The sequence below is a fragment of the Vespa velutina genome, chromosome 2 (genome assembly GCF_912470025.1).
Source record: "Vespa velutina chromosome 2, iVesVel2.1, whole genome shotgun sequence".
Classification (NCBI taxonomy): Eukaryota; Metazoa; Arthropoda; class Insecta; order Hymenoptera; family Vespidae; genus Vespa; species Vespa velutina.
The window spans coordinates 11,027,547-11,160,046 of record NC_062189.1 but is presented as its reverse complement, the minus strand read 5'-3'; the positions used below and the strand labels follow the sequence as shown (position 1 = coordinate 11,160,046).

The 132,500-nt window shown below is 28.2% G+C and overlaps 19 protein-coding genes across 67 annotated transcripts in view; 11 read left to right on the top strand and 8 right to left on the bottom strand.

The window, feature by feature from the left end:
* LOC124947326 (octopamine receptor beta-1R-like) overlaps positions 1-9,357 on the top strand; it is a 27,088-nt gene extending 17,731 nt beyond the window's left edge. For 8 of the 10 annotated variants that reach the window (XM_047489339.1, XM_047489338.1, XM_047489336.1 and 5 more), the window contains 2 exons: positions 2,394-2,615; positions 6,204-9,357. In XM_047489339.1, the coding sequence (XP_047345295.1) occupies positions 2,394-2,615; positions 6,204-6,510 (529 nt within the window). In that variant the 3' untranslated portion in view covers positions 6,511-9,357. The remainder of the gene's footprint in view (positions 1-2,393; positions 2,616-6,203) is intronic. The other 2 variants (XM_047489340.1, XM_047489341.1) reach the window with 2 other exon arrangements.
* A 3,751-nt stretch (positions 9,358-13,108) lies between these two features.
* Positions 13,109-19,279, top strand: LOC124947323 (protein transport protein Sec31A). 3 transcript variants are annotated; one of them, XM_047489323.1, is made up of 14 exons: positions 13,109-13,236; positions 13,833-14,044; positions 14,126-14,448; positions 14,534-14,631; positions 14,714-14,959; positions 15,040-15,333; positions 15,433-15,801; positions 15,885-16,005; positions 16,144-16,443; positions 16,510-17,624; positions 18,240-18,314; positions 18,447-18,635; positions 18,786-18,857; positions 18,945-19,279. In XM_047489323.1, the coding sequence occupies exons 2-14, from the start codon at positions 13,842-13,844 to the stop codon at positions 19,131-19,133; spliced, it is 3,594 nt and encodes a 1,197-aa protein (XP_047345279.1). In that variant the 5' UTR covers positions 13,109-13,236; positions 13,833-13,841; the 3' UTR covers positions 19,134-19,279. The 3 variants fall into 3 exon arrangements, with proteins under 3 accessions (XP_047345279.1, XP_047345278.1, XP_047345280.1); XM_047489322.1 differs by having other exon boundaries at positions 18,393-18,635; XM_047489324.1 differs by lacking the exons at positions 18,240-18,314; positions 18,447-18,635; positions 18,786-18,857; positions 18,945-19,279 and adding an exon at positions 17,786-18,178.
* Positions 19,280-19,886: 607 nt separating this feature from the next.
* Positions 19,887-24,366, bottom strand: LOC124957968 (integrator complex subunit 10). Of its 3 annotated transcripts, none has more exons than XM_047515595.1 (9): positions 24,348-24,366; positions 22,427-22,602; positions 22,231-22,298; positions 21,912-22,155; positions 21,327-21,834; positions 20,929-21,245; positions 20,645-20,809; positions 20,243-20,501; positions 19,887-20,150 (listed from the first exon to the last, which is right to left on the bottom strand). In XM_047515595.1, exons 2-9 carry the CDS (start codon positions 22,577-22,579, stop codon positions 19,984-19,986), a joined length of 1,881 nt encoding a protein of 626 aa, XP_047371551.1. In that variant the 5' UTR covers positions 22,580-22,602; positions 24,348-24,366; the 3' UTR covers positions 19,887-19,983. The 3 variants fall into 3 exon arrangements, with proteins under 3 accessions (XP_047371551.1, XP_047371549.1, XP_047371550.1); XM_047515593.1 differs by lacking the exon at positions 24,348-24,366 and adding an exon at positions 22,710-22,963; XM_047515594.1 differs by lacking the exon at positions 24,348-24,366 and adding an exon at positions 22,798-22,963.
* LOC124957971 (ubiquitin-like protein 5) lies at positions 23,115-24,359 on the bottom strand. 5 transcript variants are annotated; one of them, XM_047515603.1, is made up of 4 exons: positions 23,764-24,140; positions 23,632-23,666; positions 23,345-23,556; positions 23,115-23,255 (listed from the first exon to the last, which is right to left on the bottom strand). In XM_047515603.1, exons 3-4 carry the CDS (start codon positions 23,520-23,522, stop codon positions 23,212-23,214), a joined length of 222 nt encoding a protein of 73 aa, XP_047371559.1. In that variant the 5' UTR covers positions 23,523-23,556; positions 23,632-23,666; positions 23,764-24,140; the 3' UTR covers positions 23,115-23,211. The 5 variants fall into 5 exon arrangements, with proteins under 5 accessions (XP_047371559.1, XP_047371558.1, XP_047371560.1 ...); XM_047515602.1 differs by lacking the exons at positions 23,632-23,666; positions 23,764-24,140 and adding an exon at positions 24,155-24,359; XM_047515604.1 differs by lacking the exon at positions 23,632-23,666 and having other exon boundaries at positions 23,345-23,609.
* A 21-nt stretch (positions 24,367-24,387) lies between the features above and the next one.
* On the top strand, positions 24,388-26,794 carry LOC124957970 (surfeit locus protein 4 homolog). 2 transcript variants are annotated; one of them, XM_047515599.1, is made up of 4 exons: positions 24,390-24,661; positions 24,732-24,930; positions 25,489-26,163; positions 26,247-26,794. In XM_047515599.1, exons 3-4 carry the CDS (start codon positions 25,570-25,572, stop codon positions 26,331-26,333), a joined length of 681 nt encoding a protein of 226 aa, XP_047371555.1. In that variant the 5' UTR covers positions 24,390-24,661; positions 24,732-24,930; positions 25,489-25,569; the 3' UTR covers positions 26,334-26,794. The 2 variants fall into 2 exon arrangements, with proteins under 2 accessions (XP_047371554.1, XP_047371555.1); XM_047515598.1 differs by lacking the exon at positions 24,732-24,930 and having other exon boundaries at positions 24,388-24,661.
* A 313-nt stretch (positions 26,795-27,107) lies between these two features.
* On the top strand, positions 27,108-29,604 carry LOC124957969 (histone-lysine N-methyltransferase SMYD3). 2 transcript variants are annotated; one of them, XM_047515596.1, is made up of 6 exons: positions 27,108-27,367; positions 27,963-28,204; positions 28,282-28,586; positions 28,723-29,002; positions 29,075-29,237; positions 29,308-29,604. In XM_047515596.1, exons 1-6 carry the CDS (start codon positions 27,240-27,242, stop codon positions 29,519-29,521), a joined length of 1,332 nt encoding a protein of 443 aa, XP_047371552.1. In that variant the 5' UTR covers positions 27,108-27,239; the 3' UTR covers positions 29,522-29,604. The 2 variants fall into 2 exon arrangements, with proteins under 2 accessions (XP_047371552.1, XP_047371553.1); XM_047515597.1 differs by lacking the exon at positions 27,108-27,367 and adding an exon at positions 27,384-27,829.
* Positions 29,605-29,921: 317 nt separating this feature from the next.
* LOC124947160 (rab-like protein 6) lies at positions 29,922-35,716 on the top strand. Of its 3 annotated transcripts, none has more exons than XM_047488924.1 (6): positions 29,922-30,082; positions 30,302-30,498; positions 30,574-31,053; positions 31,142-31,932; positions 33,899-34,403; positions 34,472-35,716. In XM_047488924.1, the coding sequence occupies exons 2-6, from the start codon at positions 30,409-30,411 to the stop codon at positions 34,670-34,672; spliced, it is 2,067 nt and encodes a 688-aa protein (XP_047344880.1). In that variant the 5' UTR covers positions 29,922-30,082; positions 30,302-30,408; the 3' UTR covers positions 34,673-35,716. The 3 variants fall into 3 exon arrangements, with proteins under 3 accessions (XP_047344880.1, XP_047344879.1, XP_047344881.1); XM_047488923.1 differs by having other exon boundaries at positions 30,569-31,053; XM_047488925.1 differs by lacking the exon at positions 29,922-30,082 and having other exon boundaries at positions 30,356-30,485; positions 30,569-31,053.
* LOC124947161 lies at positions 35,712-38,337 on the top strand. The gene is made up of 5 exons (XM_047488926.1): positions 35,712-35,848; positions 36,200-36,739; positions 36,824-36,912; positions 36,970-37,191; positions 37,297-38,337. Exons 1-5 carry the CDS (start codon positions 35,726-35,728, stop codon positions 37,454-37,456), a joined length of 1,134 nt encoding a protein of 377 aa, XP_047344882.1. The 5' UTR covers positions 35,712-35,725; the 3' UTR covers positions 37,457-38,337.
* An 80-nt stretch (positions 38,338-38,417) lies between these two features.
* On the bottom strand, positions 38,418-39,783 carry LOC124947163 (DNA-directed RNA polymerase II subunit RPB7). Of its 2 annotated transcripts, none has more exons than XM_047488927.1 (8): positions 39,722-39,783; positions 39,515-39,624; positions 39,300-39,459; positions 39,162-39,212; positions 39,020-39,085; positions 38,721-38,792; positions 38,605-38,638; positions 38,418-38,548 (listed from the first exon to the last, which is right to left on the bottom strand). In XM_047488927.1, exons 1-8 carry the CDS (start codon positions 39,731-39,733, stop codon positions 38,514-38,516), a joined length of 540 nt encoding a protein of 179 aa, XP_047344883.1. In that variant the 5' UTR covers positions 39,734-39,783; the 3' UTR covers positions 38,418-38,513. The 2 variants fall into 2 exon arrangements, with proteins under 2 accessions (XP_047344883.1, XP_047344884.1); XM_047488928.1 differs by having other exon boundaries at positions 38,418-38,530.
* A 25-nt stretch (positions 39,784-39,808) lies between these two features.
* Positions 39,809-47,038, top strand: LOC124947158 (thioredoxin domain-containing protein 11). 2 transcript variants are annotated; one of them, XM_047488921.1, is made up of 11 exons: positions 39,809-40,527; positions 40,636-40,933; positions 41,139-41,349; positions 41,436-41,666; positions 41,747-41,953; positions 42,053-42,250; positions 42,361-42,797; positions 42,868-43,171; positions 43,290-43,520; positions 43,591-43,784; positions 43,862-47,038. In XM_047488921.1, exons 2-11 carry the CDS (start codon positions 40,719-40,721, stop codon positions 44,364-44,366), a joined length of 2,733 nt encoding a protein of 910 aa, XP_047344877.1. In that variant the 5' UTR covers positions 39,809-40,527; positions 40,636-40,718; the 3' UTR covers positions 44,367-47,038. The 2 variants fall into 2 exon arrangements, with proteins under 2 accessions (XP_047344877.1, XP_047344876.1); XM_047488920.1 differs by having other exon boundaries at positions 39,809-40,933.
* On the bottom strand, positions 45,322-51,552 carry LOC124947157. 4 transcript variants are annotated; one of them, XM_047488916.1, is made up of 17 exons: positions 51,534-51,552; positions 50,716-50,879; positions 50,080-50,345; positions 49,787-49,997; positions 49,404-49,720; positions 49,127-49,336; positions 48,881-49,060; positions 48,661-48,775; positions 48,316-48,512; positions 47,869-48,211; positions 47,677-47,791; positions 46,986-47,088; positions 46,359-46,876; positions 46,046-46,220; positions 45,783-45,952; positions 45,640-45,699; positions 45,322-45,515 (listed from the first exon to the last, which is right to left on the bottom strand). In XM_047488916.1, the coding sequence occupies exons 2-17, from the start codon at positions 50,770-50,772 to the stop codon at positions 45,436-45,438; spliced, it is 3,117 nt and encodes a 1,038-aa protein (XP_047344872.1). In that variant the 5' UTR covers positions 50,773-50,879; positions 51,534-51,552; the 3' UTR covers positions 45,322-45,435. The 4 variants fall into 4 exon arrangements, with proteins under 4 accessions (XP_047344872.1, XP_047344871.1, XP_047344870.1 ...); XM_047488915.1 differs by lacking the exon at positions 51,534-51,552 and adding an exon at positions 50,975-51,092; XM_047488914.1 differs by lacking the exon at positions 51,534-51,552 and having other exon boundaries at positions 50,716-51,056.
* A 15-nt stretch (positions 51,553-51,567) lies between these two features.
* LOC124947156 lies at positions 51,568-65,567 on the top strand. Of its 5 annotated transcripts, XM_047488911.1 has the most exons (11): positions 51,570-52,689; positions 52,762-59,361; positions 59,450-59,845; positions 59,936-60,148; positions 60,841-61,170; positions 61,351-61,861; positions 61,994-62,175; positions 62,245-62,392; positions 62,475-62,681; positions 64,494-64,609; positions 65,173-65,567. In XM_047488911.1, the coding sequence occupies exons 1-11, from the start codon at positions 52,110-52,112 to the stop codon at positions 65,286-65,288; spliced, it is 9,399 nt and encodes a 3,132-aa protein (XP_047344867.1). In that variant the 5' UTR covers positions 51,570-52,109; the 3' UTR covers positions 65,289-65,567. The 5 variants fall into 5 exon arrangements, 4 of the variants coding, with proteins under 4 accessions (XP_047344869.1, XP_047344867.1, XP_047344868.1 ...); XM_047488912.1 differs by lacking the exon at positions 64,494-64,609; XM_047488910.1 differs by having other exon boundaries at positions 59,450-60,148.
* A 492-nt stretch (positions 65,568-66,059) lies between these two features.
* Positions 66,060-71,793, bottom strand: LOC124947159 (diphthine--ammonia ligase). Its single transcript, XM_047488922.1, has 13 exons — positions 71,709-71,793; positions 70,847-71,045; positions 70,480-70,664; positions 70,318-70,391; positions 70,036-70,216; positions 69,709-69,800; positions 69,254-69,344; positions 68,999-69,173; positions 68,742-68,909; positions 68,337-68,638; positions 67,933-68,260; positions 67,765-67,866; positions 66,060-67,670 (listed from the first exon to the last, which is right to left on the bottom strand). Exons 2-13 carry the CDS (start codon positions 70,959-70,961, stop codon positions 67,366-67,368), a joined length of 2,118 nt encoding a protein of 705 aa, XP_047344878.1. The 5' UTR covers positions 70,962-71,045; positions 71,709-71,793; the 3' UTR covers positions 66,060-67,365.
* Positions 71,794-72,795: 1,002 nt separating this feature from the next.
* On the top strand, positions 72,796-77,590 carry LOC124946525 (REST corepressor 2). 2 transcript variants are annotated; one of them, XM_047487302.1, is made up of 10 exons: positions 72,796-73,053; positions 73,583-73,651; positions 73,809-73,883; positions 73,955-74,169; positions 74,323-74,505; positions 75,377-75,487; positions 76,097-76,185; positions 76,449-76,623; positions 76,775-77,089; positions 77,160-77,590. In XM_047487302.1, the coding sequence occupies exons 1-10, from the start codon at positions 72,951-72,953 to the stop codon at positions 77,241-77,243; spliced, it is 1,419 nt and encodes a 472-aa protein (XP_047343258.1). In that variant the 5' UTR covers positions 72,796-72,950; the 3' UTR covers positions 77,244-77,590. The 2 variants fall into 2 exon arrangements, with proteins under 2 accessions (XP_047343258.1, XP_047343259.1); XM_047487303.1 differs by lacking the exon at positions 75,377-75,487.
* Positions 77,591-79,599: 2,009 nt separating this feature from the next.
* Positions 79,600-81,122, top strand: LOC124947365 (immediate early response 3-interacting protein 1). Of its 2 annotated transcripts, none has more exons than XM_047489435.1 (3): positions 79,600-79,908; positions 80,119-80,220; positions 80,680-81,122. In XM_047489435.1, the coding sequence occupies exons 1-3, from the start codon at positions 79,818-79,820 to the stop codon at positions 80,739-80,741; spliced, it is 255 nt and encodes an 84-aa protein (XP_047345391.1). In that variant the 5' UTR covers positions 79,600-79,817; the 3' UTR covers positions 80,742-81,122. The 2 variants fall into 2 exon arrangements, with proteins under 2 accessions (XP_047345391.1, XP_047345392.1); XM_047489436.1 differs by lacking the exon at positions 80,680-81,122 and adding an exon at positions 80,351-80,516 and having other exon boundaries at positions 79,635-79,908.
* A 1,953-nt stretch (positions 81,123-83,075) lies between these two features.
* LOC124947363 (glycine-rich cell wall structural protein 2) lies at positions 83,076-85,586 on the bottom strand. Its single transcript, XM_047489432.1, has 2 exons — positions 85,455-85,586; positions 83,076-84,918 (listed from the first exon to the last, which is right to left on the bottom strand). Exons 1-2 carry the CDS (start codon positions 85,470-85,472, stop codon positions 84,400-84,402), a joined length of 537 nt encoding a protein of 178 aa, XP_047345388.1. The 5' UTR covers positions 85,473-85,586; the 3' UTR covers positions 83,076-84,399.
* A 126-nt stretch (positions 85,587-85,712) lies between these two features.
* Positions 85,713-92,350, bottom strand: LOC124947364 (lysozyme c-1-like). Of its 2 annotated transcripts, none has more exons than XM_047489434.1 (2): positions 91,672-92,350; positions 85,713-89,746 (listed from the first exon to the last, which is right to left on the bottom strand). In XM_047489434.1, the coding sequence occupies exon 1, from the start codon at positions 92,208-92,210 to the stop codon at positions 91,758-91,760; it is 453 nt and encodes a 150-aa protein (XP_047345390.1). In that variant the 5' UTR covers positions 92,211-92,350; the 3' UTR covers positions 85,713-89,746; positions 91,672-91,757. The 2 variants fall into 2 exon arrangements, with proteins under 2 accessions (XP_047345390.1, XP_047345389.1); XM_047489433.1 differs by having other exon boundaries at positions 85,713-89,742.
* Positions 92,351-93,037: 687 nt separating this feature from the next.
* Positions 93,038-103,503, bottom strand: LOC124947362 (chondroitin sulfate synthase 1). Of its 9 annotated transcripts, none has more exons than XM_047489429.1 (7): positions 101,561-101,768; positions 100,633-100,711; positions 97,857-98,826; positions 96,171-96,311; positions 95,905-96,085; positions 95,003-95,359; positions 93,038-94,918 (listed from the first exon to the last, which is right to left on the bottom strand). In XM_047489429.1, the coding sequence occupies exons 3-7, from the start codon at positions 98,691-98,693 to the stop codon at positions 93,957-93,959; spliced, it is 2,478 nt and encodes an 825-aa protein (XP_047345385.1). In that variant the 5' UTR covers positions 98,694-98,826; positions 100,633-100,711; positions 101,561-101,768; the 3' UTR covers positions 93,038-93,956. The 9 variants fall into 9 exon arrangements, with proteins under 9 accessions (XP_047345385.1, XP_047345380.1, XP_047345382.1 ...); XM_047489424.1 differs by lacking the exon at positions 101,561-101,768 and adding an exon at positions 99,985-100,493 and having other exon boundaries at positions 100,633-101,380; XM_047489426.1 differs by lacking the exons at positions 100,633-100,711; positions 101,561-101,768 and adding an exon at positions 103,359-103,503.
* Positions 103,504-104,020: 517 nt separating this feature from the next.
* Positions 104,021-132,500, top strand: part of LOC124957905 (heterogeneous nuclear ribonucleoprotein 27C-like) — a 47,839-nt gene continuing 19,359 nt past the window's right edge. For 4 of the 8 annotated variants that reach the window (XM_047515426.1, XM_047515423.1, XM_047515422.1 and 1 more), the window contains exons 1-7: positions 104,022-104,191; positions 105,029-105,236; positions 105,384-105,570; positions 107,823-107,905; positions 109,268-109,658; positions 111,514-111,714; positions 113,128-113,286. In XM_047515426.1, coding sequence (XP_047371382.1) covers positions 104,154-104,191; positions 105,029-105,236; positions 105,384-105,570; positions 107,823-107,905; positions 109,268-109,658; positions 111,514-111,714; positions 113,128-113,286 — 1,267 coding nt within the window. In that variant the 5' untranslated portion in view covers positions 104,022-104,153. Of the gene's footprint in view, positions 104,192-105,028; positions 105,237-105,383; positions 105,571-107,822; positions 107,906-109,267; positions 109,659-111,513; positions 111,715-113,127; positions 113,287-126,622; positions 127,669-132,280 lie in introns of those variants that run through there. The other 4 variants (XM_047515421.1, XM_047515427.1, XM_047515420.1 and 1 more) reach the window with 4 other exon arrangements.

Below are 132,500 nucleotides of genomic sequence, written 5' to 3'. Positions count from 1 at the left end.
TTATTTAGTACATTTATCTTTCGAGAGATTTAATAGACATAAATTTCGATAATTATTATAAGATAATTGTATTTAAAGTAGTGTTCATTAATCCATAGATACTTTTATCTTAAAGAAGCTCGCATTGAAAGCTTCATAAGTTAAATTAATCGGAGCACGTATGTTTGCTTTCAGTCGATCGTCGAATATCATGATTCTTATTCACGAAGTCGGCTTTTGTGTTACCTTTCTTTATAATCTTCGATTATTTGCCGAAAAATTTGGCTAAAAACACGAAACACTGACACTTTTCAACAGCAAATACTTGTTTGATAGTCATAATAAAAAATTCCCGCACATGATTACGCTTGGCATCACTTTCACGATTTTTTTACGTAATCTATTATTCGTCCTTTATTTGTGCGACTTAATTCAAACTCTCACGCTATAGTCAGCTTTTTTCTCGTTTCTCTCTCTCTCTTCCTCTCTTTCTCCCTCTCTTATTTTTCTTCTTTATTTTTCAACTATAGAGAACGAAACGAAGCAGTATAGCAAAGTATTGGTTGGTGCGTATGAAATGTCGGATTTTCTTTAATATATTCACTTAAGAATCCGACATTTCATTCGCACCAACCTAATAAAAATTTTATACGTTCAGTTTTTTTCTTTTTTATCACATTTGTTCTTAAATCTCGCGACTATTTTATTTGCCTAGAGCAATCAATTCTCAGCAAATGGATCAATTCTTGATTCCCTTTCAGATCAAGAAGATTCATGGACAAATATTAAATGTCAACATATTCAATTCTTGTGTGATTAAATTAGTCACATCCAACAATAAAGATTCAATTTTGTAAAAATTGTAATTGTATCCATATTATAATTTGTTTGTTTGTATACAAATTTAATTAGATTTTAGAAAATTCGAGAAAATATGTATTTTTTTCTGTTTTAATGACGTCCAACAAATTCATTATTTGAACTTGGTTCGGCATTTTTCTATCATGAATCAAATGTTTATGCACTTGTACATGTCCATACAGTATAAAAAAAAGATTTAAACATTTAAGTATAACAAAAAGATTTTAACATTCTTGTTTTCGGCAAGCTTAAACTACATGCTCGTAGCAAGCAAAGCTTTACTCTCGCCATAACATCCATGTATCTACGAGCTCTACGATTATCTATATATGTTATAAAGGAGGCATTAACTAGATGAAAGTACTTACTTTTTCACAATTCCCTGACGTATGTTCTAATGTATCTACGAACTAGGTCGTACACTGTTATAAACCTAGTGAAAAGAAACGAATAATAGATACTGTAAGCGGGGATTTTTAAGAAAGAGACAAGTCGAGACATATAAAAAAACGTAGAATATAGATTTGTATGCTTGTAAAAGCGTTCAAGAGAAGTTTCATCATGGATCATGGATGAAAACATGAAGTAGAGCGTATGAGTATGATTAATAGGTCAATGTCAAGGTTTGCGTATTGATAGCGATAAAGATAAATGATTTCATGAATAATTATCATCCTCTGTCAAAAGCATCATTCGTAAAGCGAAATTCGCGATCTTATTTCTACAAGGAATAATAAATCCTCCGAAAATACGTGAGACCTATTGCGAATATCCAACTCATTAATTTAACTGTCTTGAAATAAACTGAATGAGATACAATAATAAAAGACGATTATATCGAAATTTTGTCAGTCCAAAAATGAAATTTGAATAGGTATTGTATGAACTGTACAGGTTGAAAATTTTTCTGGACAGACTTTAATAATATCAGCAAACGATATTTTTACGTTGCGAGAATTTTTTCATATTAATTCTTTTTTCATTCTCTTTTTGAAAGGATTAAAAAAATTTCTGATTAAATCGTTGCTGAATAATATTTATGAAATTCCGGATTTTTTCGGCATATGCAGATATAATATTTTGACCTCAATCAAAGAAATATAAACGTTATAGATTTTTATAATTAATATTTAAAAAATTGAAATATTGTAATTTCCCACTCACATCACGCAAGAACATAGTTACATATATTATAGTACGAAGTAGTACCGTTTTCTCGACACTCTCGAATCCGATTCTAGAGCATCTGGCCTCATTCTTTTCATCGTAGATGAAAGAAGAATGGGCAAAATTAGCCATATTTCAGCAGAGCGCTTTCGTTCAGGGAAATTACTTTAAACTTTAGTACTTTTTAGTACCTTTCTCTACTGCTGAAGCTTTATCTAACAATAAGAAACGACGAGAACATGAAATCTCAAGATGTGTGAGATCAAAATGTAGTATAAGTACACGTATTTACAACAACAAAAATGTAATTGCTAACTTTTAATATTTCTATTTTAGCATATACAAAAAGATTTAAAGAAATGAATATATATTTGATTTTATTCCAGAAGCAAAGTGGCGGCGGCTCTTTTAAATAAACACATGCGATTTAATGGTATTTCTGCGGGTCTTACATCATTACCCACAATAGACCAATCGTCACATGATCTTCAACCGGAAGAGCCACCAATCACCAGCAGCAGCAAGATGAAACGAGAGAGAAAGGCAGCCAGAACACTCGGGATCATCATGTCAGCGTTTTTAGCTTGCTGGCTTCCCTTCTTTCTCTGGTAAAGTAATTTTTGCATATTTTTTACTTATTCTATATAGATTATTTTATCATAAAGACTGTTAATTATGTTCTAAGAATCTATATAATTATTATACTGTGTTCAATTATTTTCTGAACGCAATTACAGGAAATAAGCCAATAATTGTACCTGCTCTTAAAAAATCTCATAAATTTCTCATCGAACTTATTTAAAAAACTTCGTTACAGAACATATTATCAAAGAAATCGAGTAATCAAGTTATAAAATAAATCTTATTAATAAGAAAATTTTCACAACTTTGTAATTATACTTGTTAAAATGTCCTTAATATAAGAAGATACGGTCGGATTAAAACAATGAGAAATAGAGTGAGAAGTTGTACATTGATAAATTATTAAAGTAGATATTAAAATTATTGCTATTATTCCTCTTAACGGATACTATAAATGTTATACAATATCTTGCTACTTGTAATAATTTCGTGTTATATGGAGAGAAAATAGAAAAACGGTCGAAATAGAATCATTAATGTTTGTAACTACAGAGTTTTGCAATAGCTTCTTCGAACGCTTCCTTCGAGATAAACTTTTCAAGAATTAGAAATGCTCTTTTTTCTCCCCCTCATCCTCCTTTATCTGGAAACTAGCCAATATTAAGCAATATTCGAGAAAATTATCTTGTCCTTGTTAAATGGATCGAGCATAGATATCCAATTAGCTGACTTTCGTCTTGAAAACATCGTATTGGTTACTATTCACGAATACTGTAATAATTCTTCCAATTTCTATAAGAAGGACAAACTTTTTTCTATGGCTTTTATATAAAGAAAAGAAATAAAAGTTAGGACGGTTATCGAAACCAAAATTCCTAAAAGTATGGTAACATAGTAAAGAGGTGAGTATGGCGTGTACAGAGAGGATCGATAGTTTCAAGTAGAAAAAGTAGTGTATTGGAACGATCTGAAGTGGTCTGCCCAGAACACAATATATAAGTCTATCCGTACAAGCCAACCTTGATCTGTCACAAGTATACGTGTCGGTCCATCGACATATATGTATACGTGTCGGTCCATCCACATATATATATGTGTGTGTGTGTGTGTGTGTGTGTGTGTAAAGTGCTACCTCAAAGCATTATATGTGAGTACTACGAATAGTTACCAGATTGGTCTAAACTAAGAATGTACTTTTCTATGCCCATTTTGTCTCACAGATAAGAATTTCGAAAAAAAAATACAAATCACTGTAATTATTTCAATCGTTAAAGAGATAAAAATTTTCGACTAAAATCAAATCATACGACTTAAAAAATCGAGTATTATGAATTTATTCGATCTCATGTCGCCGAAAAAAAAATAATAACAAATATTACAAAGATTCTTTTCAAATCTCACTATATATCACTCAATAGCCGTTTTCCTTGTTCTATCTCTCGACAAATCACTATTTCTTTAACTCTCACTGCTGATAGAAATCACCAGTTTTTCCTCTTATCTAAATGTATTAGTTCCTGCCATTCTATCAACGTGCTTACTCGTAGATGTATCATCGTATCCACGTGAATTTAATCTAATACAATTAATGGCACAAGAAATTGATAGCATAGTCGAGTTAACATACACGCGCGTATGAAACTTGAATATATTTTACGTGGGTGGATATCATCATCTCGAGCCAATTCGAATTGACTCTCATTTCAATTCTTTTTCGATATTTATCACAGGATTCATAAGGTGCAATAGAAGGAAAGAGAGAGGAAAGAAGAGGTTACGACTTTCTTAAAAATTAGAATCATTTGATTCTTTCACTAAATCTTATTGATATTAATGATTAATCTTATTGATATCTGACAATGAAGAAATGACTTTTATAAATGTTACAATTCGTTAACTTCCTAAAACATTGTATAAAATAGTTATATGAAGTGTCTCTGTTTGAGACGATCTACAAATTTCTTTGGCAATTGAACTTGCATTTGTTGTCTGGGACTAAAATTGGTAAACTAATATTCCCTACGTGTCGTATCTAATAATATCTAGTTCTATTTACACTTAATTCTCTTAACATCTAATTCTTTTACGCAATCCCACCGTGTCTTTCCCAACATTGTTACTTTTTATTAATATAATATAATCAATAACAATGAACGTCTAAGTTATATAAAATATTAATAGGATTATTAATTGAGAGAGATTAGTTATTAAAACAATCGAAAGATGAATTTGAATAATCTGAATGATAATAATAAAATACAATACACAGCGAAACAATAAATTTTGTATGGAATTGATAATTAATAGATTAATTGAGTATATCTAAAGAAAAAAATAAAACTTCATTAATCTGTAGTATGATTTGTTATGTTTTCGTTATTTCATCAAACAATGTAAATTGATACTCCTCACTTTGGCTTCTCGTAACACTTGACCTACCTATCTTCTCTTTGTGGTACTTCTATTCCCTCGAACGACCCATATATCGCGAAGATCACTACTTTGATACGGACTCTTTCAAAGTTGATCGGTCAATAGCACTGTACAGTATTCATGACATTGCCTGTTTTATTTTCATTAGTGCTTGAAGTAAAAATAAAAAATTAAAGATGAATGCTACAATACTGTTTGAAATTTTTAACTGAACTTTTCCGATAAAAATATATACATATTTCGACACAGATTTTATTACAGTGGTTTTCAAGCGTAGCATTTCATTATCCCATATTGCTCCACTTTATGAATAACTTTTTAATGAATGGAGAACAATCTAATGAATTTACTATAAGAAAAAAATAACATCGAATACTCGTTTGTCTTCTATCACATGATAATTTTTTAATAGGCGAAATATCAACGCATTTAAAATGTTTTATTTGAATGTTAAGCAATGTAGAAATTCAATAAAGAAGAACATAAATACTCTTGTCTTTTGTTTTTATCGATAACGATCAATATCAATCATACGTTCTATCTATGTCATATTGACCTTAACTTTAGTTTATACCAAAAATAAATGAACAAAGGTTACGACCATCTTTCTTTTTAACTGAATGACTAAACTTTTACATAAAAACGCTTGTATATATTCAAACGGACAGCTCTCATTGGTCACCAATCCCTTATACCATTGAAAAGTTCTTCCAGTTCCCTTACCATTCATTTTTTTGAATTTACACGAAGCTATTTTCACGGTACTTCCAGAACAATGTCTTTCACGGTAACAAATGAAAATGTATAAATTGGAGATAGCGATGTCAATACATTTTCATGATTGCTTTTGGCATCGTTGTTTCTTGTCCAGAAAACGCGAGAGTACGAAGTCGAATTGAATTCCAATAACGTCGTCAGAATAGAATCCTTTAAAAAAAGTATCAAGGAATCGAAATGAAGAAATCGAGGTCTGTTTAATGGTCTGTATCTACTAAAAAACGTTCAATAAATCTGTTTCTTTCCTATAATGTAAACAATTTTGAATCATACAAAAAGTTGTTTTCAAAAATCATGATTTGAAGATGTTAACTATAAGTAGAATAGAAATGTTATTAATTTCAAATGTAAATCAAGATATAAACAATATTATATAATATTTGTCTTTTCTTTATGTTCAATAGGTACATCATCACATCTCTCTGCGATACCTGCGAATGCGGTGATATTGTAGTCGCTGTAGTCTTTTGGGTAGGCTACTTTAACAGCGCTTTGAATCCATTGATTTATGCATACTTCAATCGCGATTTTCGAGCTGCATTCAGAAAAACACTAGAGAGTTGCTGCGCAGCAATAGGACCAGTACGAGATCTAAGAAAAAGTCACAAAAAACAAGACTTGGTACATAGCAACGCGTCATCGGAGCTTCACGTTAACAATCAGTTAAGGACTAGTGAAATGACGAACGTGCATATCGAAGCATGCATTTAAATCAATCATTGAGAAATGATATCCTTGAAAAACGAAAAATAATGTTCGAAAGAAACGTATAAATATCAAATGCAATATATAAATTTAGAAAGCATTTTCATCATCAGCATTTGGTTCAGAATCGATCTATCTTGAAAATCTGTTTTTGTATATCAAAAATAGCATACGTTTGCTTACAGTATCTTATTAATCGAGATTTTTTTTAATTGTCGTCTCTCTAAAATTGCAAACGAGTATTTACCAAAGAGATAATTATCAATTATTCGATAGCTGTTTGATCTATCTGTGGACAATCATCTCCAAGAATGAATGAAATGAGCAAAAGAATTCATTGGAAAATGTCTGCCATTCTTTTCGCACCACACTGCTTAAAAAAAATTTCTTTGAAGGTACCTCTACATTTTGAATGAAAAATGAAAAAAACAGAAATATTAATTGAAATTTTGCAGTCGAGTTAAAACAGATAACAAGACAATTTACACTAGGAGAAACGATATCAAATATCTTGGATACTTACATCTAAATCATATTATTTTGGTTATCGAGTGAGAAATACAAGTCTAAATTCCAAACATTTATCCTAGGGATTCTATCCCGATAGCTCTATCTGGTTCGTAAATAAGGTTTCTGTCGAGATAGATTAATGCCCCGATTTCAATAATATGTCTACAATGAAAACGATAAAATCTGAATGATGATCAATGATCATCAAAATCTGATCAATGATCAAAAAAATCTGAATGCAAGATCATTTCTTCCGACTAAAGAGACATAGATATTTATGAATATCAAAGCATAACTATAATCAGAGATAAACATACATATTGAATCTATGCCGTATGCAGTATATACGGTAAGCAGCATGGAAGAGGCCATTAAATCAACGCGAAATGAATCTGTCAAAGGACCGGCTGTCTCTTTCGAAAGAGAACACCTTCATATCGATCGTAAGCTACCATTTTCGTGCTCCTATTCTCACGTAAAGTTCGGACTAAATAAAAAACTTCTCAACACCCACAAAAATCTCTTAGACCTTTCGCGAATGAGAAAAAGGTAAAGAAAATTCGCAACAATCGGTACGTTTTAGGCTGAATAATTGGAAACCCGAATGACTTGAAAATTATTTAAGAACAAAGGATTTCAATTTACCAAGGGCATTAATAGTATATGCATACGTCAAGAGCCGTTAATAGTAGGTAAAGAGTGAAATGATCTATCGTTAAGCCAATCTAAAGTAACTGTCTAATTTTTACTGACACAAAGGCGCCCTCAAAGGAAAATTAAAGGAAAAAGATGGAGAAAACGATTAGGAGGAAATGTGTTTTTCGACTGACCAAAAATTGTAAGTAATATTATTGATTATGAATGTTAAAAGATTTAATTAGTAAATAAAGGAAAAAAATGTTCATCTTATACCTAGTCATTTAGCGAGAACGTGTATTCAAAGAGAATGTTAACGCGAACAGAAACAATGGAGAAATTTTAATGAAATTAAATAAAATATAAGAAATGCGAAGTATTTCTTTTGTACGTGATAGATCGATCTTCTTACAATCAATCATATATCATTTTGTATATATATATATATATATATATATATATATATATATATATATTGCATTCAAATCTATAACGCTCGAGAAATAGACTTCCATTTTACACAATCAACTTTTGCATATAAATGTGTCTATTTATTGCGCGTAAGTGTCATATTTCTAATTTGTGTCTTGGATAAAAAAAAAAAAAATATATATATATATATATATATATATATATACATATATATATTTATATATATATGAAATAAAATGAAGAGAGACATAAGAAATCGTTTATCATTATAGTCAATCAATCATTCCGATATAAACAAAAAAGACATGCCAAAAATACATAAAAGAAAAAGTTCTTACGCATATATAATATAATGTATACATACATATGTGCATAGCAATAAGATGAATAGGTTGTTTAATTTGATTATTATCGATTATAGAGATTTATTGTAAATTGTTAACTATTACATTGTGTAATACCATAATATTTCCTATGGAAAGCTCGTCAGCATTTTAACTGAATACTTTAAATAAGTAATGTTTATCGTACGTTGTAAAGATTGTTTGGGAATTTATTTAACTACTTACTGATCATGATCAATACTTATAAAACGAAATATAGAAATTCACAAAGACCCGTATAAATATTCGTGTAAGCAGAGAGTACAGAACAATCATTAATATAAGATCAACAACGAGACGATTTTTTTTCTGAATGCATTGAACTAATGATTTTTCTTTATGCAACTGGAACGTTTTTAAAAAGTATTAAATCGTTTCACAACTCGTCAACTTTGTATATCCTGTATCTAAAGTTAGACGTATGAGAGATTAGCAATATAACTTAATGTACAACGTCATAAAATTGGTGTTTACAAAAATGAAGTGGCACTAAAAAAATACAATTACAATAAATTACAAATGTATAGAAGTAACAAAAGAATTTATCCGTAAATCAAAAAAAATTTATGGGATATTGTATTCTTGGATATAAGGAAAAAATCGATATTATTATTATTATTATTATAATATGTTCAAGTGACAATAGTTAAAAGAGAGTGAATATTTTTATTTCCTATTTCGCACAGTAAAAAGCATATCGACCTAAAGAAAAATTATTCACACCAGTGTAACATGTGCTTGTGTGGATGAAATCTTAGCGTGTTAATGACATCAGATCTCACGCAACGTAGAGACATACATCGCATGTCACGAAAAAGAGAATGCGAACCTATCATCTGGAAATTTGTGGATTTGCCCATATAGAAAACTAATAAAAATATTTTAAAGAAAACAATGTCGAAAAAATTTAATCCTTTTTACCGTATATTACAGAGTATCTCTATTTCCGTCCTTCAATAACATATGCTTACATGATATCTCAACCATATGCTAAGCTGTTCTTATCGAAGTTAGAAAAGTTTTAGTTAAAGAATCTTTATAGCCATAAAAGTGTATACTTCATTCGGCAGCGAACGTCATGGGATTCTGAGTCGGTGAGTTTGAATAAATTGCTCTCGAAAAGTTTGAAGAAACTTCTCCCGTAGTTCTAATAAAATGGTTCTAATAATCCAAGGCAAGAGAATCCTCTACTGAAAATCACGCATTCCTTTTTCTTGTTATAGTGAGAGAAACTTAATATTTTATCCGGTGCTCACCTCCATTTACTTCCATTTCCTTTTTAAGAAAATATAAATGAAAGTTACGTTCGAAAATACAGAAGCTCAAAGTAAATTCAAAGCAAGAGTTTTTCTTAATGTTTGTATTTCTAAGCAGAACGCTTGAGATCTCCCGCGTTTTCTCTGAGCACAACGTCGTGTCATACTTTATTAATTCTAATTACACGAATATTGTTTCAGTATGCACCATAACATTTACGTATTTCGACATTCCTGTATCATTCTATCAAGCGTGGAGCATATGTATTTCCGAGATAGTAGACATATTATTCCAGAAAGTGGTGCAATTCCATGTCTAGGCAGTTTCTACACACTTGTCTACTTTGAAACAATACTTTATTCTCGCAAACATGCAATCGTCTATTGTTGCGTCATGTAGCTATATAACCAACCAACAACGGCTGAACTAGTATCATTGATATCCTAAAATTTACCACAACCGTAGGATAGTTAAGCTGTGACAGTTTAAATATTACTGTTTCTACAGAAATGAAAATGTTATACTATATTAACTAAAGAATCAAATCGTTCATCCGAAAAATATTCTCATAAGTTTTACAAGATACAGATGTGAGGCAATTAAATTAAAGATAATTGCTTCGGGCACGGTTTTAATTTATAATAAGAATTCGAGTCTCTCAAAAATTCACCTATACGTATACGTAGATACATTGAAAGACTTTCTGTATTATTTTCCCAAAAATACTATAGAGAATTCGAATACTTTCATCATCGATATAGTACGATTCGAGTACAGCTTTGTTGTCGCTGATATTAAATTAACACAATTTCATTTCCATCAAATTAATACGCGATATTATGATTAGGGAATACGCAAATCTAATGAATAATTTCACATTGAATGCAACTTTATATTCGCATTAACAATTACTTTAGTGTACATCCACCCAGCATTACTTCTTTTCCACCACTTCCTCCTTCTCTTCTTCCTCCTCTAGTCGAATTATTCTCAACAACGCGGTTTCATAGAAGACTAGCTGAGCGCCTTCTTTGCACATTATCGTTCCGCAATATATGCGTCTCCAAAATTTCTAGCCCGTACCATCAGCATTCTACTTTCTTTCTCTTTTTTCCAGTTCTTTCTATTCCCTACCACTCACGAAATGTGAGACACACATTCGATAGCGTTGTACTAAAATTCCAAGTTTATTTCAAACCTTTTTCGAGGGGGTCCAATGTATAAAAAACCGACATAATTTTGTAATACACATCAACGTTTTCCTCTATATTCATAATAATATCTCTTTCCTCTATATTCATGTAAATGTAGACACATGACAAAGCGGGAAAAAGAAAGCACGAAAAAAGAAAAAGAAAGAGGCCATCATAAAATGAAGAGGAAACGTTATATTTTTAATATCAAATTGATATTCTAAACTATAGAAAAAAAACACTTTGATTTGAATGTTCTATAATCATTCGTATGCTGAAGTACATCATTCTTGATTTTGTGTTAAATCGCCTAATTACATGTTATTGGACAATTATAAATACAACGGTGCCAAGAAAATTACATTTCTATTTAATCAAGAAAATAGAATATTTTCAATCAACTCAGTGAGTCAATAATTATTTATCTCTATTGCAGATCTCATAATTTTTTAAATATATATGGTAACATATATAAAATATTATAAATTATAGATATTTTCATGACTAATAGGACTTTTAAATAACTATTATATGATAATTATCATATTATAAAATGAAAGATAACTTCTAGAAATAAATTGTCCACAACTACGTCAACATAATATCAGAGTAAACTTGACAAATACGCTGACAATAGCAAACGAAGTGAAGTATCGTGTCCAGAGAACTGTCTTGCATAAATTGAGTTAGGTGAGTTGGCTCCCGTTGATCCGATTGTTTCTTGCGTGATTACGCATCCCTTGGATGCTCGTTTATCATTGATTATTACTACTACTACCTTCAACGTATCTATTTTGTCTCGAATTTTAACCTGATCTCTTCAGGTCGATAAGAGAAGAATAAGTTACAGAAAAATCCAGTAATGGGAAAACATCTAAAATTATGAGCGAATCAATTCAATTTTTTGTTATCTACGAATTTATTAAAATGAATTAATAATATTCCTATCGTTGAAAAATCATTATAATAAGATAATATATATAAAATCTATTTTCAATGCCTATATGTTCATAAATTCATTCATGGTTAGTCTATAAAAGTGAATTATTTAATATATATAAGGCATATATTCTTATCATTTAAAAATTATACATCTTCTTTAAAATAGAAATAAAAGAATTGTTTAAATTTTACAACAACTAAATTTAGTTTATTTATACTGAATGATGATGTTAATGAATCTGTCGGTAATGTCGAACGCGACTATAAAAATAAATTAAATTGAATAAAATAAAACTATATATATTTTTAGCGATACATATACTCATTTCCTAAAAATATTTTGTATCATGTCTGTATAAATATATAATGATTACTATATTCTAATACAAGATATGTTATCACAATATGGTATTATACATAAATATAATACATAACTTACCAAGCGTCGGCAGAAGACAAAGGCAAAACTAATTTTTTCCTTTTTCTCATATTGTTTCTAAATCTCTTATATTTGTAAAAAATATATACTGATAAATATTTCTTGTAAGATACTATTTCTCTATAAAAAGAAAACAATATTTTCAATTTCTTTGACAAATGTTATATCCGTTATTTTCAAATAATTTTTTTTTATTTATATTTATTAATTTAGCAAAATTATAAACATATTTAATCAGAAAAAATGATAGAACATTTGTCCATGTGAATTATACTTTCTTACGGATATATGTATTTATGAATCTCTCGAAAATAGTAAAATTTTTAACGCAAAGAAAAATTTCTAAGTATATGTTTAAGTATTTAATGAAAAAAGAAAAATATTTCATTGACTAATACTATATTATCTAAGAAAAATTTGATTAAACGAAACTGTAATATATTTATTAAAAGTAATATAACATTTAATATAATTTTACATTAGTTTAATTTTTAAAAATTATTTTTTATTATATTGAACGTTATCGATAAAAAAAAAGAATATTTAGTATACAATATGTGTATATTTATTACAGTAAATGATTACTATTAAAAATTTTAACTTGATTTCTCCTAAACTATTACTATTATACTAAATTATTCTGTTATAACTAAATTATTCTATATATATCTAAATTATTCTATATATAATTAAATTATTACTATTATAATATAAACTTGATTTCGTCTCAAACATTGTATCTTCAACTAAAATGGTAATTAGAATAAAGAAAATTACGTCATGATCAATGATAACGTAATTTAAATAACAGATGTCAGCACTATCTATGCATGCAGCTCGCCACGTTGGAAGAGTTGACGGCTGGTTGCAGTTTACTTGACATAACGAGAACTATTTTATATCAACCTTTAGATATTTTTCATCACTCGATTATATTAAGGTGAGAAAGCATAAATCGCATAAATTTTTATTGAATTACTATTATTGTAAAAAAATAATATATATTGGTAAAATAAAATAATAACATCTTATAAGTTGCTGAACTTTAACTACAAAAATCACTAAAGAACTAAAGAAAAACTTAAAATTTAAATATAATATAATTTATTTTTACGTAGTAGGATTATAATTTTTAAATGAAATTAAACCTGAAATCACGTGTATATATTTGTACATAAAGATTGTTGGTAATTATAGTAAATGAAAAAATACAATTAAATCTATGACATTTTAATAATTTGAAGCTTGTAAGATATATGCAACTTTATGATAACCTTATATTTACTACTACTATTACATTTTTATTAACAATTAATAGTTATTTAAAATTCACTATAATTAGCATATACTATAAAGAATTATTATATAAAAAAAAAATACTAAAGAGTTTAATATAAAATATTGGTTTATTAATACTATGTTATGTATGTAATAATTTATCTATTACATATATTATATGTTTTATATATATATATATATATATATATATATATATATATATTATTTTTATTATTTTTACATCATTTATGTTACAAGATATCAAAAATGAAGGTTAAGGAGTTATTAAAAACTGTTAATGTGGCATGGTCTCCACCTGCCCAATATCCAATCTTATTGGCTGCTGGAACAGCGGCTCAACAGCTGGATGCTAGTTTTAATACTTCTGCTAGTCTCGATTTATATTCAATTAATTTACAACAGCCAGGATATGAAATGGAACTGAAAGCTAGTGTGGCTAGTGATCACAGGTCTTAGTTATTGTCTTCGTATTTTACTTTTGATTTTAAAAAGAAAGATTACATTACTTAATAAATGTATATATTTAACAGATTTCATAAAATAATTTGGGGAGCATATGGTAATAATCCAGCTGGTATAATTGTCGGAGGTTGTGATTATGGTACAATAAAAATTTATTCGGCTTCTAAAATGTTAAATAATGAAAGCAATTGTTTAATAACTAGTTCAGATAGACATACAGGCCCAATAAGGGCAATAGATTTTAATCCCTTTCAAGCAAATTTATTAGCAACTGGAGCAACAGAAAGCGAAATTTATATATGGGATGTTGTAAATACTAGTACTCCAATGACACCTGGATCTAGAAGTCAACCATTAGAAGATGTTCAATATATTGCATGGAACAAACAAGGTTATCATTTTATCATATATAACTATAAATCAGAATACATATATTATGTAAACTCATATTAAAAAATATTCATTATACTTTCTAGTACAACATATTCTTGCTTCTACATTTTTACAACGCTGTGTTATATGGGATTTAAGAAAAAATGAACCCATAATCAAACTAACAGATGCCAATTCAAAGGTAGCATATTTCTTATCTTTTATAAAAATAAATACTGATTAAAAACAATATTCGCAGAATAATTATGATTTCATACCTAAAGGTACGGTGGAAAGTAGTTCAATGGCATCCAAATGTTGCAACACAATTATGCTTGGCGTCAGAAGATGATCAAGCTCCTGTAATTGAATTATGGGATTTAAGATTTGCCACATCACCTTTAAAGACATTACAGAATCATCAACGTGGTGTTCTTTCAATAGCATGGAATCCTCATGATCCAGATCTTCTTTTAAGTTGCGCAAAAGACAACAGAATTTTATGTTGGAATCCAAATTCAAATGAACCGGTATACAAAACTTGCATTTAAAAACATTATGTATTTTAGTTTTAATTATTTATAATATTTATAATTATCAACAAATTTAGAATGGAGAAGTAATATGTGAATTAATGCAAACGAATCAATGGAACTTTGATGTCTCATGGTGTCCGCGGCATCCAGGTTTAATTGTAGGAACTAGTTTTGATGGGCATGCAGCCATATATTCTTTGCTAGGTGGAAGACAGCAAGTATCTAGTGAAACATCAAACAAAATTGTTGATTCATTTCCAGGAATGGATCCTTTTACACAACCACATCCTACAGTTCAAACAGAATCAACTGCAATTTTGACAAAAGCACCAAAGTGGTTGAAGAAACCCTTTGGAGCATCATTTGGTGTAAGTATATATTATTGAAGTAATAAATCATATTTTTTCATTATAGTATATTACAATTATAATTATTAATACTATCACTAGCTTGTTATTCATTTATAGTTCGGTGGTAAATTAATAATTTTTGAAAATGAAATACCAGACTCAAATTTACCTATAAATTCAAATAGAAAAGTTATAATATCACAAGTAATCACACAACCAGATCTTATTCGACGATCAAATGAATTAGAAGCTACTCTTAAAAATGAACAGTATACTGATTATTGTAAAGGAAAAATTGATAATACGACCGATGAACATACCAAAAAGATTTGGAGCTGTGTTGGTGCATATTTTAGCAAAAATGTTACAAAGAATATACTGGACTTATTGGGATATAATATAGAAGAAATGAATAACAAATTAAATCAATTTTTATCTCAGGATGAAATAAATATACTTTCAGGAGGTATTGCTAACCTTAATAAAGTAAGTTCTAATTACAATTATTCTTACAAAATATTAAATATAACAAATTATTAAAACAGTATACTTTAATTTTAATTTAATAGGTAACAAATGGTAACATAGATGGAGGTGCAGTATTTGATGCTATTGTTCAAGAACAGCATAAAAAATCTACAGTTTCTGTAATGCCTATAAATAATAATTTTAAAATAAATATTTCTGATGGTAATTTTAATAAATATTGGTATTTTATAATACATACTTCTCATAATAATTAAACTAATTTGTTTATTGCCAAATGTTCTATTCTATTACCGAATGCAACAATTTTTAGATATACAACTAATATTCAATTCATTATAGATGATGATGGATTTATCGCACAAGCAATTCTCTTAGGAAATATCGAAGCTGCTGTATCTTTATGTTTCAAAAGCAAAAGATATGCAGATGCAGTTATTCTTTCTATGGCTGGAGGACCTGAATTATTGGCAAAAACTCAATATAGATATTTCTCAGAACATTCTGGAGCACTTAATTCACTTATTAATTCATTAATTAGTGAAAATTGGATTGATATTGTTAAAAATGCTGATATAAATTGCTGGAAAGAAATATTAATTGGTGTATTTACACATGGTCAAGAACGATCAACTCTGTGTGGTAAGTGATAAATATTTTTTTCTTATATGATTAAGAGTCATTATTATATATTATTTAATATTGTAGACATGCTAGGAGATCGTTTAGCATCTAGTGAAAATTCTAATTTAAAAAAACAAGCTCAAATATGCTATATTTGTTCTGGTAATCTAAATAGATTGATTGAAGCATCTGAAGCTGAAATACAAGAAATTGTGGAATTACTTATAATAATGCAAAAAGCTTTAGAATTTCAAGGTATAGAAAAAGCTGATATTGAAGGTAAAATCGCTAATGTTCTATCTCAATATGCTGAAATGCTAGCAACAGAAGGAAATCTCGAAGCAGCACTGAATTATCTTGGAAATAGTCAGGAAAAAAAAATCAATAATTTACGATATAGACTTTGTAGAGCTTTAGGTTATATTCAAGATACTGAAAGAAACATAGAGAAAGCGTTAATAAATCAAAATTATAGTGAACAAACTCATAGACCTTTACAAAATCAGAATTATCAAAATACATACAATTCATTATCACAAACTACACCAGGAGTTGGTGGAGCACCTAATTACAATTGGAATACTACTGCTACCAAACAGTCATTTGGAACATCAACTCCGTTTAATGTTCAATCGACTCAGTCTTTTGTAACGCCTGTTCATACTCAAACACAATCAACGCATTACGATCAATATCCAACATTACGCCCATATGGACAACAAAGTGGTTTACAGCCTCCTCCTCCACCTCCTCCTACATCTGGATCAAATGTTACTAGTAGTTCAAGACCGTCTAGTGTTGGGCCTCAATCAAGATCAAAATATCTTATAGATCCATCTGTAAAGTCTACATCACCGTATGGCCACAATACTTTTCAACAACCACAAACTAGATCTGTACAGGGATACAACCTACAGTATCCATATCAGCCACAAGCACCCGCCCCTGGCAACACATTTTCTGGTCAAACACATAATCTTATGAATATACCATCAAAAGAAACAGAATCTTTCAAACCACCACTACAATCTAGTGTGATGTCTATGTCTCAAAATTCTTCTCAACCAGAGGTGTATAGTCAACACAATTCGGAATCGATTTCCCAAATGCAGACATACAACAGTGACAATAATTATCATTCAATACCGCAGCCATCTGGATGGAATGATCCACCAATTGCCAAAAGTTCTAGAGCACAGGTAATTTACTATATATTAATCTATTATTCTTTATTAAATATCAGTTCTCAGTATAATGAGAAGTAATTATATCATGTACTGAGTGAAATGAGTACATGGGTACAATTATTAGAATAAATACTGATAACATATATATGTATGTATATATTCAAATGGTATAGCCAATATTGGCACTACACAACAAAAGTGAAATGTTTGCGGAACATGCTGGTACCCGGAAATGGAAAACAAAATATTTGAAGAATATAAATGTAAAGGTAGCTTGGTTAATTTTTAACATTTAGAGTGCCATTCCCCTCTCTGCCATTTTTATTTATTTCTTATATGCCTTTCATATTATGTGTATTTATTGAACATTATTGTTAATAGGAATATAATGATATTACTTATCCTAGATTAACAATAGCATTTGTGTGAATATTAAGATAACTAATGTGTAACATGAAAAGTCATATTTAGCTGCTATATGCTTTTTATACAAAGATTAGTATTATATACTTTATGGTTATATGTATAATGATAATATCTGCTAAAATAATAAAATCATAGTATAGATAAATAAATAAATACTTACTTATAACATATAATGTAATTATAACTTAATACTTCTTTCAGGCAAAACTTGAATTTCAACCTCAAAGTCCAATACTACATCCTTTGCGAAATACAATTCCACAACATGAATCTAATGTAAGAAGTATACATACATTAAATACTATATTTATTATTCTTACAGCAATTACAATATCCTATAAATTATTCTTATAGATATTACCACAGGATAATTATTACAATGACTCTCATGTACCTTATAATCCACAGCAATATGTTCATAACATTCAAAATGTTGGTACTCAATTTAATAAACCTGTTGATATTGCACAAGCCATAGCAGTAGCTAAAGTTATTGAATCTGAGAAACCAAAACTACCAATACCTGAAGAACATGTGCATTTGAAAACGGTATTAGATGAACTAAAAATGCTATGCTTTGATAATGCTAAAAATCCGGTAAATATTAACTAATTTAAGTACATGAACTATTATTGTATTATTGTGTATTCTCTTATACTATATATTAACATTCTATAGATTAACATATAATGCAATTATAACTTAATGTATATAAATTACATATAATTTTTCATACCTTTATTTTAGCAAATTAAGAGAAAAATAGAGGATGTATCTAAAAAATTGGAAACACTGTATGATTGTCTCAGAGAAAATAGAGTATGTAAATTATCATATTTTTTCATATGTGTAAACTTTTATATAAATAATTGTTTTACATTTACAATTTCCTAAATTATTTTTTAGTTATCACAAAACACTCTTCAAGGATTACATCAAATATCAGAGATGGTACAAAACGGAAATTACGCTGGAGGTCTAAGTTTACATACGCAATTAGTATCAGGACCAGATTTTAGTCAGATATCTTCTTTTATGCCTGGTATCAAAGTATTACTTCAAAGTGCCCTTCAGTTAGGAGTTTACATTAGATAGAATATGATATACTAAAAGATGTACGATTGATGTGTCTCTTCATTACAAATGTTTACATTTTGTCATCTTTTGTGAAAAAACATACTCTATTCTGCATTGAAAAAAGTATATATCTATGCAATTTCTTTATTACATCATTTACAGTTCACAACATGAACATAATTTATAGAGTTTATATTCTTCATTCTTCTATCTAATGATATCTTAAATTTCAATATTATCTTGTAACCTTTTTTTAATTGTAATATATTGATGAGAAGTCGAAAGACCATGAAAAAGGTATACTAATATTTTGTAATTATTCTTACGTAAATTATTTACATAATAATTGGTTTTTACTGGAAAGAAATGTATATAAGCATTATTAAAGTTGGTTTTGAATAATGAAGGTAAAAAATTTATTTTTATATAAAAGATATTCTTCTTGCGTCTTTATATTTCAAATTAAAAGAAATGAGAAGAATCCCTGTAATACTAATATTTACATTTATGTTAATTATTTTGGATTTGTTACATAAAATAAAATCATGTAAAAAAATTATAACTTTCTGTATACAAATGAAAGTATTTAAAATATAAATATGATTTACTCGTTTATACACATATATGGACTTTTATTTGAGTTGTATTTTGTAATAATTTTGTTATATAATTGACAGAAAATATGAAAAGCCAAAAAATTAAATAATACATTATATATATGAAAATATATAAATCTGTACATGATTTATAGTCCCAATAAAATAATTTATAAAAATCTAACATTCATTTATTTACAGATACTTATGATAAAAAAAACTGTAGATGTATATGTTACTTATTTCAAAAATGAATTAAGTGAAAGAATAATTTACTGTATAATTAAGCTATGTAAAATTGCGCTTTTTTCATTGACAATAAATTTTTGCAATAATTCATCTAGTGGATCAACACCATCTCGCGCTGCCTGACGTCGCATAGCTTGTTTTACTTCTTCACGGACTCCCTTATCAGCACCACGTGTTGTAATACGTCGGCCTATAAAATATCATTATTTTGTTTAACAGTACAATTACTTTAAATACTTTAATACTTAATTACTAAAAACAACTTTAATAAAATATACATACTTTGTAATACTCCTGAGCCAGTAGCAATATCTAAAGACACACCACCACCATGTTCTGTCCACAGATACGTCAATTCCTCTAAAATATCTACGCATATAATATATGATTGAAATAATGGATATACAAAAGATCCACGATTAATAATCCTTTCAGTAATTATAGATAATGTGCTAGCTTCTTGCGGCCAATCAATCTGCATTAAAACTAATGCATGTCCAATAGCCAAATCTCCTACAGTTCCAGGTATAGAAAAATTTTCCTAAAATATATGAATTATAAATATATAAGAGACAAATCAAATTACAATCGTTAAGTTCAAAATCATAGCGCAATAATCGTATTATATATAAATTTTTTCTAGTAATTATAAACGATTTTAATAAATCATATAGTATTTATTGCCTTTATTGCTAAAAGAAGTAGTCTGCAACAATACTGTAAAACAGGATAACGTGCAAGGGACAAGTAATGCAAATGTCGTGTGGATGGAACGGTTAAGTTATGGGATACTTTCCCACATATTGAAGGTAAAGAGCTTGCTACTAAAACAATATATTCCAGCATACCCTATAAAAAATATTTAAATTAAATGTTTATACTATTTATATGACATTTTATCTAATTGATTTATATTTTAGATAAACTGATATGTATTTAACATTTGAATAGTACATAACATAACATACCTTATAATCTTTTAAAAAAAAACAAGTACTAGCAAACCGTAGATGAGTAGACAAAGAGGAACCTTCTTGAGATAGTCTAGTTAACACTTCATGATGTAAGCCTTTATACATAGCTAAGTCTGTTGAAAATGGATTTAACCATGCATCCAATCGTGCCTGTTGATTAAGTTTATCTATCTCTCTTTGTAAATAATCACTACTGTGCAATAAATCCCACAATTTGACAGCAAAACCAAGACCGTTACCACTGTAGTCTCCATCACTAGTTACAACAATCCCTGAATTATCTTCCCTTTTCCGTTTTTTTAATTTTGGCTCTGAATATAAAAAATAAAATATTACTTTTCTGTAATATTTTTTACTACAATTCTACTCTCTATAAACTTAATATATTATACCAGTAAGAGAAGAAATTAACTCTCCGAAAGCTTCTACTAAACAATACATAGTTTCCCCATTATTAATAAGCATTGCATGTTCATTTAATATTCTTAATAATACTACAATTGTACACATTAGTAATTGGCGTACAATAACTTCTTCACATAAATTAGCTGCATGTACAACTGCATACTGTTGTAGTTTCTCGCTATATGTTTCCCGATTCCAAGGTATGGAGAATAAATTGCTTAGTTCCCATCCTAATTTTTTTCCAATTAACTCCACTACATGAAAAAGTCTGTCCCATGGATACTGAATTTGTATATCTTGTGGTTGTTGTATATATGCTAAATAAAATTCCACAGCTTTACAAAGCAATCTTAATCCAAGACGAGGGTTAAGTTCAACAGGGGCAGCTCCAAGAAGTGGTAATGCATCACAAGCTAATAACCGTCTAAAACCATTTACAGCACGTCCTGGATGACTATGTTTTTCTGCAGTGAGTAGAGTTTCTACTAAACGTGGCTAAAAATTTTTAATTATATTTTAAATAAATGATTATATCTTTACATATACATAAACAAGCATCTCAAATTACTAACTCCATGTGTTGGTGTAGTTTGAGGAAATTTACGTATTAAGAGGAGTAACAATTTACAATGCTCCATTGTATCTTCACTATGATCAGCTGTCATAACTAATAAACGATGTTGTAAATCTTGAGGAATATGTTGAAACATTTGACATAAAAATTCCGTCTCTGGATCACATTGTTCAGAACGTAAACATGTAGTTACCATTTCTATTTCTTTCCAAATATCTCGATCATCTGGAAAATTCTGAAATCTGCTCTTACGCATAAAAGATATAAGTTTAATTTTGTTTATAAAAAAATTTTATACAGTTAAGTATCATACTTACATTTCACTAAAACATTTTGCAGCTTCCTTGACATTTTTTGATAGCTTCTCAATTTGGTATGCTTCAAACTTAAAAAATAATAATCTTTATGTATTATATATTAGTAGCTTATGACTTTCATGATTTTAATAATTTTTATATTCAAATAAATTTTTAAATAAAAAAAATAATATTTTCTAATAATATTGTTAAATACCTGAACTTTCGCGCTATGAGGAAATAAAGACTTAGCGGTAATCAACCACGACTTTGCTGCATAAATATCACTTGATAATGCTTCTTTAGCACGCATTATTAAGTAATCCTCTTTCGATAATTGATTTTCTCCTCCGGAAGATTTTTCCAACATCGTGAAGCAAGATGTCCCGTTTTCTTAAAAGTAAATTTATATATTTATAATATTAAATCTCTAATAACATCATACCATACAAGTACATCAAATACAAAAATAAAAAAATTAAAGGTTATGTTTTCATTACTCGCACGTAAATAAGTTTCAAAATGATTAAAATGTCTTTAGAAAGCCTAATCTATTCGCTAATATCAGGAACATCTCATTGCATTTACATGACGCTAGACAAAAAAGCTTCAAATTATATGCAATTGTCTTCTACGTGAATTGTACAACGCGTCGCTTTAATTTCTTTATCCAACACTAGATGGCGTTTCATTGAGCTTGTAATGTCTTCATTGGCATGTATGAACTCATATGTTGAACTCCATATATATATTAACTTCTATCTCTATCGTATTTGTTAATTTATTTTCTGCTATATACTAATAACAAATATTACAAATATGTCATTATTTTCGCAGCATTCTTATCAAAAAAGATTATTACATTCTTCTTACATTTGAAAAATCAATATTATTAAAAATCTATATCATTTAAAATAAAAAATTTATTATAATAACAGTGAAAACAGAATAATTATTAATACATTAAGACTTTATCAGTACTTATGACGAATCTATACATAACTATTGATAATATAACTCTAAATTCATGCCATCATGTATTTCATCTAAAGCATTTAATTAAGGAAAACATTGATAAAAGAAAAATTGTTAATAACGAGAACATATATATGCGATTTCAAATATTGAAGGATACAGTCCTGCAGTTTAATATGGTCTTTGAAGATAGTGTACCATTTTTTTAATACAATTTTTTCCCAATGTGTTCCAGTTTGAGCTGCTATTAGTTTCTTCAAATCACCGATAGTATCATCTGGATTACATTTCACTCTAACCTTTTTTCCTAATCGATCATTGCAAGTTATTTCTAACATTTTTTATGATATTGGTTTTAATTTTTCCTCAAGTCTACAAAATTGAATTATTCATTCAATAAAGTTACTTAAAAATCCATTTTATACCTATTAGTCAATTATTATATACCTTATTATATATTTTTATTCATATTTAAGCTTATTCTTGTTTACATAAATACAATAATAAATTAGTACAATTAACATTGGCACAATTAACATTGTGGAATTATCATAAAACACATAATATTATTATACTTACAAAATTAATCGTATGTATTTTATGCACACTAATCTATATATGTACATATATATATATATGTATATATATATATATATACATATGCTTAAAGCTGCATCATAAGAAAATCTTAATAAATAAAATATTTAATCCAAGTCGATAAAAAAATATTTCGTTTTGACGATTTAAAGTCAAATGATTCTACTTAACCTCAACAATTTTTGTATCACTACGTTAATCAGAAGATGAACGTAAAATACACTCGTATGTAAATATATGATCGTTATAAGCACGTTAAACATAATAATATATTTTTCTGTATTATTTGTGTTGTATGGTAACGAATACTATATATATATGCTTACACTTATCCATATAAAAAATATTAATCTGATATTAAAGCGTCACTTACCCTTTAACGCGGTATATTAGAAACCTTTAATACGTAACGAAAGTTATCGGTTGAATGTATAACTATATTGTATTGGTAGCTATCTCTTTAACTATATTTTTAGTAAGTTAAAATTTATAGTGATATTTTTCAATATGTAGATAATAAACTACCTAATTTTTTCAAATTTATGTAGGATTCTGATCATACGTACATTTTTCGACCACGTACGCCGGAAATGACGTTAACTCAATCTCCACATCATTGAGAAGAGTCCGAATATCGTGTACCGTCGTCTATAGTCGTGTAAAAGCACGGCGATCGGCGTGCTTGCTTCACCCTATCTCACTCTTTTCTTCTTCCTCTTTCTGTTTTCTCTATTTCTGTCTTTCTCTTTCTCTCTTCTCTCCGTGTTACTTGGTGCGCACACGTGTATATGTGTGTATGAACACTTTTTTACTTTTTGAATAAAACACAATGGTGATCTCGCAAGAGGTTCTTTCAAAAGCTGAAGAAATAGCAGATCAGGTAAAACTATCAATATTATTATTCTTGATTTTTTTTTAATTAATTAGATATAAATGAAAATTTATATTAGATTCGGAGAAAACCATATGAGTACCGAAAGGAATATAAGTATCTGCTGTCAACGTCATCGTATCCAGCATAACATGTTTGCTCACATATTTCTATATGTATTTTGATATATACATTTTATTGTTGATTAAAAGTGCCATCAAACATTTCTTTCAAGTGCAAAATATAATCAAGTCATTTATAAGTTATAATATTTAAAGGTTATGAGTACATTCAAAGTTGTATGTCTATAGTTTTGTCATACATTTATTCATATTTTCTTCTATATCTTATATTTATTTAATAATTCGTGAATCTAAATTTTATGTAAACAGTATTTTTAAATATATGTCTTAACAATGATTTAAGTTAAATTATGTTGGACTTCATAATATCATTTGCATAATGTGATTTTACAAAAACAAGATTATGCGTATCATCATATATTATATTGCATTTAATTTGTTTTATCAGATTCAGTTATAAAATTTATTTTGTTCTCTTTATTTACTATAAATGTATGTTATTTTATTTCATCTTATATAGATAGAGAATGAATATTTTTATAAATGTATAAATAATTATTTTTGATTAATATTTTAAGTATATTTTTGTAACTGTATTTCTATAATAAAAAGATAATGTTACATTAATTTATAATTTTTAGAACAAAAATATATTGAAAGTTATTGTGCCATTAAAATTTACTTTAAATTTCTTATTGCTTATCTTTTTCAAATGAAAAGATAATTTTATTACTTTGTTTTTTGTTACAACAGGTTATACGTAGTGGGAAACATATATTACCAACCCTAGCAAGATTGTGTCTTATATCCACATTTTTAGAAGATGGTCTTCGAATGTGGTTTCAATGGAATGACCAAAAAGAATATATGGATATGTCTTGGGGTTGTGGAAAATATTTCGCTCATATTTTCGTTCTCGTTAATTTAATTGGGCAGCTTGGAGGATGTGTTATGGTTATTGGAAGATGGCAAGTCAACATAGCTTGTGGAGTTCTATTTTTCATATTGGTTTTACAGACATTTGCCTATAGTATTTTATTTGATATACAATTCCTGTTCAGGAATTTAGCACTTATAGGTGCATTACTCCTTGTTTTGGCTGAATCTAGAGTAGAAGGAAGATCATTGTTTGCCGGTGTTCCATCACTTGGCGATAATAAGCCTAAAAATTTACTGCAACTTGCTGGAAGAATACTTTTAGCATTCATGTTTATAACTTTGTTTCGCTTTGAAGTGTCATTCCTTCAAATTTTACAAGATATTCTGGGAAGCATTTTAATGTTATTGGTGACTATTGGATATAAAACTAAACTTAGTGCTTTGCTTTTGGTACTTGTACTTTCTGCATTGAACATTTATCACAATGCATGGTGGACTATTCCAGATCATAAACCCTTACGAGACTTCCTTAAATATGATTTTTTCCAGGTAAAGCATTATATTATTAAATTTTTATTTATTTTTAAAATACCTATATTTCCATTTGCAATAACAAATACATTTAATTACAGACATTATCAGTAATTGGTGGCCTTTTAATGCTGGTATCTTTGGGTCCTGGAGGAGTATCAATGGATGAGCACAAGAAAGAGTGGTAGATGTTTAATAAACTACCATCAATACACCATTACATTATCACACATGTAAAGCCAAACTTTTTCCCATCCCTATTTCATCATACGTTCAATCGGTCTTTAGATGGGGTTATCGCATGCTGAATGAACAGCTCTAAACAAATTTAATATGAACTATTCAGTTTAAATAACAAAACATTGTCAGAACATATTTCAAAATTGACTATGTATATCAACATATGAATAAATATATATATATACACAAATATATGTATATATGTATATATATATGTATATATATACATATATATATATTTGATATATATATGAATGAATGCAGAGTGAATTTTGAAAGATAATATGTCCATAAAGCAGAGTTTGAAAATTAAAACTACAAAGTGGCAAAAGACTAATTTATATAAAAATAATAGCATTGTATATATGACACTGCGTTTATTATGAAAAATATATTTTTTCTGTGTGTTTTTAATCTTTTTTTCTCTCAGTCTCAAAACTATGGCACATACAAGTGTATGACTATAATATCAATATATTCTTCCATGAAATTGCAAAGCAATATATTACTTTTAAGTCTGTAATTAATCTTATTGTTACCCAATTTTTTGAGAATTTACTACAAAGTTTTAAGTTATTGTAAATAAAGTATTCAATTGTACATTTTTCTTACTAACTTTTATTTTTCATATAATTACAGATATGTATTTACAAATGTAATTGAAGAATTAGGTTAACAGACATTATTATTGCTAATAATACATTAGCTAAAATAAATCAATCTTAAAATAACTCAAGTTTAAATTTATCTATCTAAAGGGGTGAAAGTCTAAAGTTGCAGACATTAGAAGCTTTTGCTCACTGAAAGCTCTTTGTGTAACTTCACGCTTCGAAACTATAATCTTTTAATTAGAAATGAGAATCAAAAATATGTATAATCAAGATTTTGTAAGCGCGGGAACAACAATTTTAACTTCAAAACCGTTTGCATATGTTTTAAGAGGTTTATTACGAAATGAAAGATGTGATTACTGTTTACAAAGGTAAGATTAGAGAGTTGAGTTTTAAATTTATTTATATCTTACGTTTTATGTACTACGTTTACCATTTCATAAATATTTATAATATATTGTTGAAAGTTAAACTTGATTTAAAAATTTATATTACTTCGCATTATTATAAATATGGCATCACATTGCATATGTGATAACGCCAAAATAGTTTTTGCAAAAAATATTTATACTTCAGTGATTTAAAAGTATGAGGTTATAACAAATTCCGGTGTTTGAGTTTGTCTGTTGTGAATCAAAAAACGTAATTAAGAAATTAACGTTAGAAATGCGACGATTATAGTTATTTTATAAATTAGATTTGCTTATTTTTGATACAATGAAAGAAAATGTAGATATTTTAAAAAAGGGCACAGCAATTATTACTGCCAAACCTTTTTCTTTTGTTTTAAGTTCGAAGCAAAAAGCTATTCGATGCGATAATTGTCTTAAAAGGTATAAAATGTTTAAAAAGAGATTAGGCTTTAATAATTTTGCAAATATTGTAATAAATTGTTCATAAAATAAATAAAATATCATATCGAGGTTATGATGTAATTTAAAAAATTTGAATTATTATTTATTTTAGTGGAAAACTTTTTAAGTGTTCTGTTTGTCAATACGTATATTATTGCAATCGTATTTGCCAAAAAGAAGCTTGGTCAATACATAAGATAGAATGTCCAAATTTGAAAAGAATATCACCAAAAATTATACCTGATGCTGCAAGACTCATGGCTCGTATAATTATAAAACTTCATCAAGGTGGAGGAGAAGAAATGGGATATTATTCAGAGACAAATTATAGGAAATTTAAAGATCTTATGTCTCGTAAGTACTCTTTAATTAAGCAAAGAACATTGTATTATATAGAATAGTTAATAAATCATGTTTTATTACTTATACAGATTATTCTGACATTAAAAAAGATGTTAAACGAATGGAACATTTTACTTCATTGTGTGGAGTCCTATTCGAATTTCTTGGGAATATACCTATACCAAATTCTGCAGAGTTAATGGGTATTTATGGTAGAATATGTATTAATTCCTTTAATATATTAGACCCAGATATGAATAGTATTGGAGTTGGTATTTATCTGGCACCGTCTGTAATTGATCACAGCTGTAAACCTAATGCTGTAGCTGTATTCGAAGGAACTACAATTATTATACGAACACTTGAAGATCTTCCATGTTTGAATTGGTCACAGGTATATTAACAATTTTTAACTTGATTAAAGAAATAAATATAAGAATTACATTTACAATATCGAATTAGCTGTCTATTGTTATTAAATGTTAATAATTATATACCATGTACTCTAATGCATAGATTTTTATACACAGATAAAAATATCATATATCGATCTACTCAATTCAACTAAAGATAGATGTGAAGAATTACAGAATTTATACTATTTTCTGTGTGATTGTCAAAGATGCATGCAACCAGAGCCAATGGCAACAGCTGCTGCTTGTCCAAAAACGTCTTGTACATATCCAAATTCTTTTGATGCTATTATATGTAAAAAATGTAATGCAAAATTTCCATCAAATTTTAAAGCGATATTTGACGAAGTTAAGGAGTTCACTGCCCATCATTTACAAGATATGAAAAATATGGCTTGTATCCTTCAAATTATAATGTACAAAAATTTATTCCATTTATTATAGATTATAATTCCTTATCTAATAATAGATCTTGATGTGAGTAAAATATGCTTAAAAAAGCAAGAAGGTGTTCTACATACATTCAATATCCAATATGTACGTACTTTAGAAGCAGCATTTGATGCATCTGTAAATTTAAATTCATGGGAAGAAGCAGAACATTATGGAAAAAAACTTATACCAGGATATTTGTCAGTATCTTATCTTTAAGTGAATATTTTTAACTTATTTTCACATTGATATAAAATTATTTTTTAATAGGTTATATTATGGAGAGATACACCCTTTAACTGGTCTATTATATCTTATGGCAGGAAAAATTCAATTATATCTGAATAAAGCAAAGCAAGCTTATGATACGTTAAGGAAAGCGCATTCTGTATTAACAATAACGCATGGAGAAAGACATTCTTTATTGTCTGAAAATTTGAAACCTCTCTTATATCAAGCTATGAATGCTGTTAAAGACTTGTAGTTCTGATGGTTATTTATTTAGTAAAATATATAGTAGTAATAATTTGTAATTTTTTTTAGACAATAAATTACTTTATTATATTACTACAGCTCATTTGAAACAACTGAAACTAGTTTTTAATCTAGTTAAAAATTAATCGATTGTAAACTATGAAGTTTATAATTATAAAACAGTTTTAGAATGTAGTTTCAAACTTTTTCTTCCATTTTATTTATGGAATAATTCATGATTTTGATGGAAAGAAATAATTAGTTTTTACATACATATCTTTTTACTCATATTACCTTTTATTATTCGTATTTTGAATTTTATTTTATATTAAGAACTATACAAGTTTTGAATTCTGTGATTGGTTAACATTGATCGCTGAATACGAACTAACTTTTAGGTTATTCTCAATTATTCTACCGAAAGAAAATGATTGTTTCACGATTTAACAATCTATGATCTTTATGGTTTATGGTAGAAAAAAGAAACAGTTTCCATATGATAGCTTGACAGCTGCTTGGAAAGGAATTTATATACATTTTATTATTTATTTTGTTCAATTTATAATATGTGGTGAGTTTGTAAATAAGATTTATAGTAATAAAATATGTGAAAAAATATTGTTTTATTAGTATTATATATAACTTGTGCAAAATAATAATTAAAAACATTGTAAAATATTTTCTTATATGTAACTTAATATTATTTGGATTAAGAGATATGAAATATAATTTAATATTAAATTTAACATATCTTATGTAATTAGTATATCTAAATAATATTTGTTTGCAGATATTTATTATACAATTGATCAATTTAGAAGACCATACTTTTTGATGAATACATAATCAAAAAGAAGAAAATGTTTTCTGCCTTTAAAAGATTAGCTGGAAAGTCTGATGGAGTTAGTAATGCATCAGCTAGACCAGCACATCAATCCATGCCAACAACTTTACAAAGAAAATTTGCTAAAGGAGTACAATATAATAGTAAAATTATAAATTTATTTTTTTTCTAAATTATTATCGTTTGAAATAACAATATATCTGTTGCTTTTAGTGAAGATCATCATAAAAGGAGATAGAAATGTAGGAAAGACATGTTTATTTCATAGACTTCAAGGTCAAAAATTTGTTGAAGAATATATACCCACTGAAGAAATACAAGTGGCTAGTATTCAGTGGAATTATAAAGCTACAGATGATATAGTAAAAGTTGAAGTGTGGGATGTTGTGGATCGTGGAAGACGAAGAAGAAAATTGGAAGGTTTAAAAATGGATAATTCTACTACTGAAAGTATTATTGAAGAGCCTGCTTTAGATGCAGAATTCCTTGATGTTTATAAAGGGACCAATGGTGTTATTATTATGATGGATATAACCAAAACTTGGACATTTGATTATGTTCAACGTGAACTTCCAAAAATTCCTAGCCATATACCTGTTATAGTTTTAGGCAATCATTGTGATATGTCTCATCATAGAACAGTTACAATAGATCATATAACATATTTTATTGATTCATTGCACAGACCATCTGCACAAGTAAATAATTTATTTTTACACATTTTGGTAGTATATATTTAGTAACATTAAATGGTAAATTAATACTTGATTTTTTATTCTTTTGTAGATAAGATATGCAGAATCATCAATGAGAAATGGTTTTGGATTAAAACTTTTGCACAAGTTTTTTAATCTTCCTTTTCTTCAATTACAAAGAGAAACTTTATTAAAACAGCTTGAAACTAATGAAGAAGAAACTCATTTGACGGTACAAGAACTTGATCTTTTCCAAGATAGTGATGACGCAGATTATAATAAATTTTTAGACAATCTTGTGAACAGAAGAAGAGCTCTCGCTGATTCAGTGTCTGCTAGTATTCTAGTGCCCAATGTTACTTCGTCTCTGACTAGTCATCGTGTCACACCTTCCAATGGTATTATAACTTCAAATACTGAAGTACGGCGGTCAGTATCAATGCCTGGCCCAATTGGTGGTGGGATTCCTATACCTGTAAAAAATTTAGAAATAAAATCGCCACCAAAAAAGGAAAATTTAGTAAATAATACTTCAGAGAGTTCTATTGTATCAATGAAAAATACACAATCCATATCAAGTTTACCTAATGCACAAAATATTTCTAAACCAGACACTTCTAAAGTAAATGAATCTGCACATGATAATTTAGAATGGAAAGATTGTACAGGAAAATCACAATCTTTAATGTCTAAAATCTTTGGAAATAAAAAAGAAAGTGAAACAGAGAGGCTGTCTAACATTAGCACTCTTAATTTGAACAAGCCATTAACCAGTGTTGAAGACTTTGTACCAGATGATGGACTTTTAGACAGATCTTTTTTAGAAGATAATAATCAGGCGTCTCTTCAAAAAATACAACATGAAGAATTAGATTCAGAAAGGTAAATATTTTTTTCTATTATATACAGTATGATCGTAAATGCATGTCATCATGCATTACTCTTCACATGGTAAATTTACACAATAATATTAGTAAAAAGTCATAAATAATATATTCTATACATCTTAGTTTTCGAGTTATGGATGATTAAAGAAAATATTTAAATAAGAAAATATTTAATAAGTGCCTGCCTCATACTTCAATGCGCTATTGCACGTCGTAGCATTGAGATCGGCACTCGTTTGAAAATAACAAGTATTCTTCGATAGTCTTTTTCAAAATACAAAGTATTCTTCAATAATTTTATATCAATTTGGTATCCTTTCTTGCAGATTGTGCACACTATTAATTTGCATTGAATACACAATAGTTTTTAAATGGGCTTAAATGTAAAAGTTTAATAAGTTGAGATCAGAAAATCGTGGATTCACGTCGTTCTATCAATTGATTTATGAAGGTGTTGTTCAAAAATATTCGCACTATACGAACGAAATGAGGCGGAGGGCCATTGTGCATAAACCTCGAGCCTAATATTAGCCTAATATTTAGGAGTATATCATGCAGTAATTCCTGAAAGTCATTTCATAAAAAGTTAAAATCTCATTTACTCGAAACGAAAAACTGTCCTAACTGTCCCCAAAGAAAAATTGTCCACAACAATTTTTTGCAGATCACGCATTAGTGGGCACTTCAAACATTTTCAGTAATCATCCACTACTCGAAAACTAAAGTAAATAAGTGTATATGTAATGTTTTTTACTTATATTGATGTGTAGATTTGCCTTTTGAAGTATTAACATGCATTTATGAATCACTTTGTATATACATGGTGAATTTGTTCAATTCAGATGCCTAAGTATCTCCATAAACAACATATTTTCGAAAAGAAAATTTAAACCGAAAGTTATTTGCTTTTGGATGAATATAATAGCATTATTTCATTATTTATTTTTGATTCAATAAACGTTTTCAGTTATTTCAAGATAAACTTTATTTTTTCTATAAATTTTGTAATCTTAAAAAAAAAAAAAAAAAAAAAGCTTTTGTCTTGAACATTTTTTTATCCAGGCTCTATTTTTACGATACTTAACATTGTTTAAACAAAAAACCTAGGGCAGATAGAAATATAGAACAGGTATGCTTTTCTAGAAAAATATTATTCTAATAAGTATTCAATATGATTTAACATTGAATACTTATTAGATAGCCCTCATTTTCGATATACTTCTCAATATGCTTAATGAAAGATTGATTAATACATAATAGAATATCTTTGTCAATACTTATATAGCATTTCTGATCTGTTCTTTCATATCGTCTGTTGTAGTTGGTATGTCTTTTCTTTAAGGTAATTCTATAAAAAAGTATTTAGAATATATATTTAAACATCGCAATTGTGTAATCCAATCTACTATAGTACTGTATTTTATCTAGAAACTATTGTAATTCCAATATAGTATTACTGTTACAATAAACAAATTATGCGTTGAATAACCATCATGCTGATAAAATATCATGCATGATACATATTGACAGTAATTTTTTATTAAGCAGATTGGATATTTATCAGAATAATATTTTTCTAAAAAAGAATGCTTGTTCTATATTTCTACCTACCATAATTTTTTTTCTAATTAATGTTAAATATTCTAGAAAGAAAGGCTAGATAAAAAATATTTCAGATAAAAGTTGTTTGTTTTATTACATAAAATAACACACCATTACAAAAATTATAGGTTTCCATTCAAGAAATCAAAAAATTGACCTTAAAGTAACTTTAAAAACATCCACTGAATTAGAAATAAGTAGTGCTGTTATATTTATCCTCCAAAACCAAACAACTCTTATATAGAACTTTCTTTTTAGAAATACGTTGTTTTCGAGATATTGTTTAAATTTAAAAAATTCAGCCTGTATATTCATTTATCTTAATATGTATATTTATTATTTTTTTATATTTTCAATAGTGATGTAGAAACTGCAAATCCTTTGGTGGCAGAATATGAAGATGATTTATCATCAGCTGACGAAGTGGCATCTCCTATACAACCAAAATTAGCAGAAAATCCATTAAATAAGCAAAAACTGAAACGGGAATCAATATTAAATAATACAGAACTGAATTCTGAAACACAAAGACAAATTAATAAACGTGATTCTATCTCATCTATAGAACAAGAAATTCACATTTCAAATAACATAAAAATTAATGAACAGCCTGATGTATATCCTGATGCATTTGATAGTTGGTTGCAATGTGATTCTAAATGGCGGCAAAGTCCAGAAGGTGGTGAAGATGTAATTTGTAATAGTACGAGGAGAGATAAATTGGAATTAAGTGATAAAAGTTTAGATGTTAGTGTTACAAGTTCTAATGTTCATTTAGAATTACTTGACAATATTAGCATGCAACATATAAGTTCTAATGGTAGTAGTCCTATAATGAAAGAAAAGAAGAAACATAAGGAAAAGGTAAATTATTATAGAAGTTATTTGGCTTTTATAATTTAATCAATATATCTTTATTGTTTATATTATAGGTAGATGAAAAAGAGAAAAGAAGGAAAAAGAAATCTAAAGATAAGGAAAGAGATAAAGAGAAGATAGATAAAAGTGAAAAAAAGAAAAAGCGTTCTGTTCATAGATCAAGAGATGAAAATAGACGACGTGATGAATTGGAAGAATTTTTAAATGGTCCCCCAATGAGAATTGGAGTTGATATTGCTTATGAAGCGATATAGTATTAATAATAAATAAATAAATAAATAAATATATATATATATATATATATATATATATATTCTTTGTATCTATAATAATCTATCATGTTTTTGTGCATGAATACACATCAATTTGATGTAAAATACGGTACATCAATTGGCAAAAAAGGCAGTCTTTAAACATCAATAAATTTTAAAATAATAATTAAATTTATGTAAATTGTATTAAAAAACATATAAAAAATCACTGTTAAGATTGTAAATAGTACAGATTCAGTCATTAATAACTAATTGCTATTAAAGTTCAAGATTAATTTATACAAAAAATTTTTTTTGTACTTTTCTTTTTAATAATTGAATTTTAATACATTAAAATAAATATTAAATAAGTAAATGTAATAAATTGATTATATGTTAATATTATATTCCTTTATCAAGCAAAAGTGTTAAGATTGTCTTATTAACTTATATTTTAAATTGTTATTATTTAGTCCTTTTTATATTAAATAATTTTTATAATTGTCATTCAATTAATATTGTGAATATAAAAGTATCTGTGATTTTTGCGTGGCAAAATTATCTGTTTTATTTGTGAGTTTGAAATATACAATAAAATATTTTACTATTTGACAATAAATTTGTTGCTGTACGATTTTACTTATATTTATACATGATGAAACGTATATGTATATCTATACTTATAAAAACAAAGTAATTCTGCATGTTATGACTTCTTATATTAATAAATGTAACATAATTTAAAGATAAATGAATCTATATAATTCAAGTATTACATATGTGTATATATATATATTTCCTATCTTATATTTTAGATATATCTTTTCATTTATAATAAAACAGGTATTGTTTTTTATACAAATCAGTTTGATCTGAAGTCTGAACTTTCTTAGGTAATGTAAAAAGATTGTTAACCCTGTGTCTCTGCTGTTACTAGTTGATACTTGAATAGCATGACGAGTCATGGAGGCACTTGTGTTCCGTGCTTGTTAAAAGAACATTTTCGCAATTTACGATTGAATTGTGTATAAAAAATAGTAAAATAAATTTGTAAAGATGTCTCTTTGCTTTCGTACTATTTCAAATAAATTTACATCGTTTGTAAATACGAGAAAACAAGTAACGAAAATCGACCGTCAATTGCCAAAGAACGTGAAATCGTCTTCATTTTTGGATGAGGTATGTCAATTTATAATAAAACAATTATGTGTTTCTCATTCTTAGTAATGCAATTACATTTTAAAAGTACTTAACCAGATTATGATATTTTTAATTTGCATTAAGAATATGTAATAACAATAAAAATAAATGCCGACTTTTTATAACCTTACAAAACTTATATAACTAACATGAATATAATCAATATTAACGTGTTATTGTTAGTATAACAATTTATTTGAAAGCTTTTATTTCTCTATATTAAAGTATGAAAGAATAATATTTTAATTTAGATCATTATTCACAATTATATACATAAAGTGATAATAGATTTGGTTGTCGCTGTAATATAAATAATATTATGAATTGTAGTTTTTAGGACTACAGACTTCAGTGGATATAAAAACAAACTTAACAGATAGGAATTTAGACGTTTTTACAGATGTCTATTCGTTCCATCAGAATCTGCTACCCATTTTAGTTAAATCTCATCAGGAATGGGAAAAAGCATTGGTCAGGAGTTATATAAAAAATGAAAATGGAATTTTGCGTATAGAACAGAGTGTGATGGATTACAGCAGGTTCTCAAATACAGAACCTATGTTAATCAATTTGTTATTATATGACATTACCACAGATTGTAAAGGAACGAAAGATAAATCTCTAATAAGAGCTACATCTTATATCGCAAATAATGATATTGACATTTTCATAAATAATAATAGATTTTTCTCTAATAAACAAATATTTGGTGCTATTGTGGATAATAATTTGGAACAAAGTACTATTTTACTCACAAATGGTGAAAACATTAAAGCACAAGAAGCTAGTAATAAACAAGCAATTAAAGGCAATGAGGGTAGACCATCGAAAGAACAATTAGAATATATATTCACTTGTCTCAGCAATGATGTATGTTTGTACTATCTATTAAAATTTTGTAGAACTATTTAACAACTGCTGAACCAAATTATAAATAAGTACTTATATTTCCAGTTACCAAAATTTTTTATTAAATCATTGGATTATACTATATATTCGACAGATATAATATTTATTAATAATATTAAGGGACTAACAACAAAGTAAGTATATTATGCATGTAAAATTGTTGTATTTTTAAGTAAGATTAAAATTTTTAGGGGTATATTTAATTACATCAAACAAATAGCTTTGGTAAAAACAATTGGCCATTTAAAATTTGCATATATAAAATTAAATGTATTAAAGATTACTATTGATCCGGAAGATGATACAATAAAAGTACGTTGGCGAATAAGTGGTATTACAGGGCTAAAAGCACTTTTTACATTATGGAGATTTAAATTGTGGAAAATGAAGGAAGCTCTAAATGATGCAGAAGTGTATGTATCTGTTAATGATAATTAATTTATAGAAATATTACATTACAGAAATATTAATTTACAGAAATTAAAGAGAATATTTGAATAATTTATTGTAATTTATAGATGGTATGATGGATTTTCCACATATTATGTGGATGTTAATGGCAAAGTATATAAGCATGTAATTGACAAGTTGATGCCTGATCAAAATCAACTTTTTGAGAAAGGAAAACCAGAAGTTGCTACAAAACTTGCATTGTTCATAGGGGTTCAGGATTTGTGAATACTAAATAGCAATGAATTTATTTCAAAATTAAAACTTATTATGCTTAATGTAAAATGAAGAGGAAACCAAAAGATCACATAAGTAGCGAAATAAACACGATTTATGTACATTAACACAATCTTATCAACATTTGTTGATATTCCAATTTTCCATAGCATATCCTTGAAATGATGAAATAGATTACATGGATTTTAAAATCTTGTGTAATTCTATATATATAAACACGTTTTAATTTAAAAATATTGTATAATCAATTCAATGCCTGTAAATCAATATATATACTTTTATTTACGATAAGTTATTATTTATAATGAATTTATTAGATAAAAGCATAAATGAAATCTTGCAATACTATTTAAATTTTTGGATGTTCATTTATAAAAAACTAAAATTTATGTACATACAATTTATGTAATAAATTGAAGTACAAATTAATTTGCAATAGATATTGTGACAAATATAATATATTATTATAGTATTTAATATTACTTATTTTGCACATCATGATGTACATGATTTACAATAGCGATTGCCAAAGTGTGTTTCATAGAACGTCCGCCAACTAATTTAGGTGTTTCGAATGACAGTTTGGTGATCAAATTATAGGAACGGCCAACTTTCATATTATTCATATTAGATTGTTATAGAGGGTTTCGCGATCTTTCGAAAATTTTTTGAGAGTCCCACGACCAAAAAGTTTGAAAATCCCTGATCTACAGTATTTTCCATATATTATTATATATTTTTTGCTAAAATGCATGAGTAAAATTAAAGATACTATTATTTATATCTTTTGTAATTTCTTTGATAATGAGTAAATAAGTATTTGTTTTAACACATACATAGGCACGAAAATAAAAATAGATAACAAAATGGTATTTATTAATTGTAATAATTAAATCTGATTTTTATTATTAAAATTCCAAATATGTAGTGATATAAATACATTTCCTCACAGTTTGTCATTTAATAGCAGTATATAATATGATATAACATATTCCTTTTTATATTTACAAGGTTGTGAGTGTAATCTATAATATAATGTATGAACTTTTCAGTTACATACAAGACCTGTAAACAAAAACAATTCTTTTTACAAAAAAATATACATTGATAAATTACCATAATTAGTTAAATGGTTTTACCTAAATAATCATCCATTAATGTTCCAATAGCAAACTAGAACAAAACAAATTTTTATCAATGATTATTATACTAAGCATTTTTATTATTAATAATAAAATTTAAATTGAATACTAACAATACCAGTAGCGTCTACTCTTGTTCCAACTATTTTTAACCTTATTTCATCATCGGCTTGAATTATTACATCCTGAAAAATATTAACATATCTTTATATACTTATAGGGTTTGACAAAAAGATTTTAAATAAAATTTTTTAATATTCTTATTATAGTTAAAATATCATATTAATTAAAACAAATAAGTCCTTTTAGGTTATTTTATAATTATATTAATATTTTATAAATTAGATAAAATATTAATTTAAAATAAAACATTAAAATTTAAAAATTTAGATAATAAGCAACATGGAATTACCTCTTCTTTTGATTTATAACAAGGTGGATTAACATTGGGACAAAATTGCATTTCTTCTGGAATAGACTGAAATAAAATTTTATAAATTCATGAAATAAAATGCTTATTAATGATGATATAATACATGGCTTTTGATACTTACGTGATGAGATATGAAACAAGATAATGGTCCTATTTCTGCGAACATCCCAACCTGCAAAATTTAATGTAATTTATCATTAATTATTATTAATCTATGTAAAATTAATTTTTATATAACTGTAAATATTTTAATTTTTACCTTGTTTACTTGTGTTACAATCGCATCCAAAACTTCACCTTTAAATGGTCTAAAGACAATCGCTTTATATTTAACAGGATAAACAACAAAACCTTGCCCTGGTTGAATTATACCAGCACCGATATTATCTATTGTTGTTACTGCTATAACAAAGCCATACCTAAAAGATCATTTAGTAAAAATCTGTTACATCAAATCAAAAGATTTAATCTTACTTTCCAGTGCAAGTTCCTTCTACTTCTGTGTAAAGCTTCTGTTTTACTGTATCAAGAAGTTGAGGTCCAAAATATCTCGGATGTAATAAAATTTCATGCTCCAACGATATCTGCATTAATTCATAAACGTACAAAAAAATAATTCCAATAGATGTAGAGAGAAATTTAATATCACAAAATTACAAAACAATAATTTTTTTTACTTACGTGATAGAACATTTTCTTTATATTTGAAGTAAACTGTACTATATATTTTTACAAAATTCATGTATATGCATTCAAACATTTATTTGAAATACAATGTGAAATAAAAGAGGGAATAAAATACTATTACCCATTTTATTTCTACGAACGTCTATACGCGCTCTTTAAATATATTATTAACTGAATATTTGGCAACACTGGATGCTTCTATTTACATCATGAAATAATTAACTGTAGACAAAACCTATTAACATTTTTGGATGTTTTCAGTTTATTGTCTCTATCATAATTAAGCTAGAAAAAATTGTCCTTTACAAAATATCATTTAACACTTTTTAAATAAAAATATTATATACTATGTAAATATTGAAATATTTTCGCAGCATTTAGTAAAGAATCTTTCTATCAGAGAGCGTGATTGCAAACTTCTACGTATCAATGTTATTTTTTTAATTCTATGGGAATATTGGAGAATTTACAATGAAACTATAATTTTCCTCTAGAGGGCATTGAAAATTGAAAGAAATAATAGATTAATCTTTAGGTTAACATCTTTTCAGGTCGATTAGTAGTAATTACTGTTTATGTTAAAAATCTGATTGTGAAGATATTAAGTAAAAGAAAATAATAAAGATACATATGATGAAAGAATACAATTGGTTTTTTTTTTCTTTTTTTTTTTTTTTTTTTTTTTTTAAATATGTATCTGATTGATAATAAAAATTTGATATAAGCATGGCATTGTCCATTCTTGATTGCACAATTATATTTATTGTAGATTTAAACATATTTTAATGTGTTATTAAGTGGTAAGCTGTTTCCGCTTCGTTAATATATATATGTATAGACAAACCAGAACGAGTCTAGAGAGAGCCCGCCTAATCTCTCTTAATTAAATCAGTCATTTTCTGTGATAGATTCACAGAGGAAAATGAGAAGTTTGTTATGAATGTGAATAAACAGAATTTCATTCTTTAATTTTCTTTTGGTTTCACGGATAATGTCAAGCGAAGCGCGCGAAACAAGCTCGTTGAGAAATGCTGATAACTTGCGCTCGACTATCTCGGATTCAGGAAGTAACAACGTGGCTAAAGAATCAAGTCAAAGTTCCACGATAGAACAAAAATTGGCAAGCAAGATGTTTTCTTATGCAACGGAAATAATTTGTTTCATTCTTGCTGTCATGTTTACCGCACTAGCTGCGCTTCACAGTTCGTAAGTTTTAGGTTGTGTTGAATGTTTATGATTATTTTATAACCTTTGCCGGTATTTTTTTTAGATATTAGTTTTTAAATTTATTGTTTAACTTGCAATGTACTTTAGAAAACAAGAATTATAAAAACTATCTTTAAAGAAATTGCCTATATACAAATTACTTAAATTATAATATTTATAATACTGTTCATTATTTTATTTACAGACCACCAAAAATATCGAAACCTCCAGCGGCAAGACCATTTTTCAATCAAAGTTCCATTGTTCTAGATTTTTACAAAGGTCATTTAAGTGCTATGATAGAAAGAGTCACAGATACAGAATTTAGTTTTGTTATGTATTATGCTCCATGGGATGCAGAAAGCCAAGTAATACGTGATGAATTTGAAAAAGTAGCTGAGTATTATTATCCACAGGTATAAAAACTTAATGAACAAATCTTACATACAGCATAAATTTTATTTTGCTTTATTATTATTGTTTTATTAAATTTTCTTTTTAGATATTTTTTACAGCCATTAATTGTTGGCATCCAAATTCAGAATGCAGAGCTCAATACAATAAAATACAAAGTTATCCAGTTCTTATACTTTATCCGGCAAGAGATTCAGGTATACAGTACAGAGGCATACGTACTGCACCATATATGATTCGATTTCTTCATGCATTTATAAATCCAATTATTAGGATAACAAATAAAGAATATGTAAAACAATTGCTTGTTACTTATGATGTAAGTGCAAGAGATTGGTAGAAACTTCTGTAATTATAAAAAAATTTGGTATTTTATTGCATTCTGTTTATTCATTGCAGGCTGTAATTGTAGGTTATTTTAATTTTACTGGAGTGGCTACCAGTCCAGGGTATAAAGAATTTTATAAATCTGCTATAAGATCATTAGAAAAGGATCCTAATAGAGAAGTGGCATTTGCTGCTGTAACAAATGCATTATCTAGTCAATCCAATTATGGAGTTATAAAATCTCCTTCTGCATCTTTATTTATGTGGAATGAAACTTTGGTAAATAGAAATTCATATATTTATTTTTATATTTTCACATTAACATATTTGCCGTTATATTTTATATAAACAATTTCGAAAAACAATTTTTACATTTAGAACTATCCAGATGATAAAGAATGGACACCAGAAAATATATTAAATTGGATTACTAACTCAATTCATCAACCAACATTATGGCTTCAACCTCCTGGAATCAAAGCTCTAACTCTTGCACCTTATCTTCGAGAAGGACCTGTTTTTTTTTTGTTTACACCACGTAATCCTTTACATTATGAAAATTATAATTATAATCTGGTATGTTATAAAATTTATACTACTAAACATATTAATTATTCAATAATATATTCTTTTTTAAAAAAGAAAATATTTATATATGTATATATAATCTTATAACTATTTTTTAGATTCGAGAAGTTGGATTACAGTACTATAATTGTGCAAATAATCTTTTAGTGAAAGATATTATCACGCGTCTTCAACATAAACGCTATACAGCAATGTCTCGTTACATTAAAAAAAATGAGAAGTGTACCTATCTTGTAAGTGAAAGTGAAACGAAAAAAAATGAACCTACAATCAGTGTTTCTGTTCAACAGTGGATTAATAGTAGTTGTTGTGCAAAAATTTTTATGAATAAATGTGTTTTATGCAAAAAGGAAGTACTGAATTCAGTGGATAGAGAGCTATCTTTTACTTCTATTCACGAAAAAAATGCTTATGTATGTAAGAAAATAGATATTTTTACAATACCATTGTTAGAAAATACTCAAACTGAACAGGAATTTTGTTGTAATCAAGAACATATTTCAATAAATTTACAAGAAAATGTGAATTTGAAAAGGTATACAAAATGTTACAGGATATAAGTGAAGAGTACACTATAATATTAATGAATTATATCTATATTTCAGTTCGGAGTATAAAATATCACAGTCAGATGAAAATGATCGACAATCTCCTATTGCAATAAAACATGCTCTTTTAAAAGAAAACTGTAAAAGATGGTTTGCTGCACATAGATATCATGAACCAATTTTTCCTCAAGATTCTTTTGAAAAGTCTAATATAAGTTTAATAAAATCTTTATGCAATATAAATAGGACATTGTCTTTGATAGCAATTGATAGTCTACATTATTTCCATTTTGCAGAAGGTTTGGGAATTGATGTTTTGAAAAAAAAAGATAAAACTGCTGCTATCATTTTAGATGTTGCTGTAAGCTTTACTGCTAATATTTCTTTACACATATTGTTTTTTCTTCATCTTTCTTGTTTTCACATGTGCTTTTTCATTAATTAAATTATTTAAGCTGTAATATTATTATATATTTCAGCAAGAAAGTGAATATGTTATGCAAGAAGATTTTAATAAGAATGCTGTTATAGAATTTATAAATAATTATACTCAAGGTTTTTTACAACGCACATTACGATCTGACAACTCACGTTGCTTTGTACAAAAATTTAAAACCAAAATTAAATGTGATCAGAAAAATACATTGAAAATGTGTATACCAGATTTGACAAGTGAAACATTTTTGGACACTATCTTGGATGCAACTAAGGTAAATACAAGTTAAATTCAATAATTAAATAATATGAAATACTACATCATTTTTAATGATTTGTTAATAGGATGTGGTTGTAATGTATTACTCTCCTTATTGCGCATTTTGTAGTGCAATATCTTATGTTTACTTGATGGTAGCACATTATTTGTTCGCAATGGATCATCTTATATTTGTACGTATAGATGGAGATAATAACGATTTACCATGGGAATATAGTATGGATCGCTTCCCATCTATTTTGTTTTTCCCAGCTAGGAGGTAATGATAATTTACTTAATACAAAAATTATACAACAGTTAATGTGATTGTTATGATATGAATATATTTATTTTCAGGAAAGAGGACAGTACAGTATTTCCATTTTCTTTACCTATTAACATTCCAAATTTACTTAATTATGTATTAGCAAATTTAGATGGAGATTCACGTGTTGAAGCTTTAACAAATATTTGTTTGTTAAGTGCTAGTGATCCACCAGACAAATGTATTGTTCGTATACGTTGGCTGTGTTTAGAAATTATTGAACAACTTCTACATGATTATAGAAAGTTAAGGCGACATTTAAATTTCATTGATCAAAAAACTGCTAGAAATAAGAAAAAAATTATTTTATTAAAATTAGAACATATTAGATACATACATTTAATATTGGGATCAACTATTGACCTTGCTGAAGATCAACATATAGTTCATATAATTCGAAAAAGATTTAGAGAATATTATAGAATTCTTAGATTATTAGAATTAGATAGTAAAATTATTTCCAATAAAACAAGAATTATGCGAATTGTACAAAAAATTAATACTCCTAAAGGAAAAATACTGAAAAACGAATTGTGATATCTACTTGATAGTAGTTCTACTATATTGGTATTTATGTGCCATACTTTCCCCCGAGTTTTGCTTTTAAGAATTCAAATTTTATTTACAATAGATAATTATTAGTAAATTTTATTTTAATTTATTGAAGATTCTTTAAAAAAATGTACATTTATAAAGGAAATCATTTTTGATTTTTTATATAATTTTGTTTAATGTTCAAACAATACTGCTTAAATTTTAATTTAAATTACTAAATCAATGAGACATATGTATATCAAAGCAAGTCACTCATGTTTAACATCTTTTCAATCAACTCGATTGAAAATGTAAACAAATCTGAATAGGAAAAATGGGAATTGTGCCGCAAAATTTTCTTATTCAAAAAGGAGAAAAGAATCTTATTTCTTAAACTATATTTTTATCGGAATTATCAACTAATAGCAGACTTATATATATAAATATATTGATTGCACTGATGTTTATGATAAATATTTAAAATGTCTTTTTTTATACAGCACTTTTTCATGGACTTTTATATTATTTGATTTTATAAAAATGATAGAAAATTTTTATCTAAAAGTTTAAAATTTACATTGGGAAATTATATAAACACTTTTGTTGAAAAATTATCTTTGAGAATTCTGTCATATATCTGTTATATATCATTAGTATATTATTTAACTCTTATTTGAAGTTATTTATAAACAACAAATGCGAGACAAGGAAAGGAGCATATAATTTACTTTCATTATAATGTTCTTGCTGTTCTTTTAATAATATATCCGAACTTGATGCTTTTAAGTTTGTTTGATCTACTACTATAAAAAAGAACAATTTTAAGAATATTGATATCTGGATCTTCATGATTTTTACTTCTTACTTATTACTTATTTTTTTTAAAGATAAATAATATTTTTTATATCTTCTATTTGTATAAATAAATAAATTAATAGGAAACAATAAGAGAATATTATAAATTCGTCATGAACTATATTTGGACAGTCATGATTATATTATAAACAATATGTAAAATGTGTACAAAGAATGTAATAATTACTGATTCATTACAATCACATCACAATTTTATTTAACAATTTGACCAGCAAAATAAGAAATGCTTGATATGAAGATAAGAGAATTTCTTTCCCAGATTACTGCATAGTGGCGCTAAAAAAATTATTTAATGCATCATAATATATACTTTTATGATATATATGTATATATATATCATTAAAAAATTAAATGTATCAAACAATTATTTTTTAAAATTTCATTTACTTATCGCGATTACTTTTCTCCAATTTTTCAGTTGATGTACCTTGTACAATTGTTTCTGTAACACTTTTTTGAACTATAATAAAAAAAAGATATTAATTTTATTTATAAAAATTTACATCCTGAAAATAATAATAATTGTTATTATATCACGTATACCATATTTATGAGGATATAATGCAGGAGCCCAACTATAATTATTGGGGTTTGACGTATCTGTTCCTACTGCATTATTAACAGATAACAAGAGATTTTCATGTACTGATGAAAGTGCAGGAATTTTCATACTTGTACAATTGTTATCTTTTCCTTCTTGTGAAATGTTTTTCCTATTTCAATGATAACAAAAAATATAAATTATTAGAAAAGAAAATATTTGTTATAAATAAATATTATTAAGTATTATTTTTTTAAATGTTTACCTTAATTTAGAAGAATTTGATATTGAAGATAATGGAATAGACTCAATCAGTCGTTCAAAATTGAACGTTTTATTACTTTCACTATTCAGTGAACTAACACTTGCAGGAGAAGCTGGTGAAGATTGTCGACGGGAGAGTAAATGTTTTGATACAACTTTGTTACTGTCCAAGATTACTGAAACATGACATTAATTAACCATACCATAAAATTTGTATATGTATTACTAATATTTTTATATATTGCTATCCCTTTGGATATAAATTTATCGTTATTTTTTTATGTAATAACTTTTTTTAATATTTTATTATTTACCATTTGGTGCTATCAAATCTGATGGTCTAATTGTTTCCATTTCATAATTGAATTTATTAAAAACAGACATTTTAGAAAGATCCTTTTCACAATCTAAAGAGTTTGAACGTGTGGCAGGTTCGGATCGAGTTACATAATTTCCACAAACTGGCATGCCAAAAATTCTCTGTTGATAACTATTTGAAACTTGATCAAGTTTAATATTACTATTACAAACTTTTTGAGGTGAGTGGTGGATTACATAGTTCGAGTGCTTATCAGGGAATGTTTGCTCACTACATGATTCGAGTTCGTGATGTTTGTGTGAGTATCCTGATGGATGTGTGGGCAATACAGCACTACGATACAAAGGACCTGAAGTTTGTAATTTGATACTGTTTAAAGAGCTTCTAGAGGCTGACGTATCAGATGCACGTTTATTAAAGGATAAAGAAGTCCAGGGAGGGGTTCGATCTTGAAAATCGAACAGATGAAGCAACATTATTTCATCTTCTAATCCTTCATTGCTCTTTAATTCACTTCAATATATTCCCATACAAAATGAAATGTAATATTATATTATATTAAAATAAGAATTAATAAAATAAGAAATTTATAGGTCTTAAATATAAAAGCAATTGTTTATACCTGTATGTTTCTGCAATAGCATCTCTACTACTTTGTTCCCTTATCCTTTGTTTATTTTGCATCCATGGTATTAATGATTCTACTACTTCTACATCATTTTCACCTTAAACATAAAAATATTTATCAAATATATTTACCCAAAGGAATTTTGATTCATAATTATTAACATAATACTTTTAATTCAATAGAAGTCTGAAAGAAGAATATATATACATATATAAAATTTTATTTTGTGCATATCAATATAAAATATTAGTTGAATAACCTTTATTGTCATATACAATATTAATACTATCAATAATTTTTATATATGTATTAGAATTATTTTCATTTAGTTTGTACTACTTTTAATAAATTTATCGCAAAATTATTTGGAGCATTAAGTGTAGTATATTCTTTCCTACACATTCTCCTCTTTGTAATTCATTTTTGTCGGTTTTTTATTTGAGATATCTTTATCAAGTATATTTTCTTGCCAAATAAGTCTTAGATCCTCTTCTAAAAGTGGACCTCTATTTGAACTTGTACCTAATTTATCATATATTTTTTTAAGTGCAAATCGTTTTTGAACATAGTACATAGATAATAGGAAGTTAATTTTAAATTCAAAGTACATAATTTTTGAATGTATTTGTAGAAAGAAAATCTATTATTAATTTATATACTATGAAATATATGCTATGCTTGATACCTGACATGGTTTCATCATCTACATCATTTTCATCATTGGAATTATCGTCTAATAATGTTAGTGTACGTTCAGTATTCTCACATTCAGCTATGTATATATCATGCTCATTTAGTTCCTATAAAAAGTAAAATCAACTATAAAATAAAAAAATATATATACATTATATATATTGAGATATCTTAGTAGACTTACACCACTGTCACTACTACTACTGCTTGATGAAATATTTAATGGTTGTTGATTTAGAATTGTTGGGGAAGAATAAGATGGCAATGACGAATTAGTTTCTGTCGGTTGAATATTACCTACTGATCCATCATTAGTAGTATGTGGTATGTGTGATTCAGTTTCAACAATATTAATATTACTAGAGCTATTTTGTTTTACGCTTGCTTTTGAATATACTAAAGATAATGTGGAAGATGATACAGGAAGATGAATATTTTTTAAGTTTCCTAATTCAGTCAAAGGTATTAAATGATCTTCTGATGTTATTTCATTAATAACGCCATTGGGAGAAGTATTTTGAACAGACCTAATCAATAAATAAGATTTTTACATAAAAATCTACAACATATTTTTATGTTTCTCTCTTTATTTTTTATATATCTTCTATATGTTTTTATTTTAAAAACTTACTGCGACATTATAATATTTCCAGTTGAATAAGTATCAATGGTTAAATCAGAATTACAATTTAAAGTAGAATCTCCTGCTCCTTGCGATTGTTTTTGCTGAACTAAAGGCAATATACTTGCAGTTGATGTAAGAGTTATATTTCCATTAGTTACTTTAGTTGCTGTTACTGCATTACGTGAAATCTCCATAGCCAGTCTCTATAAGTACAAGTATGCTAAGACGTTTATTTACAGCAGTAATGATCATTTTAAAATGAATCTTTTATGTAATGCATTATGATAAAAATTTGTAAGTTTATTTTTATTAAATTATTTTAAAAAATAGCGATGTTTTACTATATATTACCTCTTTCAGTTCATTGATTTGAGTCTTATATTGATTTTGAACTGTTACCAACTGACTGATATACCATTGTTGATCTCTACACCGTTGGTAAAAAGTCGGCGGTCGAACCTGAAATCTATTTTCTGCTTTGGAGATATACATTACGGATGTATAAGAAATAATGTTATTCCATATTTTCTTTTTAATTATCAAAATTTTACATCTGAAGAAAAAAACATACCGTAGTATAAGCGTATCCACTTCTGTATTTAAATAACCTTCTGTTGCCAATAAATCTAATCTAAAGAATCTGTTATAGCCCCAGCACTCGCCAATTTCAAAATCTGAAGCAAATTCTCTAACAATATTTTTACTTGTATCATGCGAACCTTGATGTATCATTTCAACTCTATATTCATATCTGGAAAAAATAAATAACAATAAAAATATTAATTATATATTATTACATTAAATTATGATCACCTACTTTGATGTCTCAGGTAATCCAGCACTAAGTTCTAAAAATACAGATAAATAGTTTCCACGTACAACTCCATTGCCATCAGGATATACTTTCAACCTCCAACATAGACCATTAACATGCAAGGGTGCAGAATATACTGGATCTGCTTTTAATTGCAATTGTGTAAAATTTTGCATTGCAAATGTGGCACTATCATATCCTGGTACTATTTCACTAAAATAATAAAAAAGATATTATTTTTTTTTATATAATATTCTTTATATTTAAATATTTTATATACCTGTGAAAATCTGCAGGAACAGGAGCAGTAACAAAACTTGTCATTGGTTTTTTCCGAACTTGATAAATCATTCGAGACAAATCAACACTCTTGGCTATAAGTTCTGATCGAGTATATGTATGCAACTGATGCTCTACTTCTTGTAACAGTATTTCTAATTGTTCTGTTTCCAAAGTTAAAGAATTTTTTTGACCCATTAAAGTTAATAATTTTGCTTTTAATTGAGAATCTAAACGGACAATCATTAGTTCTACTGCATTTCTAATTTCTCTCACTCTTTCATCTTTTGCAGCTCTCACTGACTCAACATTTTTTTCCTAATAAGTAAATATGTTAATTATTTATTAACTTATATATATGATAATTTTAAATTAGATACATACTACTTCTTGAACAATGCTGATTAATTCCACAAGTCTCCTCTTCAATTGCCCTATTTCAAGTTTGATTTGATTTACATGTTGTTCATAAACTTCTTCTAAAGGTTTGAATGTATGTCCTGAATGTGTTCCACCCCATAATGCACATTGGTGACAGATACATCGACGACATGTCCAACAGAAAACAGATAATTTTTCCTGATGTATTGTACATCTAAAAATTAATAAAATTACTTGAAAAATAATAGTTGAGTTTATTTTAACATTTAACAAGTTATCAAAAAATATTATGTTACCTATCCCGATTAGAATCATCATAACGTGAATTAGATATAGCAACAGCTTGTAAAGTGTCAAGTTGTTGAGTGACTTCTTCAACCCATCGACAATTTACAAGCTCATGTAAATGAAGAGAGGCTCGACAATGAGGACATTGTGAGCGTTGTTCCGTCAGCCAACGTCTTATACATGTATAACAGCATAATTTACTACAATGAGGACAAAGATGTGCATCTCGTAATTTTTCCATGCAAATAAAACATCGGAAAACCTCTGCTAGAGTCTGTTGAATATACAAGTATACTAATATTTACATTCATAAAAATATTCAATAGAAGTAAATCAAACCTAACATAAAATATAAAGCAATTCTTATAATTCTTTAAATTCTACTTATAGATTAAAAAATAAACTTTATTTTTAAATAATTATTCATCTTGTTTTTTATATTTTTTATATTTCCGTTCTAATTTTTATATTGATACCATACTGATTTAGATTTATAAAATCTACAAAATCAAAAATATTTGCATAAATAAAATTATTATATATTAAAGTATTTACATTTATAAAAACCATATGATTTTGACAATTGGAAAATTTGAAGTATACAATTAACTTGAAAGAAGATTGAAAATTTATAAGTATTTTACCTCAACACTGTGATCATCTGTGTTTTTCGAATTAACTGAAGATTTTCTATTTGCCATTTTTGACTTTTTATGACAAATTATAATAATCAGAAAAATTATAATTGATCGTTATCGATTTCGGCGTGTGTGTACAACTGCCATAGTTGAATTAAACATTTCACCATCTGTACACATTAAATTACAATGAATGTAAAATATAAGCTATAAAAATATATAATTTAGCTATAATGTAGTGGAATGATTAATAAACAAAAAGTACATTCGTGGCAATATAAGCAGCGAAAGTACTCCTGATCCGATGATACAAGTATCACACAACCGTTTTATGAAAGTGGAGAGGATGCATGTTGTGTGTATGAGTATATATGGTAGTCCTTTGCGCAGAAACTTTTGCGCATTTTCAGATTTAGCGCGAAAATTTGTAGGAGCAACTCATACATAATATCTCGCTATATTACTTGCATATGTGTAAAAATTGAATATTAATATACAATATATTTAGTAGAACATGATATGCAGATGAGTTTCTTCAAATTTTTAAAAGTCCTGAGAGAATTCTAATTCAAATTTTGATCAATTTTTAACAAGTGTAGTTTGAATATATATTAATTCACATACAAATTATTCTTGCTGTAAAATTTCTGAAAGATATGAGATCAAAAATTGCTGTGGGAATGATATATTTTATTTACACACACTTATGTCATGTGTGTGTATTGTATATATATATATACACATATATGTTTGGTATATATTATGAATATATATATCTCATATATATAAGACTAATATATATATTACCCCAACTTGTTTAGTACCTTACTGTTTTGTAGAGGCGCTTTATCGCTTTGTCTTCAACAGTGAACTTGGCGGCCCTGATTTGGCTGGTTTGTTGGATTATGTATCAAAGCGTCGGTTGATTGAGTGTTGATTAAATATAATATATACAAGATTCCTTTGGTTTCTTAACCAAAGGAATTTGTACTAATTCCATAAACTTACAAATTTAAATATATAAGTATTCTTTCGAAATATTCTATGGCGTAGTATTTCATATATTTGTCCAATTAGAAGTTCGTAGTTTATCCAGTTGAAAATCAATAGTTATACGACAAAAAAGATTGGTTATGCTTACTTGTATCAGTGATAATAATTAAATGGATGATATACGTTCAAAAAAATGACAAAGACGTTGCCAACATAGATCCATACATTATAAAAATAATACATGTCTCGTTGACATTGTATATTTAATGTATGTGTGTATGTGGATATGTATATGTATACGTATGCGTTAAGTGAATATATATATATAATATATGTATGAAAAAATACAATAAACGCATTGATGTTTCACAGCAGGCATACTGTGCTCTGTGTTAGGCCCCCAAACAATGTCTGAAAGTTCTAAGATGGGCCTATTTGGCTCAAAAGATAAGAATAAGGAACAAAAAAAAGAACAATCTAAAAAAGAAGATTCTCCAGACCGTTATGCACCATACTGCATCGACAGTGATTCAGAAACCTATGATACAGAGGCATTAAGCATTATGGATATAAATGACATTATTGGTGTTCAATCAGACCCTGTCAGTGACTCTACATTAGAAAGTGAAATTGCTGCTCTTTCACAAATAATCACTGATTCAAAAGTAGAGAATAACCAAACAAATATAAAGTCTAATACTCAGAGTAAAGACATAGATAATCAGAGTATTATTTGTGGTGAAAACAAAGAGTTTGGCGATGAAAGAAATATTATGGAAAAGGAACGGCAAGTGATAGAAGACCCTATAAATGTCTCTGATATAAATATTTTTGATAGTGGTAATACTATATTACAGTTACAAACTAGTAAACATAAAAATATATCTGAAAATCTTGATTCAGATAGTTGTATAAATACTAATACTAATTTAGATACTGACTCTGATCTTGCATCTTTGAGCAACGTATGTACAATATCCTCTAAAGGTAAATTTTCTTAAATAATCAGATTATTTTTATTATAATAACTATATTTATAATGAAGATATTCTTTTATAGAAGTTCATTTGGAACATGGAACAAGATGCCATGACGAATCTTATATCAAGCACAATGCAGATGCTTCATTGGAATCTACTATAAATGAGGTTTTCTCTCAAACTACTGTAATAGAAAAATCTATTGCAGTTTCAAAAGTAAGCATAAATAATGACCATGCTAAGAATTATAATATAAAACATGATGTAGATACATTAGTTAGCGTTGAAGGTATTAGCGAAAGTTTACAACTTATTGGTGAAGCATATATATCAGAGGATTCACAAGAAACAAATTCAATTGAAACTGATTTAAGGAAGGATGAATTACCATTAACTTTTACTGATATTTCTCTGACATTTCATGTAAAAGAAGAAAATAATTCAAATACTCTAAGTAATGAGAAACAGATTATAGATAACATAAATATTGCATGTGAAAATATAATATCTAAAGAGAAATTAAAAGATTCCTTAGAAAATAAAAATCTGTCAGAAGACTTCAGTATTGTAGAAAAAACATTAAGTATTAACAACAATAGAAATGTGGAAGTTATCTCTATATATAATCTAGAAGAAAAAAATAAAGAAGACAAACAAGATACAAGTCTTACAGTCAAAAAATTTGATACAGAAGAGTTACATAATATAAAAAATCCAGATTTTGAATCGAATGTAATAAAAGATACACTACAGCAAATACAACCTGTCTTTGATAACAAAGAAAATAAACATACATGTGAGGAAGTGCAATGTTTATCTGAATATAAAGAGAAATCAGAAAAAATATGTGTAACAGATATAGTTTCAAATGAAAAAACTGAAATGGAAGAAAAAAGTGAAATAAATAATCAGTTAGAAAAAACATATTCAAAATCTAATAATAAATTTATAGATATACAAGCATTAGAAATTGAATCTAACACAGGAAACAAGAAGTTAGAAGAATATGAAACTAAAAAAATCAACCCTATTGAAACAGTTGATCATTTTAAAGAACAGGATGAAATTTGGAATACATCTGAAACTGGAAATCTGAATTGTACAGAAGTAATAAATATAACTACTTCAGATAATAATAGTATGAATAAAATAGAAGATTTTCAACCTGACGTTATAACACAATCACAAACAAATAAATTAGAACCAATAGAAGAATCAAACAATGAAGAACATTTAACAGAATTATGTACGACTTTTAATATGACTGAAAAAATAATATCTATTAATAATGATACTCTTGATTCAGCATGTACAGAGTTAAATGCAACAAATATATTAACAACAACTGTTAATTCAGAAAAAAATATTTCTAATAATAATGTTAATTCCAATTATATAGAAAATACAGCTGAAGTTAGTTTCAGTTCTTCTGATAATATTACAGAAAATTCATTGGTCAAAAGTTGTTATTTTCTAGATAACAATAAATCTTCAATATTTCCAGATACTACAGAATCTGTCATGGTAAAATTGGACGTTTCTGGATTTAAACCAAAGCATGATCCTATACTTCCTAATAATTCGGAAGTATTGGAAACTTGTATTTCACAAATAGAAAAAAAAGATTATTTCAAAGATATTACCATTTCCAACAAATCTACAGAATCAGTGCAAATGGAAATTAAGGAACCTGATAATAAAACTGATGTAATTTCTGATTTTAACAAAAGCACAATTAAAACATTACAAGACACGAATAAAATAAATGATAAAAATAATATGAGTACGAAGCAATGCTTATTTCAACCACCTATGAAACAAATTGATGAAGTATCATTAATAGAAAATGACAATAAAAACAGTAATTCTGAACAATTACTTAAAATAGAAACTAAAACTCATGAGATAAAGGAAGAAAAACAATATATTCAGGAAACGTGTACATTTGTAGAAGATATAAACAAAGATGTAGTTTCTCCGAAATTATTAGATGATACTAAGACATCCTTTTCTCTAGAAGAAAATAAAATAATAGAAGATAAAATAATATATGAGACAAATAAAAGAGAAGATATAGTTTCTTCAAAATTATTGGATGATAATAAGGCATTATCTTTTTCTTTGGAGGAAAATAAAATAATAGAGGATAAAATAATATGTGAAACAACTGAAGAAAAATGTGACTTAGAAAATATTCCAGACATAGATGACACAACACATAATGAAATTATGAAAAATAATGAAGATATAGTTAATAAAAAGGAAAATTTGAATGAAGTTACTAATGAAGCTCAAATAGATCAAACCAAAAAAATGTTGGAAAAGAAAATTGATCTAATTACAAATGTTGAAAAAATAGATGTATCTATTACAACATCTAGTATTGAAGAAAATATTACAAAAGAGGATGTAAAAGAAATCAATCAAGAACCAAATGGCACACTAGAAATGAATGTATCTGCTTCTTTTAAGAATACAAATAATTTTCAAAATATATTGCAAAAAGAAAAGAAGAATGAAAATGTAGAAATGTTTGTATGCACAACTAATAATACTATTCCTATCTTATCAGAAGACTCTGGTTTATTAATGGAAAAAGCAGATATAGAAGATAGTATAAAAAATTCTATTTCAGAAAATAATCTGATAAATATTCTTGAAGATACACCTAAAATGACAGATATGTTTTCAGAAGAACAATGTCAAAATACTCAAGACATCATGGAAAGTATTTTAGATAATGTGACAAATGTAACTGATCTTAAACATCTTTTAAGTCCAGAAAATAATACGAGAAATGAAAATGAGGATGGTCTTCAACAATCTGTGGAATTGATAACAGTGGAAAATGAAGATAAAGAATTAGTTCAAAAATTACCTCAAGTATCACCTGATATGCTCCATAAAGAAATAGAAGATCCAATAGAAGCACCAAATTTAGACTCACTAGAAGAATTATTAGATCTTGACTTAATACCTGAAAGTGATGAAGTAACAATAAAAGATGCAAAAATAGAAGAAGAAGTACAAGAACAAGTAGAAGCAATAGATAAAAATGTAGATATGACACTTTTTCTTCAGCAGTCTGAAGATACATCATCTATACCAGAAAATCCAGATTATATAGAACATGTTATTAATAATTGCTTAACAGATAGAAATGATGTATCATTGGAAGAAACTACTGGTAAAGTAAATATTGAAACTTGTGATCAAGATAAAATTGAAATGAATATAACATGTAAACCAAAAGAATTATTAAAAATCAATGATGATATAATAACTATGTCTATAAGTAAAAATTCAGATGATGTAAATTTACAAAAACAACTGGATGTTAATAATTCTTTACAAAGTAATGATCTAAATGTTGATTATATCGGGAATCCACTTGAATCTGTAGAAAATTTAGAAAAAGGAACTTCTAAATTAGAAATTCCGCAAAATATTCTTTTAGAAAATACAAATCAAGATGAACATCTGAATGAAACTTCTCTTGATATAGACAGCAATCAGGCCACTCCTGATATTTCAGAATTAGAATCTGCTGTAAAATTTTTACAAGAGTCAGAAGAGCAAGCAGTAGAGTCTTCTTTGGTTCTTTCTCCAAAAATGGTAGAAAGTGTTGTTAATGATATATCAAAACAAGCAAATTCAAATCTTTTTGTACAGGATGAAGATATTTGCAATGATACTTCTGAATTGGTAGTTGAATTACAAAGAATTACTTCTGATTCTATTTCTATATCTGAAGCTGAGATTATATCAGAAGCAGCAAAATTGGAAAATGAACGGAAACTTGCTGAACAAATTAAAGTAAATACTTCTATATCTTGTATTGAAGAAAATAAATTGAAAGAAAATAAAGAAAAAATAGAAAATGTTCCTTCAACAATCGCTACTTATTTTAACACAACTACAGAGAAAATGTCTAGTGAACAAATATTATATAATTCAAATGTACCTAGTACAAGTTCTGTAAATTCTAAGATATCAGATAGAATGGCAATAATAGCTGAATCTATTCCCAAAGTTTCAATTTTGGAAGAACGTTTGAAAGAACCACCAAAAATAGAAATTCCTACATCAGACATAACAAAAATGTGTGAAACATTAACAAGTACAAAAGATAGTCTTCTAATACCAAAAGATGCAAAAATGTCTGTATATCAAAAAATGTTAGAATCACCGAAATCTATCGAAAACAGAGAATCCAAAATTGTAGATACACCTAAAAAGGAAATAGAAAAACATGATTTTGAAAATGTTGGATCTCCAAGAATAATACTAAAGATTGTTAAATCTGCAATTGCAGAATGTGCTGAACCAAGATCGCCTAAAAGTCCAAAAATTCGATCAGCAACTAATTCACCAAATCCAGAAGATAGTCCGGGTCAAAAATTAGGAAAAATTAAATTAAAGCTTTCAAAAGGTGGACATCCTTCTATAATATCAAATGAAAACATTGAAGATGTAAATCAATGGCATACAGAGAGTGCAGCATCATTATCTCCTATTGGCATGAAAATTAAGTTATCAAAGACAGGAGATGCTTCAATTTTACCAACGGAAAAATACGAATCTATGGATGATTTAAAGGAAATAAAGCATAAATTTGAAGAAACTAAAAGAACAGAATCTCCATTAGGAATGAAAATCAAATTATCAAAAACTGGTGATGCTTCCATTGTACAACAAGATTCAAAAGATATCACAACAAAATATAAAGAAAAACTAGATGTTATGCAGGGAAGCCCAAAAAGAATAGATTCTCCTATAGGAATGAAAATTAAACTTTTGAAAACTGGAGATGCATCCATTGTACAACCAGAAAAACAAGAAATGTGTGAAGATCATAAAGATGGAAAATTAAAAGAAAAAGTAGAAACTATTTCTGATCTACCAAAAAGAACTGAATCTCCAATCGGTATGAAACTGAAATTATCAAAGAGTGGAGATGTATCTATTGTATCTCCTGATGCAACAGATGAAGGAAAAGATATAGTAGCCAAATCAAAAGAAAAACTGGAAGCATCTCCAGAAATTCCTAAACGCACAGATTCTCCAATTGGAATGAAAATTAAATTATCAAAAACAAAAAGTGGGGCATCTATAATTTCCATAGATAATTCTGAAGAAATAAAAGAAAAAGTAGATATTTCTGATACACCAAAACGAACAGAATCTCCCTTTGGAATGAAAATAAAATTATCAAAAAGTGGAGATGCATCTATTATACATTCCGAAGTATCAGATGACATGAAGGAAATTAAACAAAAAGAAAAAATAGACGTGTCTCAAGATTCAACAAAATGCACAGAGGTTTCATGTGGAATGAAAATTAAAATGATGAAATATGGAGAAACATCTGTAGGTTTACCAGAATTGATAGATCGACATGAAAGTAATCATGATTCATCTCAAAGGATAGAATCTATTGGTATGAAAATAAAGTTTTCAAAATCTGGTGATGCATCAATAGTTCCTCCTGATAAACAAGAACAAGTAGATGAGCATAAGTGCAAAGAAACATTAAAAGACTTACCTAAGCGAACAGAATCTCCAATTGGAATGAAGATTAAACTTTCAAAAACAGGAGATGCTTCTATAATACAAAATGAAGTAATAGATAATAATATAAATAAAAATATCAACAAATCGGATATAGAGTATCAAAAAAATTGTGATACTTCTGTATGTGCAAAAATAAAAACATCAAAAACTAGTGATGCTCCTTTAATAACAGATTCTGAGAAAAAAGAGAAACAACAAAAAAGAAAAGAAACTGAATCTCCATTAGAAATGAAAATAAAGTTATCAAAAACTGGACATCCAACAATTGTACCTTGTGAAGTACATGGAGATTCTATTCATAAATTTAAAGATACTGTAGAAACAACGAATAATTTTCCTCATAGATATAAAGAGTCTGTATTACACAAAGACTCACCATTGAAGATCCTTAAGACTGGACATTCAACAATTATGCAAAATACTCGTTCTGAATTAACTATTGAACCAGTACAAATACAAGGGAAAAAAATGGAAAATGCTAGTGAATTATCTTCTAAGCGAAAAGAAATAACAATATCACCAATCGAGATGAAAAAATCAAAATTAGAAACGCATTTGTCACAAATTCTACCAGAAGTTACCATACAACCAGTTATATCGAGAGATCAAAAACAACTATTATTTGATCCAAAAACAAGTTTAATTAGTCGTCAACAAATGAATGTTATAAGCCAAGAAATTAGTATTACACAAGTAAGACCATCCAAACAAGTGGATGTTTCTATGAGTGATAAACTAAAGGATATGTTAAGTAAAAATGTTACTAGTTCTCCAATTGGTTCAGATTGTGAAATAATTGAACATAGACCTGAATTAATAATTGTTAATGAAAATTCAAACTCTAGTCAAGATGTCATGATAATAGAAGAAGTACCAGCAATCCGAATGCCTGAAGTTAAAATGCCCAAAAAACGAGGCAGGCCACGTAGAAATCCACTTCCACCACTGACACATACTTCAACGCAAATATTGATACCTCGAGATCCATTGGCTTTGGATGAGGTATCACAAGTTGTCCAACTAGAACATAGAGAAAATGAAAGACCTAGGAGAACATGTAGAAATCAAAAAAGTTATGCACCACCTAAAAGAGGACGTGGTAGAGGTAAGTACATGTACATCATTAATATATGTTAGCGTTGTACATTTCTGTAGAAGGATGATAATACATTATGTGAACAACTTTTATCTAGGTCGTGGAAAGAGAAAGTTAGACAATTCAGATCTTCCACTTAGTAAGAAGCCCAGAATTGAACAAGATTTGAATGCAATAGAAGCTTCTACAATGGCTATAATTACTTTAGATGAATCTCCAAAACAAGAACAGTCCTTGAGGAAATCATCTGAATTATATAAAGCTCTTAAACAACCCCCTATAGATATAAAAAATATAAACACTATATGTAAAATTGAAAAACAATCTTTATTAACAGTTCGAAAAGATGGTGTAAAACAAATGGATATTCCTAAAACAACAATTTTAGATTCTAATGTTAATACTCAAATAGAATCTGTTATGGGATCTGGTATCGAAGAAGAAAAATTGTTAGCAAAATCAACAATGGGATCAACATTATTAGACTGTAAAGGTAATGAAAGAGAATTGGTAAATATAACATCTGAAAAAGAACAAAAAACTATAGAAAAGACTCTTACTGATAAAATTGTTGAAAAAACAGTGGAAAATGCAAAATCTACTGGACATGAAAGTAAGGAAATGCTTATACCTCCAGGACATCCTAATTGGTTAACACCAACATCAAAAAGACAAACAGAAGCTACATCCAAAAATGAACCAGTGCCTTCTTTACAAGTTATTGATGAAGAAACAAGAATGAGTGCAGAATCTAATTCAAGATCTCAAACACCAGCTAGAAATATATCAACACAAGGTATTAATACATTTTAATTAATTTAAGTTATTGAAGAATGCATGATTAACATAATAAACTAATAAAATAAAGAATAATTATAATTAACATAATAAACTAATCAATTTATTAATTTAAAAAATGTTAAAATTGCTAATATAATATTCTACTTAAAATCACTGATATTATTTTTATTTAATTTTGTAAAATAATTATTTCATTTTAATCAAATATATATAATAAAAGTATTAGAATAAATCACACATTAAACTGTCATGCTAAATCATAGCATAAATGTATTGGTAAACCTCCAACCAAGGTATCTAAAAATAGGTCTTTTCTTGTGTCCTAAGATCTCTCAAGTATCTGAATGTGAAATAGTGACAACAGTGCATTTACACAAAGTATATATTACATAAATATTTATGTTATTATTACTAAAATATTATAATAGTAAGATTATATATATAATACATTTTATAATTTGTTAGACTAAATGTAATTACATTGAATGATTTTATTAGTAATATCTAGACTTCGTTAAAGTATTGTTATAATTTTTTTAACTTTTTGATATCTATATATAATATACTTTTTAAATATTAATTGAAGTGTTTTAATCATTAGTAAATTGGAAAATTTATATAAAATTATAGTAAAGTTTATGAAATTTGTATAATATTGTTTTCATTTAACAAGAAATAATATTTTAGCATCTGAAACAATAATCAATGAAGAATCTCAGGGAAGTGTACTTAGTACTGCAACTACTGAATCGGAGAAAGTAAAAGTAAAGAATCGAAGAATGGAAATTAATTTTGACCCTGATGAAGGTCCCTTTACTGTTGACAAAATAGCAGAATATGAGTGGCCTCTAGATCGTAAAGGAGAAACATTTATGATACAAGAACAAATATCACAATATTTAGGAGTGAAGTCGTTTAAAAGAAAATATCCAGATTTAAAGCGCAGAATGGTTGATATGGAAGAAAGAAATTATTTAAGAGAAAATGGATTAGTTAGTGAAGCAATGTGCGATATGGGTGAGTGAATAAATTTGTTTTTACTTATTATTGTTATATATATCTACATCTCACTATGTGGATTATTATTTCTTGGTCATTTATAATATTTCATAATAACAAAAATAATAATAATAATAATAATAATAATAATAATAATAATATATACTGAATTTATATATATAAAATTTTATTGTGTAGGTTTAACAGCAGTTTGCAGTTCTGAAGTATTAGATGTAATGTGTAGTGATTTTCCTGATCAATATGAGGAGTATCGAAAACATATGCGAGAAAAACAAGTTAAAGAACATTCCAAAAAGCAGAAAGAATTAACAGCAGCAGCAAATGCTGAAAGGAACAGAATAGATTTAGCAGAAATGGCAATACAGTCTGCTTTATCGTGGAATATTAATTTAAATAAATCACGTAAAGAAAACAGAAAATGTAGTTTAGATTTGCAGACTTTCACTATTCATGTGCCAAAGAAACACCACAAGTTTGAAACAGATCGAAAGATAAGTCATTACCCTGTAGCTTTGATACCAGGTCAATATACTGACTATTATCGCGAATATACACCTGCTGAATTGAGATATTATCCTCTTAACACAGTTTTGTATGGTCCTATGCGGCCAAATGAACGTAAGTTTGATAGTCAATCTGAAGGTTCACAAAGTGATAGTGATAGTGATACTTCAACTGATGATTCAAGGTATCTGTTATAAATTAAATATTTCGTTTAAATGTTATTAAAATTACATGTAATCTATTTAGTTAATATCAAGATTTACACTATAACAATCCTAATTTTGATATTTCAGTATTATAATTATTAAATTTTTAGTTCCACCTCCAGTGAAGGAACACAAGATACAGAAGGATCTCAATCAACAATGGATGATGTAGATATGGAAATAAGTAACCAAAAAGAAGAAACTAAATTAAAGTGCAAAATGTGCTTAAAAATGTTAAATAAACACGGCAAGAATGAAATATTAATACAATGTGGAACTTGTAATGGAAATGGTAAATTATGATTATCATTTTGGTTACATTATAAAAATATGTTTTATAACTGGTTATATATTCTTATAGTTCATCCATCATGTATAGAATTAACACTAGATATGGTTCCACATATTCAATCTTATGCCTGGCAGTGTACTGACTGTAAAACATGTGCACAATGTCATGATCCAGCAGATGAAGATAAAATGTTATTTTGTGATATGTGTGATCGTGGGTAGGTTTACTCTCTCTGTGTGTGTATTTGTTTCACTTAAATAAATAAAAATTTTTAAATACATTGTTATTATTTTTTATAGATATCACATATATTGTGTTGGTCTTCGACGAGTACCTGTTGGAAGATGGCACTGTCAAGAATGTGCTGTGTGCGCAAATTGTGGTTCAAAAGAACCTGGAGGTGCTAATTCTGATAGAAACAGTGTAGCACAATGGCAACATGAATATAAGAAGGGTGATAAAAATACTCGTGTTTATGTTTCCACATTGTGTGTTCCATGCTCAAAGTTAGTATAATTATATTACAATACATAAATATATCATAGATATGAAAAGTAAATAACATAAATAATATCTCTTTGTGCAAATTAAAAATTATTCAAAATTTTTTCAAGAGTTTGCTTAATGTTTTTGATGAGTTTTTTTACTATACTAAGTACATTTTTGTACAAATTATTGTAACTAATTCTTCATATCCATAATATTACATATTTAAAAAAGGATGTTTTATTCATAGGCATTAAATATGAAAATGTTTTCATGAATATGAAACATATTTGATTATTTAATATTATATTTTATGGTAAAATTAAGATTTTTGGATTTTTTCGTTTAATTGTTTAATATATTTTTATGAACAGTTGAACTATATGAATGGAATATTAGTGAATCATTACAATTACTAAATTTTTATTAATTTAATCATTTGTTAAATGTATGTATATATTAACCCTTATCGGTCGTAAGTCACCTCTCACGTGACAACACTTTGTCGCTGCGGTTGTATGTCACGTGGGAAGTGACAAGAATCTGTCGAAACTCGTTCTCTGTAATACGGGGACGATTGCCTTGTCATTTACAACAACGGAGCAATTGACATCATTATCATATCACTGCCTTTTGTACTCAATTTTTAATATATTGAGTCCAAAAATGAATAAAAAAATTTTTATAGATTTCGATAGTGATAGTGGCAGTGAATGTTTTGAAAATAATTCTCAAAGTGATTTTGATTCTAGTAATGAGAATAGCAATTACATCTTATTATATACTAAGAAAAAAAAATTCATGACTATAAAATATTCAAATGAAGAAGAAAATGATGTAAAAATAGAAAATGTTGATAACTCAGACGATGATTGAATTGAAATCGAGAGTGATGATAGTCTTCCTAGTAGGATTCCTTTTACAAATATTAATCGCCAAATTTTTGGAAATGTTCAGCAGCCTATAGATTATTTCGAAAAATTTATTACTAACGAATTCATAATGGAAATTATAACGTAAACAAACTTATATGCGAACAAATTGCAAAGAAAGAATTATTCGCTACATCAGTTTGAGAAAATTGGAAAAACATTTTGTATGAGGAAATGTTTGCTGTTTTTGGTGTGATTTTGAATATGGGTACAATCTATTTAAGTGACATAAAAGATTATTTTTCCAAAGACTTCACGTGTAATATGCCATTTTTGCTAAGATTTTTAAGAGGGAGCGTTTTTTTTTTCAAATTTTTTGGGTGCTCCATCAAAATCTGAACAATAATAGTTATCCAATAACAAGATTTTCGAAAGTTAAAAACTTTCTGGACTATATTTCTAACAAAAATGTTATTCTTATAATACTGAAAATTTTTCACATATTTATCGAAACCTAGTGAGGATCTAGTATAAAAAGCTAACGTCCGATAAGGATTAATTATTAATGTCGATTTGTAATCTACATATTCACATTTTCATTTTCATCTTTGTACATGATATCATCACATTGTAATATTTTCTAATATTATTTATTTTACATCATCCATAAGTTACTAACTAAAACTGCATGCACATATCAAATAAGTATCTTTTAATTTAATTATAAATATATAAAAAATATGATAACTATAACTTTTTATAAATCGTTTTTTATTTATTTTATCAATCTGTAAAGTTACTTTCGTTTTGATAAAAGGAGTGTGCGTTAGTTTAGTTAATATTTGGATAAAAGTGTAATTTGTGATAAAAATATTTAGTTGTGTAGTTTATCATAGTAGACATCATAACATTACAACTTAATCAATTTTACTAACACCATGATCTTTATAAATTAACAAGGCTATGGCGAAAGGGTCGCTATTGCCCACACTGCAGTCGCTGTCATACTGCCTCAAGACTCGACCTGGAGGCGAATCTAGTGCATTGCAGCGCATGTGATAAATATCTGCATTTAGGTATTGATATCAATTGTCATACAATTCTATAATGTAATTAATACATTGCATTAAATTAATTAATCATATGCATGTTATATCTTGAACTCATTAATATCTATATAAGTATGTCTATGCAAGTACATATTAATCATTACATGTAAAGTATATGTATATGTTTTGTATTATATAAAATATTTACAATTTCCTTTTTAAGTTTTAAGTTATATTATGCATGAGGGAAATCTATTTCACAATACTAATACATTTCTAACTAAACTCATTCATTTCTTTTTAATTCATATGGAATAGCAGATAATTATAAGATTAATTAAAAGTATATTGAGAATATATATTTTTTAATATTTCATTCTATAATTAATATATCTAAACCAATTTTGCAGATATTGAAAAAAGGGAATATAAATTTTTAAATAAAGTTCATTGTTTATGATATATATGATATAAAAATTTAGTAATATGATATATACTTCGATATTTTATGTTTAATGTTATATAATGAAGTGTTTAATGAACTTTTTAAAATGTTAACTTATTAACTCATTATATATATATGTGTTTAGGTTGCGTGGAGACTAAAGGACTGGTATTTGATAAAAAGAATTATTTATGTGATTTCTGTGCTCCAAATCGACAACCATTAATGAAACCCTTGGTATCAAAAGTATTCAAGACATGAAAAAATTATATCTTTATGTAAACTGTATTTTGTTCATGTGAATGACAAGCCTTATATTTTAAAACATCAGAAGATACTTGTTCGGCAATATATAATATTAAGAAATTATCATTTTTATTCTCTATTCAATTTTTGATGCTTAAAGCAAAAGCTGACTGTATATATATATATGTTTACATAAGTTATATATTCTATCTGTAAAAATTTCTAATTTTATTGTAGAATAATATGTACTTTTACTTATCGCACTTGTATATTCATTAAAATTCGTCCATAATATCAAATAGTAAAACTATATTCTTTATAAAATAATTCAAGCATGTTGCCCATAATCAACAAATAAGCACATTATAAGATATAATAATTTTCTGTGTAAAATTGCAAGAATTATTCTTATTTAATTATTCGGTTAGGAATTTTAGATTTTATAAATAGATATATATTTTGAAAATATTTTTTATGATTAATACAATTATAAATTATATTATTAAAAATTAATTTTCATAGACTGTATGTAGTCATTAAACTTAGTTTTCTAATATGCAATATCAGCATTTTAATTTTGAAATTATAAGGTGCTATTGTGAGATACATCATTATAATTTTGTTATTTTATGTTAATAATTGATAAATACATATGTTTATTACAAAGAATCAAGTTAATATTGTAATCATTAATACCTATATTATTTAATACCAAAATTGTTGGAACTGAAATTATCTTTTATAAATGGGAAAAGGAAACTATATCACGATGGTAAATTATATACATTTTTTTTAAAAATATATATCATTTTCTTTATTTTCCTTTTGCAGTAACCTTGAGTTAGTATTATGTTGCAATTATTGAATGTATGTAAACATTCTTTTTACATATTTATAATATAATATCCATGTTGTAAATGATGTGCCGAGTTTTTTCTCTATGAAAAGATTTGTATACTTTATATTTATATACTTTATAATCAATAACTGATGTTTTCAATTGAAACTAATTTTATGTTACAATAGATTACAAGGATATCTTATACTATTTTGCAATATGTACAAATCAAATCAAAGATGATGGTAAAAACCATTCAAAGAGTGTCCGAGTCGCAAAATATACACATTGATATATCGTTGCATAACAATACATACAGTTGTGATTTTTACTTCAATGTTTTGTATCTCTGTACAATATTATGCCCTTGAAACATAATTATTATGTAGTCATATATTGCAAATCTGTTCAATACTTTTCATGAGTAATATATATTACATAATATTCATAAAAGTTCCATCTTTATATTATAAACACCTGCTGATAATATGCTGGAAGCAGTTCAGGCAGCATATTCAGAGTAAAGTACATTTCTGACATAATTGTAATTACATGCTGCTTCGTGCATTTCTATTTCAATATTAAAAACAAAACTATATATTACTTAAATTAATAAAACAGGCAAAATAGCCTTCTTAAATATTTCTAATATATATTGTTTTTTTAATTTGTTAATTTCGAGTTTACTGCAAAATGGATATGCGTATTTTAATAATTTTTTTTGCAAAATTCACACATGTAACACTCCGCACATAGCGAAAATAAAAAAACACCTTCCACAAAAATCGAGACATGGCACATGAATAAAATTACAAATTTACATAATATGCATTGCATCGTTTAGAACACTTACACTAACGGGATATGTTCAGTTAAAAATTGCACTTTATCCCGTTGACTAGCCAGAATATTAGATAACATTAATTGTTGCCAGATATTGATTGAAAAAACGACTAAAAGATAAAGAAATGTTTTATAAAATGAAAATAATTTTACTTATATAAATTATATTGGTAGCGTAAAATTAATTAGCATCAATAATATATAACACAGTAGCAAAAATCTATACAATTGCCAATGACCTCATTTTCTTTGTTTCAGTTTGATTTAATAATTTCATTTTCTTGATAAATGAAAACTTAAGTGACAAAGAAATTCCTGTAAAAATTCCAAATTCAGGTCTTTGGTAGCATTTAATCTAAACATGTATCTTAATTTTCACAATTAATTGACGATATAGAGTGCCGAGAAGATTTACTCATGCCTAATACCACATATAGATAAGAAAGTGCTAAAATTATGAAGATGAGTTGCTGGTATAATAGTGCTAACCAAATTTCGCGTTGAAAATTGTGACAAAACATTATGAACAAAATTTGGACCAGGTGAGGAACCAACTTTGTAGAAAATTCGCAAATTACACGTAGGATTAATAGTTTGTGTCCCTTTTGTTAATTTACATAAAAGATATTCGAATGCTTCTGTTAATTCTGCTGTAGTCAATTCCGTAGAAAGCAAGTTTGTCTCTGCTGCTAAATTGCCAGTAGAATTGGATGAACCTTTCCATAAATTAAAAGTAATGTGAAAACTTTTACTAGAATATGAATAAAATATTTTATCATTATGATATATGATTATAATTTTTCACAGTACCTGTTGATAAGTAGCATACAATTGCAGAAACATTATTTTCATAATTCCATCTTCGCCTTATAGCAACTTTAAAATTACCAACACATTTTCCTGTTTCTTCATCTATAATTTAAGTAAAAATATAATTTAAACATTTATCTTCTTGTTACAAACTTTTGTTTTACTTACACTCAAATCTATTATTATCCCTATGTGCCCACACACACCATTCAACTTGAGCATCTCGTGGGAGATGTGGAACAACAATATAATCTACAATTGCATTATTAGTTCGTTTTTCCCATTCTTTACGCGCATCTGGTATATAACTCGGATGAGTTAAAAAACAAATTCCCTGTACAATATCTCTAAGCTGCGTATTTGCATCCATAGCTTTAACAATGCGATCTATATGCCTTAATGTCAGACGGCACTGCCTTTTTATGTTCAAGTCAAGAAGAGTCATACTACCAGGCACCAAAGGTATTTGTCCAGCAACTGATATGATATCACCCACCTGATGACCATTTTCGTGAAAAAAGCTTATTTTAATATATTAACCATGTTTTTACTTTTATAAAAAATATACTTACGCGAACAGCTTGAGAATAAGGACCAATATTAGCAGGAGCCCAATGGCTAATACTTTGAACATGCATTGTATGCCGTTTATGTATCTTTTTATCACTACAGTCTTGTATCTCTTTATAAGCTATAGCATCAAGTATAACATGTATATTTAATGGACATTCTATGCATACACGAACTGGTGGATTTGTTTTGTTCAACCAAGATGTGTATACTTCATTTATAGAGGCATAATTTGTCATATCCTTTATATATAATGTTACAGCAACAATATCAGATATTTGAAGATTTTCTTTTTTGACTAGACCTAAGTATTCAGCATATTTAAAATGTTAAAAGAAATTATGAAATATTACGTAAAACTAAAGATAGCAAAAGAAAATATTCAAAAAATCGTAAATTTTACCTACTGCTTAATTTTTCCAGAGCTTCTTTCATTGCAGATTTTGCATCTGACTGTTTTCCTGCTATACCACCAAACCAAAACCAACCCGTTTGATTTTTGTTAATAACTGGTATGTCTGGATAATCCTCTTCTTCATATAAGACTTGTACTGGACTTGGGGGATTAAAATGGCCTACAATGTGTGTGTATATACATATTATAATTATATCATATGTAATAAAAAGAATTATTGAATCAGCTATACATTATAAATAATTCTACCAGAATTAGAAGCTTTCATATTATGTTCGTCACATGCTTGTTCGTCAGTTTCGTCTTCAGATAAATTACACCCATCTTGCAATTCTGGTCCAACAACTTCAGAAATGTAGTCATATGGAGTTTTAACCGAAACAGTTTTAAGGCGCTCTCGTAGTGATAACATGTCTAAACCATTCTGTAAATTTCCTCATTTATTTAAAGCACCAAACTATTTCAGTCTTAATATACAAATATTTAAAATATTCTTTAACTTACATTTTTATCTCGTAGATGTATTTTCTTAAAATTAAGATATCCAACAGGTGCTATATCATCATTTGAATGTACTACACTTTCATATTTATCTCTATTATGAAGAAAGTTTTATTTACATGATAGATTGTTAAAATCTATATAATATAATTAAAAACTATATATAGAAATACATCTAATTTTATAACCTCCATTATCTTTATCAACTTTTTACACATTTATTGAAAGATTTTTTGTCTTATAATTCCGATTACTACGAATTTAAAACATTTAGGATGTTTTATGTTTATATTCAATGATTAAGATCATTAACTTTTGTACTCAAAAAAATTGAATTCCATTAGAAAAAAATATATGTTTAGCATAAATATCTTGTAAACATGTACAACAAAGATAATTGAGATTATAATATATAGATTATATACATATATTATAGTATGTATTCATATAATACTTACATTATGATACTTTTGCTAAATAATGGACAGTCCAATGTAAAAGTTTCATATTCTCCTCCTTCCCCACATACATTCACACCATACTTTTCTTTCTGCAATTATAAATTAATTAAAAAACAATTATAATTTAATTCTTAATTTATATATTTAAAGACTACTTACTTTCTAATATATATACACAATTATAATAAGTATTACATGTAAAATGTTGAACTAAATCCAACTTAATCTACTTAAACTACTTAATCTACTTAATCTACTTAAAATTAATAAGTAAATTAATTAGAAATTGTTAGCATTAATTAATTACTGAGATACTAAACTCACTATTTTGGCAAAGTGAGATTGCAATTCCAAGATAGATTTACCCAAATGTCTTGGCTCCAGACCTAAAGCTGCCACTTTGATTATAACTGCATTTATTGAATTTTCTATCATCTCTTTTAACAAATCCTCTTGTTCTCGTCGCCATAAATATGATAGAGAAATAAGTCCTAGACGGCTACACCTAATAATTTATTTTCATTATCATTATCAATTTTTTATATAACATTATAAATTATAATGTAAGTTATTTGGAATTTAACAGTATTGGTATTCAATAATTACACATTTTCCACACGAATTCGCTGATAATCACTAAGAACAGCTCCGCTGGACACACCTTCTATATTTTCTTGTTTCTGCAAAAACAATATATAATATATTCATGTATAAAGATATAATCAATACATTTAGAAATAAAAATATTATCTTAAAAGATTTACTTACTTTTACTTTATTTAAAAGCCGAAAGAGATCTTCAACTTCATCATCTTCAGTTGGATAATAAAGTTTTTCTTGCATTTTTGATCTACCAAACGTTGGTTCACGATATATTGGTAAACCCATAGCTTCAGCAATATAATCAACACCTTGATGTCCTACTGTTTGAAACATAAAAGAATCTAATTCATCTGAAAACAAATTGCATATTTTTATTAATGTATAAAATATTTTAATAATGGTTTAAAAATAATTATCACAAATATTATATTACTTAATAAAATTAAATATTATATAATATTATATTATTTTTTTCTTCATTGATATCTTTTATTTTTTTCATTATTTTCTATAAAATTAACATATGTATTACCTTTTCCAACAGGGTATAAATTAGCTATAGCTACAACATCATGACCAGCAGCAATACATTGCATCATATTAAAACAAGAGTCTTTACCGCCACTTAATAATGCTACTACCTTCATATTTTATATATATGCTATATAAGTCTTTGAAAGATTTTAAAAATCGCTTATCAAATTAAATATCAATTTATTTTACTCGATCATCTGTAATAAAAAATTGAATATGTTGATCAAAAAACTCAAATCTAAATAAATTTTACTTTTATTTTATAAAGCAAAAATTTAATATTTTAAATTTGTCATAAGTATATAATATTTCTTTAATGCATAAATAGTTTTTAGTCCTAAATGTATCTATAAGAACATCATTATATTTAGATTAGAATTATATTTCGAATACATATTAATACATTTACCATAATACTATATTAATATATAACAAATAGGAAACTATTTCACGTAAGTAAAATAGTTTTGATTATATAAAATAAGAAAATATGCACATAATATTCAATTTAATGTTATTAATATATGCAACAACTGTTATGGTAAAAAAATGTCACTTTCTTTTTTGTAAAAATTCATTGCAGAATATTGAAAAATTTATAAACTGTTTCGTAATACAAGATATTATGATGGTATGTGAAAACCAAATAGCTCATAATTCTGATAACGTATCACAGTAAATCTGTGATAAACATTAATAACAGTACTTATTGAGACATTTTTGGTTAATGCCGATCTCAAGTACGTAGTAAATATTATAGAGTGTCGCTGTATGACAAATGACTATAAGAGTAAATACATTAATTTGAATCTTATTCACGCTAAAATAAATACATAATTCTTAATAAATGTAATATTTACGTTAAAATTGACGACGAAAGACCCTTACACGGCAAAGTCTATTTGAGACTGCGAATACTGAATAGTGGCGCCACTAAGCGATAGAACTTAAATCACGTTAATTGAGGTTATATGAAATTGTCTAATAATAATGCGTATATATATTTATTATGTTTAATGTAATAAAATTAAGTAAGATACGAGTTACACTTAAGTACATAATGTATTGTTTTTAATAAAACTTGCATAATTATGTCAAAGAAACAAACATTACAACCCAGAAATTCATAAGTGTAATTCGTACAACCGTAGCTAGTGACATCATCAATATACCAGACAGACACGAGAATCGAAGTAATATACTTCTTACTTTACTTCTAACTATTTTGATGTAGCCTGTCATGAATTATATTTATTACAAAAATTTTATTTATTAATAAATTTATTTTAAATATATATGTAAGAAATAGTTTATAAACAAAAATTAAAAAGAATATAGAAAGACAAATTTATTTTATACAAAAGCTATATACCAAAATCAAATTACTAAATCTTTTATATGGACTATATATGTATACATACATATATATTAGCAGATATATTTATATATATGAATAAAATTAAAATTTTATAATATATATACATATACACAAATGAAAATATAAAAAAGATATAAACCATAGTGTAATAAATGTTACAATTAATATACTCACACCACACATGCGCGCGTGCACATACACACATATCATTTATAATGTACAAAACACATATAATGTTAAAAAATTATTTATATTAATTAATTTTCAAAATTTTATATATGAATACTATATACATAAATATTGTTATTAGTATTATATTTTTATGTATGTAATGTGTTCAGAAGTGACACTTCTCCATAATTAATTTCATTTTTTATCTATAAAATTCATTTGAATTGTATAGTTTTTATAACAACATTACATTATTTAAAACAAATATTATATTAATATGTTTTAAACTGAAATAATAATATTCTATAAATTTAAAAATTTGTTCATCGAATGGATTGCCATCTTTACTGCATAATTCGTGAACCAATCAAATCATTTGGCAATAACGGCCATTTTACTTTCGCTACGGTAGCACGGAGCACATCACAAACTTTATTGAGCACCGTGTATCTGCAAGCTGTGGTTTGCATTTCAAGTTTCAACGGAATTAAGTTTTAATAAATCAATTATAGTTGAATTATTTGCTATAACTTTGAACATTCTTTAAGTGAAAATGGTTTTAGCAGAACGCAACTCAGAAAATGTTAGAAATGGTCGAAGATCAAGAGGTCCCAGCCCTAATGGACAGACGGAATCTTCAAGTGAAGAAGACGGAGGTATTCATTTTACATATTACAAAATATACATTGAAACCACTGATGTTGGATGTTTATAAATGTGATATATTAAAAACATATAATTTAAAAATATGATGTCTACATCGAAAATTATATCTGCTCATTTATTGATCCAATACGAAAATCGTAAAGGATCTTTAAACAGCGCGCTTCATTTAATTCGTCTTAAATAGTTTTAATAGTATTAAAAGAGTACATAAATGATTTATATTCAAAAGTATTTTTATACTTCTGATAAAAGATTTTTATGTGTAATGTAATATCAATATCTTAACACCTAGTTAAGTTTAACCTTTAGTTAGAAGTTTTATTAGTATTTATTTGCATTTTTATATACATATATTATTGAGCAATTTTTATTAATACCATATAATTTATATATATATATATATATATATATATTATATACCATATAATTTATATATATATATATATATATATATATATATATATATATATATATATTGTTATCATATCTTCAAAAATTAAGAATGAATATATTTTAAAGTTCCAGCTGAGAAAATACGTGTTGGCAGAGACTTCCAAGTTATAGTACCAGAATTTGTTCCTATCAACGGTAAACTTATAACTGAAAAATTTATTATATATAATTTAATATTTTAATGAAATGTCATTAATTAGAATTAATGTTGACTGAATGTTTGAAATTTGTTATTACATATAATATTTCTTTGTATAGTGAAAAGAAATCTTATATTGAAAATCTGTTTTAGAACGCAGACTAGATCAATGCCCTGATAGAGCTTTACTGGTTTGGTCTCCTACGACTGATATACCAGATCAAAAATGTAAGTGTTATAGTTTGTTTTAAGAGAGTATTATCTTTATTTAATATAACTTTATAATGTATTGTTTTTAGTGGATGAATATATAATATTAGCAAAAGAAAAATATGGGTATAATGGTGAGCAGGCTTTGGGAATGTTATTTTGGCATAAACATAATTTAGAACGTGCAGTATTAGATTTAGCAAATTTTACACCATTTCCTGATGAATGGACTGTTGAAGATAAGGTGTTATTCGAACAAGCATTTCAGTTTCATGGGAAGAGTTTTCACCGTATTCGACAAATGGTAAGTTATGTGATATAATTTACGATTAAATGTTAAAATAATTTATTTGACACTGAAGAAATAAAATTTTTATTTATTTTATAAAAAATTAAGTTTAATAAAAATTAAATTAATTAAATTATATAAAATTAAAATGTACTCAATAATTTTCAGTTGCCTGATAAGTCAATTGCCAGTCTTGTAAAATATTACTATAGTTGGAAAAAGACAAGAACTAGGACATCATTGATGGATAGACAGGCAAGAAAATTAACAAGTGGTGGAAAAGAAGGGGAAAATGGCAGCGAGAATGGAAGTGAGTTAGGCTCAAATACAGACAGCGAATCTGAAGAAAAAGTAAGATATATCTTTTTTTTTAATGAATGAATGCATGAATCATAGAGAAACAACTTAAAGTTTTGTATAATAGATAAGTTGTATTCATTTTCAATTGAAAAGTAATTGTAATTTCTATGTGATGTAGCAATTGAAATTTTGCTAATTTATAATAGATTTTTTGAATGTGAGATATTTATGACACATTAATTATATTAATGAAAATTTATGAAACAGAATATATTTACCACTTAATAAAATTATGTTTAATGGTAAAATTAATTGCTGATTATACTTAGAAGTCTATATTATATTTTGTAAAACGTAAGCGATTGTTGCAAGTAAATTTACACATTCAAAAATATCAGCTTAATGATTAGTATATATAAGTAATATATTTGCACCATTATGCATGCAACACACTGCTACAAACATGCAATTTAAAGAATTTTTAGTTTTTGTTTTTGATATATTACGTAATGCAGGCAATTGAAGTAGCACATTTTCTGTATTATGAATATTGTTTGCTGTTAGCTGAAATGTGCAATGCTAAAAATAGATACTCTAAAAATGTATCCACACGTTACTTGTTCTACGTGGACAAAACCAAAAAAAAAGAACTAATTTGTGTCCTGGAAGGATCATAAAAATAAATATTTTAATTCTATATTGAAGTGAATTAGATGTGATCATATAGGATAATTACAATTAAAGAAAATATAAATATTTAAAAAGTTTAACTATACTTGTTTCGATCAAGTGTCACTGTACGATAATATAACTATACTTATATGCATTACAAAAAGCTTATCCATTATTTGACGTATAAACGTTAAGTTATGGTTTAAAATAACGTTCAGTCGTTTATGAACGTAAATGTGGAACGTTCCAGAAATGGACGATCCACCGCGGAATACGTCGTGGAAAGAACCAAGCTGTGCCAGGAAGCCAAAGCACTGACGCTAAGGCCCCATCCGACTCGGAAAACGCCCCTCAGGTTCAGGTACTCAGCCTAAACCTTACCCTGCTTTCATAGCATAAGCAGCTTATTATCTTTGCTATGTTATGTCTCATATTGTAGTACATATTATACCGTATTGCACACAAAGAATTTAACGAGACATGATCAAAATTAAATATCAAAATGTTGTATTGCATCTATCCCTTTAGAATTGATAGGCTGAAACCTTACTGAGGATGTAAATACAAAAATTTCAAAAGTTCAACAATATCTATGAATATGTATTTTGAGCATAATTTATAATCAAAATCATTTAATCAAAATTATCAGAAGATATATTTGTCATAGTATTTATGTTTTGTGTCTCCATTCCATGGACACAAAAAATATACATTATGAATTATAAGTGTAAAATTACACACAATGATTTGTGACTGTTAATAACAACAAAATTTGATTTATTAAAGTTTAGAAGAATATCTTTTTTTAAACACTAGAAATTGTGCCAAAACTATAATAGCTTCATTTATATACATTTATTCTTATTTAACTCTCAGTCACAAGCTAATGTATGTACTCAAGAATAGATAAAGGGAAGGGTGATAGGAGATGATAAAAATTTGTTTTTTAAAAGGGCATTATATGTTGTAGGGCTCGTGTAGCAACTGTGGCGTCGCTTGCAATAGTGTACGTGCGACTCCGAAGGGACACGCGTGTCATAGCTGCTATCTGCACTGGAGGTCAGTGAATGCAAGTAAAAATAAATATATCACTGCATAATAGCAAGCAATAATTGATGCAATCATATGGCACTTTACGATATATAACTTTTATATAGAAAAATCTTATAAAGGAATATATACGAAATAGATTATCGTGATTATATACATATTATATTTATTTATATTATGTGCAGATTAGAATAAATTTGTCATTAATATACTTATTACGTTTTACACTGTTAAAATATATTCCCTTCAATATTATTATCTTCATGATGTAGGCGTACTGGTGTAGCAAGACCTCTAAGTTCTATGCCAGGTCGTACAAACAAAAGAAAACCACCTCGCGGATTGGTTGTAAATCATGATGACTTGGCAGCATTGGCTGGTCAACCAAATCAAGCTAACAACAGCTTACAAGCTATCGACACAGAGATTGTTAGCCTAAAACGTCAAGTATGTCCCCTTATAAAAATAATAAAATTGCAATACATCGTGTGGATACATTTTTTCTATATGTATTTTTGTTGTTGAAAAATCGATATTTATAATTGATCCTATCAAACTAATGCCTTGAAATTTGTCTTTCTATTTTTTTTAATAACAGATACAGTCAAACAAGCAACAAGTAAGTGCTTTAAAACGTAAGACAACTGATGGAATAGACGATTTACGACCACCAGAAGTATCTAGTCGTATAAATGCACGATGGACGAATGATGAATTACTGTTAGCTGTTCAAGGAGTTAGAAAATACGGCAAAGATTTCTCTGCAATTGCTGATGTAATTGGTACTAAAACAGAAGCACATTTACGGTCATTCTTTGTAAATTATCGACGAAGGTACAATTTAGATGCCGTTCTAAAAGAATATGAAGCTGAGAATGGTCCGATACTAATTGATGATGATAAAGAAGAAAAGGTAATATATTTTTCTTATATTAGTTATTGGTTGATTTATATACGTGGTTAAAACTTTATATTTGTTACAGATGGATGTCGACCAACCAAATGAAGTGGCAGAGTCATCACAAAAAGCGAAAACATCAAGCGGTTTAGGACAAACTGCAAAATAACGAATGATTCTACTAAATACCAAATGTGACAAAGCTAATTTCAGGATTTCTGAAAGTCGACGTTAATACATAGAAAAGATACTTGTTTGGATTAATTTTTTGATTTTACATGTACTTTTTGTTAATAATTATAGGTGCATATATAAAAGAATATACATATGCACATTAGTACACATGCAAATATTAAAAATATATTTGCGGGTCAGTTACTAAATCAAAGGTATTTTAAATATTATGACTTTGCAAACTTTATTAATTCGTAAACATTTCATAAATGAATGAATTTATTTTTTCAATCTGTAAAAGTTTTTATTGGTATAGATTACCATAAAATGATTTATACTTAACATAATAAATATAAAAAGTTATGATCTCTGCCAATATGATATAAAATTAATTTTAATAAGTACACATATGTTATGCAATGAAAAAAATTATATAAATTACAATTATCATAAAATGTATTTCTATATGTGTGTTTGATTTTGCTATAGATACGAAGGTATTATTAAAATTATGTAAATCACTTTTTTTTACATTAGAAGTAATTTTTAATTTATACCGAATAAAACAGAAAAATGATATAAATTAGTAACAAAATTAACAACAAAGATATTAATGACAATATTTCATTTTTAATTGAGAAATTATGTAAATAATTTTTTTCGTGAAATGATTGTTATTTAATACTGAAATTATATCAAAAGATATTGTTTTATTATGACAGAATAATTGAAAAATAGAATTATCATTTTTAAATTATTTAAAGTGATTATGAAGATTCATTTATTATGTACTTCTTAAGACAATTTAAAAAGTCTTGTAAAAAGTATGCGCATTGCATTATAATGGCAGATTTATTATTAATTTTATAAAATCGCAATATACTTATTATATATAATAGAAATATAAAATTCTAATGATTTATATTTCTGATTTCGTTAACAGAATTAATCGTAATTATAATTTAGCGATAATTTTATATATTGTAATCACATTTACTTATTTGTAATAATATCTGTAATTATATTATTTAACAACCTATTCAACAAGTATCAATATTTTTAATATTAATGCACTTTGTAATAATAATACATAAAAAGTATGCATATTTGCAAAAAACATTTGCAAAAGAAATCATTCTTAAATAACTAATTAAATATGCTTTGTTAGTAGTATTGAATGTTATTAATTACAGACAAGCCTCATCAAGGAATATAATTGAACATATCAATGAGAGAGACGTGTCAAGTGTACAGTGAATATATGCTTTTATTTGAATAAATTATCAAACAATGACTGTAATCTTTAAATGCTATATATAAAGACTAAACATTATCTATAACAGCATTTTAGTAATTTGAATATCTTTTGACGCTCTAATTGTAGTCAGTTAAAGTAATACAAATCTTATTTGTAAACAATTTTAATATGTGCAAAGATATTTTCAAAATATTACTTTGTAATCATATATAAACTCATATATAAAACAGATCTATAAAATATATATTTAAAACAAATTCCATTAATTCATAATTAATCATTTATTATAAGAAATAATTCTGTAAACTTGACAATGTAATACATTTTGAAAAATAGTAGTGTATTTGCATGTACTCAGATTTCTATAATAAGGTTCTGTGCTATTAAATGTATAATAGTTTGCTATATTTTTGAGTATGCATCTGTGTGCTATTCATTTCAATCTTTTTTATTTTATTTTATAGTATATATTACAGAATTCAACAGCATAAATATGATATGCTTTAATAAGAATTTTGTAGAAATATTTATATAGATATATTGTAATAATAGAAATGTTCCTTATAAGTAAATTTTTTAGATTACGCATGAATGTGCAGATCTTTAAAATCATTTATACATTATATATATATATTAACAGGAGAAGTTAAATTAAAAAAAAAAAGAAATAGATGCATTTTATGTATTTCTCATTATTAAATATTTTTTGAATAACATCTTATGTGATTAATGTAGTATAGTGTATATATAAATATAAATTTATAGTATTATAAGCTTATAAATGTATATACGTTTATATATCTGTAAGTGTTGTACAGATATATATTTATTCAACATTATTAAATATAAACTATGTATTTTATTCGACTAAAAAGATTCACTTTACATATTGGCTTGGAACAAAAAATATTTTTGTTATTCCCATTTATTACAAGTTCTATTATATTTCGTCTATAATTAGTGTCAGTATTATAAATCTATCAATTATTACAATTTCAATTTACGATAGTTTTTTTGATTATTTAATAGTTGTATTTTTAGTCGTTTTAAAAATTAATTATATGATGGAAACAAATTATTGATTTAATTTATTAGTTTTTACGTTGTAATTAATAATCTAAATAATCAATAATAAACAATATCCAACTAGATTGTTTATTGATTATTAAAGACTACGAAGTAAGTGACAAAGATGACGAACTATTGAAATGATTAAGGTACATATATGTATATATATATATTACACGTTTCATGTCTGTAAGTATAGAGACTAAAAATTTCTGAAACTCGTATTCTTATAGATCAATAAAAATGGCATTTACTTTATGGTCACTTTACGAAGCTACTCTGTTATGTTTAAATGCTATTTGTGTGCTAAACGAAGAAAGATTTCTTGTTAAAAGTAGGTAAACTTTGTCATATTTTATTTTATAGGTTAGATTATTTTAGTTATGATAATTTAGTGGCATTATAATTTAATATAGTAAGTGTAATAAAATAATTATTATTAATCATGTATATGTAAATATATTAATAGATTATATGTATTCTAACTTTTTTTATTATTATAATTAATTTTGGAGTACTTGTTATATCTTTATCTTTTTTATAGTTGGATGGGCCTCATGGCAAAACGTACAAGGATTTGGTGAACCACCTACAGTTAAATCACAGATGTTAAACCTTATTAGATCTGTAAGAACAGTTGCGAAAGGTGTGCTTTATTACTTTATATAGAATAATTGATAGTTATTTTAATAATTACCAATATATATATATTTATATATATATATATATATATATATATATATATTTATTTATTTATTTATTTATTTTATTTTCAGTTCCATTAATAGCTCTTAATATTTTAACAATAATTGTGAAGATGGTTCTCGGTTGAAAAAAGAAATCATGTATACAGCTACTTCAACGTTATTGCTGAATTAAAAATTAACCATCACAGCTGTTTATATAATCAAATCACATATATATATACATATATATATATATATATATATATATATATATATATATATATATATGTGTTTACTTTCTATATTATTTTTTACATTAAAAATTAAATCATCATAATAGTAGACAGAAACATTTTATTGTAAATGTAAGAATAAGTGTAAACATATTTATAAAATTACCAAAATAAATTAATGCACAGGAAAGAAGAAAATAAATGATCACCGTGATGAAAGATGCAGACAGAAACAAAATAAGCTATGATTTGAATTTTCAAGATTTCATCCATATGTTATATTAATTCAAGCTAAATATATAGCGAAATTTTACGATATATTTTACTTTCGAATGAACAAATGTCTATTTATATTCCATATAATTAGATACTTCTGTATCTTCGTTAAAAGATATACTATAACCTATGATAAATTAGATCAGTGAGATATCTCTCGGTGTACCGTGGGAAAATTTTTGAAGCTGAATGATAGCCGAATTCGTAAGATCTCCTTTCACTTTTTTAAGTATGCCAATTATTGTATATATGTTAAGCAAAGCATATCAATATTTCGTAAATTGCTCGTGTTGTATTTTTGGCTTAAATGTTGTTATTTTTGTAGACTTTATATAAACTTTTTATGTTAGATACATCGAAATAGTCGTTACATTTGCATTATGTTCCTTTAGATAAAACGAACATATTACTTTTTACCGTCTTATACTAGCTATTAAAAACATAGTTAAGAAATCGTCGTCTTTAAATATCTTAGTTTTTTTTATAAAATTAAATTAAAATAATATATTAGATTTTAATGTATAAGATATAGAATCATGTATCTTATAAATTTGAAATTTTTAGCATATAATTTTTTTGTAATTTATGAAGATGAAATTTTTCAACATAAATTTTTTTTTAAATTATACGAAATATAAATGTTATCATCGAATAAATGAATCTAAAAAATTTTATACTTCGTTAACTAATGCAATAGAACATTCTTTCTTGATCAGTCTAAAAAGTAATTTGCTATTAATGAATCTAATGGAAATGTATAAACAAAGCTGTTGTGAATGCACTCGTTTCATAAACCAACGTTTTTCTAACTACGAATTAATCTGCTTCTCCTATAGCATTTTTCCTTTGCGTGTCTGGCATGTGACTTTTTCTATAAGCCCTGTTATTGTTCATACATTTCTTGCAAACCCGGAGAATACAAGGTAAATATATAAACATATAACGTACCAAAGAAAATGATATTCGATTCTTATTAAATATAAATCATTGTAAGGAAGAAATAATGTTTGATAATTAACTTAATATAATAGATTAATAAAATAATAAGTATCAAATGACGTGGTCTAAATCGGTAAATCGTTAAATAGTCGATTAGTAATTATGATGAAAAGTATGATGCGTAATACACGAGTTTAGAGATTATCTAAAAGTCTTGCAAAATTCTGGCAAACTCTCACAATTACTCTTCGACTCGCTTCGTTTCTTCAAACAAAAAGATTCACTACTTTCTCTGAAAAACGGGCATTAATACATTTTTCTTTGTTTTTATACAAGAAATATAATCTTTTCGAGATGTATTATGTGTTCCAAAATATAAAATAAAATATCTATGACATATGAATATTGTAATTAGAATAACCAAAGTTTGATTGTGAAAGTTAAACTTGTGGAACTACAAGATTGATTTCTATTACATACATACGTCTCTCTTTGTTAGATCTGAAATTTAAAAAAGATCACTTGGCTAGCTGGTTCGCTCGTGAAAAGACAGGAAGAGCTTTCACTCTTTAGTAAGAAGGTTAAAAATAGAGAGATGCGCGCTAGAAATAAGGGAAATTCGGAAGAGATCGTTTTCTCCTTTTCGATGTCCTTTCGGCGAGTATTTAATTGACCTATAATAAACTTCCAATTAAAGTGTCTTACGTTAACGACACGTCGTTTTAATGGATGTACTGTACTCTGTGCCTGGAGAGCGTAAAAACCGATGACGTAATTTGATCTAAGGAATGATGAAACTATAGTCATTACGCTAGCACCAAGGTGGTTCTAACTAGACTACCTCATCGAGGATACCTCTTCGAGGAGCCTTTTGCTCGTGGCAAAAGTTGTCGGTGAAGTGGGACGTTACAAATAAGGAAGAAAGCGGGTAACGCGGACGTCCTTCTTTCCAATATGTCTTCTTCTTCTCCTTTTTCTCCCCTTGACTCTCCTCTATAATTCTGCATTATTAGCCACAGGATGTTCGTTCGAGAATTCATCCACTTTCGAATCCTAACCGGTCTCATCGCGCAAGAATTTACGTCACGAGAAGAAAGAGAAAAAGACTCTTCCGAGTTACTTGTCCGAACGTTTCTCGAGTGAAAGGAGAAAGGCGGTTTTATCGTATAAAAAAAGTGAGGGTCTTTAAATCGAAGAGAAATATGCGTAAACGCGTCAATAATCAGATATTGCAACGAGGATTAACGTCCCTGCAATGTTGCCGATCAATAAAGAGGAGAGAAACCTGTCTCTCTCCTTAAACGAATGTAGTGAATGGATAAGGGTTTTATCCGACAGCTTATGTAACAACACAGAGAGATAGAGAATTCTTTTTTAACGGTGGCGACGTTTTTTTATTTTTTTCTATAAAAAAGCCTTTATACAAGTACAAAAATGCGTGGTTAAAGAATAGCATTTAAAAACGTAGAAAAATAGTGTGTATTCGTGGCTTCGTGTGATACGTGTTGCTCGAGAAGGACCATGTCGCACGTCAAATTTTTCTTTATCGATATTTCGCTGTTATTATTATTTTTTCTTTTTCTCATTTTTTTGTTATCTGGCCCGTAATTTTTCCAATATTTTTTCTAAGATAATGTTTCGTTAGGGGATCTCTTCGAGATCTCATAACCTCGACCCCTATTCCGTTTTTCTCTTATTATTCCCAACGAAATATTCGAAAGAGGTCATTGAGTTGCGTCACGGATACTTCGATTTTAAAAGAGTAATATAAAATTGTATTTACAGGGCGCAATATATGCACCAATCACGTCTTCGGTTTCGGCTATTTCTGGCCCTTTTCTCTTGCTTCTCCCGTTCACTTATGATTGAGTAAGAACTCTTGTCCTTATATCTTGGCACATGACGATGTGCGTTTACTCCGTTTTCGTTTTTATTTTGTTATTCCTATCCTCACCTTAGTTTTCTTTTTTTTATTCTGATTGTCGTGTAAGACGACAAAAAAGTGAATTTTGATGTGCCGAATTGTAACATCTCGTCTGATGTTGTGCCTTGTTCGTTTGAGATCTAAATTGTTCTAATCTTCTTTCGAGAAAATTCTTTTTCGAATATTCTGACCTATTAAAGCTGCGATTTCTATGATCTTCAACGAGGCAAGATCGTAGAGATCTTTTGATTATGTCAATTTGCTTCTATATACTCTACTAACTACTACTATATATCGTATTTTTGAAATTCTATTTTGTATTGACGACATACATATATACATACGATCTCTATTTCATTTTTACCTAAGTCAAAAATGTTGCATGCGCGGTATAACGTAATCCTCGCGGATAGTTGTTCGATGATGATAACGATAAGATCCTTGATCTTCCTAAGACGATTATTTCTTCTATATATTAATGACGACCGAGCTTTCTTTCGCACGACGATCTTTCGAGCATTCTAGAATGAAGGCTTCCCCTGGAAATCTTCGTTAGTCAACGATTTTGCGAGATCTTTTCTTTTTCCTTTCTTCTTCAAATTTTTTTTAGTCTTTTGAATATCATTACCATTGAATGGTGTATCTTCAAGATGTTGATAGACGACGTTATGTTCATTCTTAAATTATTAACTCGAAAGATAGTCGCTTTTGTTTTCCTGCTTTATATTTCACCTCTCTCTCTTCCTGTTTTATTGGCGACGACCGCTTTAGAAAGGTGCACCGTAGCTGCCGCTTGGCCTGCTGGGTACTCCATAAGTTCCACTAGGACCACTTGGATATCCACCGCCATGGGTAACTTGATTAAATTGAGCTACCTGAATGGCTTGCCTAATACCTTCGAGATCAATGCCTACGACGCGAGTTTGGTAACTGGGTACACCGTAGCTAGAACTTGGTACTCCATATTGTGATGATGGAGCACCGTAACTCGAACTGGGTGCATATCCTCCACCACCGAATCCTCCAGTCTGTTGGGCTTGGAGTTCTTCCTTGAGAAGGATCTGACGGATTTGTTCGAGAAGGGCTCCGTCAACAGAAGCACCTTCGTTTGTTTGGTAGCCAGTGGATACCTGAGTGTATCCACCACCTCCACCACTCGAATAACCGCCACCTCCACCTAGAGAGTAGCCGCCGCCACCACCACTTCCACTTGGTCTACTGTAACTATAGCCGGAAGAGATCGGTGGTTCGGCCAGGGCGAACCCTGCCAAACCGATAACTATACACTGTAAAAGAAAACAAACAAATATCCTTAGATTAGATTAAATTCCAAGTTGCCAGATTTCTATAGAATTTCTATACTAATTTATGCTATCACGATCGAAGAGAAAATGCAACTCTGGCTAACTTGTTTTCGAAGTCACGTAATGTTGCAAGCGATTGCGTCGAAGAGATCGATCGTCGATGGAACGTCTATCTTGTAATTCATGTTGAAACGACTTTCAAGATGCTTTGGAATCCCGATGCAATTCCCGATAAAATAATAGTCGCTGAATGTTTTCGTTTCTTCAACGGTGAAATCAATTTTATTAGAGATAGGTACAGTACAAGCATTTTGACTTTGATGGAAATTCGATTGACAGAATTAAGTAGGTATTTAAATCGCTACTCTTTTTCTCTTTTAATAAATAACTTTTAGAATAGTACACCGAATCACGAATATCTTCTACTCGTTTCTCTTTTTTCTTTTTTGTTCGCACACTCCTTATCTTAGTCTCACCCCTTAACTTTTACTCTTTATGTCAAAAATTAGTGTGCTTACCGCGATCAAGGGATTCATGCCGGCTTCTACGATGCCGCTCGGTTCTGTGACTCCGTGGATGGTAGAACAGGGTCCTTTATACTCCCAGGAGAAGCAGGGGGATATGTGGGGCCCCCACGAAGAAGCGATGGGGCCTCTCGGGTGAGAGTAATTCAACGGTGAGACGATTCTCTAGTCATCTTCTTTCTCTCCTTCTCCTCGATACTTCTCTCTATCTCTTTCTCTCTCTCTCTCTCTCTCTCTCTTTATTTCTCTCTCTCTCTCTCTCTCTCTTTCTCTCTCTCTCTCTCTCTCTCTCTCTCTCTCTCTCTCTCTCTCTCTCTCTCACTTTGTTCGACTGTTATTCCAGTGGTCTACGTGTAAAAGATTGGCCCTCGAATCTCTATTAAAAGATATATCTACGCGAGATTTGGTGAATATAGGAATTGTGAAATTTAGTCTGCTTCGTCGACTATAGTGAAATACTATTTACAAGTTACGTCCTAGACCTAGACTCCGTATACCCAATATTCCATTACAATATCTATGAAACTTGGTATATCGATCATTGTGATCATTTTTGTAGTCTATGCAAAATCGTGATTGATCTTAACAGACAAACGATTTTCGATTGTATCGATATATTATAAAAAATATTTCTTTTTGCAATAATTAATGTAATTACTTAGAGGATTTCGACGTACAATAATTAAAAAAATTTCTTTTTCGGCGAAGCATTCATAGACAGTTTACATAACGAATCTCTCGTTATTTGCTCAGGGTCTTCAATGATTTCGAAAGAATTTAATACCGCAATGCCTTATGTAAAAACGTTTTATGAATACCTATTACAAGTGGACAAGTGAACATGGTAAATGGACAAGTGGACCTGTTCTTTTGGTTTCGTCTCGCATACGATATACGTATGACCCATCTAAAATTCGAATATGATTACTAAGATATTGGGCAAAATGCAAACAACGTGGTTGAAAATTCCAATACATTCAACGGTTTTACATCAGATTCTTTGAATCTGCAATTTCGAATGATCACTGGATAGCAGTTGTATCATTTCTAAAACGGAATTATTTTATATATCTATGACGTAATCATAATTCGCAATTTAAAGAATTCGTATGAATTTCTATCGGTCGTTCATCTTTCTATTTCCCCAGTTTCTCATCCTGCATATTCTTTCTCTCTTTTTCGTACACATTTTTACAGGAAAAGACGTTTTCATTTCGAATCACAACGTCCAGTTGTGATCCGATCGGTGATGGTACAACTAAACGAGAGGGAAATCGCTTTCTTCCATGAGAAATTAATTATCTGAGTTGTGACCCTTTGACCCACTTCTTGATATACATCAACCTCGTGTTTTCTTTTTTTTTGTTCTTTCCTTCTGATCTTTCACATTCTATATTCTTTCCCTCATTTTTTTATCAACCTCTTTTTATTCCTCATAATCCACTGTAGCCCAATTTTATACTCAAATCGTAAATGTTTATCTCGACCTCATATGTATGTATGTCCGTGCTTACATATGTGTGACCTCGAAAAGACTCATGAAATTTTGTACGATCGCTTTCACGTGTCGACGTCGTATAAGAAGATAAAAAAATAAAGAAAAAATAAATAAAAAGAACAGCAAGTGAACAAGGACGCTCAACAGTTTTCATTTTTTTTTACTTCTTCTCATTCTTCGTAGATTTTTAGATATATCATTTTCTTTTCTTTTTTCTTTTTTCTTTTTACGTTCGATTCTCGGCGCCAGGAAATTTCGATTTCTTCCAGTGACAAGCACTTTACTTAGCAAATGCCTCAGGAAACTCTGAGCTGCCTCCTAGCCACGAGAAGGTGCCATGTGCTGTATCTGAGTTTCTCGAATACTGACGTTACGGGGTTGCGGAAAGAAGGTCGGGGGAAGGAAGGGGATCCGTGTGCTCGAGGCTTCACTTTCGCTCGGCCATAAGCTTCTTGCTCGTATCATCTTCTTCCTCCTCACTCTCTCTCTCTCTCTCTCTCTCTCTCTCTCTCTCTTTGTCTCTTTCTCTCTCCCTCTCTCTCCCTCCATCCCTCCCCCCTCTCTCTTTCTCCTTATTTTTTCCCTCTCTCTCTCTATATTTTTCTCTTTTCTTTTGCGTGTAAGTTTTTCTTTGATCCTGTGAAATCTTTCCTGCCGGATGTAGGATATAATAACGTGTGAAAAGTGTCTCGTATGAATCTTCTCCCTTAATTCAAAGATACATATATATATAGATAAATATATACGCGTTTTGTGTTAGCTCTGAATATTTTCATCTTAGACGTGAACGTTACTTTCTTTTAGTGCGATCCTAATTACCTTGAGTAATTTCCAGCCTTGATAAAAGTAGCTCATTACATTGTTGAAAGTTTGTTATAATATTTAAAATACTTTTGTGATTAAAAGTAGTATAAAAATATTTCTACAAAATTATTTAGAAATTTATTACTGAATAGCTAATTTGACAATTAAAATTCTTTTATAAATTATTTTTCATAGGATGCAAGGATGTTTACATAATACTGATTGAATTAGATTTGTGTACGTCGTGCATCGTTGTGTTGAGATATCGTTTCGAGAAAACAAGAGTGAAGAGAAAGATCTAATACGTTAAGGCCAAAAGTGAAAGGTGAAAGGGAAGACACAAGATGATGCGTAATCGAAGATTCACGTTGAAATAATATAAATTTATCGATTTTCTATCATACGATATATGATTGTAGATTAAAAATTAATCAAAAAAGTATTTTGTATAAATCCATTTATATCATGAGTTAATGTTTGATGAAAACTTTTATAGTATTCTCAACGATTCATATTTGCGATTTTTAGTAAAGACCTCCATGTTGGCACGACTGCCACTGAACTTATAAAACTACAGTGTGCTATTAGTAATGGAGTATCTCCTCTCGTATTAGTATGCTAATGCGAATCTGCTCGACGAAGATAAATATTTGCGACAGATCTTAGATTTTATCCCTCTTTGACAGATATATCTACAAATTACGATTACTAGGTAATTAATTAAATTCATATAGTTTTTCAATATTTTAAGAGCAATGTTTTTTTTTGTTTCTTTAAATTCTTTGTTTTTTATATTTATTGACATATTTTTTAAATAACAAAGTTCGAAGAGCAGTATATGAGAAAGATTGGATTGTTAAAGACATTCTTGTCTTTCGATTAGGCAATCGTTTAACAACCTCTGCATGTCGCAGCCGCCCGCATTAGAAACCGGCTACTAGGCAAAAGATCGCATATAGTAGTTTCTCTAAGAGTCTCATCTGAGAGATAGAATTATACGAATGAAACGTCAAGTATATAAATATGTACGTACATATATATCACGATATCACATTCACATATATATATATATCGTGACTTTTACGATCGATTATAATTAACTTCGAAACGCCAAAATTCAAAAGAACAATCAACGTTACGTTAACGTAATCAAAAGTGGAAATGGTAACGTTACAATATTAACTCGTGTAGTGAACGTTATTCCATTCCATTCCCCTCCTAATCATCTTAGCACCGTTTCAAATCTCAGCACTTTCTTTTCCGTTTCAAAACTCATTTGGTGCGCGCTTGCTGCCATCGTATCGATGCGATGCCTCGTACTTCCTTCGTGTGAACGATATTTCATATATCTTTGTATAGGGATCGGTAGTGTAGAGAAGAGTTGCTTACGACGTTACGGAAATTACACAATCTTAACGATCCGCGTAATGCCAAAGCTATAGAGGATTAGGATTTACAAAGATTCGTAGTTTCTATATTTATAACGTTGCTTTGTATAAATCGATGTTAGATTTATCGGTTTAACAAGATTTTCTCTTCGGTTAAGTGAAATCTGTAAAGTCGAAATTCTCCGATTAAATAACTACAACAAAGTTACTTTCTTTTAATCGATGAGAAATAAGCATTTTTCTTATTTCCTTGTTTGTTGCTAGTATTTTTAGTTATCCGTTCGTAGTTTGGCAAAAAATTTTCGTAAGTAGATTTTGCCAATAGAAGGTACTTTCCGTTACGATGAGCAAGCTTTGATCACCTCAAGAGCAACAGTGACCGAGATTTACCTGTTACCTTCGTTTCTCATTGATTCACTTTCTTCAAGACGATGCGGAGAAACGACCTTTGCAGAGGTCACTGATACTACATTCGAATTTCATCGCCACGATCATCTTTCCAGAATATCAGCCACACGTTCGTTGTTTCAAGACCGTTCTGTTCTCCGCTACCTCCTTCTTTTGACACAGTAAAGGCACGCATACTGATGTACTATCTGTAAATTAGGCTAATCAGAATATAACAGTTTAGATATTTATAACGTGTGAATGTACAATATAATATTAACAAATTAGAAATAAGAAGAAAAAGATTAGAATATTGATTATCATAGTTAGTTATTATGTTAATGAAAAATAAAAACTCTATTACATAAATTTATATCAACTCTGAAAAAATGATACATCATTAATCTATAACGACATTAAGCTCTTTATCTTTAAAATAAATATTTATCGTAAAAATACAAGATGTTGATAATTATACTTGCGTGATATTCTTTATTTTATGTAAGTAATTAATCGATATGAATATATACTAGCTCATATGGCATTTCCACGTTAGTGAATAAGAAGCTTCGGCTTTATTTAATGTTTCTAGAAAGGTGATGACCTGGGTCGCTCTCACGCGTTTGTCTCTCAACTGTTCACTTCCGGTAGTGAAAGGCGTCTGCGTTTGCGATTGCTGTATATATTATACTTACGGTAGTCCTCGACTGTATGGGACATACATCTGCTCAGACAACTAACAGAGAATGTTTGTTTCAAAAATGTTTCAAAAATATTTGTTTTCTAAGCTTTACCCTAATTTAAGATTTTAGTGAAAATCCTTTTTTAGGAACAATCGATTTTTCCGTTATATTGTTTTTCATATGAGGAAAGCACTGGATCGTCTATTTACGTTATATGAATTGTACATTATTATTATTTTTCATTTATTTCTATAATTTTGAGGGAAGAGAATATGATATCTTTTTGAGTATATCCGAAAAAGGAAAAAAATGAAATCGGGAAGAAACGATTATATTCGCGTCACGGTCGACTTTGTAATTCTAATAGTAGAAATTTCTAAACCATCTTAAGTTCTTGCCAACTCACACGTCTTTTTAAACGTTGCCACAACGCAAGCTTGCGCAATTTTTGTCCCACAAATTCAATAGATTTACATATTATTTAAAAGATGTACATAGAACGATGAACGATAGTAATACGTATTGCGATCGTTGCATAACGTGTTTATAAGCGATATGTAAATTTTGTTAAATGACGACGCAAAAGCGAATACACCAGAACTTATATTTAAATAGATCGCTTTCAAGACTTTATTTGTATCATGTTAAAAAAGAAAAAAGTATCTCTTAAAATTTTCTTCTTTTCAAAGCATAATAGAGTTTTTTCTTAAAATTTTATCTTAAATGATTTTGATTCATTTTTTATATCATATAAACAAGTTTTATCGGTAACTTTGTAAGATATATAATATGAAATTTATTTTTACTCCGATAATTTCAACGCAATCAATCACAGCTTATCTATAATTATGTTTTTTTTTGTTATCTCTGATTAAGTGGAAACAGGAAAATAGTAGAAATACCATTGAAACATTATATTACGTATTAAGAAAATGTCTTTTGATTATTACATTATTTACATAAGAATAATGTATAAATAGAACCTAAACAAATGCTAACTTAATTACAAACTTTTCAAAATAATGTTTAAATATTATCTTACAATTAGTTAACCATGATATATTCTTATGCAATAAATGCAATGAAACCAAAATCTTACATCCCAAAATAAGTAAAAATCTTCCAAGATTTTTCATTTGAGAAATTTGAATGTAGATCGCTATCTACATTTCAAAGTGATAAGATTGTAAGCTAAACTTAAAAATTCAACAGAGAAGAATCTTATATAACGATATAACTGTACATACGATTATCGATAGAGAGAATAATCTTATTCTAAATTCTTCCTCGTGAAAACTAATTAATATATATCTATATTAATTAGTTATATATATATAAGTATATATATATAATTATATATATGTATATATATATATATATATATATATATATATATATATATAAGTATATATGTAATTTACAAGTAATCGATTAATATTTGTTTTGTTTACTTATCTAAGTCATAAATCGTTGATATTTTGTATTTTTCCTTCTATAGATCATTAAAATAATCAACGATTATTTCCTTCTATGACATTCATCGTCGTCTTTGACAGTTTCTTATATTCGGTAACGGTTTGTTCTTGCATTTCTTGGTCCATTCATTCCAAGCTTTGAATCCATCCATGTTAGAAATTTTTTTAGCGCAAACTATGTCATCCTGTATGTCGTCGTTAGCAAAATCTTCACAACGTTTATTACAAATACCACCGATGCGACCACGTGTACACCATTTGCTACTGCTGATTTGAAATATACCGTAGTAATAGTTGGATGCACCTTTTGGACCAGTGATGAGTTGAGTATTCATACCACTTTCGTTCTTCATCAGGCAAATCCAATTACTCATGAATGTTCTTGAGATGCCACCACGTTGAAGTTCACGCATGGCTTCACATTCGTTTAGAATTTTAGCCTTCGTTAAAATACCAAAAGATAATAGTAAAATGATCAACCTCATCGAAATCTTTGTTTGTAATCCGTATTTCATTTTGTTCTTTTTGTCTTCGATGACAAAACCAGTTTTTTAATTTGCCTGGAGAGACAACGCACACTGACGGGTATTCAGACATAAATGTTCCTGGTTTGAATGTCAGTCCGACGATCCACCGACAACGATAGGCACTGACCTCGAGCTTGAGCGATAAGCTTTTTAATGTAATTATTGCGAATGACGACGGTCATCTCTATATTTTACTCTTTCAATATTTTTATTTCTTTTGAAGTATTTGATGCTCAATGAGGAAAATTTTGGAATAGAAATATAAACAATATAATCTATGAATAAATAAATAAGTAAATATATATATATATATACATATATATATATATACATATATATATATATACATATATATATACATACATATATATATACACATATATATATATATATATATATATATATATATATATACACATACATACATCAAAGTTTCCGATCAAAAATACCCAACGATCAAATTGGACTAATGGTTCATGAAATAATTTTACATTTCAAATGAGGCATTATTGTTATTATGGTCTCTTTTAACATGGTTTTAATACAGCACAATACTTACAATTGTATAATTTATACAAATGTCTATGCCGTTCATACGAAGAAACAGATAAAATACTATATTAAGTTTTTTATTTACAACTTCTATATATTTGTCCGCTTGTTTGCTTTTTGATAAGCTTCATTATATGTTTATTTCTAAGGTTATTTATCCGTAAGGTGACTTTCACGATACTTATGAATGAGGCCGATCATACTTTTTAACGATCGGACTATGACAGTTGTCAACGATTGCGACATTTTAAAGACAGTTTGTGAAAGTACTGAATGCGAAAAAATATTATGAATTATAAATGGTGTTAAAGTATGACATTTAATAACAGGATATAAAGCAACTCATGTGCTTTTGTTGTCAAGTTTTTAAAATAAATTATGGAAAATATGAAACATAAGAGCGGAGAGACAATCCTATGTCGTATAAAAAATACATTTTCATTTGTATAAATCTATTTAACATAGATTTACTTAAAATATTTATGTATTTATTTTTCAGTATAGCGATTTGATAACATAATGTATATTAACATAGAAAATATATTATTATATAGTATCATAATAATATTATGTAGTATATACTACTTATATGATAATAATAATTTGGGACACTATAATTAAATAAAAGCACAATAATATCACAATTATTTGTTGAGATAATGAATGCATTTGTAAAGCGATCGCACATTCAGGTGCACTTATTATTAGTCATGAGTATTATCATCATACATATTGTCTTTGTAATTTTGTATTTCTTCATAGTTCATGTACATCTATAAATGTAAGATCTCTATAAGAGTTCTATGGATGGAACATCACTATTTATTTATTGTCAAATTATGATTATTTTATAGTTCCTTTCTTTGATGATACTTGTATTAATTTATGTTTGTAACAAATATTATGATCTAATGGTATGGTAAAATTTTACTGTTTTTTTTACATATACGTATAAAAATAACTTTGAAAATTATATATTACGCATAATAATGGCATTTACATGTAAATGTATAATAAAATGTAAAATATTTGGCGTAAATAATAAATTAAAAAAAAAGAAAAAACTAAATTAATGTGTATGTACACTTAAAACAGTGAATAGAACACATTATCTTGAAATAATATATATATAAATTATTTTTATATATATTATTCGTTTTTGTAATTTTTGGCTTATTAGTATCAAGATCTAGCCTTCGTTAATTTTAATCGTCTTTCCTTGGCAAATTTTAAGTATTCAGGATTTTCATAAATAATTTTAGCGAGTGTTTCAAGTCCTGCATAAGTGTCAGCCTTAGTACCCATACACATTGATAATTGCGTATCAGAGAGTTCTTTACCACACTCGACATCATGGAACACATGAATCAAATTTCTATCAGCTGCTCTAAAAACTTTTATCTTTGACTTAACGACCTTCTCAAAAAATACTACATCTTCTTTACCCCAACCTCGAATCGATAAATCGAACCCACCAACGACATCATAGTCTTTTTTATATAATGATACAATTCCAAAACCAAATTGCCTCCAATAACCAGCAATTTCCGTAATAACATATTTGTCATGTTTCTTTGAACTTTCATAAACGATCTTTGGATCGTATTCACTAAAAACTATAGGAAAATAAATTTGCCTATTCATTAATGTATTTAATCGTATACGATATAGAGCAGAACTTGTAAAAACGATATCTACGTCAATGAAGAATAATAAATCTTCGTCTTTCATTTTAGTAACTCCTTCGTGAAGAGCATTAGCCCTTGCAAATTCTCCAGAACCTAAAATTACGTCAATACTAGCACTGCGATATTTGTACTTCAATTGTTCAATTAAATCTATCGTTTTGTTCAAAGAGTCCTCTATTTTATGTTGATATAATACTACCAATAATTCTGTTTTTTCACCAGTCGTTAAGCACACTTCTTCGTAATTTTGTAAAAATCTTTGAAATACTTCGTATCGTCCGGACAAGGGTAATATGAAATGTATGATTTTTTCTTGTATAGTATTCACATTTTTACGAAATTTGAAATTTAAATCCAGGAATTTCCTATGTAAAAGATTTTGTACAGATCTTTCTTCATTTTCTTGATCATCTTTCTTAAATCCTTCATCATTTATCACTTCTCGTATTTCTAATCCTATGAAGATAATTTTTTAATAATTATCAATTATAATTGTAAATATTAAATTAATAAATTAACTATTTAATGAATATTTAGTACCGGTAAAATGTTGATGAAGATAAATATGTCTTCTAACTGGCAAAGTGACTTTTTTGCCTCTATATTTACGATAGACCAAAAGTAGATCTAAAATTGTGTCAGCGCCATAGGAGTTCACTCTTCTGTAACCATAAAGAGCAGATCGTTCGTCGACTACCCGACCACGTTGTCTCGAGCAGGCATTTATAGAAGCCATTACTTCCCTAGTAATATCCTCCAAACCCTCTTTAATGTCACTGTGGATTCGTCTTCTAGGATTGAAATCGCTCAAACTATATTCCGACTTTGAAATGAAATCCCAAGCGATGACTTCGTCGCTTATAGTTGGTTTAAAGGTACGAATTCCAAGGGGAACACCTAACATATAAAATCAGTTTTTAAAAAATGGAATGTCATATTTAGTATACTTTCTAAATTATTAAAATATGCAATATAAATAAATTATATTATATATTTTTATACATGTAAAAAATAAATAAGTAATTCATAAGAAAAATAAATCATAAGTAATCTACAGAAATTGTAGCCAATAAAAGCAGATTCGATGAAAGCAATAATCGAAGATCATTTCACTCGATAAGCTACGACAGACCATATCGCATTTCTTTTCTTTCTAGTCGCGTCAGACTAACAATCAGTTTGCATAGAGTAATCATGCAAAGTGGATCTATTAATAATGCGTACGTGTGCGTGATGAAATACAATCGTTCTTGAAATGATTGTCTTAATTGAATTACAGATATCTGCCTGGTTAAAGAACGCTTTCAAGGCTGTTTTAAAGTAATGACTTTACTGAAGATTTAATATGCATGACGAATATTAAACGTACTTTTTGATTTATTCCAAATTTTTTTCCTCTTTTTTCTGTTTTCTTTCAAATATGAAAGAGAATACAAATTTACCTAATATTTCCGTGTCGCCAGGATAATTCTCGGAATAAGGGTTGACAGGGAAGAGCGATACAGCATCAGCCAATTGGTAATTTCTCAAGTGATCGAGATTTATGCTCAATTCTTTTGTCATCGTATAGATATCTCTTTGCAACTTAATTTTTTCTTGTTGCAAGTCTTGTACTTTTAGTCCCTAAAAAAAGATAATCATATATTTTTTAATAAATACATACTTTCTGTCTCAGAGTTAAAATTCATTGTTATAATTAAATGCAAACCCTCATATAATTATGAAGTCTGTACATGTATGGAGAAGTTTTTATAGGATGTAAAGTAATGGCACGATGTACTTCCTTTCTCTTGAGATTACCCGTAAACGCCTGATCTCCACTGCTATTATGATAAAGGATTGATTGCATCTGTAATATAGAATATATAGATATAATTACAAATATTATAAATGTTTCGCTTTTAAATTTCCTGGCACTATTGAGAAATGACTGTATTTATTCAACTTTCAAGATATTAAGATCGAAAAGAATAACTCGATACGGTTACTGGGTTAGCAGGGTACGATTCGCTTGTACTTAACGACTAACATCCTCATCTGTGCATTGTACCTTCCGAGTTAACTCAATGATAGCGTACCCCGTATATGATGCAGATGCGTGGCATATGTATTTAAGCCAGAGGTAGTATGTATAGTACATTCTATGTACGTGGTATTATGTTATTTTCTGTCTCCATTAAATTATTACGAACTTGCGTGTTCTCAAACCTGATCCGGCATATGGAAGATTGCTATTTCCTGGTCTATATTACGAGCTTACCGCTATAACGATTATTGTATTGTTCTTTACAATTTGCACATTTTTGGATTATTGTTACTATTGTATTATTATGATTATTATATTACTATTATTTGGATTATTAATGATGTTTCGCTTTACGTTCACAATAAAAAAAAAAAGAAAAAAAATACAAGATTTTCTGAAAAGAATAGAAATTAATCGGACTCGTCTTCTATTTGATCGTTTAACATTTTTAATGTAAGAATAAACGTATCTTTTGTCGCAACGAGATATAAGCATACAATTTAATGAGATTCGAATTTGCATTGGCCAACAAATTATTCGTAGTATATACTACGAATATGTACACACGTGCGGTTAGCACATATGCCAGAGATTAAACAAAAAGAAGGGAGATCGATAAAAATAGATAGTGCTGTGTATAAAAAAAGTCAGCAGTTATGCCAAGAAACGAAAAAATGAAAATAGTCTGTAGGCCTTATCAAATTTAGTTTCAGATAGTTGCTTAAAACTAAGAGATTATTATCATTAGTGAAATCAAAGATAAATACGTATATAATAGGGTGATTGTAAAAATTCATGGCCTTTTTTATTTATTTTTTATTTTTCATTTTAAAATGTGTTTCATATTAAAAATGAAATTAATTCATTAAAAAAAAAAAGACCCCCACGAATTTTTCAAGCGCCCCTTATATATACGCACACACACATACACAATAGTATACAAATATTTGATAATATTAATGAAATAATCATAAGTATTAGAAATTTCAATGAAATTCTTATTGCGTGAAGTTTGTACATTAGAAAAACTAGTGAAATGACTCAGTGACATATTTATAATCCAAGAATGAATCAATTTACCCAAAATAATTCGAATATATTTTATGTAATCGTTTACATTGTATTCCGCATTGAATATGCTTGGCATAGTCGAAAATAGTTTAACACAAACAGGAAAAACTAAGCTGCTTAGAAATATATTATAAAAAACAAAAATTGATTTGTTTTTTCTTTGATAATTTTATTTCGGTAAAAACGAATATAGTACGTACCTAAACATTTTCGCAGTTTTATCGAGAGAGATAAGGAAAGAATAGATAAAGTTTATCGAAAGTTATAGCTTGCTTTTATATATGAAGAAGAAATTACCTCATAGCTCCAAGTGCAAGGAATCCCAGCATACTTTTGAACACATCTACCCAACTCGACGTCCTCGTGGGTGGTGTAAAGATGTTGTAAGCAATACTTGATATGAGGAACTATTCTTCTAAGCGTTTCTTTCGAAAGAATAACACCGGGGCCACCCATGCAAAAGTTTTCATCATATTCAAGAGATAATAATCCAAACTCCTCGGAATTACCTCTACCAGCTTGTCCAATATACATAGGTTTCCTTGAATCGATGGACCTAAGAAAACTCTCTAAACGATCGGTTCTAACATAAACGTCATCGTCCGCCCTGAAAAACCATTCGAACCGGTCGCCATAATGGTTCCACATGTATTGCAGCATCATGAAGGATTTCTTCTGTGGTGGATAACTATCGTCGACTCGGGAAAGCGGTACCAATGGTAGATCAGGACAATTTCCTGGCACGATTGAACTTTCCGACGAGAAAAAGGCTATTTTACCTGGTAATTCTTTACCCCAAGTCTCGTAAACTGCTTTAGCTCTCGTTTCGAGATATTTCTTTGCTGTCATAACACCGACAAAGACCAGACTATCGGAAGAACTGTTAATACGTTCATCATCCGACAATTTTGGCATATTTCGTACCGTCGGTTCTAGTATCAAACTGCTCAGTGTAGGAGAAACTGTCGAGAATGATGAGGATGATGGCCAACCAGATCGCTGAAGGTTGTTTGACACGAGTATCCGATAACCACCGATCAGAAGGCCACACACGAGACCCACTGTCAGGCCCAGAACGGCACTGGCCAGGCCACGTCTCTTGCGCATCGCTGAACGATACGTCACCTCTCCCATTCACTCTCTTCCGGGATTCGTCTAGTTCCGTCTTGGCTCATTATCGTTCTCCTCCACGTTGTCGATCTTCGTTTGGGTACCGCTTTTGGATGATTCCGCCCCTCTTTCGACGAGCCCATTGTCAATTTTACTTCTAAAAACAAAAGAATAAAATAATAATTATGCGAACGCAGCTGATTAACAATATATGGAGATAAGAATCATTTTCAATCTAATTACGAAGCCTATACATGAAGATTTTATAGCTAATTAATTACTATCTCTATAATTACCGATATAATCAATGTTCTCGTATCTGTTAATTTCTATATATATGTAAATTGCAATAAGTAGAAAAATATAGTGACTATCTTTAATTAAACGTTATAATTGTTTTTATAACAGTATTTATTGATTGTTCATATATAATAATGACTATTTAAGCACCGTTTTTGTCATCCTTTTGTAGTACGAACTTTCACCCTGATAAACTGATAAACTTGCGTAACAACAAACATTGACTAGCGTTTTCTCTAATAATTTTTAACGATTTTTTGTCAGACCTTCTATATGTAGAAATAACTTACTATTTTTTAAGATCACATCTTTTATCACATGTTCATTGTGACACCGCATAAAGAGAATTAGAAATAGGTACATAATCTGGGTAAACGTGTGATCAGCAACAAGACTAACAGAATCAATTAAAAACAGTATACGGAACGGAGAGAAGAACCGGTTTGAACCGAAAGTCAGACCCTCGACAGAGTCAAGCCTACCTCGAGATAAGACGATGTCGTGTCTATAGGTTTTGTGCTAATACCTCCAAGTATACATACATACATATGTACGTAAATTGACAATGCAATTATCGTGCTTCTTTTACCAAGAACCGATAAAGCTTGCCAAGAAAGAATTTTATATCGAACGAGACATGGTTCAACTTTTAAAAAAAACGAATTAACTTTGGAGATAATCTAGACTTAGAAAAAACAATGTTGATATTAACAATATTTAAACAATCAACAAATGTTTCCACAATCGTTTGATATTATCGACTAAAACTTAAAAATGCTTCAATATTTGTGAACGTTACACTCTAACGATAGTTAAAAGATAAATTACTATCTACTCTATCTAACTAGTCTCTACATTAATTTGGATACATTTGGCGAAGCACATAATCCAGTTTAATGAAATGTTTCTAAAAGACAGTAACGATTTTTCGAAGATAGATTATGATTTGCATTTTTGTATACATTTTATGAAATACATAACTCGATTTTACGAAATGTTCGCTCTACTTTCCTACCTTGAAGTTATCGAGGATTCCAGGGAGACAGTGAGCACGTTAGAATTATATCCGTAATTCATGATTTAAAAAAAATATTTTTTGGATTTCGAAGAGGAAAATAAGAAAATGAAAAGAAGTATTACTACCCCAAAAAAAATTGATATATTGGAGCACTTAATGACATTCAAAATAGTTCGATCTTGTCGGATATTTTAACGTTGAAACGAGCATCTCAACGAAAGGCGATCGACTGGTTTAGTCATACGGTGGCCAGCTTATTAGGAGGCACCGTCGTCAGTATTTTTTGTTTTCCTACCGTTCCTCCGTCGCTATTGGACGCGTCTACGGCTTGTATGCCGAACGAAATCTCGGAACAGCACGATTCTTATGGAAATGAACTTCGAGCCGACTACCTGCTCCTTACACAGAATATGTTCGAAGTGAGTATATCAATGATTTTTGTAGATATTGCAAATAGATATTTTAGAAAAGATGTTGAAAATTCCAATTAAAATAAAAAAATTTTTCTGAAAAACACAATAAAAATTTCATATATTAGGCAAAGTCCTAATTGAACGACGATTATGAATGAAAATAATTATTTTATTTGTCTTTATATATAAAAATTACGAATTTAATGATCAACAAAAATTTCTAGATACATACATTTGTATAGATCACTTTGGACCTCGTTGGATAGTAAAATTGTCTGAAGGAGTGGCTCAAGATAATCTTCTAAGCACGACTACGAACAAAGACTAGCTGTTAATTGTTACCACGGACGACGAAAGCAAGCTCGTCGATGGCCTAACGCGGAATCGTCCGAGCAGAGTCATGCTGCTGCCCGAAGATTGTTCGAATAGCAAACAGAATGAAGAAACGTTTGTCTTCTTTGATTGAACGATTGTTGACATGGATGATCGTCGCTTGATTTTTCCAAGCGATGAATGCTTCACGGTTCACAGAGCTGTTCTTCTTTTATGCTTCATTAAATTTATGAATGCTTTTGAGAATAGGAGCCTTCTGTCGAACTAAGAAGTCTGGCTTTGATAAAACTTCTTTGTATTCTAAATAAAATCTCAAATAATTCCAATTTATTTATATATAACTATTATTAATATGTTTATGTATAACACTATATAAACTTAATAAATTTTAATTATAACAACATATCATGCAATGTAAACTAAGTATAAGGTTAATTAAAAAATCCAGATTAACTTGGAGTATGTTTCTGGAATGACAGAACTGCAATTTTTTTCTTTCATCGAACAGGACATAATATTAAGATTTATGAACCACACGTAATTTCTTCGAGTCGTGAATTACTCTTTCCACATAAACTACTCGACATTTGAAATAATCATATTTTTAAACAAAACGACTAAAATCAATTAAAACAACAAAAACTTATGATATACGAATAAATCGAAAATATTTATTGGAACGAATAATAAATAATGATCATTAATGATAAAAGTGAGAAAGAAAAAACTCACGTTTATAGTAGTCAAATTAGTTCGATGTTTGATAATACGATAAATATTACAAGCGAATCCATATAAGTGAGAATTTGCACGTTAAAAGAATATACCGTGGTGAAGTTACCCTGGCTCATGCTTGCAAGGAGAGCTCGAGTACTCGTACGTAGTAGAAACTGGTCGCGTGTGAGAATCGCGGTAGAACAACGAACACATACTACGAACAGGATGCCACCACGATCATGACTGAACGAACGGGACGAGATTGTCCGTCCCCAACCGGCGGCGGTTGGCCGTTAACCAGCTAAAAACGAGTAGGGATGGAGAAGTACGAGAAAAGCCGAAAACCTACATGGTTCGTCTTAATCTGTTGAAAACCAATAAGTTACGAAGAAAGTCGTTTATCTTCAAAGAACTATGTTGAGGAATGATATTTAAAAATGATTATTTGAAAACTTTTAATAGAGTTTATCATGTGTATTTTGAAGAACGAAACCTTCCTATACTTTTTTTCATCCCAAATTATATAAAAAACTAAAATATTTAATTAATTATTATTACGAATTAATAATAATAAAGAATAATTATTATACTCTCTAAAAAGCTCTTCACTTTTACTAAATTAATTTATAATATACTATTGCGTTTGAGTCTCGAAGGCTTTTTACCTTGTCCCTGACCTCGGCAACCTTGAAATCTTCGAAAGTCCTCAATCACCTTTTTGACCTTCTTCGGTCGATGATCGAAGAGTTGTGTTACCGTTAGACAGATCATTCGACGTTTTATACATTTACATTCTAAGCGTTACCGCTTCGAGGTTAGGAAGATTTGTATAGATGTTATACTTATTATTTTAAGTGTTGCTTCATAGTATGATACAAATAAACTATTTATCTTATAATCCTATAAAAAATAAGTAATATTCGTGATAGTATAATACTTTTTGATAGAATAGATAATTGATGGTTAAAGGTTAATTTTCGACAAACTTTATATCGTTATAATGATAGAAAATTAATTTGTTTGAATATTTTTTGGAAACTAGATAGAGTATTTTTCAATTCACAGTCACTGTGTACATTCTTATAAAAATGTACAATATGATAGCCACTTATATGGACACAATAGGCCGTAAATGGGAGCCTATTAAAGAACACGTGTGTACCGTGTAAAAATAACTGTCGGTTATAAATGCATCCGTGCATTTGAATTAAATATATAATTTTCTGAGTCTGTGTTCACAATACACATACATGATTAAACATGTACATCAATAGATATTACAATTACGAGCTACGGAGTAAGAATAGTGCAAAACATTATGCTATAGTTCTGCGTCCGTAAAGCAGGAACTTCCGTCGAAATGAGAAGTGAATTGAACAATCTTTACGCTTCGTAAATTTCACATTATCTTTCATTGGTTTCGCTCAATTCTCGATCGAGCGAGATATGAGGATATTAAGATTGACGAACCAGTAATAGAAATATTGATTTGAAAAATGTTTAAATCTAAGAAAAGAAATTTTTAAAATAACAAACATTTTTTTTTTTCATTTTTACGTTAAACAAGTTATACAATGAAATATAACAAGTACACAATAAAATCTAAGAGAAAAGGAATTAACCTTAATATTATGATTTTTTCATCCACAATAAAGTGGATGAAACACACAAATAAAGTGGATGACCATAGATTATTAACATTTATATTCAATTGAATATTTATGTAAATCAATTTATAGGCCTTGAATGTAGTTAAATTGTGAACAAAATAAAAATAATTAAAAAATATTTTTTATGTTAGGTAATAAAATACAAATTATTTTATAAACTGTATATTAGTAAGATGTTCACTGTTCGATTCCCAAGTTTAGAATAAGTATACTTCGGAACACGTTTGTTTGTACTTACCACGTAAAGTTAACAGGTCGGCAAATATGAAACTTGCGTGTATACATACAATTCCACACTTTCCAAAGACGAAAGAAACAGGAGTATTAACTCTATTTATTGCCTTTAATGCATCTTACATTCAAACTACCGCGAGACCTTTCTCAAAATGGCGGGAATCAGCTAATGTGACGATAGATCGTTGAACCCAGGATAACTACGTCATTCAAATAACATATTTATTTTTCTATTAACGGTATTCATTCGAACACTGTACGAATATCATGCTTTATTAAAAAAATCTAAGAAGTCTAATGTTAAATTTCATTCACGAATTTAACATCGTTTCGATAAATAACAGTAATTTTAACAGTATTGTAAATATTGTAAGTAACTAAAGACATAGAAATTATAACATTGGCTTAACTTTGTAGTTATTAAAATGACTAAAAAATATAAAATTTATTAATAAATACCTAACAAGTATATTAGCATGAAAATAATTAAAAATAATGCAAGTTATAGATTAAAGTGCAAGTTATAGATAAAAAAAATTTTTATACGAATGTAATTAAACATTGTTAAAGGGGCACCGGAAATAATTAGTTCGTTCCTGAAAACATCGGTCATTGCGCTGCTGATTTGACTAGTGACCAAGACGGAAGTGACGCGCGTCGCTTCGTTACGTTTACATTCTGTTCTCGACGTCGCGTTCATTGTGGGGAGCCATTACCCTTGTCCGCGCTAAAGCATCGTGCCATATTCCCATTCGCACCCTAAAACTAACAGCATTCTAGTAGTTTTAAGTGAAATATTATGAGAGTGAAGACCGAAATGGACGACGACGAAAAGGGGTAAGTAGAAAATAAAATGTACATAATCGAATGTAATTTCATTGTCGAAAGCCGCGTACCATGACCATAGGGTTTATTGCGTGAGAACTCCATTTGCGCATCGTGGCCAATTCTCTCGATGCTTTTTCAATCGACTATTTTTTTTTTTTTTATGAATTTCGAGAAAAATATTTTCTCTTGCACGTTACATCGAGATTTTGTTTTCACGCATCTTTGTTTTAATATCATACATCGTGTGCTACGACAAAATCTTTCCTGTTTAACTTTTTTCTCTGCTTGCATCATGAAGTATAAGCGAGCAAAAAACGAAAGTCCCTTGGCTATCACACCTCGAGGCCGTTTTGTTAACGCCAGCACATATGCCGTTCGTTTTCTCTGACCGGCTTCGTCCAGTACACCAAATTTCGCTCTTTCGGCAGATCTTTACATGCATATATGCGCGCGTTGATTTTCTCTTCCTCACAATTTTTTTTTTTTTTACTAACGTTTTATGAAATTACACTAACTAGAACATTGACAAGATTGCAGTTTTCATTTTATATGAAATTTTTCTTTGTAATCTCTTATTCTTTTCTATTGCAAATGCATGCACAATTATGCATATCGTTATAAATTTTGTGACCAGTTTTTTATTTTTACAGAAAATATGAATTTGTTAATATATCCGTTCGCAATTATATTTATTCTTGTTTTATAATATTCATTCTTATATCATTGTAAAATAATTTATTTAGTTAAGCTTTCATCATCAAGGACAATATTTCATAAATGATAGTACAGAAATGATTACTTTTTATTATCACTACAAGAGTTTTATAATGTTTGTTTTTTGTTTAGAAAACTCTTTGTTGGAGGATTGTCTTGGGAGACAACGCAAGAAAATCTGCAACGTTACTTCGGTCGTTATGGCGAAGTAATTGATTGTGTTGTTATGAAAAATAGTGAATCTGGACGTAGTCGTGGATTTGGATTCGTTACATTTAGCGATCCTGCTAATGTTCCTTTGGTTCTTCAAAATGGACCACATCAACTTGATGGACGTACAGTGAGTAATTTAATAATTATTTTATATAAATATTATGAAGGATTAATTAAAATAATGTCAAATCTTGTCAAAAATTGTTAGAATATGTATATTTAACAAAAGAAGTCAATATCACTAAATTTTTTATAAAATATGTGATTGGTATAGATTGATCCAAAGCCATGTAATCCACGTACCCTACAAAAACCAAAACGCAGTGGTGGTTTTCCAAAAGTTTTTCTTGGCGGCCTTCCAAGTAATGTGACAGAAACTGATTTAAGGTCTTTCTTTACTCGATTTGGGAAGGTTATGGAAGTTGTCATTATGTATGATCAAGAAAAAAAGAAATCGAGAGGTTAGTATACTTTAAATTTTCAGAGATTATTTTTTCTGAACAAGCACTGGTTTTCACGATTTTCATTAAGTTAATCCTTTTATATTTTTGTTCAGCTTCTCCTGGAGTTTTTCATTAAGTCATTATTCATATTTTTATATCTTTATTATTTAATTTATAGTTGAGTGATGTAATGATATAAACTTTATGAAAAGTGCATTAGCCAATGCTTGAGTATATTAAAACATATTGAAAATAATTTATATATTTTTACTCATAGTCAGAATTCTTGAGAAATATTTAGTAATATATTTGTCTATAAAATAAATCTATAATATCAGAAAAAATAAATTTTATATTTTTGCTTAATGATCATAGAGGAAATATATTTTGAAACGATATTAAATATATATTTTTTAATAATCAAATTAAACTTCATTGGATCAAAAATTCTGACTTGAATGCAGCACACCTATTATTATCATTGGTAAATTTATAGATAGTGTATTTAATAGGACAAAATTTAATTATAATACATCCTCTGTATGCAAGTGGATGATGTATCTTTATTTTAAAACAAATTTTTTAATTTAAAATTTTCTAATTAAATATTTTTCATATAATTTGCATATTTCTTATGAACTACTTTAAGATTATTGGTATTAGAAACTGTCTAACACATAGTCATAATTATTGTTACATATTATTTAATGTAGCAAGTCCATGCCAATTTATATTATCATATTTTTACAAAATGTTATCATATTACAATGTTTTAAATTAAATTAACCTACACACATATTTTGCTCAGTATGAGTTAGTAAGCGTAGCTTAAGGCTTTGTCAGGCTGTGCTACTATAAGTTAAATATAACTTAAGTTATCTAAGCTGTTGGTAAGATGTTTTGTAAATTTTGTTTTTACTATAGATACCTTTTTACATATTGCCTATTAAAATAATCATTCATTTAATTATACTTTTTCACTGTAATAGTAATTATGAATACCATCCAAACTATTATGTTTCCTCAACATATTACTAAAATTATTTGCATTATGCATACCTATCATTGTAATACGACCCTCTTCAATTATATGTAACTTTAATATGGTTGATAGATTAAATAATTTTCATAATAATAGATGAATAATGAATAAAGAAATAAAATTTTCCACATCGTAAGAGTGTGTGTATGTGCGTGCGTGCGTGCGTGCGTGCGTGTGTGTGTGTGTGTGTGTATACATATTTCTTTTTAACTATTAAAGATATTATTTTTGGTGGCTGCATTCAAGAAGTTGATATAATTTTGAATGAAGCAGAATATATTAATGCACATATAATATATGTATTTATTATGTTGTAGCAATTTTATATAAATTTTTCCTAAGTTATTGTGAGATTATAATTGAGAAAGAATATCTGACTTATATGTTATATAGTTAAATAGTTTCAACTTCTTTTTATAAAAATATTGAATTACAGATACATAAGTTGGATTTACAATTAGATACTATTATAGCGTTATTACTTATTTTATCATATACTTTTATTACATTCATATATGACGGGGGAGAGGATAAAAAAAAAAATAAAATTGTATGGCGTAGAAAATTACTTAGTTTTTATATCGTTAATACTCATTCTTTATGCTATTATTTTATTCCCAAACTTAAAAATTTCATATTACGTTTTTAAATTTACATTTATGAATATTTCCTAAAATTGTAAAGATTTTGATATAAGTTATGAAAACATAGCTTCTTTAAATCAGCCATCATGAAATTTTAATACAAATATAAAACTGTGAAATGCACTTCTCATTGTATTTTTTCTTTAATATTAACAAAAAGTATGTTAACAGATTTTTTATTTTGATCTTAAGTACAAGTAAGTCTTGGCCTTGTAATTTTAGAGCATATTTGCATGTTTAAATATAACAAAAGTTTTCACACATGTAGCACAACAAATTCATGTGTTTCTGTTATGAATCAAAATTATTTGCGTATACATCAGTATAATTACATCCTACTTTGCGTTAATAGTAAAGTAAGAACATATATATTAAAAAAAAATAGTAATTCAATAATTTTTAAGTAATTGTTTATTTGAATATTTTAATAGAAGAACACAATCATAATGTATACGATGCTCTTAATAATTTACATGTAATAAGTGTTGTACATTATAGCGCATTTTAGAAAGTATTTAAGACTAATACTATTTTTCATAAATATTTCGGGCATTTTTTGATATTCTCTCACATTTGGACGACAGGATTCGGCTTTCTCAGTTTTGAGGATGAAGATGCTGTGGACCGATGCGTAGCGGAGCATTTTGTCAGCTTAAATGGAAAACAGGTACAGATCAACTCAACCAAATATATGTAAATATTAAAAAGAAAAAAAGAAGTAATACACACAAAAATGTGATACTTCAATATAATTAAATTAATTATTATAACTGGTGGCTATTGATGAAATAATTGTTAGTATATAATGCGGTCATATGTAACATGCTCTGTAAAGTTATATATACAGCAGTAAGTTATTATTATGCGTAAATTGAAGACTTAGTATATTATATATAGAATAACTTATAGAACAAAGAGAAGTATAAGAAAGTACAGGTTACTACATAGGAAATAAGGGATAAGCAGTATCAAACAATGATGTAGAAAAAAAGATAAAAGAAATAGAATTTAAATACTTAAATACTATTATTACTTTTTTACTTAAATTATTTTCGTATTTAAATAATAGGTTTAGTCTTTCATCACATAAATTTATTTTTATCATATATCATTAAACGATTTGAAAATGTATATAATATAAACTTTGTAATATTAGAACTAATCGAAGTAATATTTATATGTTTTTAAAATTAATATAAAAGTTTTATTATCTTCGGACAAATATATGAAAATGAGATTTTGTTGAAATTTTGATGGTAAATAGATAATTTGTTGAAATTTTGATAGTAAATTGGTAATTCATATAGGATTAAGTGAAAATTATTTCAATAATATTCTGTGTAATACTCTTACGTTATTGTTACAATCTTCTCATTATCTTTGTTTAGCTATTATATTATTGTTAATCACTATTACATTATCATTAGTGTATCCTCATACATATATTATATTATTATTCTTTTCCAAATATAAGTAGATTATAATGTATGTATTGAAAGGAATTATTAGTTTATTTATTAATAATTTATATTTAGAGATCTTAATGTTACAAAGCGTTGTATAAGCTATTCACAATTTATGCAAACTCGGGCAAGACAGTTATATAATTTAAAGTAGATTTATTATAAGTATACAACTTTAAAGCAATATCAGCTATGCTGCAATATTTATGTATATATTATGCAGATACATTAAGTGCAAATTGTATTGCTAGCTCTTGATTAATACCTGTACTCTACTTGTACTTTTATTATTAGGTTAATAGTCATCACTTACTAGTTAATTATTATGATAACGATTACTTTTTAAGCTGAAATATAAGCAATATCTTTTAATCTTTTCTTGTATAAAATCATGGCTGCATTGCTAATAGATCAATTGTTTTAAAGTTATTATTACGGAAAAAAATATATATGTATATGTGTATATATATATATATATATATATATATATATATATATGTATATGTATATGTATATGTATATGTATATTTAATATTAACTTATATGTTTATCTCTCTTGTTTCTAGGTTGAAATTAAACGTGCTGAACCACGAGATTCTTCAAGTAAAATGAATGATAGTCATCAAGGTCAATGGGGTCCACCTCAACAAGGTGGGCCGCCAATGGGTATGGCTGGGAATATGGGACCTATGGGTGGTCCGAATGGTCAGATGGGTGGACCTATGATGGGTGGTCCTATGGGACCTCCTGGAAATATGATGCAACAATATCAAGGTTGGGGTACAAGTCCTCAAACTGGTGGATATGCTGGATACAGTACCCAGTATAATACTCAAGGATGGGGTGCACCACCAGGACCACCACAACAACAGCAAATCCCACCACCGCCACCGCATCAATGGGGTAGCAGTTATAATGTCCAGCCTGCAGCAGCAACTCAAGGTTATGGAAGCTATGGTGAGTTAAAGAAGTATTTAATAATTCTTTATATTCTTATTTATATATTTTATTACTATTTACCGATGCGGAAAAATTTTTTCGAAAATCAATGTGCTAAATAAATCTATTCGATATACATAATGGTTTGTTTAATTACTATAGTATTTGATCTTGTGATTATTCAATCAGTAATAAGCGGAATAAATTACGTATGATAGAAGCTATGTTTCAGGGTATATAATCAAATATTTAAGTAATTGTGATAAGTATAGAGGAGGTATGTTGAATTTGTTTGATAATTAATTAGAAAACAATTTTTAAAGTATTTTTAAAGGAAATAGTTGTTATAGAGGTTATTTAATATTCATAATTTTACAAACTCAACTTGCCTACTACTTTAAGATAAATATTTCTGAATATGAAACTAAAATCGTTCATTGATTATTAAGAAATGTCAATTCAATTTTACGAAATATTTTTAATTACAAATGACAAATGAAATGAATGTTACTTTACTGTGCTTTAAGTTTATAAATAATACAATTATAAAAACTTATTTTTTATTTGAAATTATATTAGAATGCTTGATTAATTATGTTCGTTCCAAATGTAGTAACATTAATTTCATTTGTATAATTTTATAAGAATAAGATAATAAAATCATAATTATAAAAGTTAACATAATTTCGATCCTGTCCCTTCCCCTTCCATCCTGCTTGGAGAGGTTAATTTATGAGATAAAAAAGATAAGAAAATGAGCTAACTACCAGACATAGTAGTACAAAATCCTTAATATTTTTTAATGCCCCCTGGAGGTTAAAATAACATTAAAAAAGTAAAATAATTTTGATATTCTCATAAATATATTGTTACAAGTTATGTTAATCCAGACTTCACAAATCTAATTATAAAATAAAGTATATAGTTAAGTTCATTTTTTTATATCAGACAGCTATCTCTTTCTAAAACTAATAAATTTATAGAAACCAATAGTTACTTTATAGTCTTTTCTTATCAATAACTGGTGCAAATTTTTTCCTTTTCCTAAAGTATCCTAATTTAAACCTAATTCCTATGTCTTAATGATTTTCACGTACAAATTATAGATTTAATAAGTATTTACGTTGATTTGCAATAAAGTCTCAACAAAACCAAATACGTAAATGTTATGATGAATTGAATTTTTTGTGATTATTGAATTATCCGTTATTTAAGTTATTTATTTAATAACTACTTGTAAATTACTAAGTGTGGATTGACATAACATCGTTTTAAAATATCTAAACTTCCGATATATTGAACCTCATAATCTTATCTACAAAATTATGCTTGATTCTCTTCTTTTTCCTACTTTATATTTTTTTAATTATTTTTTTGTTTAATTTTTTATTTTTGTAAACTTGCGTCTCCCTTCATTATTAATTTCATGGATTAGATAAGATTTTCAGTAAATAATATAGTGTTGTGTTCTTTCTTTTAAAGGTGGGATTAGTCTCTTCAAAATAACAAAATGAAGATTTGAAAGAACAAGAATAAATTTTTCATGCATATTATAGATAATCAATCGAACATTTTATAGAAAGTCTAAACTTGTAGCGATCAAGAAGTGAAGTTTTTTCTTGAATGAGATGAAAGTTTTGTTATGCATTGTATAACTTTTATAAAAGAAAGTTTTCATTTTAAGAGAATCAAGCATCAACATTTAAAAGAATCTAGAAAATATCATAATAATATTAATGAAGATAGAGATAGATTTTTTTAATAGACATATGAATAAGAAAAGAGATATGAATTACATGTAATTTGAAAAGTAAGAAGGTGAGGTGTGACACGGTGGTCGGTGACACATATTTTGTGTGGTTGATGATCGCAGGTGGGCCGGCGGCGGCCGCTTCAGGGGGCTACGGGCCCACGGCGGGTACTGGCGGGGCTGCGGGGGGCGGGCCCGGGGGTTCTTGGAACTCCTGGAACATGCCACAGAATGGGCCCCCTCCTGGGACCCAGCCACCACCCCAGCCCCCTCAACCCAACTCCTCGCAGCCCAACTCCAACTCGAACCCCTCTGGCCCGCAGGGTGAGTCTTCAAGCTCAGTCAAACAAACTCTCTCCTCTTTCCACCCTTGGCATCAGATGGTTTCATTCTTACCTAATTGAATCTTACTAAAATTATGTAAACCATAACTTTGTGCCAATCCTATATCCTATAAACATCCAAATTTTTACCTCATGAGTCATTTATTTTAAATTACGGATTTTATTTTTCTTTTTTTCTTCTTTTTTTTCTGAAACTAATTTTTCACTTTTCGTCGTAAGCTTCCTTTCGTCTCTTCTGAAATATTTAAGCTGTGGTTTGTTAATCAAATGTTGAGTATTGAATGGAATTTACATATATTTTATCCCGTTCGATACCTGTTATTATCCAAATATATGTGTTTCAATGTAGTAGGTCGATTCATTAATTATTATTATCAATGTATCAAATTACGATATAATTCTTATATAAAGTATGAATGAAAAAATCCAAAGTACTTAACTAATTTTCAGTATCATGTTATATCATTTATTCGATAGAAATTTATTAACAATGTATCCAAACATTCTTAAAATTCCTAACGCCCTGCTGTCTATGTAAATTTAATTTAATACGTTTTATTATTTAATAGTTTCAATTTCTTTTTAATTATACATGTTTAAGTTGTCACATGTAGTAGCATGATTCCTGCAAGAACAAAATATAATAAATATATGAAATTGAAAAGAAGTTAATACTTGATATAATAAAAAACAGTAAACCTGCTTCATTATTATAAATCACAAATTATAGTAGCATATGTATGTATGTGCGCGCGCGCGCGCGTGTGTGTTAATAATTGCTAGTGTAATGCTGTTGAAAGGATAAATATCAATTCTATTTAAAGCCGTAGTTGTAGAGGCAGGCTTACGTTGTAGGCTTTTTGATTAAAAAACTTTCAAATGCTCAAATTATTACGAAGTCATATTTTTTAACAAAATTATATTTTATTTGTTAATATTTATTTAGTTATAAGTAGTATGAAATAGATGTTCATGTTATTTAAGTCCTATTGTGATGCAGGACAGTATTTGTTTTCATAGCAGTTAATGAAAAAGATTAAATTCTTAGCTCATAAAACAATTATATTTCTAATTATGAAATATTATATGCATGCAGACAAGACAGGTATTTCAAATATATCTTGATTTTAGTTTTTTGTGTCTTATTATGTGTAAACATTTTATAAAATCGACATATAGATAACAAGAAAGCGATGTCAAAGTAATATAACATTATTGCAAGACAAAAATAAATGTATCTAATATTACATAATATTTACTTGATCAAAAGAGTAATTGTATTTGATATCGTTTTCAATTAAGTGGTAAAGAAAGAGAAATTATATTGTTCGGCATTAGATGCACGTTCCCAAAAGATAATCATATAATTTGATATGATATACGGATGTTTCAGGTGATATGTATTCACGACAAACTACCGGCTCAGGTGCACCTGGAACTAGTAGCAGTTCGGCTAAAACACCGGATTACAGTGGCTATTCCGCATATGGTAATTATGCTGATACCACGTATCCTCAACAACGTTCATATACGGGAGGAGAAAGCAACCAAGGTGGGTATGCCGCCAGCGCCCCTAAACCCGGCCAGCAAGGCTTTGATTTCAAAGAGTGGCCCACCTCATGACCATTTTAATTCAACCGTGACGGAGAAATGCGCTGAATGGCTTGGCCTTGCTCGTGGGTTATTTCTTATTTCATATTTGAGGAACAGTATATGTATTTGTTAAAACATCATAACTATACTGCGAGACATTCATTTTCTTTGTGTGCTGTAATATCGAGATTTCATTGATAATTCTTAGAATTTAACGACTGTATATTAGGAAAACATATTATTAACATTCAATATGAGGTGTATTATCTTAGTTGTTAATCTATGTAATAGTGCCTATTTAATTTGAGGCTCCTGTAATAAGGATGATCTTTTATTTCAAGCATGTTATCCAATCAAAGTTTTCTGATGTACGATGAAAAGTTAATAGTTAATCTAGAAATGACTTCATCACTGATTGATGGTTTTAACTAAATAATTTGATATTATGTATATATATATATATATATATATATATATATATATATATATATATATCATATTTCAATTTTGTTCAATTGCACTGGTTCGCAAGAGAAAAAATCGTTTACAAGCATAATCAATTTGAATATAAGATTTTTTTTGTGAAAGATTGAGCGAAAAGATTTATTTATTATCGTAAATACATACAAACTCGTTTGCTATAACAGTAGAACGGTATTAGCACCGTGCAAAGAATGTCTCTCTCGTATCTAGTTTATTTCGCGAGCGATCAGTTATATTACTGTACGGTGTCATCATTATAATGAATACTAGTATTATCTTATAGATTATTTTAATGTATATATATATATACATATATATATATATATTTATTTATTTCATAAAGGGAAAATCAAATGAAAATTTGTTATCTAAAATTAAATAAAAAATAATAAAGTTTTGATTATATCATTAAAAGTATCAATTAGATGGATCGCTCGCGAAAACGATTTTCTAATTGATTTAATTAAATATATAAGAAAGTACAATGAATTGAAAAGATCATAATACCCATGGTGCAAGAGTATATAATGTATGGCACTGGGATAGGAGAAAGAAAGCGAAATATTAAAGTATACTAAGAATAAATTAGATTGAATGAAATAAGTAAAACCAAACATAAAGAGCGAGTGTAAAGGGAAAAAAAAAAAAAAAGAAAAAAAAAAAAGAAAAAAGAAAAAAAAAAAGAACAGACACGCAACAAGAATGATAATTAGTATTGCTTGCCGTAGCATTATACATGGAGATGAATAAGATCTAATTCGGGATCTTCTCAGGGGAAAGCACAAAGTTTGGTACTTATTCATCTCCTTTATGCTGGCGGAAAATTCGGTAACAAATGATAAAGATACTATTTGGTAACATGATAAAGAAGTAATATTATACTATGGTCTTCGACAGAAGGTTAACGAGTGATTTACTCGTGCAACACACCCATCCCTCCACAGTTCTCCTATTTATTAAATAGTTGTTATACTGGATAAATACGAAAATAACGTGTGATTAATTAAATAAGTAAGACGTTCACAGGCTGACTTACCTATTAAAGTACTACAGAGATAGTGTAAAATAAAATAGATGTTTTAATATTATGTATGTGTATCTTTGAACTTTTAATAACAGGATGCACTCTTTTTAGGCATCCATTTTTTCCACTTTCACGGCATATCACTAGTAGTATCTACGCGAATTTTTTCAGTTCCTCTTTTTCTACTATTTCTTGCTTTCGAATATTTCCTACTGAGTCTAGTCCCCTTCTACTTCCAGTTATTTGAAAAATATCAGTCTGGAAGGAAGAGGGCAGGAATAAAAAAAATCATGGATTTTAATAAATTGTACTATAAGAACTTGTTGGTCGTCGGACTGGCTTCTGTTCGGCCAATTTTTTACCAGATATAAACTGGTTTATTTTTTATCTTGTGAATTTATAATAGTTAATTATTAGGCGTGTTTAAGGCTACGTTTACTATTGTTACTATTATTATTACGTCTATATTATTATTACTACTGTGCTACTATTGTTACTATTCTTATCACATTGTTACTATTCTTACCACAATTTACTACTATTGCTGCTGCTGCTACCTATTACTATTACTAATACTATCTACACAACTGTCACCAAAACATGTACTATTACCACTGCTAATTAGTATACTAATTACTACTACTGCTACTACTGCTACTACTGCTACTACTGCTACTACTACTACTACTACTACTACTACTACTACTACTACTACTACTACTACTACTACTACTACTACTACTACTACTACTACTACTACTACTACTACTACTACTACTACTACTACTACTACTACTACTACTTCACTATGACTGCTATTTACTACTATTACTGATCTACTGTGACTATTATACTATTATGACTTACTACTACTAGTGCTACTATTCTACCATCACTATTGCTATTACAATTATTACTGCATTAACTACATCTGTCTTTATGATAATTACAATTAATATTATAATGATGCTTATGAGCGTTTAAATTTTAGATTATTAGAATGAAATCATGATGTCTAAGGTGGAGGGAGGGTGTATTATAATTGTACGATTATCTCGACGGGGGGCATCGATCTGAAAAGTCTACCTGATTAAATATATGACTTAATTGTATTTACTCTGTAGGATTTACCATAGATCTAAAGAAGGAATATTTCGGAAGAGTGCTCTCCAATGTTCATGTTTAGTATCGGGCGGGTCGCGTTGTCTTTGTCAAGGAAAATTTAAAGTATTACGCTAATGTAGTCAAAGGTTATGATATGATTATTTTTAATTACGCTTATACGATTCAGTAATTTGATTGAACATTTATCACTCAGATGTACGTTGCATTGTTAATCGTGTCATAGCTTATATTTTTCTAATTATCGAGCGCATAATGATAATGATAATAATAATAATAATAATAATAATAATTATTATAATAAACAATAAATAATAATAATGGTAATAATAATAATGATAATATAAAATTTTCAGGATTTCTTAAATGCGAACTAAGATACTTTGATTTAAGATAAACTTATGCGACGGTGTTTTCCCTTGTTTTTTATAATACACAAATACATGAGTGCAGAACAAGCTCGTGTAGTATAGAACAAAAAAATATTGCATTTATCTTGCTTTGGCAAAGAAATATATAAAATATATTTAACAAAGAAATTCATACTTTCTTGCAAGTTAACGATTTCATTATAAGTTTATTTTCTTTTTTATTTCTTTTTTATTGTGTCTACGAGATTTTGATAATTCTTTGAGATATTACGTAGTAGTGTTATAAAAAAGTGTACCATGTGAATACAGAAGGTGACAAGATAGAAAAAAAGAAAGATTAATTTTTTTTCGATTGGAAGGAACACCAGACGCGACTCGTGTATAACTTCTGGGATCAACGCAATAATACATTTACTGATTTAACGAGTAAAAAGACAAATAGATGAGCGAAAAGCTTAATCAAACAGCAACATCACAGTGTACATATATTACTATGGTAGATGCCAAAAAAATCATAGTACATTCACACGCACACGTAACATATATACACATACACACGATATTCGACTCATACGTACATACACACATACACGAGAAAACATCTAAGATCTACATCTTAAATGCGCAAAAAAGAGAAACAGTTGAACAGGCCACAATTTATGTATCACACTCAAGTAAAAATAAGTTAATAAGAGAATAAATAAACGAAATTTCTATAATCCGCGATTATTCCATACGAGATAACAGGTTACGTAATAGTAAAAAAAAAGAATACTGTGAAAGAGAGTGGCAAATAAATAACAAATGAACTGTTTATCTGTGACTGGCAAAAATGCCGGCTTATTTATAAAATAAATATAATGATGAAATATGAAACAAGAGGAACCACTATGGTATCGATTATGATTACAATTATTCAAAATATTACTACTATTACTGTCCTTTTTTATTATGAACTTTTACATAAACTTTAAATATGAAATGATCATCGTCAAACGTATGCAGTATGTTAGGAGAAAATATTATATTCGATAATCATTTAATTTATATAGGAGAAACGTATTAAAAAAAAAAGAGAATATACCAATGCGTTCGTTTGTATCGTTATACACGATATATATATATATATATATATATATATATATGTATGTATATATAATTAATTTATTATACATTAACGAGTTTCAAAGAAATGAGATAAATTATATTAAAGGTGACAATTGTAAGATGAAGATAAACAAAGCAAAAAAATTAACAAAGTTATTAATGGCTGCCTTTGTCGTACTATGTGTATGTATATATGTATGTGTACATATATGTGTGTATATATATATATATATGTATGTATGTATGTATGTATGTATGTATGTATGTATGTATGTATGTATGTATGTATGTATGTATGTATGTATGTATGTATGTATGTATGTATGTATGTATGTATGTATGTATGTATGTATGTATGTATGTATGTATGTGTATGTATGTATGTATGTATGTATGTATGTATGTATGTATGTGTATGTATGTATGTGTATGTATGTATGTATGTGTATGTATGTATGTATGTATGTATGTATGTATGTATGTATGTATGTATGTATGTATGTATGTATGTATCTATACACACATACTCGTACACACATTTTTAGAGATACGTTGATGGAATAGTTAAACATATGAAACGAAATAATAACCGAAACATAGAAATTGCGTGCACGATGACTAGCGAAAATAATCGTTGATGGCTACTAACTTTAACAGATGATATATTTATATTAAATGCAATATTATTAGTATTTTAAATACACAGAGAGACGATGCATCTAACTAAAGTACTCTAGGTAGAATACATAGGGAAAATACTAGCCGTTTTTGCTATTACAGTCCTTGTTCGCGTGGACTATGGTTTCTTCTCAGGGTTGTTATCATTCTTTTTTCTTTCTTTCCTTTCATGTATCGTGTTTCATACGTTTTTTTATTTTTTTAGCAAATATTCGTTTGCTCGTCAAATTTGTGTCTTCTCCTAAAATATTTTTTTCTGTCTCTTGCTTTTTTTTCTTTTTTCTTTTTTCTTTTTTCTTTTTTCTTTTCTCTTTTCTCTATTGTATTTTTGGTGCGTTGACATCAGGATAAAATCCCTATTTCACACTCAGTATTCGAAAAGAACTTTGCAAAGTTTCTAACAATCTAACATTCTAATAATACCATATCAATGGGAAAGGACTAAACATAGTTAGTGTTGTCAAAGGATCGACGCTTTTCCAAATAGAACTGATCTTTTTTGAACTTTTTCTTTTTTGCTTAATTGTAAGTGGAAAAAAGAGCCAAGGAAAAGCTCACAATCCAATCGATTAGTCGACGTTTACTTAAAAAATGAAATTACTTCCGATTTGTGCTTAGCGAGATAAAGAAGATCAATTAGATTCAATCATTTTAGATGGAGATAGAGAATGGAGGAGATTGTAAAGAAATTTCAAGTCATTATTTCTTCTAAGTAATTGTATATAAAATATCAGTTTTTATAACTGCTCGATCTTTTTTACTGTTCTTTATCTTTACGGTCAATTTTAATATCGAAGCTTTGCTTTTCTTTTCTTTCACACACACACACACACACACACACACACACACACACACACACACACACACACACACACACACACACACACACACACACACACACACACACATGGATAGATATCTCAGTTTTCTTTGCATTTCATAATTTTTCTAAGTAATTGATAATTAAGTATATAGACGAATTGTATAAAATCATCTAGTAGTAATGTTATGAACGAGGAATGAAATTAAAAAAAAAAATAATATAATGATGCAACTTAGCTCATCTCTCTTTCTCTCATTCTCTTATTTGTTTTGTTTTTCTTTCTTTCTTTTTTTCTTTTTGACTTAACTAGCTGATAAATAGGAGTATTTGGTATTTAAATAAAAGTTTTCTTGAATATATATAGTAATTCCGGGGGGCGTTAAATATGTCTGTATCTTTACGTTATATTCACAATTGACGCCCCACCCATTGAAGACTGGTCGTAATAAATAAATACATAATAAACAGTTAAATTCTTAATAACCGTCTTGCAGTATCTCGATAATGTCGTTTAAATTATTATGCATGTGTTGTTGTTCTGTCGCTTTTTTAAAAAATATAAACACTTGTTAACAAGCAGCGATACTATGGCTATGTAGCATTTTAAATATTCTCGTTATCTTTAAACGCTTGCTTGGATAAACACAATTTATTCATTATTATGAATACTTTTTATGGTTAGGTGCATATCTTTATTAAACGGATCTAGAATATTATACATTTTGCGTTTAGTATAGTGAACAGAATATAGGTATTTTCTTTTTTTCGTACTTTTTCGAGCACAAGATATAGATAGTCGTCGTTATGGTCGTCGTATAGTAGTATATCAACGTTGTTTCATACGTTAAAATTTCTTTTTTTAAACGAACCTTAGTAATTATTGTAACTTGATTTAGGGTTTAATATAAATCGGCGTTAATTATATTGTATCTATACAACACACTGCCAGTCAAAGTCTGTTTTTCTAAAATTCTTATTTTGTTTCTTTTTTTAACACAGAAAACACTAATTCTTCTATTTTTTACTTTTCTTTTAATATTTTTTCTTAAACGAACTTGGTATAGATACATGTATAGAATTGATTAATCATATTATGCTTTTCTTTCGTTGTTTATTTAAAACAAAATAAAATAACAAAAAATTAACAACAACAATAACAAATACAATGAAGAACTGACAAAGCATAGTACTAATTACTCACGTGCATTTGATAAAAGGATCGCCAAAGTTACAAAAGTGTTACCGAAAATGGCGCTAAAATGATAAACGGACAAATTAAAAATCGAGATTGACCGATAATGTAAGACGTAAATATGTGTCATATATACATGAAATATTCTAAATTACGTTTACATAGATGCAATTAAGGAGGTTATATTATAATTATAAAAGTGATTTCTCTGCGAGTCTGATAGAACAATGTAAATTATTATCGTAAAGAGATATAAAGTAAAGAAGAAAAAAAAATAAATCCTAGAATATTAATGAGTGAGTTTTACATAAGAGAAATTCTAAAATATGTTTACGTTAGGTACACCAAGCTAAGTGTGTGAAAATTATATTGTGTAACTAAATTATATTGTGTAGCTAAACGATTTAGTGACATATTGTGTGCGCCAAAAACAAACATAAAAATAATCAACTCGCGTACAGACGGTACATGGACACCGAGCCACCCAAAGAAAAACACATACATACATGACACAGACGTTGCACGCCACGTACACACGTAAACAAAATGCATGCATGCACGCATTTACACACTGTTTTACATGTACTTAAGTAATGAAAAATTCATACAGATTACGATGGGAATAATTAGGGAAGAAAATAAGGAGGGAGGGAAGGAAGGAAGGAATAGCGATTCTTGACAAAGAGAGTTACATTAGCGAATTGAAATGAGAATTATGGAGTTAAATAAAATCTGAGGATTGGGAGGGAAGGGGAACGATAGGAGACGGGAAAGTGTACATTAATATAAAGTTGTTCGAATACGTATCTAATTGTGTATAAGACAGTGGAAATGGAGATCTTTGAATTGCAACGTGAGAGCCACTAAAATAAAAATCTTTATTTCAAATAAAAGAAATACGCTATCTTGATTTCGTTCGTTGGGTGTGATTGGAAGGTTTTTGATGTAGTGGATGGAATTCCTACAGTTGGAATGCTTTATCTCGCATGAAATAAAAATCTATCGATCTACTTTTATCATGTTTTTTAGTGTGAAGTATAAGATTAATAAACGTAAAGTCGATAATGGTTATAATAATGATAAATGAAATTATTAACTGTAATACATGACCTATATATTTATAACTTCTAGTGTTGTATTGGTAAGATCGTGTGCCCCCCTACGAGCTAAGAAAACAAAACTACAAAAAAGTGAATAGTTGTAGACGGATGATAGATAATGAAAGTCAATGAGTAATAAGTATAGTCGTAATTTTGAAACGAATGGTAAAGCCCATGGTTTATGTACCATCGTTCGGCCGTGTTTCCCATTCGTTTCAAAGCAATGATACTTTAAAGAAGAAAAAAAGAGAAACAAGTCTATACTCGCAACGCTTTCTATTCGCCTTATTCCCAGTGCCCGCTATTTATGGTCTGTCTGTAATTTTAAAAGGAGCCGGGTATTCGACTCTTGTTTTTTTCTTTATTCCGCTGTTATTTTTCGGCAACACATTATAAGAGAAAATCTAATGAATGAAAAATAGTCGATAGTAACGTGGTTAACAAATGAATGAACGAAAAAAATATGAAAATAGAAAAACAGATCACTTTCTGGTGACAATGAGCAAACTTATGACGATGAGTCGAATACCCTGCAACTGGAGACAGAGAGTACATAGTTCGAGTACAGGCCAGAGCGCATTGTCTCTGTTCTCTATCTATCTCTCATTTTTTGTCTCAAGATAAACACTCTGTAGTGTTGTATAAGAGAGTAGTATAAAGAAACAAAAAGAAGAAACACAATAGTATGGAAAGGATATGTGTAGGAGGTATCGTTTCACGATTTAATGATTATGAGAATTAAAGTAAACAGAAAAAAACGATGGACATGATAAGCAAAAAAAAAATAATAAGAAAAAACCGCTATTTGTCGCGACAACCTTATAACATAATAAGGTTAATATTAATTAACGATCGATTAAGAATGATTATTAAAATCACACACGTACGAGGTATGTTGAGAAGAAGACAGTACACATATTTACATGCTATTCTTAACAATGTATATGTCTATTCATCACAACATATATGTATGTAACACGCAGTTTTAAGCTTGCTCGTGTGAATGTACGTTTCTTAAAGTACATTTTTATGTATATATACATTTACACATATTCGCATACGTACGTACCCATGTACGTATGTATACGTAATTGATACAGCATTAACAATTTTTCTCCTCTTTTTGTTTGTTTTTTTCTCAAGAGATATGTACATTGCATGCACGAATCTATCGTGTACGGATATGTGAATATATACGTATATGTAAACACACGATATACACACGTAATAACACTCATCCAATCTCATAAGATCAAAGATAATTTTCATTTTCTTTTTTTTTTTTTTTTTTCTTTTTTTTTCTCTTTCTTTTTTTTCTTATAAAGAAAAGAAGACAGCAAAAAGCATTTCGCAGTGTGTATACATAAACTTTTGATCCTTAAACGAGAGGAGGTGAAAATCGTGGGAATACGAAAAAAAAACACAACTTTTTTTCGTTTGAGAAAAAAGAGAAAAAATAGGGTTCAATCAATCGAAACGAGTCATCTACTTATTTTCTTATGGATGAACAAGAGTAGAAAGTTTGGATGAGAGTCGAGAGAGGAGAAAGAGGAGGATAAGTGAAAATCTGAAAGCGGACAGAGTAATCGAGAGTACAGTCAGAAAAAGAGAAAAAAATATACATGTGAATCAAAAAGAAAAAGAAAAATTCGATTGCATGCATTTGATGTCATTGTAGCAGTTTTAATTATTCATTTATTCATTGACAACAACATTATTAGTCGATGAACTTTTTCATTAGAAAATTTTGCATAAACGAAAAAAAGTAAGAAGAAAGGATTTCGATTTGATTTTGCCACGAGAATTTCAAGACGCATGTTTTTAGTCATGTTTATATGAGAAACGTACTGTTTAAGTTATTCTATTGTATAAAATAATTAAAGCTACGTTCGGTATAAAGAATAAATAAGTAAATAAGTGTAAAATTGTACAAACGATCATCCGTTAGCAAAGCAGTCAGATTTTAGGATCAAGCGAATGGAAATATGAGTACATATACATATACTTACACGAACCCACAAAGATATACACGCAGATACATAGGTAAATAAATGAATTAAAAGCGCGGATTCGAAATCAATGTAATAGTAAAATACGAAAGAGAATGATTAAAGATAATCCCGTTATTATCTATGCGCGAACACATATGTACAGGATGAATCATGTAACGTGATCAAAAATATTGGATTTAAATAAAATTCTTTCATTTATTATTCAAACAGTTTAAAATAACATAATAAAAGCTAATTACACTTTTATAAATCAATATTTCATCAGTTTTTCAGGATATTCATGTTACATGAGTTCAATCTATACACACACATATCTACGCAATATGCATATATAAGTTCTCCATTTTTTTTTTCTTTTTTCTTTTTTCTTTTTTTTTTTTTTTTTTTTTTTTTTATATCACAGATACATAAAAACACGAGAGTATCGTATCAAAGTTAACAAGGGTACTTTACAGTATGTACTTCAAGATAAATCAAAGAGCAGAAACGCTCACTGCTGATTACGTGTTCCATATATACATAGTAATATGTTTAAACGTACTGTACCGATGACTATAAGCGTAACACTTCTCTAGGATTAAAAGAATGACGATCGTAGAAGCAAGAGAAAAAAAAGAGTATAGAAAACGCGTTAAAGTTCTTTTTTTAAAGTTCGTCGTCGAATATACCTCATATACGATAATAAATGATAATCTTTGTGCAAAAATATTTTAGAGTGAGTTTTTATGAGGAAGGAAGGGAGAGAGGAGGAACGATCGGTTTTTAATTTTTTAGTTTTATATCCAGAAGTTCCTAATCATCATAACGTAAATAAAATTTACTATGGCGAAATACCATCGTGTTAACAAACTACTTTACTTTTTAATCTTCTAATCATGCAGAAAAAAAAATAAACAAAATATTTTACGATACGCGTTACTCTGCGTTACGATAGAAACGAGAATAGTTGATTATAGTCATATTTAAAAATCGGAAGAAAACACAACGCGACGAGAAAACGCATTATTAATGAATAAGGAAAAGAAAAAGAGATAAACAGAAACATTCTGAAAAATCGTACTCATTAATGCTATATTTATACTTACTACATATTTACGATATGTTTCTACCTACGACGATCTCCCTTCCCGTTGTGCGGCTGTGAGTTAATAATACTTCTGGATAATTTAGGAAAATCGTAATTAAAAAAGGTTAGAGAGAGTCCGAAGAGAGGCGGAGCAATGGGAAAAAGGAAAACGCCGATTGACGAAGACGCGCGCGAGATTTTCGTCTAATTAAGTTCTAAGTAATTAAGTCGCAAAAGTCATGAAAGTAAAGAATAAGGAATAAATACGAAAGAAAATCTATACGCGTCAAACAAAGATTTTACGTACATACATACACACACACACACACATGCGCGCGCGTAAATACACAAATCCATAAAAAAAGAAAGAGGGAGATTTCAAAAACTCATAATCGTTAGGACAGTCTCACTAGCTCGCGATTAGATATTTCTCTTGAAATAAGTCAGCCTCTAAGTCATTTGGGACCCGAAAGAAATTTTTTCGATTAAATGCTAGTTAGTTTAATCGTAAAAATCCGTAGTTAATATTGGCGCTACAAGAAAGGAATGTTTAAGATATTGCGTGATAAGGGTTAAAAAAACGATATGAGAGAAAGAAAATAAAATAAAGAAAATAAAAAGAATGGAAACACTGATGGCCGGTATAATAAGTGGGAGAGAAAAGAGTGTCGAGAATAAGCACCATAAACGAGCCTTAATCCATAATTTACAATTTTGCGTAGTATGTAATAATGGTTATTAAAAAAGAAAAAAAAATAAAATAAAACATTAGCTGGTACGTCCAGGTGCGAAGATAAGCGAAACTTACATAGGATTGTTATTATGGAAACACTAATTAAGGAATTAAAGGTAATGTTTAATTAGCGATTTAAATGATCAATACGATCTTTCAGACTGCAGTACGTAAAATGTGTGCGCATTTAACGAATATAAAAAAATAAACGAATGTGCAAGCCCGATGTATTAATGAATTCCTCGATACCATAGGTTATCTGTTGCATTTAAAAACAAGTAACGTGAAAGTGATGATCGTTTCGATAAACATGACTAAATATCCGCGATTCGATGATCATCTGACGTGAAATTGTTAATCTTATTTTTCTTGTCGTGAAAAAAGAACAAAAGGGGAAAAATACAGACAAATATTAATCGATATACTGCTTTCACCTCCTCTATTCTTAAAGGATTTTTGAAACGTGAAAATTTGTGGATGGCCAATTTCATTTTTTATTTTTTATTATTTCGTTTTTTTTTTGTAACTTGTTAATTGCTATTTTTCATCTTTGTATTAACAATTCAGTCTATTTGATATTTTTTTGCTTTTTAATCAATCAATTTATAGACGATACACATGCACGTACACATAGGTACACAGAATGGCATACGAAACACACATACACATCCTTGTTTATTGCGTCTTTGAGTTCTTATTATGAAACAGGAAAGAAATGGAAAAGAAAGATCTTTGAAAATATTCTATAAAAAACATTCTTAACTGCGTATACTTCTACATTCTCTCATTCGCGATTACGTTTGATATGGAAATATTGTCGAGACACTCGAGAATTTGATTGTATAATTGGTGATCGATAAAAGATTCTTTATATACTGTTGTAGTTACTAATTTTTATGTAGTATTGCTACTACTACTATTAATATATTTACGTATAAAAGTCCTGTATTGCTGACCAGAAAAGATCGATACTTTACAAATACATCATGACAAACAAAATGAAGAAGAGAGACAGTCTATATGTATGTGTGTGTGAGAAAGAGAGAGAGAGAGAGAGAGAGAGAGAAAGAGTAAAATATTGAAGCTATTTTCGATTTGTTGCCGTTTCCTTAATTACTGATTAGGATCGAAGAAAAGCCGTACTTTCGCATTAATTTGTTTAATCATTTTTTATACAATATATCTCAAGAATTATAACTTATCATGTTTTAATTGCACATTTTTTTGCGTTAAGAATATGTAATGTTAATAATAATAATAATAATAATATTAATAATAATAATAATAATAATAATAATAATAATAATAATAATAAATATAATTAATATCCGTGGTTATAGCATTTTATCGAGGCTACTCGTTATAAATATAAAATGGCACATTTTTAAATTAAAAACCAAGCAAAAAATATAGTTTAAGTTTTATAAAAAAGAATAGAGAGATCTCAACTCAATCAATTTTTTAATGAGCTTATATATTTGTTTTATATAGTTATACTGATTTAAACGGTTATATAGAAGATTGAAACGGACGAGTTAAAATTTTTTTTAATTATTATTATTTTTTTTTGTCTTTTTTTTTTAGGATATTAGGACAGCGAGAGAGAGGGGGGGAGAGCATGATTGTTGTGCGAGTGTGGTGTGCGAAAAAGACAGAAATAAAAAAAGGGAGTACGCATATAAATAAATAAGAACTATAATTAATTATTTTACATTTTTTACTATTATACATATGAGACTAAGTTATGCACGTAATGAGTGCACAGAACAATACGAATTTTTCTCAAAGACACGACTGATTAGGTGAATGTCTCGTCATAAGTTTTTATTCTCGATATGGTTTACGATGATGGTTAACATGTGGTATGCTCGTGAATACTTTTTAAACGGTCTAGTTTAAATGAAATTCTCTCTTTGTCTGTGCCTAAGAATAGAAAATGATCAATTTATCATGAGACTGGGAAGGTGATTTAGATAATGAGGAAACGCGTTTGAACGAACATCGTGTTTGCGGAGTTTCGATAAAATAAGAACAAAAAAAAAGTGAATACATTTTACGTATCCAAATGTCTTGCCGTTCTCAAATTATATTTAACTTGTATTGATTTTATTATTATATATATATTTTTTTATTTATAAATGCATACTTTCAAAATGCAAAACACTCCGTGGCCATGTTTTTAAAGACATCATCGTCAAGGCTTAAGGAATTGGCGAAAAAAACGCGATATCGTTAACATAGATCGTCTAATTATCAATATAAGGGATAATTTCTCTGTACAAATGTAATATAAATTAATTGCGCAATTATCTTCATCCGGAAAATGGGTAAGGAAGACTACTTTTATTCTCGTTTTTAATTACTCGTAAACGCAATATATTATATAGTAAAGGTGTCTCCGTTAGGGACGAACTAAATGTTGTAAGTTCAAGACACGTGAAATATGATTATAATATCAATAATTAAGGTATCGATTACTATTGAATTAATTATTTAATTAATTAAAGATTAACTCGAAATAAGGCCATCGCGTAGGGGAAGTATTAAAAATAATGACTTTTGAGAGAAAGATGAGAATGAAAGTAAGAGAAAAAGATGATATTTTTAATAAATCAATAAAATATGCCAACCATTGTGTTCTCCAGAAAAATCATATTTATTCCGTCATTTTTAAGTAATAGGAACAACAACAAAAAAGAAAGAGAGGAAAAATCGGAACAAAGATACGTATTTAACTCTCATTGCTTGATTGCCGTAATTCAATTCTCATTATTATAGAGAAGAAATTAATATTAACGAAACGTGATAATGGAATATAAAAAGTAAGTTAAATAATCGAGTGTATTGTGCAAAAGATAGACGTGTGTGGCGCAAATTGATTGACCATAAATCTATGTTATATTTTTTCTTTTTTCTCGATTTTTTTTCAAATATTTAAACTTTTAATCGAATCGTTGCTCCAAGAAGAACATTAACAAAAGAAATAGCGGTGAAAATACACACGAATATCGTGACAAATCGTCGTAATAAAAAATTAAAATATTTTTTTTTTTTTAATTTAGAGTGAAAAAGTAAATAAAAAGTATATATACATGCTCTAAAAAATATATAAATAATAGTTTTTGAGGCATGACACTGTGAGAATTTATTTAAATTATTTGCTAAATCTTTAAAATAAATGATATAGTATTTTTGCAATATTTCCTTTTTTAAAAGCTACATAACTTATAGCAAATAGTTGCTATACTTACGTAGGAAAAGGGAATGGAAACATATAAAAAGAAAGGAATTTTATCGCAGTCAAACCGTCATTAATAATTAAGGGAGAAGGAAGTAGGAATCGAGTGTCAAGGCAATATTTCCAAATCAACGCGTCTTCTTCTTTTTCCCTTCCATAAATTTTAAGAATAACAACTCTTCAACCTAATTGAAAAATATATTTAATGGAACTCGGCCTTTTTCCACAGTGTGACTAATCGCTCTTATCTTTTTCTCGTGTATTTTCCTTAAAGTTTCAAAATCGTGACTAAAAGATGGAAGCTCACACAAAGAGAGAAAGAGAGGGAGGGGGGATGTACTGACGTAAAAAGCAAAAGGGTAAAAAGATAAATCTTATATAAAAAGATGGATAACATAATAATAACAATTAGAAATGAAGAGTTTTCGTTTTTTAAATAAAATACGATATTAAAAAGAACAATAAAACTATTTTTTTTAGGTATAATTATATCAAATATATATATATATATATATTGACGTCCTATGACGACTGAAAGCTTCTTCTGTTATGATCTAATGGTGGGAGGATGCTAGAAGTCTAATTAGGGGAGGGTAAAATACATCGATATTTCCGATAAACTTTTACTTTTGCACATATCTTACATTGTACGGCTATCCATTGAATTTCCTATCCTTTTTATCCTTCCCTCGAAGACACATTAAACGATGGAACTGTTACTATTATTAGTAGAATTACTGTTATATTACTACTGCTGCTATCATCATTACAATTGTTTACTACTACTATTACTACTACTGCTATCATTACTCTTATAACTGTTACTATCACTACTATTACAACCACCACCACCATCATCACCACTACTACTACTACCAATACTACTACTACTACTACTACTACTACTACTATTACTACTACTACTACTACTACTACTACTACTACTACTACTACTACTACTACTACTACTATTATTATTATTATTATTATTATTATTATTATTATTATTATTATTATTATTATTATTATTATTATTATTATTATTATTATTATTATTGCTACTACTACTACAATTATTACTATTGCTACTATTGCTATTACTATTACTGTCACCACCACTATTTTTTATCACTATTATTCTATTATTACTATTATTATTATTATTATTATTATTATTATTATTATTATTATTATTATTATTATTATTATTATTACTACCGGTTATATTATTAATAATTATTATTTTTATTATCGATCGTTACACGTGCGTGCACGCGCATATGCACTCATTCAGACACACACACACTACATACACACGTACAATAATATTACTTAACAATGTTCTAATAAATTAATTAATTAATTGATACTTAAGATATTATATAAATAATATTAATAATAATGATTATAATGATATATATTATATATATATAAATATATATATACATATATAAATATAAAAATATAATGATGATAAGTTGATATGCTGATAACTATTACGATGACATAATTACAATATAGAGAAAATGGATTACTATTCGTAAAATATACTGGTATATATATAGATTATGAGGATGATTAAATAGAAAATTATATTAATGAAAAAAAGATGCACATCTTCTCAATTGACATCCAAACAAATCTTTTCCCCTTTCATTAGATTAATTGTTGTCGTCGTCGTCGTCGTCGTCGTCGTCGTCGTCGTCGTCGTCGTCGTCGTCGTCGTCGTCGTCGTCGTCGTCGTCGTCGTCGTCGTCGTTGTCTTTTAATATATACTTATTATATATAGATATCGCTATTTATAGTAATTTACTATTTATGCGGTCGACGAACTTAAAACGTTACACATACATAGTTACAGTTTTAATTGAAAATAGGTTTCAAAATATAGGACGATAACGATGCTGAAAATAGAACCTGAATTAAAAATTGAATAAACATGAGCAGAAAACAAGTATGGTTAATATGTGAATATGAGAATGATAAATAAAAAAAGAAGTGGATGTGCATTGATGAATGACTTGGTGAAAAAGAGAGAAAGAGAACGGATGCGATAGGAAATGAAAAGAAACGAGCAAATCAGTGTTTCTTTCGATTAAGTTAGATGTACTCTTTTTACTCGTGTAATTGTCAACTTTCTGATTTTTTTTGCTATACTCTCCTATTTACTCGTACGAGAGGAGGAGGCATAAAATTTTAAAAGACATTTTTTTTAATGGCCCACGATTAATGACGGATATATATTGAACATTTTTATAGCTCAACCGTTAAAACAGTATTATGATTTCATTTGCTATCTGTATTATTTTTGATCTAATCGTTATCGTTAGAATTGAATTCTGTCCTTCCACAAGTAGTCCATTATATTATATAAAGCCATCGTACGAATATCGTTTGACAATATTAGTAAATAGGTTAGAGAAAGATTAACAAATAAGAAACATTTTAATGTTTTGTAGTGTTTTATGTGCGTTTGAACCGATCGTTGTCGAACTCCAACTTCGAATCTCTGAAATATGTTTTTTAAATCAAGACAAGCAGAGAAAGAGAGAGAGAGAGAGAGAGAGAGAATTATGAAGAAAACGTAATCTCAGGTTCAAGAAAGATTCGGTATATATTTAATGGGGTACTTCAGAAGCTGTCTGCTTGAAATACCTAACCATTGTATAGATCTTTACTTTGAAATTTTATTTTATATAGATTATTCATATATTCGTATTATATCTATTACGTATACACATATTCATCCTTTATGATAGTGATCTGGTCTAAGAGTGTTTTTAAGCTTATAAGTTTCGTTTAAGTTTATTTTATTCGTATAAATTTAGTTTATTATCTGCAAATACGTGTCTCTCTCTATTCTTTTCCTACTTTCTCTATTTCTTTCTCTCTCTTTCTTTTTTCTATCTTTCTTCCCTGCCCTCTTCCCTTGCTTTTTTATTTAAAATTTTATTTATTTTATTTAAAATTTTTTATTTAAAAGCAGGGATTGAAACAATTTTAAAAATAACTATTTCAAACTGTTATATATGAGTTTTAACTGAAACATTTTTGAGAATCAAAGAAACGTTACAATTGTTTTGAATATATAACGATTCCCGCCTATATCGATTTTTGTTTCGGTTTTATAATTGTTATTTTTAATTATATTACGGTTACGGTTCGGTTTTACTTAATATATGATACATATTATTTTAATTCTTATTGATTTTTTTTTTTTTTTTTTTTTGATTTAGCACAAATGTTAATATGTACTAAAATATGAAATAAAGTTGTTACGTTTTTCGGTTTATTTAATGTATTTCGAGGAGTGGACTAAATAATCAAATATATATAAATTCGATTGGGTTTGGTGCCTTGACTGGTTTCCCTCTTCGTATTACTGATGAAAATCTTGATTGTTCAATTTTTTATTTACAATTATTTTCATCTATGAATAAAAAATGTAGAATATTTTATCTGAACATTCCTTTACTTTGGGAATTTTCCATACATATTTAACAGCAATAAGTATTTTCTAAGATTCTTTTACTGTGTCCTTGAGTCTTTCCAAGTTCCCGAAATAAAGTGAATCCGCATATAAGCTGCTTTGGAAAATGATAAATTTTGATTACATCTATTTATTTAAAAAAAAGGCGATATCAGCGTAGATGACTAACTAATCCTACTTTTTTTTCATATCGATTTCATTAAAAAATTTTAGATGTTAACATTTTTGCAAAGTCAATAAGAGAATCAATAAAAACCGAATTATATATTAAATAGAATCGAACTGTAACCGATAAAAAATCGAAAAATAACAGTTATAGAACCAATATGATACTGGTTCTAAAAGACAAAAACTGTTTTCAACCTCTCTTCAAAAGTAAGCTCAGACTGTCCTACTGTGGACAAAAGCGTCCTTTTGTTCTTTTTAAAACTAGCTCGAATCTTAAAGCATCATAATCACATATATACGTATCACATGGAAATAATCCTACCTTTATCCTATTTTTTTCCCACAGACACCTCTCCGATCCCAAAATTCAAAAATACCGAAACCGGAAGTCCGACATTCATTCCAAACGGAGACGCAGCCCCAGGACCTCAACGATTTTCTTTGACTCAACACACGAACTATCATCCCTATAGGCGCTAATTATCAATGAGAAGTTGACAACATAAGAAACTTAGATCCTAGATAAAGATTCACGTAGAGAGAGTAGAGAAGAGAAAGAGAAAAAA

What these genes read in the sequence shown, in the direction of transcription:
- LOC124947323 (XM_047489322.1), top strand. Translation starts at nt 13,842, where the DNA reads ATGAAGGTTAAGGAGTTATTAAAAACTGTTAATGTGGCATGGTCTCCA. An exon ending in TATTGCATGGAACAAACAAG is followed by an intron (nt 14,449 to 14,533) that starts GTTATCATTTTA and finishes TATACTTTCTAG; the next exon opens with TACAACATATTCTTGCTTCT. An exon ending in CCAAAAGTTCTAGAGCACAG is followed by an intron (nt 17,625 to 18,239) that starts GTAATTTACTAT and finishes TACTTCTTTCAG; the next exon opens with GCAAAACTTGAATTTCAACC.
- LOC124957968 (XM_047515595.1), bottom strand. Translation starts at nt 22,579, where the DNA reads ATGTTGGAAAAATCTTCCGGAGGAGAAAATCAATTATCGAAAGAGGAT. An exon ending in TACTTCTTTTAGCAATAAAG is followed by an intron (nt 20,502 to 20,644) that starts GCAATAAATACT and finishes CATATATTTTAG; the next exon opens with GAAAATTTTTCTATACCTGG. An exon ending in TGGCTCAGGAGTATTACAAA is followed by an intron (nt 20,151 to 20,242) that starts GTATGTATATTT and finishes GATATTTTATAG; the next exon opens with GCCGACGTATTACAACACGT.
- LOC124957971 (XM_047515602.1), bottom strand. Translation starts at nt 23,522, where the DNA reads ATGTTAGAAATAACTTGCAATGATCGATTAGGAAAAAAGGTTAGAGTG. An exon ending in CCATATTAAACTGCAGGACT is followed by an intron (nt 23,256 to 23,344) that starts GTATCCTTCAAT and finishes TAAATGCTTTAG; the next exon opens with ATGAAATACATGATGGCATG.
- LOC124957970 (XM_047515598.1), top strand. Translation starts at nt 24,611, where the DNA reads ATGGTGATCTCGCAAGAGGTTCTTTCAAAAGCTGAAGAAATAGCAGAT. An exon ending in CTGAAGAAATAGCAGATCAG is followed by an intron (nt 24,662 to 25,488) that starts GTAAAACTATCA and finishes TTGTTACAACAG; the next exon opens with GTTATACGTAGTGGGAAACA. An exon ending in TTAAATATGATTTTTTCCAG is followed by an intron (nt 26,164 to 26,246) that starts GTAAAGCATTAT and finishes ATTTAATTACAG; the next exon opens with ACATTATCAGTAATTGGTGG.
- LOC124957969 (XM_047515596.1), top strand. Translation starts at nt 27,240, where the DNA reads ATGAGAATCAAAAATATGTATAATCAAGATTTTGTAAGCGCGGGAACA. An exon ending in ATTTAAAGATCTTATGTCTC is followed by an intron (nt 28,205 to 28,281) that starts GTAAGTACTCTT and finishes TTACTTATACAG; the next exon opens with ATTATTCTGACATTAAAAAA. An exon ending in AAACTTATACCAGGATATTT is followed by an intron (nt 29,238 to 29,307) that starts GTCAGTATCTTA and finishes ATTTTTTAATAG; the next exon opens with GTTATATTATGGAGAGATAC.
- LOC124947160 (XM_047488923.1), top strand. Translation starts at nt 30,372, where the DNA reads ATGTTTTCTGCCTTTAAAAGATTAGCTGGAAAGTCTGATGGAGTTAGT. An exon ending in GAAGAATTAGATTCAGAAAG is followed by an intron (nt 31,933 to 33,898) that starts GTAAATATTTTT and finishes TATTTTCAATAG; the next exon opens with TGATGTAGAAACTGCAAATC. An exon ending in AGAAGAAACATAAGGAAAAG is followed by an intron (nt 34,404 to 34,471) that starts GTAAATTATTAT and finishes TTTATATTATAG; the next exon opens with GTAGATGAAAAAGAGAAAAG.
- LOC124947161 (XM_047488926.1), top strand. Translation starts at nt 35,726, where the DNA reads ATGTCTCTTTGCTTTCGTACTATTTCAAATAAATTTACATCGTTTGTA. An exon ending in TCACTTGTCTCAGCAATGAT is followed by an intron (nt 36,740 to 36,823) that starts GTATGTTTGTAC and finishes TTATATTTCCAG; the next exon opens with TTACCAAAATTTTTTATTAA. An exon ending in ATTAAGGGACTAACAACAAA is followed by an intron (nt 36,913 to 36,969) that starts GTAAGTATATTA and finishes TAAAATTTTTAG; the next exon opens with GGGTATATTTAATTACATCA.
- LOC124947163 (XM_047488927.1), bottom strand. An exon ending in CTTGTTTCATATCTCATCAC is followed by an intron (nt 39,086 to 39,161) that starts GTAAGTATCAAA and finishes ATTTTATTTCAG; the next exon opens with TCTATTCCAGAAGAAATGCA. An exon ending in ATTAATGGATGATTATTTAG is followed by an intron (nt 38,549 to 38,604) that starts GTAAAACCATTT and finishes TTTTGTAAAAAG; the next exon opens with AATTGTTTTTGTTTACAGGT.
- LOC124947158 (XM_047488921.1), top strand. Translation starts at nt 40,719, where the DNA reads ATGTCAAGCGAAGCGCGCGAAACAAGCTCGTTGAGAAATGCTGATAAC. An exon ending in GAAAATGTGAATTTGAAAAG is followed by an intron (nt 42,798 to 42,867) that starts GTATACAAAATG and finishes TCTATATTTCAG; the next exon opens with TTCGGAGTATAAAATATCAC. An exon ending in TTGTTTTTCCCAGCTAGGAG is followed by an intron (nt 43,785 to 43,861) that starts GTAATGATAATT and finishes ATTTATTTTCAG; the next exon opens with GAAAGAGGACAGTACAGTAT.
- LOC124947157 (XM_047488916.1), bottom strand. Translation starts at nt 50,772, where the DNA reads ATGGCAAATAGAAAATCTTCAGTTAATTCGAAAAACACAGATGATCAC. An exon ending in GTAGTAGTAGTGACAGTGGT is followed by an intron (nt 47,792 to 47,868) that starts GTAAGTCTACTA and finishes TACTTTTTATAG; the next exon opens with GAACTAAATGAGCATGATAT. An exon ending in AGATTTGATAGCACCAAATG is followed by an intron (nt 46,221 to 46,358) that starts GTAAATAATAAA and finishes GTCATGTTTCAG; the next exon opens with TAATCTTGGACAGTAACAAA.
- LOC124947156 (XM_047488910.1), top strand. Translation starts at nt 52,110, where the DNA reads ATGTCTGAAAGTTCTAAGATGGGCCTATTTGGCTCAAAAGATAAGAAT. An exon ending in TAGAAATATATCAACACAAG is followed by an intron (nt 60,149 to 60,840) that starts GTATTAATACAT and finishes ATAATATTTTAG; the next exon opens with CATCTGAAACAATAATCAAT. An exon ending in TTGTGTGTTCCATGCTCAAA is followed by an intron (nt 62,682 to 64,493) that starts GTTAGTATAATT and finishes TAAATTAACAAG; the next exon opens with GCTATGGCGAAAGGGTCGCT.
- LOC124947159 (XM_047488922.1), bottom strand. Translation starts at nt 70,961, where the DNA reads ATGAAGGTAGTAGCATTATTAAGTGGCGGTAAAGACTCTTGTTTTAAT. An exon ending in GGCTTTTAAATAAAGTAAAA is followed by an intron (nt 70,392 to 70,479) that starts GTAAGTAAATCT and finishes TTGTTTTTGCAG; the next exon opens with AAACAAGAAAATATAGAAGG. An exon ending in GGATAATAATAGATTTGAGT is followed by an intron (nt 67,867 to 67,932) that starts GTAAGTAAAACA and finishes CTTAAATTATAG; the next exon opens with ATGAAGAAACAGGAAAATGT.
- LOC124946525 (XM_047487302.1), top strand. Translation starts at nt 72,951, where the DNA reads ATGGTTTTAGCAGAACGCAACTCAGAAAATGTTAGAAATGGTCGAAGA. An exon ending in AGAATTTGTTCCTATCAACG is followed by an intron (nt 73,652 to 73,808) that starts GTAAACTTATAA and finishes AATCTGTTTTAG; the next exon opens with AACGCAGACTAGATCAATGC. An exon ending in AGCTGCTATCTGCACTGGAG is followed by an intron (nt 76,186 to 76,448) that starts GTCAGTGAATGC and finishes TTCATGATGTAG; the next exon opens with GCGTACTGGTGTAGCAAGAC.
- LOC124947365 (XM_047489435.1), top strand. Translation starts at nt 79,818, where the DNA reads ATGGCATTTACTTTATGGTCACTTTACGAAGCTACTCTGTTATGTTTA. An exon ending in AGAAAGATTTCTTGTTAAAA is followed by an intron (nt 79,909 to 80,118) that starts GTAGGTAAACTT and finishes TCTTTTTTATAG; the next exon opens with TTGGATGGGCCTCATGGCAA. An exon ending in TGTAAGAACAGTTGCGAAAG is followed by an intron (nt 80,221 to 80,679) that starts GTGTGCTTTATT and finishes ATTAATGCACAG; the next exon opens with GAAAGAAGAAAATAAATGAT.
- LOC124947364 (XM_047489434.1), bottom strand. Translation starts at nt 92,210, where the DNA reads ATGAAATACGGATTACAAACAAAGATTTCGATGAGGTTGATCATTTTA.
- LOC124947362 (XM_047489426.1), bottom strand. Translation starts at nt 98,693, where the DNA reads ATGGGAGAGGTGACGTATCGTTCAGCGATGCGCAAGAGACGTGGCCTG. An exon ending in GACTTCATAATTATATGAGG is followed by an intron (nt 96,086 to 96,170) that starts GTTTGCATTTAA and finishes ATCTTTTTTTAG; the next exon opens with GGACTAAAAGTACAAGACTT. An exon ending in TGGCGACACGGAAATATTAG is followed by an intron (nt 95,360 to 95,904) that starts GTAAATTTGTAT and finishes TTTATATGTTAG; the next exon opens with GTGTTCCCCTTGGAATTCGT.